The 109,606-nt window shown below is 40.8% G+C and overlaps 1 protein-coding gene and 1 long non-coding RNA gene across 33 annotated transcripts; one reads left to right on the top strand and one right to left on the bottom strand.

Moving 5' to 3' along the window:
• The first annotated feature begins 14,875 nt into the window (after positions 1–14,875).
• Positions 14,876–103,244, top strand: C2CD5 (C2 calcium dependent domain containing 5). 32 transcript variants are annotated; one of them, XM_081879662.1, is made up of 31 exons: positions 14,876–15,266; positions 22,368–22,454; positions 22,891–23,062; positions 24,592–24,687; positions 25,716–25,871; positions 28,712–28,910; positions 31,584–31,793; positions 32,653–32,804; positions 36,005–36,196; positions 38,794–38,879; positions 39,683–39,715; positions 44,192–44,300; positions 49,974–50,039; positions 62,580–62,609; positions 66,347–66,461; positions 67,955–68,050; positions 70,437–70,628; positions 71,388–71,574; positions 74,591–74,755; positions 75,687–75,824; positions 77,454–77,517; positions 82,353–82,414; positions 84,208–84,306; positions 85,179–85,268; positions 87,416–87,503; positions 88,457–88,543; positions 96,389–96,430; positions 98,278–98,379; positions 99,305–99,492; positions 100,135–100,281; positions 101,795–103,244. In XM_081879662.1, exons 1-31 carry the CDS (start codon positions 15,177–15,179, stop codon positions 101,936–101,938), a joined length of 3,684 nt encoding a protein of 1,227 aa, XP_081735788.1. In that variant the 5' UTR covers positions 14,876–15,176; the 3' UTR covers positions 101,939–103,244. The 32 variants fall into 32 exon arrangements, with proteins under 32 accessions (XP_081735788.1, XP_081735782.1, XP_081735760.1 ...); XM_081879656.1 differs by having other exon boundaries at positions 67,955–68,143; positions 98,308–98,379; XM_081879634.1 differs by having other exon boundaries at positions 67,955–68,143.
• Positions 103,245–107,453: 4,209 nt separating this feature from the next.
• On the bottom strand, positions 107,454–108,739 carry LOC309351140. The gene is made up of 2 exons (XR_014160717.1): positions 108,051–108,739; positions 107,454–107,709 (listed from the first exon to the last, which is right to left on the bottom strand). It is a non-coding gene; the product is annotated as an uncharacterized lncRNA (long non-coding RNA).
• Between the last annotated feature and the right edge of the window lie 867 nt (positions 108,740–109,606).

The following is a 109,606-nucleotide window of genomic DNA, read 5'->3' as shown; positions in this document are numbered from 1 at the left end:
ACCGAGAAAGAACTACAGGGCCTCAGGTGAGAGACCAACAACTTTCAGCTCTTCCTTTCCCTAAATACTGTTTCCAGTGGGTCATTACAAAACCCCACAACTAAGACTAAGTTGCCTGAGTTTATCAACTCCCAGACCCTCCTTTTCCTTTTGTGTCCTGTCTTTAACACTGCAAGGCTGTCAACTGTCTTTTTTGTGGCGCATCAGCAAAGTAAAAAAATAAAAATGCTTCAGATAAAATAATAAGACCATCACTTTGCAATCCCCTTGCAGTTTTTGGATAGCTCAGTCGGTAGAGCCACGATACTTTTAATTTCAGGGTTGTGGGTTCGAGCCCCATGTTGAGCAAAAAGATCCCTGCATTCCAGGGGGTTATGCTAGATGACCCTTGTGACCCCTTCCAACTATGGCTTTCTAGGATTCTAGGACTGGGATGAAAAAAGAGAAATGAGCTTATTGAGCAATTGTATCCTTGTCCATACATAACACAGGAATGTGTGCAACCTCAACATCTCCAAAGAACTTTCAGGAGCTGAAATTTGGGGCATGACCCAGACCAGATTGACTTGTACATTCATTTTGTAATGGCTCAAGGCTGGATTGATGGGTGTGTCCAATGTTCGTGAAAATGTGCAGAGTTCATTTTATCTGAATCATTTTGAACCTTGTCCCTATATTGACTTGAAAGCTTTCTCTCCCCCACCCCCTTCAGAGGATATTCAGCATATCTAACCAGGCATTTGCACCAGGCATTTACTTCCAAGTAAAAACACTTGTGTCCCAGACATAAGTCTTCTTCATGTGTCTTCTTCAGCAACTATTAACCCTTCCATATTTACACAATGCTATTCACTCCTTCATCCACTTAGTATTACTGTATTCTCTACTTAATGACTGATCCCAAAAAGAGAAAGAGGGACCTGAGGAAATGATTAATGAAAGCGAGATGGTTATCTAGTGGAAAAAAATGTGCCATTCAAATGCAAAAGATTAACCCTGCAGCACAGGTCAGGCAAACTCTCATCAACTAATAGTTCAGCTATTAATGGTTGCAAAGTAAATTACAGCCCCTGACGCAACTGCGTTTACTGCCAAGCACAGTGCATGGCATCACTGCATGCTTATGTAATTGCTGGCTCCTTTCATTTCATTTATGTTTATGTTATATGATTGTCTGCTTCCGTAGCATATTTCAATCCAGAGTCCTTTCCTTTATTTTCGTATGTGCACCCCTAACCTATGGTTACCAGATGTCCCTGTTTCCCGGGGACAGTCCCCAGATTTACAAATCTGTCGCCGGACAAAATCCATCCCCGGAATGTCCCCGGATTTAACTTAATGTTCCCGGATTTATATTTTAAGTGTTGTAGATTTATTAGTAGGGAATGAATGTTGCGTGGTTGGTTCAACGGCACAAGACACATCATATGGCGACTTCTGGAGAGGCAAAATGGCTCTCCTGGCGAGCAGCTCCTGAAGCCAGCCAGAGCCAACTGCACTACCAGGCTGGCTCCAGGCTGCTGAGACTGCCGCGGGGGAACCAGGGATGCCTGGCGCATCAACTGGGGGACCCACAGATCCCACCTATGACCCAAATTGAGGCAGGAATGAGAGCGCCCGGCCACCTGGTTGACTGCCCAACAGCACTCGCAGGGAGAAGGAGGAGAAGGAAGAGAGAGAAAGAGGAAGGAGAAAAAAGTGGGGAGCCCCGACCCTGCCGCGCTGTTGCCTCTGCCGCTGCTGAGGAAGAGAAGTAGGAGAGCACCGGGTGAGCTGAAGTGGCTGAGTCCAGGCCCAACCCAAGCCTACTCCTTGGCAGATAGCACTGCAAGAGATCAGGCTGGGGCCCAGAGGAAGTCTGCGTGACAGAGGAGACCCAGAAGAGAAGATATTACTTCTTTTTTAAATGATTTTTTAAAAATAACTTTTTCTTTCTCTTTTTTTTAAAAAAAGTGTCTGTGGATTCTTTGGGGGGGGGAAATCTGGTAACCTTACCCTAACCCTTCTGCTGCAGTTCTTAATACTTTATCTTTATGCTGTGTTTTAGCTAGATGACACATTCTTGAGTTAGGCAATAAGGTTTTGTTGTTTTAATGTGTATTGTGTACATGGGTAGCCATGAGTTGTTACAGGAAAACATAAATGTTGCTGCAAGGCTGATCAAAAAAGGGCGTTGGCACATGGAACCCTTTTTGTAGTGTAGCAGCATTAGAGATAATCCAAAAACAAGTAAACCCCTTTAAGATACAGTGTTGTAGTGGTCCAGGGTCATTGGGGGACGGGCGACCCTTACTAATTTCCTCAGCAGGGCCCCTGCCTCCAGCATCTTAAAGCCACCCAATCAGCATGGAAGGGGGAGCCTTTGAACCACTCCAAAGCTAAGTGTTTAGGTGCTTTAAGTTTCAAGCACACGGTGCGCATGTTCCGTAAGGGACAATGGCATGCCCTCTAAGCGGCCCTGTTTTCCAGGAACAGTCCCAGAATTACGAAAGCCCTCCTGGCTTCGGAATTGATCCCAGAATGTCCCTGTTTGCCCCGCTCAGGAAGGAGGATCACCAGCACTTGTCTCCAGCCTCCTCCCTTGGGCAGCTCACAGTGGCTGCTGGAGAACAGGTGAGGACGAGGAGAGGCCACACCAAGGCCCAGCCCCATGTTGATGGGCTGGCTCTGAGGTGCAGGCAGAGGACAGGCCTACCCTGAGCAAGAAAAAGGAGCAGAATGGGGTGCAAGGGGTCTTGATTTTTTAAGAAATGCCTCTGTAATAAACAAAAATCTGCCCTTATTCCTTTATGGGGGACACAAAAGCCCTCATAGAGTCCTTTGTAGGTTCCCCATCAGCAGGAGGAAATAACAGAGGCCAACCAGAGAATATTGAGAAGCAAAGCAGCCAGTAAGCCTGATCTTTATTGAACAACAGGGTGCAACAGGGTGGTCCCCTCACCCGCAGGAAAGGGCAGGCACACCTTGGTTCTGAGTCAAAATGGTTTCAGAGCGGTTTTCCTGTGCTGCTCCAGATATGTGGTCCACATATCTATGGTTCGTACATTTATGAACATCATATATATATATATATATATATATATATATATATATATGACCTTAAAAAAAAAATATTACATCATGTGCATCCACATCTAATCTTGCCCCTTTCTAAAATGTATTTATTGGCGTGTTTTTCTTTTTCTTTTTTTTTTTTGGTAAATCTTACCTGTGTTAGCAGCACCAAAGGGATCTCTCCGGGACGCAAGCCTGGAAAGTGTATATGAAGGTCCTGGGCTGCCCAGATGGCAAGACTCCCCTCTTGGTCTTACTGACATGGTCCAATGGAAAGCAGAGCAATACATTTGGCACCAGCTTGGCTGGAGGAGTTGCTGTGTGCCAATTTCATCGTTTTCAACGTGCTCTTTGGTCCTAGCACTGTTTTGTATTTTTCAACATTATTTTATTGGGGTTTTTAAAAACTCTACACTGTAAACCATCTTGCAGTTCTTTTATAATTCAAAAGGTAAATGTGATAAATATGTAGGTGTGAGATTTAACAAGTTTTCACCATCAGCTTAATACTTAAAAAAATACTTTAAATACTTTAAAAAAATAATAATAATACCTGAAGCTTTTTATGTTTAGTACATTTGCTGCTCCTGGTTTTATTTTTACAGCTTCTCTTCCTGCTTTATAGATGTATATTCTAGAAATAGTTCTTAATGCCACAACTAGTTTGCTGCCCTGAAAATCGTGCCCACTTTTCTTCCAATGTTCTGTTGTATCTAGAAATTGCCAGGGATCAGATGACTGACACAACTCTCCTGCGAAGAAAGGTTACAACAATTGGAGTTTTTCAGTTTAGGAAAAAATTATTGAGGCTGCATGATAGAGATTTGTAAAAATGCATGCATGCTGTGGGGAAAACAGATAGAAGTTTTCTGTTAGAACCTGGAGTCATCTGATGGGGTCGAATGGTGGGAGATTCAGGACAGACAAAAGCAAAACGACTTACAATTTATTTATTTATCCAAGGTTATATACTGCTTGACTGTAATAAAACCTCTAAGCAGTTTACAGAAATGAGACGATGAAATTATTAATAAAAGCTAAAAACAGTTATTTAAAAACATTAAGATTATCAGAATCAACAATAAGCTAAAAACAGATTTAAACACATGCAACACCTACTTGTCTGGATAGTCTTGCCCATGGATAGGCAAACTAAGGCTCGGGGGCCGGATCCGGCCCAACTGCCTTCTGAATCTGGCCCGCGGACGGTCTGGCAATCAGTGTGCTTTTACATGAGTAGAATGTGTCCTTTTATTTAAAATGCATCTCTGGGTTATTTGGGGGGCATAGGAATTCGTTCATTTTTTTCCCCTTCAAAATATAGTCCGGCCCCCCACAAGGTCTGAGAGACAGTGGACCGGTCCCCCGCTGAAAAAGTTTGCTGACCCCTGGTCTTGCCTAAACAAAAATGTTTATGCAAAAGTGTGGGGGTGGTGTCTGTCTGATGTCAAGTGGCAGGAAGTTCCAAAGTGCAGGTGCTGCCACACTAGAAGATCAATTTCCCGCAAGTGCAACACAAGTACCATGCAGCACCTGCAACAGTGCCAGTTCTGCAGAATAAGGGGGTAAAGGCGTAAGGTGATGCCATGATCTAAAATTCAACCTAAGGAAAGCAAGAAGGGGAAGGGGAAGTGAAGGCAGGGGTAAACAGGGAAACGTCGTGTGGTTGTTTCAGTTAAAACACGCTTGGGCTTGACTACAAGGTTAACTGCAGTACTGTATGGCTTTGGAGTGTTGATAGTGAATGGGAAAACTTTAAACAATCAGATGTTTCACACAAACTGTGTTTGAAATAAAAAATAGCAAGCTGCCATAAAAAAGGAAATGTTTGAACACCAGTGATCTTTACGATGGAAATAACAGAAACGTGGCGCTGTGGGTTAAACCACAGAGCCTAGGACTTGCTGATCAGAAGGTTGGCAGTTTGAATCCCCGCAACGGGGTGAGCTCCTATTGCTCGGTCCCAGCTCCTGCCAACCTAGCAGTTCGAAAGCACGTCAAAGTGCAAGTAGATAAATAGGTACTGCTCCGGCGGGAAGGTAAACGGCGTTTCCGTGCGCTGCTCTGGTTTGGCAGAAGCGGCTTAGTCATGCTGGCCACATGAGCCGGAAGCTGTACGCCGGCTCCCTCAGCCAATAAAGCGAGATGAGTGCCGCAACCCCAGAGTCGGTCACGACTGGATCTCATGGTCAGGGGTCCCTTTACCTTTACCTTACTATGAATTTTAAGTTCATATAGGCAGATGTGACATTTGATAACTTGCAGGCACTCTCCTCTGATCTGCACACTTTTTATTTAGAGAACTTTCTCCTTCAGTCATTCATGTGTAAACAGCCGTCCATGTGGCACACTCTTGGCGCTTGCCCAGAGATCATTCATGGCTATTTTTGTTCTGCCTTTTATGAGTAGGCGTTTCCAAGATGCTCAATCATAGCACTCTACAGTACACGGCACACAAAGAAATTGTTGTAATTCAGGCCCGCAAAACGTTAATGGCCTATCTCGTGCTGAACGTGTACAGCAGGGGCTTCCTATATAGGTAGCTCTTGCGATTGCTACCTGCTTGGGACAGTGCAAAGAAGGGCCTGGCAGGATGCAAGACATGCCAAGTGGGAAGTGCTTGGCTCACGTGCGACTGGTCAGTTAAGAGTTCCTTGTACGACTATCAAATCACTCCAGAGATTTTGGCTAACAAGCGTTTTAAGTAAGAATTTATGAAGAGCGCTGGTGGATCAGGCCAGAGCTCATCTGGTCCAGCGTTTGGGATCAAAAGAAACCCACATGCAAGATTCTGAGTTAGACAACTGCCATATTTTGCTGAGAATAGCGGAACATAGTATAGGCCCATATAGCTATCATGTGAGAATTGCCTTTGCAGTTCTATACAGTGGTACCTCAGGTTAAGTACTTAATTTGTTCCGGAGGTCTGTACTTAACCTGAAACTGTTCTTAACCTGAAGCACCACTTTAGCTAATGGGGCCTCCTGCTGCCGCTGCGCCACCAGAGCACGATTTCTGTTCTCATCCTGAAGCAAAGTTCTTAACCTGAAGCACTATTTCTGGGTTAGCGGAGGCTGTAACCTGAAGCGTATGTAACCTGAGGTACCACTGTATTTCTGGGTTAGCGGAGTCTGTAACCTGAAGCATCTGTAACCCAAGGTACCACTGTACTCACTTACACCTGGGAATAAGCCCCATTGAAATGAGTGGGACTTAAGGATTGAGTTGGCATATTGTAGGACTGCACTGTAAGAAATCCATTTGAAAACTGACCTTTCTGCGCACATGCTTGTGTCCTTGAGTGGTCTGTGCACATGTTGTTACGGGGGCAAGGTGTGGTGCTGTTGATGGGCTTTCTTTGCACTGTACTGAGTCACTGAGAAAGACAGCCCTCGTTTTTTCCTCCAGGGGCCTTGGGAACAACTCTGTGAGCTAAGCACATGAACTGGCCCCAAATCATTATATTATCATTGTTAATTTGTTGCTTACAACAACAACAAAATCAAAGTGACTTGCTTTTTTTTAAGCATTCAATAGCAAATTTAAAGATTTAAAAAGCATCAAGTCAATCATTCTCTAATTTAAACTATTATAAAAGAACAAGACCTTATAGAAGTGACACCAAAGAAGGATGTTCTTCTCATTATAGGGGATTGGAATGCTAAAGTAGGGAATCAAGAGATAAAAGGAACAACTGGCAAGTTTGGCCTTGGAGATCAAAACGAAGCAGGGCAAAGGCTAATAGAGTTCTGTCAAGAGAACAAGCTGGTCATCACAAACAATCTTTTCCAACAACACAAGAGACGACTCTACACATGGACATCACCAGATGGGCAGCATCGAAATCAGATTGATTATATTCTCTGCAGCCAAAGATGGAGAAGCTCTATACAGTCAGCAAAAACAAGACCTGGAGCTGACTGTGGCTCAGATCATCAGCTCCTTATAGCAAAATTCAAGCTTAAACTGAAGAAAGTAGGAAAAACCACTGGACCGGTAAGATACAATCTAAACCAAATCCCTTATGAATACACAGTGGAAGTGAGGAACAGGTTTAAGGATTTAGATTTGCTGGACAGAGTGCCTGAAGAACTATGGGTGGAAGCTCGTAACATTATACAGGAAGCAGCAACTAAAACCATCCCAATGAAAAGGAAATGCAAGAAAGCAAAGTGGCTGTCCAACGAGGCCTTACAAATAGCGGGGGAGAGAAGGTAAGCAAAATGCGAAGGAGATAGTGAAAGATATAGGAAATTGAATGCAGATTTCCAAAGAATAGCAAGGAGAGACAAGAAGGCCTTCTTAAACGAGCAATGCAAAGAAATAGAGGAAAACAACAGAATGGGAAGAACCAGAGATCTGTTCAAGAAAATCGAAATTTGAAAGGAACATTTCGTACAAAGATTACCATAATAAAGGACAAAAGTGGTAAGAACCTAACAGAAGCAGAAGACATCAAGAAGAGGTGGCAAGAATACACAGAGGAATTATACTAGAAATATATGGATGACTCGTACACCCCAGATAGTGTGGTTGCTGACCTTGAGCCAGACATACTGGAGAGTGAAGTCAAATGGGCCTTAGAAAGCACTGCTAATAACAAGGCCAGTGGAAGTGATGATATTCCAGCTGAGCTATTTAAAATTTTAAATGATGATGCTGTTAAGGTGCTACACTCAATATGCCAGCAAATTTGGAAAACTCAGCAGTGGCCAGAGGATTGGAGAAGATCAGTCTACATCCCAATTCCAAAGAAGGGCAGTGCCAAAGAATGCCCCAACTACTGCACAATTGCACTCATTTCACACGCTAGCAAGGTTATGCTTAAAATTCTACAAGGCAGGCTTAAGCAGTATGTGGACCGAGAACTCCCAGAAGTGCAAGCTGGATTTCGAAAGGGCAGAGGAACCAGAGACCAAATTGCAAACATGCGCTGGATTATGGAGAAAGCTAGAGAGTTCCAGAAAGACATCTACTTCTGCTTCATTGACTATGCAAAAGCCTTTGACTGTGTCGACCACAGCAAACTATGGCAAGTTCTTAAAGAAATGGGAGTGCCTGATCATCTCATCTGTCTCCTGAGAAATCTCTATGTAGGACAAGAAGCTACAGTTAGAACTGGATATGGAACAACTGATTGGTTCAAAATTGGGAAAGGAGTACAGCAAGGCTGTATATTGTCTCCCTGCTTATTTAACTTATATGCAGAATTCATCATGCGAAAGGCTGGGCTGGATGAATCCCAAACTGGAATTAAGATTGCCGGAAGAAATATCAACAACCTCAGATATGCAGATGATACAACCTTGATGGCGGAAAGTGAGGAGGAATTAAAGAACCTTTTAATGAGGGTGAAAGAGGAGAGTGCAAAATATGGTCTGAAGCTCAACATCAAAAAAACGAAGATCATGGCCACTGGTCCCATCCCCTCCTGGCAAATAGAAGGGGAAGAATTGGAGGCAGTGAGAGATTTTACTTTCTTGGGCTCCTTGATCTCTGCAGATGGTGACAGCAGTCACGAAATTAAAAGACACCTGCTCCTTGGGAGAAAGGCGATGGCAAACCTAGACAGCATCTTAAAAAGCAGAGATATCACCTTGCCAACAAAGGTCCGTATAGTTAAAGCCATGGTTTTCCCAGTAGTAATGTTTGGAAGTAAAAGCTGGACCATAAAGAATGCTGATTGCCGAAGAATTGATGCTTTTGAATTATGGTGCTGGAGGAGACTCTTGAGAGTCCCATGGACTGCAAGAAGATCAAACGCATCCATTCTTAAGGAAATTAGCCCTGAGTGCTCACTGGAAGGACAGATCCTGAAGCTGAGGCTCCAATACTTTGGCCACCTCATGAGAAGGCTCCCTGGAAAAGACCCTGATGTTGGGAAAGATGGAGGGCACATGAAGAAGGGGACAACAGAGGACGAGATGGTTGGACAGTGTTCTTGAAGCGACAAACATGAGTCTGACCAAGCTGCGGGAGGCAGTGGAAGACAGGGGTGCCTGGCGTGCTCTGGTCCATGGGGTCACGAAGAGTCGGACACGACTAAACGACTAAACAACAACAAAAGAACATAAAAATTACTGTCACGTAGAGCCTGTGTAGATTTGAACCTAGGTCTCCACTGTTTCTAGTTCAGCACTCCACCTACTATGCGTGGTTAGAATGAGAACCATTTAAAGGCATATGCATTTTAATTCAATGCCAAAAGGTCAACAGCGTCATACTTAACAACCTCCTGTTTGCTTTGGGGAGCATTGAAGAGAGCATGCAAAGATCCACCTGCGCACACTACATTTCTTTGACCATTTGCTATTGTCAGACAGTATGGTTGGCAGCTATTTTGCTAGCAGCTAGATGGTTGCTTTAGGGAGAAGACAGAGGGCAAAAGTTCCTTTCTTTCTCCTCCTGAGAAGTGTAGGCATAGATTACTGATTGGTAGCAGGTCCAGATTATTCCAGATTGCTGAAGTTCCCAGTGGTAGAAAACCTATGTGACTTGTGCATTAAGACTACTGTATTGTAATACACAGCCTCACTTGAGACTGGTTCAGAAGCAGCAGCAGGCGGAGAATCCTGTGGTCATGTTGTTTCATACTTTCCTCCAAGCTTTTGCTGGAGATCTCCCTCTGCCTGAGAAATTTCAACAGCCAGTTTTTGGATCTGGTGTCAGAACCCCAAGTAGTGTTGGTTCTGGCTCCCCTGAAACATACCTTACCCCTGCTTGTCAGTTTCTGCAGGGCGCGCAACAGTTCACAGCTAAATAAGTTACCACTTTCCAGCTGCCCCCATCCTGAGGAAACGTTTATTCCCTTGCCCAAAAAGCAAGTTCTTTATACAGGCTGAAGCCAAGGTCTTTGGGAAGCAACAGATGACCTTGAGCGCCCTTTGAAGTAGTTGAGTTTAAAGAACCAAAAACAAAAAGCACACAACCCCCAAAGCATTTTGGCTCATTTTGGAATAGGCAGCACAAAGTGTCATCACATGAGATTTAATAGCTGCGTTTGCTCTCTTAAGTTTGAAGAATACAGAGGGGGTTTTGTTCTGTTTGTTAGCTAGCTTGATCTCTTTTAATGCACTAAGAAATACCTGGCACGTCTCTACAAAGAGATCACAGATTATAGTATAGATAAATACCGTATATCCCATCACACTGCTGAAAATATCTTCCCAGGGTTCTGGCCTTTTAAAGTTGGTTGGGGATGGGCAATGACAATTTTTGTACTGCTGCTGCTGTACTTTCTCAGTGTGTTTGAAGCTGTCAACCTGAGGTTTAAATGCCACATACACACACATATTTGGGAATAACGGTAAGTCCCATGGAAATAAGCAGAACTTCAAAGTACACATGCAAAAGATTTGGCTGAACATCTTGGAGTTGATCCTTTGCAGAATTAAGTGTGCCTAAGCCCACGGAAATAATTTGGTTTAGGATTATTGTTGTTGGCATCAGTTTGTCTCAAGAGACAATGGAGTGCCTCTAGGGGTGAAGTTAAACTACTGCATTAGCAGCACCAAAGTGACCTTCGCAGGGCGCAAGCCTGTGCAGTGTATATTGGAGGGCCTGGGCTGCCCAGAAGACAAGACATTTGACAAGGCATTTGGCATCAGCTTGGCTGCAGGAGTTGCCAGAAGGAGGAGTACAAGGTGCCACCCAGCCGCCTTAGGGACTCCACTCTGGATTTGTGTAGGGTTTACTCCTGAGCCTTTTCTTCCTTTCAAGATACCCTGCAAAGCAGGGTCCTTCTCCTAGATGGGCTACCTTCCCAGGTTGAAAGCCACCTACTTCCCTCTACCACATGTGCAGAAACCACCATCTTGACTCTTGAACCCGCTACTGTATTGGTCTTGTCCCCTCAATCTGCCACACTCTATCTTAGAATAATACCGTAATTATGCATTCAATTATTAATTAAATTTCTATACCACTTTTCATCCAAGGATCACAAGTCAGTTGACAATAAAAACACAGAAACACAAAACAAGCAAAAACCGTACTCTGCCACATATTATGTGTGCTATAGAGTTGCAGCCCTAAAGGTGCTTTTTTGTTTTTGATATGCTGTTAATATTCATAGCACCACTATAATGTACTTCAAAGGTAATTCATATACATATACAGTAGATGTTTTCAGACTTTAATACTACAAGCCCTCCCCCCCCCCAACTTAAAACACATGACTAGGGCCTTGGGAATCCAGAGTTAAGTCTCTACTTAGCCATGAATCTCACTGGGTGACTTTGGGTTACTTACTATCTGTCGGCCTAACCTACCTCCAGATGTTGCAAGGATAACATTGGGTGGGTGTCAGAGAACAATATATATTATCTTATCCCACTGAAGATGAAAGAAACTGAATCAAAAGTACTATTCTTACCAGAATGGTAACTGTCTTTCAGCTGTAACCTCTTTTATACCCTTCAAGATGTAAATAAGCCTGATGTTTCACAGCTGATAGGCCAATACAGCAATATTGTGTTAATGTTAAACAAACTTACCTTGTCATCCATCTAAATCTTAATGCTTGTCAGTACAATTAAGTTATAAACTGTTAATAAATGATTCTATAGCAATAAAATCCAGAAGACTGTGTCATTCTATTGCAGAACAAAGAGTATTTCGACACCTTAAAGATGAACAGATTTAGAGCGCAATCTTACACATACTTTCTCAGCCACAGGTTCCAATGAGTTCAATGGGAATTAAGCCTAGATCTGTATAGGACTGTGGCACAAGCTTTTAGGAACAAGGGTCTGCGTGAAGTGTTTTTTCTCAGTTGACAGGAGCCATGGAGGCTGCTGTCCATCAGGACTGGTAGGGCAGAAATCAGGAAGACCAACAGTAGAGAGAGCCAGAGGTAATGACAGGCAGAACCAAACCCACATCAGGTGTAAGAAAGAAGGCAGGGTGAGACTGGCGAGGCAGAGCCCCATTCACGTTTCATGGATCAGCCTCTACTGGATGGGAGGAACATACTGGAGGTGGTTATTGAGTTATCCACTCTCTTTCTTTTGCAGTGTAACGTTCCCCACAGGGTTGTTGTGAAGTTAAGAGATGAAGAGACCATCCATAATGCCTTGAGTTTCTTGGGATGATAGCTGGAACACCAGCGTAATGAATAATAAAATAGTGTTTCTAAACTGGCTTTTCATATATCACAAATGGTCACTAGCACATACCAGATTTCCCCCAGAAAGAGGAAATCTGGATTAAATTGGGGGGGGGGGAAGTAAACTGGTGAACGCTGTTATGTGGAGCACCAATTCTACAATAAATACCTGCCTGGACATACCCTAAATCTCTTAAATCTCAAATGCAGCATCAGGATACTCCCATTGCTGGAACCCTGTGATTACTTGAAGGCACAGCACTTTTCACATATATGGGTGGGGGGGGGGAAGCAAGAGAGTAATTCTTATTTGACTAATTTAAAATTAAGACCATCCAAGTTAGAAGGACTTGGAATGTGACCTATATTGCAATTCCACTTTCAGAAATATGCAAGGCAAAGCCTAATATGCAAGGCAAAGCCACCCCCAATTAAATGTACTTTGGCCCTTTTCTAACCTCTTGGCCCCCCTCCCCTGGTTATAGATCTTTGGTTGGTCAATGTGTCACTGAAGCATCCCGTAAGTGGCCATTTACATTCCACACCAGTGCATCACTCTGGAGCATTCTGGGAAATTAAGATGGCTGCCTGCTATTGGCCACCACTAGGTAAGGCCGGACACACCAGAAGTCAGCTTTCTAAAGCCGCAAGGAAACATGGAGCCTTTGCATCCAGTGTTTAAATTTAACGTGTTAGAAAGTCATTAAGAGGTTTTGTTTTCAGTGTGCAATAAACAGAAAGACTTGGCAATAGATTTAACCATGCAAATATTGACAACAGACTTGGTAATAGATTTAGCCGTGCAAATATTGACAACAGGTAACTGAAAAGCAAGTCCTATTGAACTCATTGGGGTTTATGCCCAGGTACTGCAGCCCAAAAAGCCTGCTACAAAACACACAGTATTACAGAACATCGTCTTTCAATGGAATCTTCAAGCTGTCAACCAAGACGTGAGGAGGCCAAGCAAAAATCGTCGTGGCTTGCAGGCCTAGACTCGTACAGGGAGAGAGAGGTATAATAATAATAATAATAATAATAATAATAATAATAATAAATTTTATTTATACCCCACCCTCCCCAGCCAAGGCCGTGCTCAGGGCAGCTAACAAGCAATAAAAACAAGTTGAATGAATACAACTTAAAAACAAGATTAAAATACAACATTAAAACATTAAAACACAGCTTCATCACAGGAGGAGAAAGGAAAAAAGAAAGAGGGGGAGGGAATCAAATTGACTCCAACCCAAAGGCCAGGCGGAACAACTCTGTCTTACAGGCCCTGCGGAAATAAATCAGATCCTGCAGGGCCCTGGTCTCATGAGACAGAGCATTCCACTAGGTCGGAGCCAGAGTTGAAAAAGCCCTGGCTCTGCTTGAGGCTAATCTGACTTCCTTAGGGTCTGGGACCTCTAAGATGTTGCTATTTATGGACCTTAAGGTCCTCTGTGGGGCATAGCGGGAGAGGCGGTCCCGTAGGTACGAGGGTCCTAGGCTGTGAGGGCCTTTAAAGGTCAAAACCAGCACCTTAAATCTGACCTTGTATTCCACCGGGAGCCAGTGCAGCTGGAAAAGCACTGGGTGGGCAGATGAAATCAATGGACTATGCAGAATTGGACAAAATGACAGGAAGGATTCGAGACCTGCGGGACCAGAGATTTACAGAAGACTGGAAGAAGTATATGAATTATTTGAAGAGCAACTGTAATCAATAAATTACGCTAGAAGGACTACAAGAAGTTTTGTAAGGAGAAATATATGAAGTGTTACAAAGTAGAAAAAGATAAAGATATTGGTTATGACTTTGAAATGTAATAGGGAAGATAAGAAATGCATACTGAGAGACTAGATTAGAAAATTTTCAGACAGGATTGATGGAAGTCAAAAATTTGAATAAGATGTAAAAGTATGTTTAATTACCGTTGAAAATGATATGTTAAAAGAACTAATAAAAATTATATTAAAAAAAAGGAAAAGCACTGGGTGAATATGCTCCCATGGCAGGGATCCCGTAAGGACCCTCGCTGCAGCATTCTGCACCCGCTGGAGTTTCTGGGACAGCTTCAAGGGCAGCCCCACGTAGAGCGAATTACAGTAGTCAAGCCTGGAGGTGACCGTGGCATGGATCACTGTGGCCAGGTCGGGGCGGGAAAGGTATGCTAGGAAACCCAACTCCAGGCTGTGAAGAGGCCTTTTAACGCAGCTGCAGGTGCAGCCGCAGCAGCGACAAAACCCCACTTGCAGGCATGGAAAAGCCCATCGAGCTCCAGCTCGGTGCTCTCCCGCGCGGCCTGGGAAGGTAACCTAGGCAACCGCAAGCCGGGCTCCTATCGGCGACTCGGCGCTCGATACTGCTCTGGCCTTCACCGACGGCTCGCGCTTTATCCGCCCTGTTTTAAATAACGGGTTGACGAGGAGGACGCGCCCCTTTCTCCCCACCCCAAAACAAGGGGTTCAATGGGTGGAGGCCCGAGAATCACTTAAAATAATTTATTTAAAACGACCCCCATCAGCGCTGAGACAGTTAGCCGGTTAATGGCAACAGGCCTGCAAGCTAACGCGCCTGCGCGGAAGTCGCCATCGTCCCTTGTCACCCGTCGTAACCGCATTCCCTTTCGCGCATGCGCAGACACAGGGAAAACAGGCCTGAGGGAAGGAAAATCATCGGGGGGGGGGGAGGGGGGCGGTGAAGGGAACGAGAGGAGCGATGTTGTTCGACGAGTGCGCAGGCGCGGGGAGCCGCCGCAGCCCTAGCCGTGGAGAGCCTCGTGCTTAATGCGCTCGGGGAGGGCCGTTGGGGAGGGTACCTTCTGCTCGCGCGCGGGGGGATGCGCATGCGCACGGGCGACGTTTACACCGTTTCTGCTTCAGTCTCTCTGCGCTCTCCCCTCCCCTCAACCCGGTCACCGCTTTCCTGGGACTGAGCCTCCGCTCTATCGGCCGCCCGCCTCGGGCTTTTACCTCAGCCGCCCTGGGCGGAAGGTGAAGAGGAGGAGGAGACTGAGGCGAAAGGAAGATGCCCGGGAAGCTGAAGGTCAAGATTGTGGCGGGGCGGCACCTGCCCGTCATGGACCGAGCCAGTGACCTGACGGACGCCTTCGTGGAGGTTTGAAGGGGCGGCAAGGCGGGAGGAGGGGCTTCTCGCTCTCGCTCTCGGTCTCTCCTCAGGGCTCGGCCCCGGTCAATACACCCGCGGCTCTTCGCATTTATTGATTTGCCGGGGGCCATTTGTGCTTCCGAGGTCGTCTCGCCGCGCGGCGCCCTCCTCCTGTTTGTGAAGAACTTCGGAACTCCCTGCCACTTGAGGTCCGGCAGGCGCCTTTCCCGCGCATGCTTAGGGAAAAAAAAAAAAAAAGCCTACCCGCTTTTTAAACTACCCAGATGCTTGGGAAGTCGAGATGGTTTTAGCCCGTTTTGTAAGGTGGTTGGTTGTTATTATTATTGTTGTTTTATTTATTTTTTTGTAATGCGCTTTCGTTAAAAATAAATACAATCAAGGGGTGTATAAGTTTTGTGAAATGGTTTTCTGCACACCCCCCCCCATTGTTAAAAACAACAAAGTGGTTTAGGATAAAATTCTCACACACAAAAATCACAACCCTACTTTAAAACATACAAGAGTTAAAATACTAAAACAAATTAGAATCATCTCAACTTCTCTAAACAGTGGTGTTTTTAGCAGGTGCCAAAAATGCAATTTATTTTATTTGCTTATTAAACTTACTAGTCGCTTGTCACCCAAAGTTTTCCAAGCAACTTGCAGAAATATATAGCCAGATGGGTGGGGTACAAGTAACAAATTGTTGTTATTATTATGCACCTATTTAATACCATAAGGGGAGGGGGGAATCATGCAATACTTCAGTATATCATCTTACATAACATTTAAGAAAAAAACAACACACCCACCATAAGTAATAACAGAAAACAATAATTGCCTAAATTTGCATACAGCACACAGTGAAATACACATGTGTGTGTATGCATGTGTGTGTGTCTTTTTCATGTTCTGTTATTGTTTGATTATTTAATAAATCGTTCAGTAGATCAAACCAATCAAACCACTTTGCGAGGCCTGCGTGAAAAGCAAGTGGTATGTATGAACACCTTAAATAAGCAACGAATCACAATGCATTATTACTACTTACTGGTCACCCAGAAAGATCTCCCAAGCAACTTGAAAAGCACATATACATTGGTGAATACACTATATGACAGAAAAGGGAAAATAAAGATATAAAAATTATAAATAAGTTTTTATAAAGGGCCAGGTTGAATAGAAAATGAGCATGAATGTATGGTATATTCTTAATCAGATTATATGTAAGGTTATTACAGCAGTATTCTCTGTTGTTGACATTTGTGTGTGTCCAGACATAATGGAGTACGCCTCCTGTGTTGAAGTCAAACTCCTGTGTTAGCAGCACCAACGTGACAAAGTGACAGCCTGGGCAGTGTATATAAAGGTCCTGGGCTGCCCAAATGACAAGAACCCCCTCTTGTCCTCGCTGATGTGGTCCAAAGGAAAGCAGAGCAATATGTTTGGCACCAGCTTGGCTGTAGGAGTTGGCGGAAGGAGGCGTACAAAGAGCCATTCAGCCATCTTAGGGACTCCACTCTGAATTTATGTAGTGTTTGCTCCTTAACCGTTTTTCTCCCAAAGATGTCCCACAAGGCAGCAAAGGTTTAGGATTAGAATTTTCTATATCCTAGTTGGGCAGGCTACCTTCCCAGGTTGATGAGCCTCACCTGCCCCTCTTACCATTAATCTCCTAATATCCAACCAAAAATCTATTGTCTTGCAATTTCATTGAAACATAGAACGACAGAGATGTAAGGGACTCAGTGGGTCATCTAGTCCAGCCCCCTGCAATGTCCATTTGATGTATGCTTTGCTACTGGGGGAGGAAGAGTCTTTGTCCTCTTCCATGTCCTCTCCTTTTCTAAACTAAAAAGTGTAAAATATTGTTGCTCCAACCTCTTGATCAAATCTGTGTTCAGTTCTTGCCGAGAATTGTACAAACAGTAGTTGTCAAGTACCTTGTAGTTCACAGGACATGGCTGCTGGATTATATACAACTAGGTGAATTGCATGTCATGCAGGCCTGATATAGATGGTAACTTGTTTTCCCGGCTTGTATGCTAGGTGCTTGTGTGTTGGCCAGTGCACTTATGATGGCAGAGAGCTAGAGCCACTCTTGGCATGTGTATTTGCATGTGACCAGAAATGTGTGTTACAGATATTTGACTACACATATAGGCAGAACACGTCTACTTGTAAAGAAACATAATATATGAAGTTGCCCGGTATGCTGCACATAGTAGTCTACATGAAGATTTTATTTCTTATACAGTACTGGTATAGAAGGTCTACATGAAAGTGGTTTGATGTAATATTTGAAGTAATTTTTCAAGGAATTGTTTTCCCCAATGCTTAGTTTAAAAAAGGAGAAATGTTAGCTATTGATAGGTGTTGGTTGTGTTTCTTCAGTAGTGATGGAACAACACTTGGCTCATACTCAGAAATACTATCTTTACTATTTGACTTGTCCCTGAGCTCAGTTCAGGCATTGAAAACTGATTTTGTGGTCCTGGTGACTATGTTTGGTGGGCTTTTTTCTACCTCTTTAATGAACAAGAGCCTGAAATTTTATCTCTCACATGTAAGCAAATTATTATTCATTGTACTAAATTGACAATTGACATATTTAGGGTTGTCAGTTTCTCACATATAACAATTATTGTGCCTTTAATACAGTAATTGCTTTGCAGACTTTATACGTAATGCACTTATTATGCCTGCTTATTGTAGGGAGAATGCTTGCCATCTTTTTCCTCACAGAGCTTCTGTGTTTTTAAGACTTGTATAATGTTCAGAAATGATGATGATGATAATGATAACATCAACAACAATAATTTATTTATGCCCCACCTTTCCCACTGATGGGACCCAAGGCAGCTTACAGAGAATAATATGAACTGATAAAAACATAGAAAAAAATAATAATTAAAAACCTATCAAACATTGATAGATTATATATATGTATACAGTTTTAATTCTATTTAAAGCATATCAAAATTTCTCCCATAAATTATTGGGACAACAAGAAGGGAGACAGTCTTGCTTCTCTAGGGAGGGAGCTCCAAAGTCTGGGAGCAGCCACCAAGAAAGCCCTCACCCATGCCCCTGCCAAGCATGCCTGGGAGGGCAGTGGGACCAAGAGAAGGGCCTCCCCGAAGATCTCAAAGGTTTGTTTGGGGGAATACAGTCTTTCAGATAGCCTGGACCTAAGCTGTGTAGGACTTTTTAAGGGGATAACCAGCACTTTGAATTTTGCCCAGAAACAGTCAGTGAAGCTGTTGTAGCAAAAGAGTTGTATGCTTCCTATAACCAGCCCCGGTCAACAATCTGGCTGCAGCTTTCTGAGCCCCTTTCAAAGGCAGCCCTGCATAGAGCTCATTAGAGTAACCCAAACAGGATGTAACTAAGGCTTGTGTCACTGGCCAAATCAGACATCTCAAGGAACAGGTGCAGCTGGCACACTAACTGGGTGGCGCTGTGGGTTAAACCACAGAGCCTAGGACTTGCCGATCAGAAGGTCGGCGGTTCAAATCCCCGCGACGGGGTGAGCTCCCATTGCTCGGTCCCAGCTCCTGCCCACCTAGCAGCTCGAAAGCACATACAAGTGCAAGTAGATAAATAGGTACTGCTGTGGCGGGAAGGTAAACAGCGTTTCCGTGCGCTGCTCTGGTTTGCCAGAAGCAGCTTAGTCATGCTGGCCCCATGACCCGGAAGCTGTACGCTGGCTCCCTTGGCCAATAAAGCGAGATGAGTGCCGCAACCCCAGAGTCGGTCACGGCTGGACCCAATGATCAGGGGTCCCTTTACCTTACCTTTACCTTTAATCATGGACAATGCAGAGACAAGAGGCAAGTCTTTAGCATATGTGCCGCTGGGGTGCAAAGATCTGCCCAGCGCCCCCAAATTTAGTTGTGAGTGCAGTCATTGAGTTTGACAAGCGCCACCACTGGCACGGTGCATCTTTGGTAAATGAACGCACAAAGTCGGAAGTCCTTTAGTGAAACAGTAGGTATACATTTCCGTAATACCTAGGTATATATGTATTTAGTTTTTCTAGCTTGATCAAAATTATTTATTATTTCATAACAGGTAGGTAGTTAAGAGCGTAGGCGGCTTCAGCGGTGGGTACCTGGCACCCCCCAGAATTCAGTGCCCGGGTGCTCCACACCCCTTGCAACCCTGGGTAAAGACGGCCCTACAGAGACCTGGGCATACAAGTAGTTTCTACATAGGTACTGCTTTTCCCGATCAGGGCATCTCTGTGATGTGGGAATTCATGTGGGTGTAAAGACAAAGAGCCTTTGCAAAAAAGGTGATAACTAGATTTAAGTCATTTCTGTTATTCACTGTTTGTTCATTTACACTGTTTTAAAATCAGTTGCAATGTCAGCTAGAGCACATCTGGTGATAATTCAGGGCACAATTGTGAACCAAATGTGGTTTAAAGCCCATTTAAGAGCTTATTTTATGGTGGTTGTGGTGGCAAAAGAAATATTTCCCACTGATATTGCAACTGCAGAATGCCATCTGGCAGTGCTGCTTAGGAAAGACAGGAGGCTGATACAGTTGGATGACTGTGATTCTTTGGAATCAAATATCACTCACTCTGATACGCTTGAAATATGATCTGTCTTGGATAACAAGCCAATTTCAGGAACTGTATAGGATGTCCCCTTAACAGTTGCATGGGTGATGGATTTCACCTGAGGTTGTGAACAAAGTACTTGGGGAAGTCTGGTCAACATTTTTCTCTACTGACTTTCTTCTGTCCTAGCTGGTGACAGCCAGCTGAGAGGCTTTGCCTGCTGTTGTGTATTTGGTAATGAATACAACTTGACCAGAGGGTTCATTTTGGGCCACCTTGAAGGAGGCAAGGTTGTTCACATTATTTAGCTGTTTATAAACTTCTGTGACAATTGTAGACTGCGGAAAGCCAGCATACAAAAAAGATTATGTATGTATGTAAATAATCACATAGAAAGTTATTAATTCCACTTATTTTTGTACAAAAGTGTGCTTAAAATACTGACCTTTAATCTTCCATGTTAAATACTATTACTACACCGTGGGATGCCTCTGTTCTGTATTCTGCTCTTCAAAATGCAGTGGGTGGAAACATTGGAAGTCAAGCCTTTTTCAATGCCTGAAAGGTCAGATACAAGTCTGATGCAGAAAACCTTGTGGCCATCTGAAAAAACTGTGCTTGTTCTCTGAGTTGAACATGCACCTAAACTTTCCAACATTAAGAAGACTTGTGTCGATTGTGTTCCAATTATACAAATAGGAAAAGGAAATACTGTATAATAACTAACCTTTAGTCTCTTCGAGTGAGATCCAACATTTCACCAGCAGACATAATGGGACTCCTTTCTCTTTCTCCCCAACCCCATGCCTTTCCAAACTAGTTCTGGAGACGCCTCAGCCATCTGGAGCATATTTTGGAGGAGTATGGGGAGAAGAGAATTCACATTTGTGCGAGTGGTTGTCTGCTTTCAAGTGGGATGCCACAATTTGTTATCACTCTTTGAGGTTTTCAAAATAAATACTAATTCTCCCCTGTCCTCAGCTGTTTAAAATTAGCTATGATTCTTCTGTAGATTAAAAAAAAAAACCATGTGCAGAAAGAGCCTTTAAGCTCTGTGCCTTGCTTATCAGGCTCTGAGAAACTCTTGTGAGCTCTGGAGGCCTTCATGAGATCTTGGATGGCCTTGCGAGACCTTGTGCTGGCTCTGGAAGGTAAGATTGCTTGCTCAGGGGTAGTTCCAGGGAGGTTTGATTATACATGATTTTGACTTTACCTGCCACCCCCTGGAACATAACCTCCTTCAAGATGCAATCCTACTGTATATTAATAGACTAAATAATTTCGTTGTAGCAGTTATGAAGCTTCTGACAATGTTGGCTGAGCCATAGGAATGTGATGAATGTTGATGAACATTCTATCTCCTGAGTGAATTAAGCGGTTAGCCATAGAATGTTCAAAAGCATGGGGGAAGTTAAAGGACAGTTGGCCTTTTACAGAACTTAGAGATAGGCAGAGTTCTGTGGGCAAGGTAGGGAGACTGAGAGGCAGAAAAATGAATGAGAAGCCCGTCAGTCTCATGGTTGTTTGAGGGAGGAAGCCCAAGGTAAACACCTAGCTAGGTAATCAAAGCTGTGTGTTTGCTTGGAAAATTTCTAATTTGGCCAATCTTCCAGACAAGCTCCTCTCAAATTTTGGGATATTGAGTCTTTTTGATTAAATATGAGTTACATCCTAAAGATTTCAAAGTTGCATCTATTAGAAAATTACATATGTTAAAGAGCTTTAGTACTCATTTTTAATCTCTCTTCTGTATGTGAATAGAAACTTTCCATCTTACACATTAGTTTACATGTGTATTGATGGGGCTGTAGTTGGGAAATGAATCCTTAAGGGACCTTGCTCTACACCCCCCCCGAACATCTTAATTTTCTTTCTGCCTTGTTTTTCATTTTTCACTATATAATCTACAAGTGTGTAAGTCCTTCACTTTCTCACATGTTCAATAATTATGTGTAGAATCTGCAAGCATGCTCACCCACAAACACTGTACAGTGAGCATATTGTTTTCACTGTCTAGCCCACTTTTCATCTCCCATATAAGCACAGCCATTTTCTTTCACACCAACTCATTTTCTCTCATTCTCACTGTTCTGCTATAAACCACACACTGTTTTCTCTCATGTGCATTCAGTAATCATCTCCAGAGTCTTCTGAGCCTATGCATTGTTGTCTCTTAGGAGGTATAACAGACTAACTGCTGAGGGATAGAAGTGCTAGCTGCTTACTAGCTGCATTGGAATTGAAGATGTAAGCTGGTTACTATCTGGTTTGGAACTTTGAGCCAATCTAGATGTTGGGGTTGTGACTTGGCATACCAGGACAAAAATTTCCACCTCCCCAGGTTTATAATTTAAAAGAACTCACAGTGTTAACTCAGGCCAATCACATTTAAAGGCCCATCTTACAGACATGTAGCAATGGTCTGTCAAATGTTTGAAAACAATTGCATGGCACTAACTTTATTTTAAAAGTGTAAGTTTTGGAAAAAGGTGGAGAACAAGATTTTGCTTCAATTTGTCTTTTTTTGGTATATTTTTCAGGTGAAGTTTGGAAACACCACATTTAAGACAGATGTGTATCCCAAATCTCTCAATCCTCAGTGGAATTCTGAATGGTTTAAATTTGAGGTAAGTTCAACAAAAAAGGTAGACTTAGAAGCAAGTTATTAAGCCCAAAGAATGTCCATTTTCAACTAACAGCAGCTCCTCATTTTGTCTGAATCAGCACAAAATGTACTTAGTTTAATCTGGTTTGTCCAAAGAGAGAAGATCAAACTGGTTTCTGATTTTGGATTGTTTAGATAAACTGTAGCAAAAACTTAATTGCAGTTCCCATTTCAGACAGAAAAACAAACTAGTTGAAAAACAGAAGTGGATGTTTTGTAGTGGTCATCTGAACAGAACCATTTGGAATTTGTAGTTTTTGAGACCCCTACCAGTTTCATGTTAATCTTTATTGTATGCTCCACAGGGAATTTAAACTAGCAATTTTGAATCAATAAAGGTTTTGTTAATACAGATTCTACCTTGTGAAATTTTGAAGCTCCATATTTTTATTTTCTAGGTGGATGATGAAGATCTACAAGATGAGCCTCTGCAGATAACTGTTCTTGATCATGATACTTATAGTGCTAATGATGCCATTGGAAAAGTTTACATTGATATTGATCCTCTCCTCTACAGTGAAGCAGCTACAGTTATCTCTGGCTGGTTTCCAATTTATGATACGATACATGGTGAGATTTTTAACATTGTTTTAAAACATATTTTATTTGGCAAATTGTTTAGGAGCGTTGAGGTAGACTTATTGTGCCATTTAAAATACAAAATAGTTTTAAGCTTTCCTGAGACATCAGTTGAGTTCTTTCAGTTTCACATGTTGTTTCAAATAAAAAAGTTGTGTTTAAAGTTATGCCATTTTTCTTTTGCCATGGACCCTAGCACTGGGATGACAAATCTTCCAATGCTAAATCCCTGAAAATCTGGACAAAAATAGTATTATATAATATGTGAGCAACACCTAAACAGTGCTGTATAATAGCTGTTGTGATGCAGATTTTGGGTGATATTCGTTGTTAGTAGACTCGCAGAAGTAAGTGATCTAGTTAGATGTTGCCCTGTGTAATTTAAGTTTGTGTGTGTGTGTGTGATGCTGTTTTTATAAACAACAGTTACAAAACCAACAATAATAAACAAATAGTACTGATATGTCTACATTAACCTTGTGGAAAGAAATTTAATTTAAATTAATTTTAGAAACAAATCAAAGAATTCTGCACTTAATGTGGTCACTTCAGTTATTCTTAACATTTTAAGATAATTTTAAGAGTACCAGGTGTAATCTTTAAATTACATTATGCCATCGTAGTATTTTCTGAAAAACTTGCCTTAAAAAACTATTTATGGAAGGAATGCCTTTTATTTTAAGTAGACCTATGTTATGGAATGATCTGTACTCTTTTAAAAAGGATACAGCACATGACATAGGGTCATTAAGGGTGTTCCTCAATCAGTTTCCTGATGAACTTACTGGCTTTGACTCATGTTTCAAGGGATTAGAGTTCACAGAGTGGTGAAGCAATGTGCTGAAGCAGTAAGTTTTACTTGACATCAGGCTTACACCATCCTTGCAGCTAGGACATAACTATGGAGGGTTTCTTGCAGCTATTTAGATCTGTTCTTGACATACTCTCCAGTTTGACACTGTTGCAGAACTATGGTTGTTTTTATCTTCCCAAGATGCAGGTTCCCAAGAAGTTTTAATTCACTATAAAAGTTGCTCATACCTTTCATGTTGTATTCCATGTTGTATATCATGGATATATTATAATATGTGATGCCATAGAATAAAGAATATTCCAGTGCTATTTGGGACTAAAATACTGAATATGAATGTTCCGGTTGCTAAGTGAATCTGCCCAGTTATTAAAATTTTCATTAGAGGCCCTTTTATAGGTTACTTCACCTCAGTCAGGAAGAATCTGGTGACATGTGAAAGGACATTCTCTACCAGTACCTCCACTGCCCAGTCCATGTGGTGTGTTTAGTTTTCATTTGAGTACCTATTTGATTTTTAGTATTTTTGTGGCTCTGTTTTTACCATCTTTTAATAGATTATCTATTGTTTTCTGTTCTTTAATTAATTCTGAACCCCCTTGGGAGTTTTTGGGCTGACAATGGTATTCCGATATTTAAAGCAATCATGGAAGACTATTTTTCTATTCTAATACAAATTCTCACTTTCTCGTATATTTTTTACAAACAGGTATACGTGGAGAGATCAATGTGGTGGTGAAAGTAGACCTCTTCAATGATTTAAATCGTTTTAGACAGTCATCATGTGGAGTTAAATTTTTTTGCAGTAAGTCTAAAAACATAGCTGGAAAAAATTGTCTGTGAAAAATGAGATAAGTGATGTACTAAAGAAATAAAGCTTTTAAGATTTATATTCTCTAGATTGAAAATAGTCAGTTAGTGCAGAATACAATTGCCAGAAGAGACTGCCTGTTTGTTTCCATCCCCAATTCAAAGTGAATGGATTTATACATACATACATACATACATACATACATACATACATAAAAAGGTAAAGGGATCCCTGACCATTAGGTCCAGTCGCGGATGACTCTGAGTTTGCGGCGCTCATCTCGCTTTATTGGCCGAGGGAGCCGGCGTACAGCTTCCGGGTCATGTGGCCAGCATGACTAAGCCGCTTCTGGTGAACCAGAGCAGTGCACGGAAACACCGTTTACCTTCCTGCCGGAGCGGTACCTATTTATCTACTTGCACTTTGATGTGCTTTTGAACTGTTAGGTTGGCAGGAGCTGGGACCGAGCAATGGGAGCTCACCCCATTGCGGGGATTCGAACCACCGACCTTCTGATCGGCAAGTCCTAGGCTCTGTGGTTTAACCCACAGCACCACCCGCGTCCCTACATACATACATATATTCAAACCCTTAATAATTTTGGCATCCAGATAGCTGAAGGAGCCACAACTCCCATACCAAGCTACCCACACTTTTGGAATCCTTTTCCGATCCCTTACTCCCAGTGCCTCCTTTGGAGGTGAAATGGGTATCAAGTAGCAAGGGGGCTTCTTTTTGGGGGGGGGGGCTGTGGTGTCCCAGCTATGGAATGCACTTTCCAAGAGGCTTCTTGGTACCAGTGCTTTTTAAAATTTCTTTTTAGTGCCTGATATTTTTAGCATGATTCATCTATAAGCTTTTTATCTTTGTGTTTTATTGGTTGGGGGGGGGGTTGTATTTTTTTTTAAAAAAACATTCACATTGTTTTATTATAATCCGGCCTGGAATGAGTTGTGGGAAAAGGTGGTATATAGTTGTTTTAAATAATTAAATATTTTACACTGTGCTTGTGCTTTTAACAGCTACATCTATTCCAAAGTGCTATAAAGCTGTAATCATTCATGGGTTTGTAGAAGAACTGGTGGTTAATGAAGATCCAGAATATCAGTGGATAGACCGAATCCGTACACCAAGGGCATCAAATGAGGCCAGGCAGAGGCTTATTTCATTAATGTCAGGTAATTACAATATCATTTATTTCATTGAAAAAGGCACACATGAATCTAATAAAGGCTCTGCATTTCTGTTAATTTCTGTTGAGCTGTTTTGCAGATTTTATTACTGTGTTTTAAAGCCAGCTGAACATTTTATAGTTAACATTACCTGAAAGAATAGAAAAGTATCGAGTTTGTAGTTCAGGGTTGCTTCCTGAATAATCCTAGCCACTGGAGACTCAGATGGCCATGGTGGTTAGGACAACATTCCACCAACAGCAACTGTTGTGCAAGCTGCACCAGTTCCTCCGCAGAGGTAACTTGGCCACAAGCTAGTAAATGCATTAGTAATTATGTAGATGTTATTCATATAAATCTTGGTAAATAAAATAAAACAAGTAACTTTTAGACTGGATTATTGCAATGCACTCTATTTGTAGTTGCCCTTGAGGCTGATTTGGTGGTATATACAGTGGCTAGGATGCTTGATGGACTATCCTACCATGCAGATATTACTTTTGTAAGGAATTGTGCTGGTTGTCTGTTTGCTGACAAACTGATTGTAACGTTTTGTTACTCTTCTTACAAAGCCCTGTACAGCTTGGGACCAGACTACTTGAGGGCCTCCTTCTGTTTAAGCCAGCTCAGTCCCTGTATAAACCAGCTCATCATTGTGGGAGGCCCTTCTAGTCATGCACGTCCAGCAGAGTTGCATCACGTGACTGAAAGGAGGGCCTTCTCTGCTATGACACTCACATTGTCGAATGACCTCCACTTAGAGATATGATGCAGGTGTTTCACCAGCCAGTAAAAGCTTACCTGTCACAGTTGTCAATCCTGGCCACTGATCCTTAATACCAGCTTTAAATGAACTGGATATCTGTTACATTCTTTACAAAAAAACCAAATACAGTAAACTAGTTTGTTATTTTTATGATGAAAATGCTTTCTACATTTATTTTAAACAGATAAAAATAATTTCTCTCTTGGGTATTAGGAAGTCTACAAAAAATCATATTAATAGTAACTGGTAAACATTTCACTTGTTAACATATACAGTAACTTAATATAGCAATAATTTACAAACAGATACAGTAATTGCAACTTGGGGGTGGTGATTTCTAGTCTGTGTTGAAACTTTAGCTCACATTATACAGCAGCCACGTATCCCCTGGAAAGTTGGAATTTCAAAGGTCATTTTGAAATGTTGAACTATGTAAGCAATCTTTACAGAATAACAGTGTAGACACTGAATGAGTGAAGATCTGCTCTTAACTGCTTAATGATTCTTTTTCATATACTTGGCCGCTGATTCAGCCTACAGTTGTTTGTTTTGCACTGTTACTAATTATAGTAGTTCTAGCACTTAGCAAAAATATTTTTTTTTTACTTTCTGAAAGTATATTATTTACAGTATTTAAAAGCTGGAAATCTGTTATGTGCTTTCTGATGGAATATTGCCTCCTTTGGAGGGGGTTGTAGTCCATCTGAAGGACTGTGGGGATTTCTGCACCATTTCTCTACTTTTTGCTCTTCAAGCACCTCCACATGCTCTATAAATTGCTTGCTTTGTGACATGTTCAGTTGTAGTTTGGAGGAGGTGTGTGGTCACAAGCATTTAGTTTTGAAGGTTGTTTTTTAATATCCGTAACAACATGGAAAGATGATTTAAATTACATCCTGTTATACAGAAGATGTAATTCTTTTGTATAGCTAAAGTTTCAGTGTCCATTTATTTTCAAATTTTGCATCAATCTATGAATGCTTACATAGTACATGCAAGAGCAACACAGTCGGGCCTGCCACAGAAAATGATCTACAAATATATTTAAAGTCTGCTTGTAGTCTGCAGGAAAACACTTTTGGTCTCGTACTAATGATGGGTTTACAGTCTCAATGCACTTGCCTACTATTAACACTGCTCCCTAGAGATTTCTTGTTGATGAATTTTGCACATTAGAGAGCGTTTCTAAATTCTTTTCTAGGCAATGGATTTCAGCACTGCCTATCTATCTTTATTCTGAACTTAGTTTACTACCGAGTAAATGAGTATAGGAATGAAGCTGGCATAATTTATATTTATATTTAGAGAGATTACACACACACACACACGGTGTCCATTGTTGTTTTGTTTAGCACTAATACATAAGCTGTTGCTCCTAGAAGCTGTCAGCATGCAACAGCAGCCATACCCAGGGTCCAGCTTTGACTAGCTGTCTAAACCAGGAGAGGGTAGCCAGTGGATCTCAAACCCTCAGTGAGTTAGGGACTTCCTCTGCATGTGAAGAAAGGCTCTGGAGGATTGTGCTGTTTTAAAATAAAAGTGTAGCAAATTTGAATAATAGCTCCTATTTTATCAGTATTATAATATATTAGAAAATGGCTTGAAAAATGTTTGGCGTCTATTTTCATGGTTATAAAAAGTTTCAGCAGAGACACTAAGGGCCATATAGTTGTCATGAATTTAACCTGTGTACAGGAAACCTGTTTGCAAATAAGCATATATCTGCATCTGTCTTATTTCTGCTACAGGGATAGGGAGCCTGTGGCCCTTTAGATGTTGAAGGCTCATCAGACCTGAAGAATGAGTCCAACCACATCAGAAGGGCCATAGCTTCCCTGTAGCAGTTCTATAGGCATCTATAAAATATTTTTATGCATCTGTAAAATTGTAACTGGTGAAACAGTCCTTAAGCCCATGTACTTCTGGATGACAGAGCACAATTTTTTTTTTAAAAAAAAATGAATAAATCATGCTATCTAAATGTGAATACATTTTTCTGTTCTCATCTTTTTCTTATTATCAGACTTGCAAATATATTTTAAGTTAATTTCTGGCTAACTGGCATATACCTCTTTTGCAGGAGAGCTGCAAAGGAAGATTGGCTTGAAGGTACTTGAAATGAGAGGGAATGCAGTTGTTGGCTATTTGCAGTGTTTTGATCTGGAGGGAGAATCTGGACTAGTAGTACGAGCCATAGGAACAGCCTGTACCTTGGATAAATTAAGTAACACATCAGCATTCTTACCCACATGTAATTCCCCATCCAAAGATATGAAGGAGTAAGTATGAGTCAGATGTTCATTGGAAAGAGATTTTCATGTTTTGTTTATATACTCATACAGTTTTGCATAATTTCATTTGTCTGCTGTGATTTCATACACACGTTCCTGCCTACCAATCTTGTTGGTAATTTTTTGGAATTTAGAAATCTGAGGGGATTCAAAATGAACTGATGGTCCTATTTGACCAGATGCTGCAGAAATAAAATTTGTGTGACAAATGCCTATGCAGTCATACCATATATAATTCTAGCAGTGTTACACAAGGTGCTGCTGATTGTGTTTGCCTCTTCTACGTTGCAGTTCAGTGTGCGAGTTTTACTGGTAGTGAACCTGCATCAATGGAATGTTTTGTCTTTCAGAATGTTTTGCCATATTACAATTTTTCAACAGGCCTTCTGTTTCCAGTACTTGTAGTCTGAATGTGCATCTGCATAAGAGACAAAAGTATTACAATGTGAATATTAAATGCTATAATACCATAAGATGCTAAGCTCTTTCTATCAGGTTCTTATATCTGCCTTTATTCTAAATAAGAGAGGGAAGCACCAAGTTGTCTTTGCTGCTCTTTGACCTGAAATAGTAGGCAAGCTTTCACTTCACTTATAGTTCATGGAGTTCAGTTTTTAGCATGAGCAAGTGAAACAAAAATAGTAGCATGCCAGCCTGAAAGCACCTTGTTTGGGAAAGCTATGTATATGCCTGGTGAAATAGCATCTAGCTACATTTACAGCATCATAAAGGCTTTTTTATGCCAGCCCTAAGAGAAGGACCAGCATATGTTTTTTCTGTGTGTGTAAATTGGGATTATGTGTGTTCTAGTTGAGATAGCTGGAATCTTGAAAACTATCCATTATTTAGGAGTTTATTATTGAAAATAATTATTTTCATACATTGCAGTATGTGCAAATGTTAGACTCACCCTCCCGTAACTGTATATTTTGTCAATATGCTTTGTACACTGCTGTTGCTGGGATTGCTGAACCTTAGGTTTCACACCTATCTCATAATTCTGCAGTTAAACTTGTCGCATTCTGTTTCCATATCCCTCTAAGGTTGGCTCAGGTTTTATGAGCTGCTGCAGGAAGCACCACACTGACATGGTCTGTGTGAAAGCAATTGATAGCTAAATGCAGGGTATATGACCAAAGTTAGTCTGTGCGATAGCTAGTCAAGTTGCTTTTGCACTGGTAAGATAATGCTTCCAAATCTTCATTCTGAATTAGCTTCATTCATTGTTCAGAGTTGATGCTACTTTGTCATGGTTGATCAGACAATCAAAACAAAACGCTTTGTGAACTCGAATGTCACTGGCTATTTTTATTTATTTCTGTTTTCAGCTAGCCATGAGACTGGTCCACAGATACTGGCTTGGCTTGCTAGCAAACCTTTACTTGATCTTGCAACATACATCCTTCCTCAAATCCTCTGGCATGCACAGAGGGCTTGGGGGGGAAGAGTAGACATTTTTCCCCTTTTAGCCTTAGTATGGAGAGAAATACTGCAACCCAGAGCATATTTTTTCCCTGCTGTTTCTTGCCTTTTCCAATTCTCAGCACAAGTGAGAGTTTAGAGAAGTATGGGCTACTGGGTTTTATTTTCATCAGAAAACATGAGAAACTCATATATTATGAGTAATTTGTATATACCCATCTTTTTGCTAAGAGCCATGTTTTTTTTAAAAGGAAGACAGTTTTTCTTTACAAAGCTTCCCTGTAGTGGAATCATAGGTCCATAAGTAAAACCATGCAATTGCCACATTGCTTTTACACATCTAATAACCTGCTAAGAATGTTCGCCCTACATCTGTTGTCATTCCATCTTGAAAAGAAAATGGAAACATTATTTCTCCATTCCCTGGTTGCACCTTGCATGCTAAGATTTTTATGTTTATTAGAAACAGAATTAAGCCAGTCTAAAGAAATTGCATTGAATCCAGGTATTACAAGATTAGCAGGCACCTACGGGTGTTTCTTTCTTCCCAGTTAACACATTGCTACAGATAAAATGTCACTTTTAACAAGGTAATGCTTAGCTGCTTTCTTAAGATTTCATCTTAACTGTTTAGAGCAGGGGTGTAAAAAAAATGAGTTGGAGGGCCAACTTCTCAGTGAGTAGATCCTTGGGAACCACATCCATTTTTTTAAAAGAAAAAATTTGAATCCCAGCACAATTTGTTAAACATCTGCTGCTGAGTCCCCCCCCTCACACCACAATTTCAAGTATTTCACTGTCTGGTGTATATCCCTGACGGGGAGGGTGGGGGGGCTATGAACGAGAAGCTCCTGTCGGAATCCACTGTCCAATGGCTCCCTAGTTCATCTCCCTTGTGTGAGCATAATTAATTTGCTGAGGCCTTTACTTAGCATGAGATAAATTGGAGTGGCAGGCTAGAGCCATGTCATCGATTGATCTGCTTGCGAGGAAGCATGCCAGTTTGCCATTTTTGGCTTCTTGGCTCACAAGACTGAAGTTCTGTGAAATATGGTAGGTGTCCTGTGGGCCATGTTGGGAACCACAAAAAGATATGATAAGGCCCTCAAGCCTTACGTTTGACACCCCTGCTTTAGAGCCTGCTCTTAAAGCTCCCTGAAATATTTTTTAAATGTAACTTTGCAATCTTTTGTATGTATTTTTTTTCTTTCCTTCCGCCTTGGCTGCAAATTCTCTCAGGTCTCCGCTGGTTCATCCACCAAGCCATGGATGTCGCTCGACTCACAACAGCCCAATTCACACAGCTACTGGCTCACGGCTTACTCAGAACTTCTCTGTGTCTGTTCCCACTCTCATCTACACTGGTACGAGACTGCTCAGACTCAGAAGCTGGGGAGAGACAGGCTACAGGCACAGTGACTGCAAAGGGCAGGCAGGCAGGCAGTGTAGGCAGGTACCACAAAACTTTTCTCACTGGGAGTCTTACTCCTGGAAATAACTACATTAGTCTCCATCTGATACAACAGAGGGGATAGGTGACTGGAATTTAACCATCTGTTGCTGTACTTTTGCTTGGTGTGTGTGTGAGTTTTTTTCCCTTTCCAGTTATAAACTGAAAAACCTAAGGTGTGAAAATATCCCTTGTCATGGGGGAAAAATATACATCTTGATTGGGCTTCAGGCTTAATCATGATGTCCTCAAAGATGTTTCTGTGACTGAAGTCTTAATTTGGACAAACAGGTAAGGTACTATTAAATGTAACCAAGGTTGTCAATACAGTGGTATCAGTCTGGTTTCCTTCTTTGTTTTTAGCTGTGGCACACTGCAGATGCTAAAGGATAAGGAAACTTTCTTGGAAATATATATGTGTGTGTGTATATATAAGTGTCTGTGTCTGTGTGTATATAAACACACAGATATATGGTCTGCAATTGTCTTTGTTTTCCTTTTTGATAATCTGGTTCAAAAAAGCATTTTGCACTGCTGCCCCAAGTGATGGTTTTGATGGGTTTTACTTTCTTTGCCTGTTTTTCTTGGTTTTTGATGCTTCATTCCTCAGCTGTGTATTTTGTTCTTGTTTTTCTTTTGCTATCAAATATTTGCCATCTCCCTGCAATAATGCTGAGTTGGTAAACAAACTTTTTGGTTTTTTGCCGTTGCCTTTGGCCTCATAATCCAGCTTTGCACTTCAGGACAACTAGTGGCCCTTCCCCATCCCTTCCCACACCCTGTTGTTGGGATCATGCTGCTATCAGCCCGGTCCTTTGGCATAGGATCACTGAATATGTTTCCACCTTCTTCTGGCAGGATTCCTTTCAATGAAGATCCCAATCCCAATCCTCATTCATCAGGACCCTCCACCCCTCTGAAAAACCAAATCTATTCCTTTTCACCTTCCAAGTCCTACAGTCGACAGTCCTCTTCTTCTGACACAGATTTGAGTTTGACACCCAAAACTGGTAAGGTGCTGCCACCCACGTTATTTTGATTTATTTATTTGTTTTGTTTAATTTGTGTTGTTTCTATTAGCTTTTTTACTCACTTCCTTTTCTCTGTTTTTTGGCATGTAAGTTAGCACAACAACCCTAAAATAGGAGATCTCTCCTACTCCAATAAAGTTTGAAAACTGTCTATATGTCTAACTCTTATGAATTGCTTTTTGCATTATTTAGTTTATGGACAGCTTTTGCAAGCTGACATATAGTACATCAGAATATAACAGAAAGGTCACAAGGAGTTTCTTTTAATTTCCTCCACATCATATTGCAAATTATGGAGATAAATAGTCACCATAATATGTTGGGGAAGTAGTTTCGCATGTCCTTTTTAACAGTGTCATACTCATAAGACTAACTACCTTCTAATCCAAATATGTTTCTGTATGCGTGCACTTCTTGGCAATTAATCACCTGAGCTTTCTAGAAATTTGGCAGACGGGCTGCCTGCTGAGCTGCTTCCAAGCTATGTACAATTGGCATAGACACCACCTACTTTTAGATAGTAGTAAATTCTTGTTAGCAACTTATGTTTTTGATGTAGAAAACATTTTAAGTTTTATTATTTCATTTAATGTATGGAGTGAATGCATGCCATCTTACAAACACTGAACAAATGCCATCATCCCTTAATGTTGCTGCTTTACTCTGCCTGCTAATTCAGTGGTTCTCAAACCGTGGGACAGGCTTCCCTTAGGAGGCATGAGGCACCAGGAGAAAGGTTGTGAAGTTCCAGTCAGGGATAGGATCTCGAAAATTGTAGTGCCATCCTTGGGCTTCAACCGAGACCTCAGTGGAGTACCCCGTGACAAACAACCTCTCTGATCAATGTGGGACTTGAGGCAAATTGCATCCTCAGTGTCCCATCTTCTCAGGGTGATTTGACAGACAAGAAACCTAGAAACTGCTACTGCTTTTATCTTTGATGAATCACTATGCAAAGCTCCAGTTTTCTTTTCTAAAATACATGTGTGGCGGTATTATCCAGATCCTTATGCATAACAGCAAGTCACTTGCACCTAATTTAGGTGCAAGGATCTCTACGGGTTCATCTGTGGAAAATAACTGATATTATGTGCAGAATGTAGTGGATGTTTGAAAAGGAGCCTGAGTTCAGAAAGTTTGAGAAACACTGCTCTATTTGGCTATGTGCATTAATTTTCATGCAATCTACTTTTGTTCTTTTTATCTTTAAGAACAAACTCTGCTAGAAGATAATGCAATTGTTTTGGTTGTCTTTTTGTTTTTTGAAATAATAATTTTAGAAAATGCTACAGAATCTCAGCTATGAACAGCTGTATTTTAAATCCAGTTTTCCCCTGCCCCATTTTGTTGTTGCACTTGACAATATTGTAGGCTGGGGAAACCCAGCTGGATGGGCGGGGTATAAATAATAAATTATTATTATTGTTGTTGTTGTTGTTGTAGGTGAATTTAGTAATGTTAGGGAGTATGTTTTTCATCTGTTTCCTCTTAAAAGAGTACATCTTTATTTTGTACTTCCTTTGCTAGATAAAATGATACCTACTGTACATTCCTGTTTATGTTGATTTAAGAGGCTATTTTAACATGTGGTGTGGATCTAAACTTGATCATACTTTGAGTAGACCTATGGTATCCATGGGACTTAAAATAACTTAAGTTGGCTTCGCTGGGTCTGTTTTAAATATGGATCCAACCCATTGTCTTTACAGAAATAAATTATTTTTTTATGCTGTTGAATTTAAAGAAATGGAAAGAAATAGTTGACATGGCATTAACCATTCTTAGAAAGTAGGCTAACATTTGTGCATGTGTGTGAGGGAGAGAGAGACAGGCACGCACACATACACACACACACACACACACACACACAGACAACATTTACTGCGCTAGATCTAATATAACTAATGGGAGGAGCAAAGATCTGAACAACTTGTCCAAAATCTTGCACTCACTTACATTCCTTTGACTTTGGTGACATTTAAATGGGCTAATTGGCCAGACCATGGATAGAATCCAAAGGGACTCTCATGCAAATGGGATACATTTCTGCTCATACCAAGTGTGTTTGTGTGTGTGTGTTTGGGGGGGGGGGGAATTCTACATTTTCTTCTGATTCCTTCCTCCATCTGCATCTACCCTGTTTCATATCCCATGCTATTCCTTATGACCCCAGTCCTTTTCATTGGCTGAAGCCAGACACAGTGTCTGGAAAGCTTCATTCCATTAGTAGAATTCCACTTGGAGTTTGTTGGATCTCAAACTCTGAAACTAGTTCCATGATCTCAAGAGAAGTTTAGACACATTCTGCTTGAAGAGCAAGCCTCTGTAATGCATGACAATCAATAAGAGTTTTCAAAAACAGATTTCATACTGAAAGTTACTTCCTCATTCCACTGATAGAACACTTCCCATTCGCTAAGTGGCACCATAGACTACAATCACGTCTAACCAGATAGAGTATACTAATAGAAATGATGGTGTATATTCTTTCTAAATATATTACAAGTGTATATTGCTAAAAAAGGGTCAAGTTTTGCTGTCAGTGTAGGTTAAGTGTTAGTGATTAGCATCTTCAGAATGCTACTTTGATGCAGCTTACTCTTGATTTATGACTCGTGCTGTTTTTTGTTTTTTGCAAACCAGCAGAGTAATCTTCCTAATAAAATGTTGCTAGCTGATTTTCTAACACTGGTCATTACCCTAACATATATGTGGAGGAAATTGAGAAGATAGGAACTAAAAGAGTAGATCAAACATGAAATTTTTACATGAAATAAAAATTAAAGGCTGTGTGGTTCAGGTTAAGAAATTTCAAATTTTTTCTGAAAAAGAAAATGTACATTTTTTAGGCTCGTGGAAAGTAGCTGTTCATCATCTGCAAGCAAATTTATTTTGAATATCAGAGTTTGAAATAAAAGTAAAAGCACATTGAAACTATTCCTGCTATTAAGGAAGAACAGTTTTTTAAAGTATCATTTGAATGTGCTCTTCATTCACATTGTAGTGCTGTATTTGTCATTTCATTTATTGTATGTCAGTAATAGCTCATTCATATTCTGTTAGGTTGTCTGTTCGTTTTTACAAAATTTGGTTTTGCTTGATTCATTTTGCTTTTTTGCTTTTTGATTTCTTTTTAGTCATCTTCTGAAATCTATCATCTCTACTGCTTCCCTCCACAGCACTTTCCCCCCAGGGACCTAGGATTTTCCTGTATCCCAGCTCCCCTACACTATCTTGTGATTCCCCACAGCTTAAACAGCCCTGTCTCCTTCTCTCTGGGTCTATCTCTAACCCTCTTCACTCTAGCCATGCCAACCCAATTCTGAGGAAAAGTGTTTCTTTCACTGAAGAGCTGCTTCTGGCTGCTTCTGGTAGGATCAATCTTAAATCGCCTTGCTGTTTTTTTTTAGTCCCACTATTGGCACTGAGGGTAGTTTTAAAGCTTCTCTTGTTTTCGCTGCACACCCTTTTAAAACTCTGAAAACTGCTGGCTGCATGACAATAACAAAAGTCTACTCACTAAATGGGTTTTTCAACTTAATCAGCTCCCCCCCCCCTTTAAAGTTTGGTCACCATTTAAAGAAACCTCATCCTTTTTATACTACAGACTTTTCTCTTTTTTCTCCAAAAACTTTACCAAGCATTGGTAATTGGCTTGTTTTTCATCATTAGATGGTGATGTAATAATTCATTTCCAGTCATTTTAAAATGTTCCTCTGTTTTACCTGGAACAAGCATTCATTCTTCCTCTTCAGGCCATTTCTATTACTCTGTTGACCATCATGTGGCCATCAGCCATATTTGGTTTCTGTTTTGAATACCATTCCCAATATGCACCTCTGTTTTGCCTGTTATTTCTCTAGATTGCTTTGCTGAATACATACTTGGTTAGTGTATGTCTACAGGCAGTGTTTTAGTTGTCCTTTCTTCTGCAAAAATATGTTTCATTTCCACAAATAGTCTTCATTCCATTCTGTCTTCGTTCTTAGTATTGTATAGTCCCTTGTAAGATCTCAAATTAGATTGACAATACAGAATGGGACTATACAGATGCTAATGTTAGTTTCCTTATCCAAAAGCAGCTAAAAATATTTCCTTTGATATTAGTTTTTGTCCTTACTCTAGAATCTGGCAGTTTTAATAAAAGTGGGGGCGACAAGCAACATGTAGATTACCAATATAAGTTCAGACATTTACAACCACTTTCTGCTTGCATTATTTGGATTTGTGAATTTGCAAGTGGTTAAAAAATTCCAACCATTTCGAAATTAATGTGTGAATGGGTGGGAAATCTTAAACCTTACAATGAGCTTATCTGTTCAAATTGTGGGTTTCTTTTTACTTGCCTTATTTTAAACAGATTAGTTTTTAGTCTAGTATAGGATGGTATTTAGTGTATGCATCAGTATCTGAATTGTCAAATGGAATGGCTGCCCATATTTATTTGAGATAGGGATGCCTTTAAGGGGGACAAGGGGCTGAGAGGGCCCCCCCCCCAATTTTCAAGGAAGTGGACAGGCCCCCTCAATATTCTGCAGCAATGTTCGCACACTGTGTGAGCATGCCATGTGACGTGCGCACATCATGCTCAAGCTGCACAGTGTGTGTGTGACACGTCAGCATTTTGCAGAGCGTGGGCGGGTGACGCCAGTGTGTTGTGTGGTGTGCAGGCACAGTGTGCGCACGTTGTGTGGTACTGGCCCCCTCAATTGCAGGGGCAAGCCGGTGTGCCTGATTTTGAGATACTTAGAGTGCCAGTGATGTTCTGTTTTGTAAGTACTATGTGCTAATGGGCAAGACCCCTTTATTTCAGTGAGGCTTGCCCAGAAGCAGTTTCTGGTGGTTTATATCTTACGAGAGAGAATAAGCATTTCATCACTGGAATTGTTATGATTTTTAGACAAGACTGATCCATATTGGTGTAAGGAAACTAGGCAGCATTGAAACAAGCCCTTAGCAAGTATATTGTAAAAAACATTACTGGCTTTGATAGTAGAAATTGCATTAGAAACACAGGAAGCTGCTTTCTGCGAAGTTAGACCTTTGGTCCACCTGCCTACACAGGCAGCTTCTCTCCAGAGTTTCAAGAAATAGTTTCCTTTCCCCACCTGCCAATGTCAGGGATTAAACCTTTGCATGTTTTCTACCCCTGAGCTGTGGCCTTCCTTATTATTTTAGATGCTCCTGCTGTGTGAACACTGAGGTGTAATGCCCCTAAATGCTTTAATACTTTACCCTGAAAATTTTACTGTAGAAACTAAAAGTGTTGACAGTTGCACGTTTGCCTTTCTAAATGCTCTGGGCTCATGTGAATATCATATAGTGCAAAACTCTAAGGTTTAGACCACTGTTGTGGTGCAAAAATGTTCTATTACTCTGAAACTTTTGAAAAGAGAAGTACATAAATAATCCAATTAATGTCAGGAGAAGAGAGTCACAATCTTTTGCCAACAGTACACTGAAACCTCTAAAACGATAGGTTTTACTTAACCACAATTTATGAGCATGCTGACAGATTTTTTTTATTCTAATTGATGACCTGCTTGTAAAAGTTAGAGCTTGAAGCCTGAAGTTCCCAGTATTATCAGTGAAAGAAAGAACAAACTATGTTTAAATCTTTCGACCTTCTACTGTTTTATTTCTATCTACACTAAATCTCTTTTAATTTTTCTGTAAATGTTGATGGAAAATTTTGCCATCTTTTTGCTGCATCAGATAAATAAAAATACATTATTAGGTCTTCTGTACAATTAGAAATAAAAAGACCGACACATTGTATTTATCAAAATAATGGTTTTTTGTGCAAAGGTACATGGTAAATGATTTTGGCTTTCCGAATCTTGCAAGTTTGAACTTTCATAATTCTTCCATTTGCATGTATATGCCATGTTTTTTAAATGAAAATTCAGTATAATATATTATTTAGCTGTTTGATATGACTGCTTACTTACATGCTGATATCCTTTAGGAATGGGCAGTGGGAGTGCTGGAAAAGAAGGGGGGCCATTAAAAGCTCTGTTAAGACAGCAAACTCAGACGGCTTTGGAGCAAAGGGTAAGAAAAGCATGATAATCCTATTTTTAACTTGCATGTCTGAACCTGTCACTGTGGAAATGTCTCTTTATCAACTGCTAATTTCCTTGTTCATTAAACAACTGTTATCTCCTTATGTTGATCCTGAACTGTATGGGATTTAATCCTTGTTCAGATGGGAGAATTAGATATCCAAAACAAGGACATGCCATGGAGTATTCCACCATAAGTATGTACAGTGTTTCTGTCCTTTCTCCCAATTTGATAAACACTGTTGGATATCCATACTTAGACTCTAGAAAGCTCTAAAACAGAATTTAAAAAGCTAAATCTTCATGTAAATGAATTTGTGTGCCATGTCAAAGCAGCTATAACCTCCTCCAACTGCTCCCTAAGCTTGTATTTTTTAAGTGGCTATGAACTAGAACTATAAGCACATTCTGCCTAATGCAGCCTTTCTCAACCTGTGGGTCCCCAGATGCTGTTGAACTGCAACTCCCATCACCCCTAGCTAGCAGGGCCAGAGCTCAGGGATGATGGGAATTGTAGTCCAACAACATCTAGGGACCCACAGGTTGAGAACCGCTGGCCTAATGGATCTAAGCTCAACTGGATACCTGCACCTAAATTCTTTGTGAATTTCTGATTTCTTCACTAAAGACAAACTTTTACTTGGGTTTAGAGGACTGTACCAAATGTTATATACTTAACACTGTATATGCACACACCATTAAAATGTGGATTAATTCTAAAATGAATAGCAGCATTAAGTTTGTATAAGTTGGATGATTCTCTTTTCATTTCTTGTGTTACCCATTGCTAAGGGAGGATCGCCTCATAGGTTCTGTAGAAGGCGGGTATGTTCCAAATCATTGTGTGACATTTCTTTTAAGCCCTCTCTTTTTGTGTTAATTTTATTTTGAAAACCCCTTTCGAGTTCGGAGTTACATTTTAGGAATTTGGGATTATTTGTTAATAGTATTATTTCCAGATTCCCTTTAGAATCCTTCGGATGCAAATTTATAAATATTTCTCCTCAGATCATTTAACAAATCCAAGTCCTCCTTCTTAACCAATAGTCCGCATGACTGTACATTTCATTTAACTTTTCATTTCATTTAAATAGCAATTCATATTGTTTATTTTGTAATGTTTAATTTGAAAATAAACTAACGCAAAAAGGAAGTTTTTACCCTGTGCCCCTGTCTTAGTAATTTAAATGTTTTGTGGGTTTTTATATGTTGTTCGGGTTGATAAACTTCATTTTTAAACTCCCTTTGCAAGCTTTTAATACTTTGATGAATTCTTTATTAATACGTTTATTGGTCATGAACAATAATTATAAATGAGATACAACTTTGAAAAAAGCTAGGCTTAAAATGTATCTTTAAAAATGCCCTATACCTTCACACCGAAGAGTAGCATATAAACTCTGTGTGACGGTACATTGTGGGTCTAATTGGCATACTTGAAATATGCTTTAATTTTACATCTGCTTCTGTTTTCCCCTCTCCAGTCAAACCATTTGTTAGTCATCTGTAGTGCAACAAACCAAGTATTACAGCTATTCCTTCTATTGATTTTTGTGTGGATTATGCAGAAGTGTTTGTTCCTGTAGCCTGTACCAGTTTTAGGGTTTAGATTGTAAGCCAGTAATGTGGCTAGGAAATAATTTCCAGGGGCTGGTTCTGATGTTACATTCGCTACTTAAGGAATGTAAGAAAATGGCTGAAGATGTATTAATGTTTGTTCTGAATTATTATATGTGCAAAAATATACTCCCAATACTAAGAAAATAATATCATGGCAGTGAACAGCTTAAAATCAACAATAAAATTACATTCATAAAACAAGTACTGTACAAAAAAACACTACAAATCGGCAATCATTTTAATAAATCAACATAGTAGGATTACCTCTCAGAGTAGGCCTAGGTGAACAGATGAGCTGGATTAAAGGGACATCTAGTTCAAAACTCTTCTCTCCTAAAGCAGCTCCCTAGATGTCCCCAGGTGCCTCTCAAATTGGAAATAGTATAAGCAAAGTCTTGGATTGCTCATATATACTGGTCTGCTGTGTTGTGTGATGGCACAGCTGGCTTTTTATTTTTATTTTTTAAAAAACCCATTGACTTATAGTATAAGGAACTGGAGTGGAAATGGGTTGAGAGCTCTTGTGAGATGATTTATTGTTGATGTCTCCTGTGCAAATGCATTTTGCAGTCTTTTTATTATGCCTTTTTAATTGGAATACACGGGACGTAGGGCTCTTGTTGGCTATTGGTCATGAAACCTCTACATTTGGAGACTATATAACTCTGAATATCAGGACTAAATATAATTAGAAGTCATGAGATTGAAATGTAGATGGCATGGGACAGGCCTATGTATCATGAGCTAGAATATGGCAGATGCCAAAATTACGGTTTGGTTTTATATATTGATCTAGTTTGCAAATTACACCAAACCATGGTTTGTGTTGCAAGGAAGAGCTGTAGTGAGTCTTGGGCTCGCGCCCTCCCCCTCTTGTTTCAGGCATGGAGATCAGAAACTTCTGTTTTAGATTATCCACAGTTTAGCATTATATCCAAAGCCTAAACAGTGGATAATCTTAACTGTCCTTAGTGAAAACAAGTCAGCATAAACTATGCTTTGAACTTGTCTTGTTTCCAATCACCATAGTTAAGACTGACCACAGTTTGTCAAGGTTTGGGCAACACAACAAAATGTGGTTAATGTAAAACAGAAGAAAAACTTATGAATGCCTCCTCACTGCCACCCTGGAAGAAGACGATGGTGGTGGGGGAACACACAGGCCAAAGGCTTGCTTCAGATCATCCTCATGGTTTAGCATTACAAGCAAATGATTCATTGTGAGTTTGAACTGGAAAAAAATGAGATGGCTTGAAATAATCATGGTAATGCAGGCTTAGAGGTTGCAAGAGTTGAATATCTTTTTTATTTTCCTTGTTCTTATCTCTTATTTCTATTTCCCATCTCATTTTAGAACTGCCTATGAAATCTTGTGGGTTAGATATCTAGCTCTTTAAAAACACCATACCTCTCAGCAAAAACAAATATTCTGAAATGCTAAGAATCGCATATTTTCTTTTCAGAAGGTTTTTCGAAGTTTGTGCTTGGCTTGTTAATGGCTTCTTGGCTTCTTCCATGCTCCTCTTTGTACTGCTTTTTATAATCTAAGGAAGAATGTTAATGCTATGTAACTGAATCAGTAGATTATCCAGATTGTGAGCTTTATAGTATGAAAGTAGAGGCATCTGTCATTTTTCATGTCATAGTGTAAGATGTGATAATGATTATTTTCTCCTTTCCTTTGCACTTACCAATCATAGGAACATTATGAAATAAACCATTGTTGCATGAACTTCCATTTATTTTTTGCATTGATGCTGTAGAACTGGCAAATGGAAACCCATCTTCTTTCCCCCCATAAACATGCTATATATTATTGTGTGCAGATCTGCATTAGACCAACCCATTTGGGGCATCCCGGTTTAGAGACAAAAAGTTAATCTTTCATAACAGATATAGTAGAACTCTTGTTATCTGAATCTAGATTCAGTTTTATCCCTTAAGTAGAGTAGCCATGTTCAAGAAAAAACTTCGTGAAACATTTTAAAGTTGCATTTCTCTTTATTATTCTTTATGGGTTTTTGCTTGTAAATTCCATTTGTTTATGGGCTGTGTGACTACACAGAACATTTTCAGTTGCCCAGAAATTTCTGCTTGCTGGAGTCAAGACTCCCCTCCCCCCCCTTATCTTTGCATCTCTCTGAACATTAGCCCTGTGGTTTTGGAAAGAGTGGTGCTACTCCTCTACTTGTGCTTCATGTTCAGACCCACTCCTGCCATCCCTTTCCTCTTTCCCATCCATTCATTTCCTCCTTGTAGCCCTTCTCCTCCTGCCCTCTTGTGTCTGGAAAGCAGATGTACATGATTCGAACTTAAGGTTGCAATGGGAAGGGGAACTGCAGCCTGCAATCACTTAGTGTAGCCTAAACCTAATTTATGCCAATGCATGGGTGTTTCATGCTGTGTTAGGGATCAATAATGCCTGTACAATAATTTTAACTTGACCACCATTCCAAGTATTGTGGGTATATTTGCCTCTTGGTCATGGGAGACTAATCAAATAATATTTTCCTAAGGCTTCTTCTCAAACATCCTGTTGCCCTGGGCTCCTGGAATAAATAATAAGAATGCATAATAAGAATATTTTCCGAAATGATGGGCCCAAATTAATTTACTGTGTTTCTGGATGTGCTTAATGAAATAAAACACTCTCGCAGCCGAATCTCAGGAGCTGCAGAAACAGTGACAACAGTCATTATCGTAATAGCACAAGGTACATCATTACACTAGCATTGTAGATCGAAATTTCGTGACAAACATGGGGGTCATGGTGCCACTGTAATATGGCCTGATTGAAGTTAAGGAAAATCCAGGACTTTATTAGGTCCTAGATTCAGTATTTTTCAATACATTCTCCTCTCAGAGTAAAAAGACTGTTTAGCACCTATTAAAGCATTTGTTTGTCTTTTAATCGCCATTGTATAATGACTCTTTGAGGTCCTGTTTCTGCAAAATAATGGCAAAGTCCCTGCATAGTGTATTTATTTTTTATGAGACAAAAAATATGGAAGGTAAAGAAGATACCTAACTGCCAGAACAAAGATAGACTATAGGATTCCCAGCACAATTCATTGAGCATTTACTTAGAAGTAAATTACTGGTTTCCATGTGATTTAAACCCAGTATGGTACCAACAGCAGCTATAGTAGTAGTAGTAGTAGTAGTAGTAGTAGTAGTAGTAATTAATGTCTTGAGCTCCCTGGAAGAAAGGAAGGGTAAGAATGTAGTAATTAAATGTAAGAATTAAACAGGACTTACAAGTAAACACCACTAAGATCAGGCTCTTAAGTCTCCTAATAATATCTCTACAATACTCCCTGATCCCTCTTAATGTACTCACTGGTACATTTTATTGAGTCCAGCACGATGTACCCATTCTGGGCTTTAGGATTCCAGTGTCACAATATATAGTTAACATCCCAGCCCAGGAGCAGCATTATGAGGGGGAAAGTAGTGTCTTAACTGCTTTTGAGATGTCTGCTAACCCCACAGTATGTTGGGTCTGTGGATGGCATACATTTTGCTTGTTTAATGCATAGTGTGTAAATCTTTAAAAAGCATTTTGCCAACTGTTCTGCTTTGCCTGTGTTTCAAGAGATACTTGCATGTTGATTGGTGAACAATAGGCCAAGCCCTTAAGATCAACTATAATTTCTTCCTTTTTTCTTCTTATCGGAACAGGAATTTCCTTTTTTTACTTTGACGGCCTTTCCTTCAGGCTTCCTTCTTCATGTAGGCGGTGTTGTCAGTGCTCGCTCAGTGAAGCTCCTGGATCGCATTCACAATCCTGGTATGTCACAGGAATAAATCTTGATATTTTGTTGTGACCTTGACACTCTGTATATCTATATATATTTATTGGAGGTAAGACCTTGCAAAATGTTTTGAAGTGAAATAAACAAAGCTTTGAAGTGAAATAAACAACAGCCTTCTTGTAAATGTTTTCAATGTCATCGAGCTATTTAATTATAATGCCAGTGATATATAACATCAGAATCAATGACAGAACTGAATTCTCAAATTGTAAATCTTACTAGGACTCTCAAGAGAAAGTGTTCAAGTGCAAACTTGGATGTTTTTCTGTTTCAGCTCTTTTTAAATGTTTGAAAGTTGGCTATTGAGGATTCTTCCAGAACCTAGGAAGGTTCTGTGATGAATCAAGGAAAACTGCATAAATTATCCTGAGATTTCCCTAGAATATTCTCTAAACATGAACAGAGTAAGATTTGAAAGTGAGGAATTGCATTTTTCAGCAAGTTAGAGGCAAGAGGTTAGAAATGGCCTTATTCAAACGGTGAGCTCCCAGCCTCTGGTCCGTTCCTCTTAAAACTAGAAAGCAAGTGTTTTTCCATTTAGCATTACCCATTTCCCAGTCTAATCTTTTTTTCCACTGGGCTTTAGTTAGGATAGGAAAGGGTGTAAGTTAGAGTTTGGTGGTGTCCCATTTACTCTAGACGAGCAGAGAAAGAGGAGCAAAAGAGGTTAGTGTTGGAAGTCCCAGAGGGAGTAATTCCCTAGACCAGGCGTAGTCAACCTTTTTATACCTAACGCCCATTAATGCATCTTTCTTGATGGTAAAATTTCCTTACCGCCCACCAGTGCTCGATGGAAGGAGGATTTAGCTTGCGCCGTGGAACCACCTACCACCCACCTAGAATCCTGAAATGCCCACTAGCGGGTGGTAGGGACCAGGTTGTCAACCCCTGCCCTAGACTCCTCCCTTAAGGAAACATTTCACCCTGCTTTTCCTTGGATAGATTCAAAGTGTGCTACTGGTGCTGGGAACTTAGTTGCCCTTTCCCCAATCAGGAACTTCAGCAGTCGCCTCAGTTAGGCCACACATATCAGTTTCTTTAGACTCACAGCATAGACTACAACCCTGCTTCAGTCTCCTGTTACACAGAGTAAGCTGTGGAGCCCTGTGGACTCGGGAAGGAGGGAAGGAATAAAGCCCTTGAGCTTAAGGTCCTAAAGGAAAAGGAGCAAGTGCCATTAATGCCACAAATCTAATTGTAAACATAAAAAATAAGAGTTATGTGGTGGGCACTAGGACACAACCAGATGAGATTGTATTCTTCCTGTTGCTTGAGGCAGGAAAACTCCGAAGGAAGTTCTCAGCCCTCTGGGAATGTCAGTTTGTTTTCCCACCTCAGTTGCAGCAGATCTATATTCACTTACTGCTCTTCTGGCCTTTGCTCCCAGTTCACCAAGTTGTCATTTTCACTGTTTTTGAGAATTCAGAGTGATTGCACTTAGTTACTGTGTTTCAATGTTTCAGTGTGTTGGGAATTTTATTTTCAGTCAGTTGTCAGTTAAATTACCTCATGTGGTGTGTCTCTTATTAACTGCCCTGTTACCTTTCCTATTTAATTGAGATCCTGTTTATTCAAATTAACTGAGTCTTTTAATTCATTCCTCTCATTTATTAATTCATTATTCCTCTCAATTTATTAATTGTGAAAATTGATTTTACTTGAATAATTATTTTGCTTGATTGAAGAAATTAACTGAACCCTTAAAAAAGCACAACCTCCCATTTATAATCCTTCTTGACTCCCCTATCTTGCTGCTTGGTAAAGGCTGTGAACAGTTCTAGGTAAAGGGACCCCAGACCGTTAGGTCCTGTCACGGACAACTCTGGGGTTGCGGCGCTCATCTCACTTTATTGGCCAAGGGAGCCGGCGTACAGCTTCTGGGTCATGTGGCCAGCATGACTAAGCCGCTTCTGGTGAACCAGAGCAGTGCACAGAAACACCGTTGCGGTACCTATTTATCTACTTGCACTTTGACGTGCTTTCAAACTGCTAGGTTGGCAGGAGCAGGGACCGAGCAACGGGAGCTCACCCAGTTGCAGGCATTCAAACCGCTGACCTTCTGATTGGCAAGCCCTAGTCTCTATGGTTTAGACCACAGTGCCACCTGTGTCCCTGCAGTTCTACTGACTGCTAAATACCTTGTGCTTTAAAGAAAGGTTCCTCTTCCTTTGTGCAGGGACTTTGTTGATAGAGGGCATAGTAGCACCAATAGCCCAATTCCTCTCAAGAAGCAAGGTGTTGGAGCCAAGTCAACAAGACATGCAAATAGATGTCTGCCACTTGAAGGTGAAACAGCACACCATGACCAATCCCGCAGTAGCAGTGGCAGCAGTGGGCAAGGAGATTCTACAGAACCTGATTGGCCAGCAGCGGGCAGAGGAGGTGGCCATCAGCTTCAGAGCTTGTGTACAGGCAAGCCAGATACAATGGTGAATGTCAACAAACACCAGTGAATCACAGAGATGAGAAACTTTCTGCAGATGATAGAGGATCTGGGTCAGCCCCAGATCAACAGGTCTTGTTGAATTCTGATAGCTCTTCAGGGTTTATGGCTATGGATTTTGAAGAACCCCCCTTGCCTGTAGCTCCAGTGTTTATGAGTGCTTCAGTGCAATTCAGTTGCTTTGTCTGTATAAACAAGAAGATATACTACTCCCTCTGCTCAGTGTATTGTACAGCAGCAAGCTGTTATTTTCTCCTAACACCTGTCACATTAAAACTAATACATGCTTAATGGCTGAGATTTCAGCAGAATTAGTCACAGCAAAACAGTATTCTACCACCACCCTTCCTAGACGAGTTGCAGCTTGCATTTTATCTGACATAGATTTCACTTCACCTAACTGTCACTGCAGACCCATTCCATAGGGGCTGTTGCCACTTCAGCGGCATTTTCCACTAACATGCCTTTCAGGAGGTTTGTGGGGCAGCCACTTGAGCTAGTCCAAGCTCAATTACTAGGAATTATAAGATTAAGATAAAGATTTCTGCAGAGGCTGCATTTGGGAGGTGAATACCTACCCATAGATGTTAGGGTTAGCTTTAGAGCATCCTGCTTTATGGTGTCTAGTGCCTACTAGAAAAGGGACTATTGGTTCTATATGAAAGGTTTTTTGAGTGGCCACTAGAACATCCACAATACATCCTAGACTGACTGACAAGCTTATAGTTAAGATTTGGTGTTAGGTGTGGACTGTCCATATAGTAACCTTGTGTCTTTATATGTTATATGTAGTTGTCTTAATTTTTGGCTGTGGTGTTTGTTAGTTGAATGGTTGGTCTTAGTATTAAGCAGTTTTTGCACTTGGCCAGAAGGTGAACTGACATTCTTACGGAAACTTCAAGGGAGGGATAAGAGATTGCTTTCTCTGGAGTGATAACATTTTCCTACCTTAAGCAACAGAAGGACCACAATCCCACTTGGTGGTATCCTAGTGCCCACTCAGAAACACCCTTCAAATCAGTCCCTTTTCTTCTAATTCCTCCTTATTCCTCTGTACTCTTCCTGCTCTAAGGAATTCTGGAGAAGACTGGATAGTTATGGGAAAGGCAAAGAGCCAATTAAGTATTCTTCATGTGGAACTTTTCCTAATATTAACTGTTCCACAGATCCTGTCCATATGATGAGGCCAACTCCAAAACCTTCATCCTCAATAAAGGGGGAACTCTAGTAGTGGGACAGCTCCTGTAAAACAGGGACTCTATTTAAGCTTATTAAAAGGGGGAACCTCTCCAGTTTCAATAGTACTGAATGCAAAAAAAGATAGTTGCTTTCCCTTAGAAGTACTTTGAGAGAATTATCACTTAAGGTAGTGGATGCACGGGCTCCTTTTACTTCCTAGCCTCTGGAAATAACCAAAGTATTTCCTGGTTCTACGCAATCATTTTTTCAAGTTTCATTTCCACCCTTCCTTGCCCAGGTTTTGGTCTGAATGGAAGACTCCATTAGCAGCAAAACCCAGAAACAAGTTGAGATATTGATTGTGTCCCCTTCCTAAGGACATCTCTAATCCTTTAATAGCCCCTAAAGTGGATGCTTCTGTCATTGACTTGTTTTCTATGACAGTTTGCATTGATTTGTAATTGATTTCCTAGCAAGGTAAATGTCAGAAAGGTAAATGTACCCCCAGAAGAAGCTTTATGTCATGACAGCTGCTCGTAAGGCATTGACTGCAGGAATCAGTTTGTTTCTGTGGGCTAATCAGCCAGCATCACTTCTGATAACCTGTTTTTTGATGGTCTTGGTAAGCTGTCCTTGGCATCCGCTTGGGAACAAATGCTATTCTGCATGCTTTCAGATTGTTTTGTGTGAAGCACAGTGGCTAATATGGTTGCTTGGCTTGGTCACCAGAAGGGCCCTCTGTTCATGTCCAAAGAGAGGAGAGTCTCATTCTTGGTAGATCTCCATTTTGATAACTTTCATCTCACCTAATCCATTTCCAACTAGGTATAGACATAGGTATAAATAGATGGTTCTTGTTTCTGTTTTTCTCCTTGATGAAGTCCTGTGTTTTGGTGTTGTAGACTGAGGACTGGGAGCCTTTTCTTTTGGGTAAGGTCATTTTCTATGTCTAACTTTTGGAAGAAGAGGACTTCCCACTTCAAAAAATTTCCTCTGTTCCTGTCCAGATTGGATATTGGTCAGATCAGACACAATCTCCCTTTTGCCTCTAACCAATAAAGATATGCCCATGTCCAAGCTCCTTAACAGATCTTGTGTGTATCTGTGGAGGTAATACCTAGTCAGCATGCAAAAGGGACAACTGCCTGTGGGGAATTCCCCTGTTTCTAGCAGTTCAAGTGGGCCCAGGTTGTGTGCATTGACCTGGCCCTGTTTGGAGAGTAGATGATTCATGCCTAATGTTGCACTTGTAGAGAGAGCCTTCTTATGCAGTTGAGACCCCATCGCTTCCAACATGCAATTAGTTCCAGCCAAGCTTTTTCTGCTGTGAAATTTTAAATGTTTTATACATTAGCCACAAAAGTTGAAATATAGCCATTTAAGTACTTTTCCCTTTTCATGTCTCAATACATTAATGAATCGTACATGAGAAAATCTCTGTGTAGCATGAAAAGAGAAAGGACAATTTCATTGGAACATTTTCCAATCTAATTTCCTGTTTAAAAAATACCATTTAAAAAATAAAAAGAAAAATGCTTCATAAGAAAACAAAGGAAAATCTAGAGGCAGGTGAGAGATGCTTGTGCTGATAAAATGCTAATATTGGCTATTCAAAAATAGTTTCTCACAGAACTGAAGCAACAATGTCCCACCATTTGCTGTCTTTCTTTAAAACGTTATGCTATCATTTCTGCTCAGATAATATTAACTGATAATTCAAGAGAGAAATACATAAACTGCCAGATGAATAAGTAGGGAAACATAGAAAAGGACTTTTGAAGCATGGTATTGGTAATTGCATTAATCTTTTTTTACTTGATAAATATAGCTAGAATAATACAGCATGATCCTTCCATCCTTCCTTTTCTATTTTCACTCTCTTATTAACTTTGCTGTCTGTGTCTTTCCAGTTCCTGTGGAGTGGTATTAATCAGTTGTGTTCTTGTTGGTGGTGTGCTGTTTTTTTTCTTTCTTGCTTTCACTATTCTGCTAAAACTGATCTACTAATTTGCTGTTTTGAACTCAGCCTTTGTCGGAATTATGGGTAACACAAGATCATACAAACTGCTAGACTGGAATAGTTTCAATTCAGGTATTTTATTAGTCATTCAGTACTACATACACTGACAGAAATTATGGCAGCTCAGTGAAGTCTTTTTAGAAAAATGGTAGCTTGTTACCAAGTTAATATTTCAAATTTTAATTATTTTTTATCTTGAAAATTTGCAAAAGAATTTTCAGTTTCAGAACGTTAAACCCTACTATTAAATTAAATCTGATTTAGTTCCTTGAGAGCCTCCCTCAGCCAACCCTTTGCACCCAGATAAATCTAATGAGGTCATGCTCCATGTTCTGTCATTTGTGGAAGGGTCTCTTCTGTGACATCTCCATTAGAATGCCCTTCCCTGAGAGACAATGTTAACCTTTTGAAAGCAACCTAGGATCTTTTTGTCCCAACAGGCATTTAAGGAACTGGGGAGAATGTGGGTAGTTCTTGCTTCTGTTTGGGGGATTTTGAGAGATTTTTCAAAATGTATCTGTAATGGTTGTAAGGGGTTACTTGTGTGTAAATTGCCTTCAGTTTAGTCAGTTTGTTTGCTCAACCATGTTTAGGGTTAGAGCTCGCCCTCCGTGACCTGTTAGTCACTTGCAGAATCCGTCAGTGGGCGTTTCTTGAACCACTTCCAGCATAAAAGCTGTTTGACCCCAAGTCTCCTCCTATGTTCCCTGCGCGGAACGCGTCTGCGCAAGTGAGGGGAAGGCAAGGGCGTGCCAGCGCTCTCTCCACTAGATTCGGGTGAAGGGTCTTGGAGCCCTGTCACCAATTCCTCCATCTCCCTCTCATCTCTATTGGTGTTACGCTGAATTCCTTCCCCCCTGCTGGTCCCCTCTCCGGCATCGCCCTGGAGCCCTGCCTCCGCCTCTCGCTCTGCTTGCTCTGATGTCAGTTCCCTGACAGTATCATATCATTTCCATGAGGATTTCTTTATTTTTAAATGAGCCAAAGTGCTGGGCAGCTGAAGAACAGAGTGGAAATATAGCAACTGCCAAATTACCAAACCAAATTCTTTTGACATAATGGAAAGCCCCTTCAATGCTGCTAAGTAACAACATTATATAAAAATTACCATTTCATAACATTTTCCATTGGAAAGCCTAGAGACTGGCAGCCACCAGAGTCACATCTGTAACCATGGTGTTATATTCTCTTGATTTTCTGTCTTATAGGGAGGGGTGGGCAGAAGGGCATCCATTGGAAATTGTATGCTTTCTTAAAAATCCATAAACACATATTTTTTAAAGAAACACTTTATGAAAATGTATAATGGAAATAAAAGAGAGGGATCAGATAGATCAGATAGATCAGGGCCTAGGAAGTGCTATGTTCAGAAGTCTGAATGGTGAAGAAATACTTCTAGTATACTGGTCTATACCTGAATAATGTAACTGAGTTTGAGGTTGGTAGGTCTTATGAAGACGAATACTGTTGCAAATGCTTTAGTTCCACAGTAATTTTGGAAGCACACACATGCAGCCCTTCCCATTTTGTAAGTGTGTGAATGGATGGATACAGGAATAAAAAGTTTGAATAACCTTTTGAATAACAAAAGTGTAATTAAAACCAGCTTCCAGTGACAAGGTTCAAAATACACACAAACACACCAAAATTGAATCAGCAAATCCATATCATATTGCCAATATGGTAACAGTGTGAATGAACCTATGAAATTTAAAATGTTATAATTATTATTTTTTACTAATAGTAATTTAATTGTGTTAAAATTATTTGATTTCATTCCCGTTTTATAAAATAACTTTACACTTAGTGGGCTGCCTATATTTAACTTCTGAACACTTCTGATCCTTGCTTATAAAAAAAGTCTAAGATGTCATCCTGTGCCCACTAACCTTGAGAGCAAACCCATTAAACACAAAAGTGACTTACTTCTAGGTAGGCATTTATACTATTGCACTATAAGTTAACCATACAATGAATTCTTAATGACTGCCCGGATTTCAGCTCCTATACAGCAAGCAACATGCCTAAGCATCTTTGCATTTGCTATTCGGCAGGGGCAGGCGGGTACTTTAACATCCACCCACACTTATCGTGTTATATGTAGTGTTTGCATAAAATAGCTTCTAATGAGTGCCTGATCTCAGATGAACCCATCATAGGAAATATGAGTCCTTGTTGCTAGAAAGTAAAGGACAAACTACAGAGATTTCAAGGATTAGAAATAGAAACAGGAAATAAATGTGAACTAAAGAGATTAAAGCAGCAACTATTCAGGATTCTGGGGATTCCTAAATCCTGATGTCCAAAAAAAGCACGCATTAGTCATAGGGTCACCTTCACTCATTAGCTGAATTCACTGAAAGCAAGAGCAATAATGTTGGCTCATCTCACAGAAATCGCTTAGAAGGTTGCCTACACATTTTGCTTTCTTACATTCTAGGAAGGTTAGAGACTTACTTTAAAAAAAATGAAAGCTCAGAGTCTGGATCCCCTGGTAGTATGAGCCAATTGCACAATTCTAATCTGGCCATGGCTGATGTCCTGAGCTTCCTGATCAGGGCTTGTTCTCTTCAGTTTATCTAGACTTTCAGGATATGTCAGTTGGCTCTCTGAATAATACTGATTTAGTAGTTGATAAATCTAGAATTCTAATATTTCTTATTGTTTTGATTAAATGAATAAGCAAGTAAAATATGTTTGAAAAGAAACCAATTTATTGTTTTCAGTTTATTCTTAATATTTATCCTATATGAGCTCTGTAAACTGCTTTAATCTCTTAAGAAGCCCCACAGGGGGCCACTGGTATGGAACTGGAGTAGGGTAGCTGAGTTTTGAAAGCAAACTTAGAAAGCTTGCTTAAAAGTGTAATTTAGATGGTAGATAGCCCAAGGTCTAATTGACCTTGGCAGCATTACAGAAATAACTTGGTGTAAACATTAACGGTCCTTGAACAATTTTTTCCAATCTATTAGACACCACAGAGTTTTTCACTGTGATGTTATCTTATTCTTCTGTCTCCGCATTTTATTTATTTTTTTCCAATGACTGTGTTAACTTTTGAGGAACAGTTTTTATCTCCAGATTATATTTCCCTTATATCCAGCTTTTAAATTGTAAGCATACACTGCCATTAAAAATCGTTTGGTCTTTGCATCATGCAACTAAAATTTAACTTTCCCTGTATGACGTTACTGTAGCTCTCATTTTCATTAGTAATCTTCTCCCCTTGGAAATTGATGTTCATTTGGGATGTAGTGTTGTGCGTTGTTCAGCGAGCCCTAAGCCTTGTTGCTGTCATGAAGCATCTGTCAGTAGCCACAAGATCATCAACTTCACTTTAATTGTGAGGTCACTTAATGTTGGCTGTTAAAGCGGTTACCCATGATTCATGGTGGCATATGTGTCTATTAAGTTTATGGTTTATCTAATACAGTGAGTTCATAGTGATTTCACTGAGTATCAGAAAGAGAAGCCCTTCAATCTGGAAGTACTATATAGAATTTTATTTTCTGGAAATGGATCAGGAACGAAAAATGCAAGGGAGGGAGTAAGAGCAGAGGGGCTATTTTTGAATGTTGAATGATATCATCTGATAAATTTATTTTTATCTGATTAAAATATTTTTTTGATGGAAACTCCCTTTAAAAAAAGTTGGCCTTGTTTCTTGGAGGATATATTTCCTTTTCAGGATCCTGAATACAGATTATATTGCCTAGTCTAGGTTTATGGTGTTGTTGGTAAAGCACTCAGATCTGAAGAGCTGTTGTATTATCACTCAGGTACATGGTAGTTGCTGATTTTCTCTTTTCTGGCTGTAACTCTGGCTGTCCCATCAAATGCCTGCAGGAGCAACTTTTTGTAATATGTGATGGACTTTAGTCAAAGGGAGGTATGGAGCAAGCTTTGGGGAGGTGAATGTGTGTCTGCATGGCCCCTTTGATTTCCTGACCTCCTGCTAATTAATATACATCAAGGACAATATGAGAGAGAGTGAATCACAAATCAGCTTTGACAGATTAATGGTTCTGAACCTTTTGTTCCCAAAATGTAGAATGGAAAAAACCATGACTTACCTTTAATTGGTTTTTTGGGACTCTAAACAAGAAATAAATTAACAGCACAAACTTATACAGGTTTACTCAGTTGCCCAGTTTGTGCAAGGACTTTTGTTGATGCAGTGGAACTTCCCCTTCCTCTTTTCACTCTGTGCAGCCCCCAAATCTGTTCTAGCAGTTCCTCCATCCCTCTGGACCAGATTTGGGTGCATGCAGGAGGAGAGGCGAGGGAGCAGAAGCTCCAACCTGTAAATCCATGTGTGAACAGGATGACTTCATTTTGTCAATCAACCCAACCCTAAGGCCCACCGAGTTCATAGAGTTAAGTGGGAATACAGTTTTAGCATGTGCATTTTTATATAATAGGTAAATAATAACTGACTCCTTCTTGTAACTGTCTTAATATTGTCTCATTCCAAAGAGTTTTCAGATGGTTTTATCTAGTTTTTTTCTGACTAGAAAGCATTCACATGTTGTTTTTAAAAAAATGTAATTCCCTCTTTCCCCAAGGCTTATGCATAGTTAGGGTTGCCACCAGAGTTCTGTGCAGGATATATGATTTGAGAATGTTACAGTTTCAGTTGTAATTTGAAACTGCTATGAACTTGTACATTTCATGGGCTATTTTCCAAATATTCTTACAGAAAATATAACTTATATTGATGGCTAGACTTCCAGAATGATAGTGTTACTCTTTCACAGAAAAACAAAACTTTGTGGCATCTTAAAAACCTGCAACTTTTATGGCATAAAAGTGCAACAGGAGCTGGCTTCTAGTCCACAAAAACTTATGGCATGATAGAATCATAGAATCTTAGAATTGGAAGAGACCACAAGGGCCATCGAGTCCAACCCCCTGCCAAGCAGGAAACACCATCAGAGCACTCCTGACATATGGTTGTCAAGCCTCTGCTTAAAGACCTCCAAAGAAGGAGAGACCACCACACTCCTTGGCAGCAAATTCCACTGTCGAACAGCTCTTACTGTCAGGAAGTTCTTCCTAATGTTTAGGTGGAATCTTCTTTCTTGTAGTTTGGAGCCATTGCTCCGTGTCCGCTTCTCTGGAGCAGCAGAAAACAACCTTTCTCCCTCCTCTATGTGACATCCTTTTATATATTTGAACATGGCTATCATATCACCCCTTAACCTCCTCTTCTCCAGGCTAAACATGCCCAGCTCCCTTAGCCGTTCCTCATAAGGCATCGTTTCCAGGCCTTTGACCATTTTGGTTGCCCTCCTCTGGACACGTTCCAGTTTGTCAGTGTCCTTCTTGAACTGTGGTGCCCAGAACTGGACACAGTACTCCAGGTGAGGTCTGACCAGAGCAGAATACAGTGGCCCTATTACTTCCCTTGATCTAGATGCTATACTCCTATTGATGCAGCCCAGAATTGCATTGGCTTTTTTAGCTGCCGCGTCACACTGTTGGCTCATGTCAAGTTTGTGGTCAACCAAGACTCCTAGATCCTTTTCACATGTACTGCTCTCAAGCCAGGTGTCACCCATCTTGTATTTGTGCCTCTCATTTTTTTTGCCCAAGTGCAATACTTTACATTTCTCCCTGTTAAAATTCATTTTGTTTGTTTTGGCCCAGTTCTCTAATCTGTCAAGGTCGTTTTGAAGTGTGATCCTGTCCTCTGGGGTGTTAGCCACCCCTCCCAGTTTGGTGTCATCTGCAAATTTGATCAGGATGCCCTTGAGTCCATCATCCAAGTCGGTGATAAAGATGTTGAATAAGACCGGGCCCAAGACAGAACCCTGTGGCACCCCACTAGTCACTCTTCTCCAGGATGAAGAGGAACCATTGATGAGCACCCTTTGGGTTCGGTCAGTCAGCCAGTTACAAATCCAGTGAGTGGTAGCATAGTCAAGACCGCATTTTACATGATAAATGTGTTGTTTTTAAGGTACCTCAAGATTCCTGGTTGATTGTGCTGGATATACACATCTTAGTAGCCTTTTGTTGGTTCATTTTAATACCATTGAGTTGCATCCAATAAACTTGTTCTGTTAGTGCAAAGACTTCCCCTTGTGCATCAGAACTTTCCCTTGCTCTCCTCTCCCGCTGTGATCCCCCCACCTCCCCCAAAACAGATCTGAGAGGGACCTCTGAGAGCAAGGGAATTTCTGTTGCACAAATGGAAGTCTTTAGTTTCTCTTCAGATTGCAGACATCTTTCACCCTTAAAAAAACCAGGTATATAGGGCCCACATACTTTATCTTTTATGCAATTAAATTTGTGAGTAATTGTTCTGTTAGTCTCTAAAATTATTCTAATGCATAAGAACCTTAAGAAAACTTTTGAAGCAGCCTCCTACAGAAGCTTCATATATACTTTATTGTAGATCTGTCTCTATGACCATAATGGCTGAACTGCAACATTTTTCAATGCTAAATGTCCCTGTGAATCTCTGCATTGTTGGCACAAGAAGAAGTAGATTGTTTTAAGATTGCTTACTGTAGCTTGCTTATTCCAGCTAATACTGGTAGTAGCAAGCCAGTAATATCTGATATAATGTTGAAGAACGTGCTGCTAGCAGGCTGCCTGACTGTTAGTGGGATTAATAACTTCATAATAGAGCAATTCATACTTGATTCTCATCCAGCTGAACACTTGCTTAACCTGGCTTATCATTCATCTCTTAACTTGGAACGTACAGCTGATGAGAATCAGTCAGCAGCCACCTTTTCGTTATGTAGGTCCCTTTGCTCTGTGCAGAATAGTATTTTGAAACAAGCAAAGCTTGAGAAACATTGGCAAGGGTTGTGTAATAGCCCTAGGTTAAAATGACCATGAGAGCTTTTCACTATATTCTTACTGGGCACATTGACCTCTTAGAAGCTTCTAAAGTCAGCCCTGCTGGCCACCAAAGACTAAATAGCAGAGCCATTAATTATATAGGGTTGTCTACCCCTGTGTGGACAGGAAACAGCACATTGAGGGGATGGGGGAACTACAAACTGTTCTAGGTATGATGCTCTAATGTAGGCATGATGGCCCACAGGTTGACTCAAAATAGTTTCTGTGTTTTAGTGTGATTGATTAAACCAGCTTGGCATCGGAGCTTCTCAACTTTATGGCCAAATGGGCTAATATAATGCATGTTCGTTTAATTGTATCACAGTCTCTTTCCTCTAGTAACAGGGTTGTAGCAGATATTTTCTGTGTATCCATGTGAGATACTGCTTTGGACATTTTCAGTGTTTGCCTGGAGATCCAGAGCTTAGATACTTTGCTATTCTTCAAGATACCAATCTTACCACTAGGTTTGAAATAGGCATGGAAAGTGTCGGGGCAAGTGATGCACACTAAAGTAAAATATCCCAATTTCACATAGATTCTAAGGAGGTCTGAACAGGTAATGAACACCAGAACATCACTGGGGCATGTGATGTGCTGCTGCGGTTTCGGAAATGCCTGTCATGGCCAGGCAATTCACCACAGTAGGGGATCTTTTGCAGAATCCTCCAACGCTATAAATAATAAAGGATGCGCGCGCGCACACACACACACACAGTAGGAAATTGCTATAAAGACTTATTTAGCGAGCTATGATAAAATGTAGTTCTAGTGCTATTATTATTGTTAATATACCCGACTACGACTACATTTTGTGGGTGCTATTCAACTAAGTTTTACATAGAATAGATGCATTGAAATGAATGGACTTGACTAAGGTAGACCCATTAATTTTAATAGGTATACTTTGAGTAAAAGGTATTGGAATAGCGTGCTGAGTTCTTATCCATCTATTCATTCTTCAAGGAAGCCTGATGTTTTATTGCTTTTTTATAATTATTATCATTAATTCTGTTGGAAGCCGCCCAGAGTGGCTGGGGAAACCCAGTCAGATGGGCGTGGCATTATTATTATTATTATTAATAATAATAATTTTATTCACCAGAAGGTCCCAGTGTAGGTTTCTGTATACAAAAATGAAAACAGTACCAACCCATAACACAATCTGTGTTTTCAAATGCAAACTGGAAGATAATGCATGTTGGATCATCTAGGCAGTACAGGGAACTAACAACTTACATGTGTTTAAATTGTGTACATTTAGCTTTATGCGCTTGCCCAAAATAAAAAAAAAAAAGTGGAAAGGCGGGCAGGTGCCTGGGAGAAAAAAGGCAGTCCCACCCACTATTGAACCCAATGTGTTTTGATTGTATATGATTCCTCTCTCTTTTTAAAAAAATCTCAGATGGTACTGTAAGAGATGATTATCCTTTTTCATAGAAACTTCCATTCAGAACTGTCAGTGCCACCAGCAGAATTTTTTTTAAAAATCCATTGAGTTTTAAGTATAGGCTAGGATCTTATTTGCTTTTCAGGGTTGATTCCTGAAAATAAATAAACAGGAGTAAGGAAGCATTTTGAGTACAACTGTCTTAGAAATACTTGGGGTTTGTGTTAATGCAATATTTCTCTCTTTACATTTTCAAGTTGGGGTACTCGGGTGGATTTACCCTTTCAATAGTCTTAATCATATCATACAGGCTGCAATTAAAGCATATTAATTAGTCCTGGTAAATTATTTGACTTATTTCTGACAGAACTTAATTTAAGGGCATGGAGCCAATGTGCAATTCTAAAATCATATCAGGAGAAGGCTCATTGGTGTATGCATGAGTACACCAACAGAAGTTGATATTGACTACAGCTAACTTGTTAGAAGCAACAATTTTTCAGCTGGAGTGTCCCATTACTGCTCTACTACTCATTATCCTCCAACACCGTATCTATTTGTAGGAACTAAAATATTGATTGAACCCTGCAAGATTCTTGTAATTCCAGTGAAAGAGTCAAATACAGCAGATCTTCTGCTCAAAAGTTTTTAGGGAATCCTTGCTAAACTTACTTGAATAGATTTTTGCTAGAAAAGCTTGTGATTGAGTGCTCTGTATGCTTGCCTTCTGCTTTCACCTAGACTCCAGGGCCATTACTTTCTGTAACCATTTCAGTGAGCTGCCATAGTTTTCAGTCTGTACTGTCACCTGATCCAAGCATGCGCCAAAATACCCACCGTTTCTGGCTCCTGTCTGCTGAATCTGCTTTGCAAACCCTTAGTTCTTTAAGCTTTTGCTTTAGCCCGGAACAAACAGGCGGCACCCTTCTGGAGTGTGCTGGACCCATGCCATCCTGCTCCCCCCCCCAACTCCTCTATTGTTTATGTAAATCCTTAGCTTTACGTAAATGTGTAAATGCTCTGATGGCATCCCCATGTGAAATTGTGTGGCTCGTGTAAAAAAAAAAAAATACATGTCAGAAAAAATAGAATGCTCCACATTGCACTGCATTCCAGTGTTTTGTATGAACTATTCTTGCCATGTTGTGGTGTATTGATTTTTATTTATTTATTAAAGTCATTTTTATCTTTTTACATGCAAGGTAAGTTTGCATATATTGTGTGTGAATATGCATTGCATTTTGTATATATACAAAGTTCTTTGGTTAATTTTAATAGAGGGGGAATTAAAATCCATTAAAACCTATGATGTTGTGGAAGAGAAATTCATTTCTTTTTTACCTTTTAAATTAAATTATGTATGAGAGAAGAAACTTTGTTTTAAAACTTTGTAGTTTGGCATGTGGTTTTCTGGATGCAGTGGAGCTGGTCCTGCTCCCATACACTACCTGTTAAGTGATCCTCGTAGTTCTTCTCTGCTAAAAGCTAGTTTGCTTTTGGGGGAAAAAACATTGGTTTGGCCATTTGTTATTAGATTCCACGTGGCAGTATACCACATGGTGTTTAACCATGATCTCACAATGTTCTTTGCATTTTTAGGTCTGGTTTTTAGCCATTGAGTGGTTTTAATTCAGTGACCTTTCAGTAACTGATGCTAGTCAAACATTTACAGTGAACAAGTGTTCACTATTGTGAAGACACTACAATCAAATAACACACATGAATGGAGCTCATCAGGATTTATTACTGTAAAGGTAGCAGGAGGAGGAGATAACTTGTTTTTAAACTCTGTGAGCTACAGAATCCCACTTGTTAGCAGAAAGAAACAGGATGAGTCTATGGATCTAGTCTAGGGATCCTTCAACAGTGTTTCTGCCTCTTTCTTTTGAGCATTTCTTTTTTTTACCACTCTGACCTTTTTTAATCATGTTTGCAATTTTCATATATTTGCTTGTGTTTTGATTTTTTTTTTGCTTACCTTGTTATCTTCCCCACCCTCCCTCTCTCTTGTCTCATCTTCTCTGACCTGCTTTTCTGAACTTTCATTCAAACTTAATTATTTAGAAGGTTAAGCAATACTATCAGTAACTACATATGTTATATATATGTTGAGACATGGTTCCAACACAAAAGAGGGATGACACTTAGATTTTTAGAGTAATTATCTTGTTTTCTTACCATGGATCATTGTATAACTTAAGGAAAGCTGTTTTTTCCCCTTTCCCTCTTTTAAATACCTTGTTTTTAGAAAGATATTTTCTCAGTTTCAAGGCAGCAGTCATATTTTTCATTCACTATATAAAAACCCCCAAACCAAACTTAATTATAATCTCTTCCAATATCTTGCAAGCCCAGAATATTTTGTCCTTTTTCCTCAGTACCCCTTTAAGGCATGCTTAAGGAACTATGAAATCTCAGTTTTATTACCAAAAAGCAGCTTCTCATGCTACTTTCTAAGAATGCTTTTGGGATTACCACAAGTTTCAAAAATGGCTAGTCAAGCAGTGCAGGGGGCTGCCATTGGAACAGCACTGAAAAAGCCCCAAGGAACTTGCTTCCCACTCCTCTGGACTGTTGCCTGGGTTCTCCACATACAGAATTTGAAGCTTGCAGTGTAAGGTTAGATGAACATTTTCCCCATCAGACTCCATTCGTGCCTAGAAAGGTATTTGAGTGAGCTATTCACTTTCCATTGTAGGAGTCTGACCTGGTTTAGTTTTTGTCCTAAAAAGACCCCATCCACTTGAATAACTGATCCTCAGGCTCTGATGTCTGGATAGAATCTAAAGTCTGCCCTTGACTGGAGAATAGGAAAGAAATGGAAACAGATGAATGCCAAAGAAGTGGGTGCACCTTGTAAATCTGTTTGCCTGCCTGTGATCCACTATGGCAGAAACTAATAGAATGCTAGGTTTAAGTATATGCTCCAAATTTCATTCTGGGAGATAAAAACAGGAGTTAGAGATATATGATTACTTCTACACTTTTTAGTAGCTGCTGGACTGATCTCACTATGCCGGCAAATGCATTTTTGCTTTACCAACACAATACCACAGAATGGCAGTGATGTAACACCAGTACTGTTAGAGATATTAACTGTAGGCATGTACACCAACGTGGGTGTTTAAGATGCAGATTAAATAGTTTAAAGAGTCATATCTTTAAACAGCGGACAACTATTTCTTCTGAAGCATCTAGCTTTTGGTTCCCACCTAGTCCTGGCTTCTTCTCAGGGTGGTAAGGGTTAAGCAGGTTGTTGTCTGGACCCAGGGATGGCCTTAACATTAGACAGAATGAGGCAGCCATCTTACAAAGTAGATGCTAATGAGCGGCAATGAGGTGCCACAGCTAAGAGTTACAGGATTCCTAAGTTGGCCGACTTCCCTCAGGTGTAATGGAGAATGCTGTTCTGCCTCCAGTGTTAAAGTAATATCCAGCTTCCATTCTGGTCAGCTTCTGTACATGGAGTGTATGGAGTACCATCTTGTCCTTTGCCTCAGGCAGCAAAATGTCTTGGGTCAGCCCTGTCTGAATGTAAACTACAGTTGTACCTTGGATCCCAAATGCCTTGCGAGTCGAACATTTGGCTCTTTAATGCCACAAACCTGGAAGTGAGTGTTCTGGTTTGCAAACGTTCTTTGGAACCCAAACATCTGACGCGGCTTCTGATTGGCTGCAGGAGCTTCCTGCAGCCAATTGGAAGCCGTGCCTTGGTTTCCAAACGTTTTGGAAGTCAAATGGACTTCTGGAACGGATTCCATTCGACTTCCAAGGTATGACTGTATCTTGATTCATTACTAGATATCCTTAAGCTCTTTAGAAGGCATGCCCATTTGAGTATTGACAAGCTTTATTCTCAAACTTTTACACTATGAACAAGGTCTACCTATTTTATCAAAATGATTCATTAGAGTCTTGGATAGTTAGGCCTTTTGAGAAGGCCTACACGTTACATGAGAACTGGCGAACCCCCCAAGTGTTCCTGCACTACAATTCTTATTCTCCATGACCATCAGTGGTGGTTGAAGGGCTGTGGGGAGCTGGAGTTCAGAAACACCTAGGGGACTGCATGTCTTACATGGTTAGCTGCTAGCTTTCCATTTTGTGGGAGGTCTCGATCCAAGCCCCACCACCATCACCCAAGATTTCACTCGAGCTGCCAGTTTTCCAACCCTAATTTATAGCAGTATGCTTTGTATTTTGAGTTTAGTCACTGCATGCTTTTTTAAAAAGGCAGGGCCAGCCACACTTAGAATAAATATGGCTGTATGATGATATGGTTGTCATTATGGAGTCAGTGAAACTCATAAATGCATTCATTTTATTTCTCTTTATGGTGACCTCTTCTGAAATTGTGTTATGGAAAGGGAGTCCCCAAAGCCCTCTCTCCTTTATAAGTAAGCTTTCACAGTACATAGTAAGTCATTTTTGTTTTGTTTTTTTTGTTTATTTGCTTGTGTGTGTGTGCTTGCTGCTGAATGCATTTCTTTCTTCTTAATTAGCAAGTCCTGCTCTTAAACACATTTTTCTTGAGAATTAAGATTGCTTTTGGATTTTTGGTTGTGTTGGGCTCCATAATAACCTCCACAAATATTTCTGCTGGTGCATGTGTAAGCCATTTGAAAAATAAATGAATTAAAGATTCTTGCTCTGAACACCCTGCTTGTGAGTAAGTTCTGTTTGCAGTCATTGGAACCCACTTCCAAGTAAATCTGTTTTAAGACCAGGGTGCAAAAACAAGGTTTGCCTTCAGTGCATCCTCACAAACGTGTCATTTATGGTTACAGTGTTAACAAAATTGTTCTTTAAAATGAATGTTATACCTTGAGTTTTTGATTCATTTAATAAATGCCATTTTATTTACTAGCGTAAGACAACATCTTTCCCTTTTTGGTTGCAGCAGCAATACGCTCTGTGTCTTATTTGATTATTTTTTGGTTGTCATATCATTATGAAAACACAGACTGGTAGCGAAAGAATGGCTTAACTGTAAACTATTCCATATTCCACATTGCTTTTGAAATAGTTTAAACCTCTTTCAATAGAAAAAAAAGTTGTATAAATTTGATATCATGTTACAGATAGGTAGCCGTGTTGGTCTGCCATGGTCAAAACAAAATAAAAAAATTCCTTCCAGTAGCACCTTAAAGACCAACTGAGTTAGTTCTAGGTATGAGCTTTCGTGTGCATGCACACTTCTTCAGATACACTGCAGTGTATCTGAAGAAGTGTGCATGCACACGAAAGCTCATACCTAGAACTAACTCAGTTGGTCTTTAAGGTGCTACTGGAAGGAATTTTTTTATTTTGTTTTGATATCATGGTTAGATATGCTCCAGGAAAGTTATTAAAAGAAAATACCTGGTGGAAATTATCAAGCCTGAGACCATTTGCAAGTAAAACAAAACAAAATAAAATTCATGCCTTTTTGAGACCTCTTTCCCAATAAAACACTATAATTGCCCATAAATCATTGGGGTTAGCAACACTTCACTATGTAAAGTATGAAAACTGATTCCACCGTTTAAACTTAAAAAGTGCCATTAACACACATATACTTATGCAACTGTTATAATTACATTATAACAGTGCAGTGATAATGAGTGGTGAACTCCTGGTAACAACAAATAATTGTTTTATGTTGTTTTTCATGTATACTGCTTAGGTTTTTAAAATAATAATAATAATAATAATAATAATAATAATAATAATAATAATAGGTTTATAATTTCTTCTAAATTAATAACAGGGCAATCCTAACCATGTCTGCTCAGAAGTAAGTTCTATTGAATTCAATAGGTCTTACTCCCAGGTAAGTGAGGTTAGTATTGCAGACTTTGTAACCATAGTGCATGATAACTGAGCAGCCTGAGCAGAAAGCACCACTTTAGACAAATGATTTACCAGTTCTGAGACTGCCATCTAGATGCTCCAAGCAAGCTAGCTACATATCTAGACTTAGAGCAGAGGTTGATGAACTTTAGAATTAGATCAGCCACAAGGGGATTTTTCACACTACAGTGGGTTGTTCAGTTTCCAGACATAAGCAGTGAGTGTCCACCATATATTTAAGCACCATCAGCCACAGTTTAATCATGCATGTGGAACTGTATATGAAAACAGTCTGGTCACAGGCATCTATGCCTCCTTTAATTTAATACAATACAGAATGGTCTCAAGCTTAAAATTCCGATCTGAGAGTACTACATAGTTAGCCTATGACTGAAAAGTGTCAAATCTTCTTGAAATCCAAAATATGTTGCTGTTGACACTTCAGGATTTGTGGGCAAGGAACTTGGGGAGAATTTCTGGTTTGTTTGTTTTTTCAGTGAGCCACCCAGAGTCAGGTTTTTCGCACCAATCCCCTGGCTGCTTATTGTTATATTTCATCCATAATCCTGTAAATCCTGTGTTGCTTGTTTCTTGACTACTGTCTGTCTACTGCTCTCCAGTCCCCGCTTATATATACATATCTGTATCATAAGCATGATGTTTTGGAATTGCAACACAGCCAGAGTTTTATGCCATACTTTGTGAATTTGGATGGCATATACTGCCTCATTGGACATCTTTCTTTGCATGGCACTAATTTTTCACCAGTTATTACATTATCATATGTAATAATGAAATATTGTGTGTGAGTGTTATTAAACGTATCCCATAGGCCACACACAAGGGTAAGCTTGTCTCTCACACCTGTAGTTCAGCGCTGAAACTTGTCCTCAGTTTGAGAACGTCATTCTTTCTTTTGAAGGAGGCCAGTGACATTGTGCCCTAGAAATCCTCAGAAACACATTTTGCAGAGATGGTTCTATGTATCTAGAGATAAATGGGCATCTAAAGGCCCTGAACTGTCTTGCCACCTACAGAAGTGAGGGTACTGGTTGCTTGCAGTTGGGGTCTCAGTGACCCCCAAAACCAGGTTATTTAGTTTTGCGCAAAAATAGCTATGATACAAAAATGGTTTTGCTTTTTCACAAGAAAAGTTCTAATTGAGGGGTGGGGTTAAACAATTCAGGGTTATAAAGTGGCTTAGTAAACCTGTGGGGGTACTATTGACCCTTGATCCCATCTGTGATGTTGGTAGAAGTTGAGTTACTGATTAGTCTGTTACGAAAATAGACAGAACATTTCATCCTCTATGCTCCTTTCTGGTGGACAGAAGAATTTCTGGGCTAAGCATCTGCAGCTATGGCCAACAACTAAAATTATAAGCAGCCTTGTGCAGGATCATTTTGACCCCTGGCGCTGTGTGCATGTACCCTCTCCCCTTGGCTATTCCAGATGGGGTAGAACTGACCTCAAAAGCTGCAAGGGTCAAAACACTGATTTCCCCTCTCCCACTGTTAAGAAAGGAAGGCCTAAACATGGCAATTTACACATTGTCATAGTTAAGGACCAGAAGTGAGGTCCTTATTTTGCCCTAATGGGCAAGAGGGTGGCTATTGGCTATGACCAGAGGCTGAGGGAGAAGGACTACCTGGAATATGGAGTTGTAGAAGACTGACACAAAAGTTTTATGATTTTTGCTCTCAGGGTGTATTCGAAAAACAAAACACCATCGATGGAGAATTATATATAGCAATGGGGGCTTCTATACACGAACAACAAGCGTTAAGCTCCACATTTCTTGGTATCCTGACTAGGGAGTTTTTGAAAGCCCAGAGAGGGAGGAAACCACAATGAGTGTGATCTCTTTAACATTGAGATTTGGTGACTACAGATGTCCTTACAGTGGGATTTGAGGTAGATCCTGGTTGCAGAGGCTACTGCTCTATTTTAGTCAAGAAATAAATACGCACATATAAGGTTAGATAGGAGAGGAGTATAGCTCATAGCCACAATGTTCCCCTGTGCAGGCAATGTTGGACAAAGTAAATCCATAAAATCTTGTGTTTTTCTAAGAATTAAAGAAGTCAAGTGAATCAACAAGGTTTCAGTTCATGAAATCAGCACTACAAAGGAATAAGCAAGGTTACCTAATCAGTGTAGCGATAGGCTGATAGGAAGCAAAAACAAAGTTGTCAGGCGCTTATGACAGCTTGAAAGCTAAATTATTCTTGATCTTTAGCCACAAAGTTTTACATGCTTGTGTTAGTGCAGAACAGTGACTGATTTTTGCTTTATCTTTCAGATGACCCAGAGACACGAGATGCATGGTGGGCCGAAATACGACAAGAAATAAAATCCCATGCAAAGGCACTGGGGTGTCATGCTGTAGTGGGCTACAGTGAATCAACTAGCATTTGGTAAATCACTTATATTTTTGTAATGCTTTCGAAATGAGTCCTGAATCATACAAGCAGCATGTGTGGAAGGAGAAGAAATTACTGCAGGAAGCAGTGTGTAGGCAAAGCTGAGATAGGCAGTGAGAATGCTTCAGACAATGGTGCAGAAAACAGGCAGAGAGGCAGGGACACCCTTTCTGGCGCATGCCAAAGATGCATCACTGTGATGTGTTTCAGATGCCTATTAAAAACCTACTTGTTCAGGCATTTCCTGGCTCTTGTTTTTTAGACTGCACTGCTTGGTAGTTTGTTTCAGTATTCTGGTTCTGGATTCTTTTCAGTGATAATGTCTTTTTGTGTTGTTATTTTTAATCTAAACCTTGCAGTTTTATGTTTTTTACTTTGAAAAATCACTTAGATTTTTGAAACAAATATTAATTAGCCTAAAAATTAATGGAATAATTGAATAAATAAACATAGCAACAGCACTGTAGGAAGTTTCCATTACTCTAGTATTGGCTGCTGTTTCTTGTAGATGGAGCAGAACAATTAATTAGATCCTTGTATTTACAGGAGAACATAGTGCACCCTAGGGACGCAGGTGGCGCTGTGGTCTAAACCACTGAGCCTCTTGGGCTTGCCGATCAGAAGGTTGGCAGTTCGAATCCCTGCGACGGGGTGAGCTCCCGTTGCTTGGTCCCAGCTCCTTTCAACCTAGCAGTTTGTAAGCACGCTAAAAAAGTTCAAGTAGATAAATAGGTACTGCTCTGGTGGGAAGGTAAACTGCGTTTCCGTGTGCTGCTCTGGTTTCGGTGTTCCGTTGTGCCAGAAGCGGCTTAGTCATGCTAGCCCCATGACCTGAAAAACTGTCTGCAGACAAACGCCGGTTCCCTCGGTCTGTAAAGCGAGAAGAGTGCCGCAACCCAGAGTCATCTGCAACTGGACTTAACTGCCAGGGGTTCTTTACCTTTTTTTATATAGTGCACCCTTGCTTAGGCTTCACAACCTATGGGAGGATTTTATGTGTTCTCTTGTCCCGAGATCATTCTTTGATCAGTGCTGCTTGGAAAGAAATGTCTTCTTTTTGAAGTATGATAATTGGGTGGCCAACTATCTCTAAACTTCACAGCAGTAAAAGTTCACTCATTCAGCGTGTTTGGGAAAATATGCCAGCAACAGTTCTAGTGTATATTGGTAGAATAGAAGTGGGGAACCTTTTTGACCCAGTGGCTCAGATCTTTATCTCCCCTACGGGCCAACTTCGATTGGGTGGGTGGGATAGACACCTGCCAATCATCTGTTGATGAGAAGAGAGTGCAGTCCTGCTGGCTACAGAGGGCTGCCTCACCTTTCCTGAATGCTGTAACTATATTCTTCACCTTGGGCTATGCAGCTCCAAAAGGGTTTGCTCTGAATTGGTTTCATAATTGTTGTTTTGACTTTTACTAAATAGGATGCCTAAAAATGCATATAATCAAAAATGTGGCTTTATCATCTTCTTTTCTTTTCTGTAGTGAAGAGGTCTGTATTTTGTCTGCATCTGGCACGGCAGCTGTACTGAACCCTAGGTTTCTCCAGGATGGCACCACGGAAGTCTGTTTGGAACAAAGGTTGTCATGGCAGCCTGGCTACTTTTCCATAGGGTCAGAGAAGGGAGAGGTTGATTTTTTTCCTCAAAACCAGGATAGTTCTTCTCTATTAGGGTAGGTTACCAGTGTTACAGTACAGGATGCGGAGCCAACCACTTTACTGATTTTTCACTAACAACAACAGAAGTTGTGGAGCTCTGCACCAAATCTCTAGCCTTATTGTTTTCAAATTTCTAACAGCCTCAGCAAGGTAACACATTTGACTACTAACCACATAATGCAAATCTTTTCTTCCTCTTTGCCACTCCTTCCTATTCTGCTTCTCCTAGCACACTGCATACAAGTGACCCCCTGTGTCGTTTCACTGCATAAGCTTGACGATAAATGTATCATGTGGCAATTTGCCTCTCTTGAAATATTGACAAAATTTTTTGAATGGGCATGGGTAAATTTAACTCTTTAAAAATGTCAACTAAAGTTCATGAAACGTTAGAGGTATTAAGCCTGAGAAAATCGGCTAGAGTTGATGGTATTGAGGCACAACTCATTCTTCAACTTGGCACCATCTAGTGGTTTAGGACACAGGTGCTTTCCACACTATCCACTAGGAAGCAGGCTGTATTGATAAAAAGTTTTGGCTTGAGGTTAGACTAGAAGGCAGCTCCCACTTTCTCCCAGAAGCCAGTATTTCCCCTGCCTCCCTGCAGGCCTATAAAATACTGTAATGTATACCTGTCGTTACATCATTGCATCTTGGTACATTCCCCCTCCCCCTTGTTTCCTCATCTTGCCTTGCAAATATTAGTGGATTAAACTTTTACTTAAATAAAGTACATCTTAACCCAGTTCATCATTAGGGATCAATAGCATTATGTCTGCACCCAACCATTTTCCCTCTGTGCCCTCATAAAATAGTGTATATTGTTATCCCTCCCCCAGTATATAAAAGGGTATCAAATAAATACAAAGATGGTAAGCACCACGTTTTGAATATAATATGTGTATATGCTGTTCTTTTCAGTGGGCTCTATTGCAAGAGATGTTCTTGTTGAATTTTATTTTAAAGCTGTTGTTTATACATTCCATCCCTTCCATTAGACAAGATGAGTTTGTTTCAGTGCTTCTGAAGGGAAGGTGTTTTACGTCTAACTTTTGCTGCTTGGGTTGTACCCAGTTGTTTTTATGATGAAGCATTGATATGCAAATTGTGTTATCAGAATTCCAGTTTTTTTTATGCCGAAAGCATCAAATTGGTCCACTTGCTCAGCTGAAAAATCCTATCAGTGCAAGGTACAGCGAAGATGTGTGGTAGTTTAAAAGTAAAGAAGAGGGACAAGGTGTTATATGTGCAGATAACAATATAAACTACCATGTCCTGTGATTTCATTTGCTTATCCCCAAAACATATATCCCACCTTTCTATGAAAATTCAGTGCAGAATATTTTGAGATTTGCAAACAGTAGCTCTCCATGTTCAGATTACGCTGCAGCTGTCAGAAACACGAGACAATACATACGTTTAGGTGCTCCCTATTTCCCCAAGAGGTAAGAAGTAATGGGGTAGTATTATGGGTATTCTTTGGATCAGGAAAAGGATGGGTGTTCTTGCCATAATGAGTTTTATTTACAAAGATACGGGCAGAGTATAGAACAAGCAAAATAGACTCCAAGAGGAGGCAGCACAACTGTTAATCCTGCATCAGACTCCCAAAGGGAACAATTGTACCCCAAGGTGCTTTGCCTTTTGCTGACTCACTGCTCTCATGCATTCTATCTCTGCTCAAATTCAAACTGCCAGAACCTGTTGTAGAGGTGCCCAAATTATCTGAGTGTTATGTTCCAAAAACAAGAGCCCTCGGGGTACAGTCAGGTTTTTTTGTTAAGACAAAGGCAAAGCCATAGCCATATATTTGCTCATTCTAATCAAAACAGTCCATCTTATTACAGTACTGTGTTGCAATTGTCCCTCTGATTTATGCAACTTGTTTTTTTCGTTGTACTGAGCTTTTTTATTCTTGTTAAGACTGTAACTCTATAGAAGCTTGACTTTTGACATTGATAAAATCAAGTATTCTACCATTAGTTCCCATGTATTCCAGCCTTGCCTTGCATATACAAGCATACCTTAAAAAGCAAGGAGGGAGGAGAACAAACTTTCATACAGCGTCCCTGCCTGATCTCTTGAAGGCAATTTTGACTCACTACAGGTGTGTGACTGTTTACCAGCTTAATCAGTTGCAAGAACCATAAAAAGAGAACAAAAGTTGACCACCACAATGTATGGCTTCTGTTAGTGCCTGCATGGGTCAGTTTTTTTAAAAAAAACACACAGTAAAATACAATATTTATATTTCACAAGATGGTGTCTGAATGGTAATATTAGATGTCTCACAATCTCATTTTTTAGGTTAGAGGAAACATCACCTCTGGGTTGTGGCTTTTGCCACATACCATACGATGAGCTCAACATGCCATTCCCTGCTCACCTCACTTACTGCTGCAACTGCAGGAAGCAAAAAGTCCCTGATGTTCTTTTCACAACAATAGATTTGCCTGTGGATGCACTGGTGGTTGGGAAAGGATGTCTCATTCAAGCCAGGTATCTTTCTGCCAGATTTGCTTTGCTCTCTGTTTTGACCTCTCTTTTTGTTTTAAAGAGCAGGGTACAGTTATCAATGTTAGTAGCGCTGTTCCCTTTAACAGCATCTGAAAGTTTCCTTTTACCAAGAGCAGGTCTACTCTGGAAAAGGGAAGGCAAAAAATGAATTTTAGTCTGGACGCTTTTTGTCAAGACAAGCAACTTGTTATTTCTGACACATCATTTTTTTTCTTACAGCTTAAGCACATTTTCTAGGAAGGAGGTACCATTTAATTTGGCGATACTCCCTTCTGGGTGGAACTTGCATTTTCCCCTTTTTTAATTTGCATATTTAGTAGATAATGCTGCACATAATTCTGTTGCTGGTAAGCTTTAAAACTCATCTGTCAGACTGTGGTTTTTTTTTAATCTAGTCCTTTGTTTTTGTTCAGACCTTCTAGTTTACCTATTAGACCTTTGCTAGCTTCAACCCATTTTACCTCTAGCTTGGCATATCACTGATTGTGGCGGGGAGCCTCGGGAATCATGCTTTTATAGAACAGGGCATTTTATGGTGTTAAACTTCTTAGCCATTGCTAAGAGACTTTTCATGTAAGACCAGGCCTACCACTCTGGATAGTATTCAACTAGGTTTTCCTCATGGTAGATGCATTGAAATTAATGGACCTAGCTTAGTCATATACATTAATTTCAGTGGGACAACTCCAACTAAAACATAATTAAACATGACCCTTTGTGTTTTACTGTCCATCCCAATAGGTTGTGTCGGCTGAAAAAGAAAGCACAAGCCGAAGCAAATGCAACTTCCATCAGTAATCTGCTGCCATTTATGGAATATGAAGTACACACTCAGCTGATGAATAAGCTAAAACTGAAAGGAATGAATGCTCTTTTTGGACTGAGGATTCAGATCACAGTAGGAGAAACAATGCTAATGGGTTTGGCAGTAAGTTTTTCTGTATTTATTTTGGGGTTCTTTTTTTTATATATAAGTATTTATTAAAGTTTTTAAATATAAATGCACAAATAATAAACGATCTTACTTCTATCACAACAATTTCATCACTTCTTTGGACTCCCTCACGTCTCCCGCTCCCATTTACATCGTTAAAGATTTTTTCCAAACAAATTATCAACTTGTTTACAATCTCATGTCCACTCATTCAAATATAATCTATCACTTCTTCCAAAAAAATTTATATTTTCTTTAGTCTCACTTATCATCAAATTTAAATCTAATTTAGTGGTGGCCAATTTTTTATAATCTAGCATCCTTCTTAACATTCAACCAAATTACAATGTTTTTGTAGATACATCTTGAATTTCTCCCAGTCTTCCTCCATCTTCTCTTCTCCCAGATCACGGATTCTGCCAGTCATCTCGGCCAGTTGCATATAGTCCATCAGCTGCATCTGCCACTCTTCCAGTGTGGGTAGATCTTGAGTTTTCCAGTTTTTTGCGATGAGAATCCTTGCTGCCGTTGTTGCATACATAAAAAATGTTCGGTCCTTCTTTAACACCTTCTGGCCGACAATACCCAGAAGGATTTTGGGGTTCTTTTATTCCCTTTTCTGGAGAGCAGTTAAAATAAAACCCACATAATGAAAACAACACCTCTATTTAAATTAGAATATCCCCATAGCTGCTTACTCCTGGTCACTGGATGCCAGTGCAAAGAGGATTTTTTTTACATTTCTTCTAGAAATTATAGAGGATCAGACTTTGACTGAGATAGTCAGGCAAAGTCTTCTTGGTAGCCATTATGTTCTCTAGAAAGTGGCAATCTTCCACAACCAAGTAGGTAGGCTCTATAATCAAGCTGGCACTATTTGGCAGTTAGGCCTTCCAAAATTATGGAGCACATGCATTCAGGCATAGTATTCTACACAAGGACATGCACTGTCCTATTTACACACATGTTATAAAAAAAGTAAAAATACATGTTATAAATAAAGTAACAAAGTAACAAAGTATGGGCTATTTACATTTTGTGCAACCATACCTTTTTCTTTTCATTGCAATTAAATGAGAATAGCATTTGCTGTGCCTTAATTGAAACTTGGTCTAGCTACTGGTAAAGCATACAGAATTGATTCAGAAGGTGGTGTATTTGGCCTACAGGCAGCCAGCTGGCCTTCCATGCTTTAAGAGAAGTGGGCTCCACAGTTGGTGAACAGCCACCTGGAATGCCTCAATACTTTTCCATGATGGTAACTGCACAGTTAAATGGACGGTACAATCTAGTCTTAGTTGTGATGCTTTTTTGATTATGCGCCGTTTAGTCTTTCTTCTAAACTGCCATGGAATATGATTGAAGGGCAGTATAAAAAGTACCTAGTATAAATAAACGATGACACCAAAAAGAGAAGGTAGTATTTAAGAGATGTATTTAGTTGATTAAATGTATTTTTGGGGATGAGGGAAGATTATAGGTTTGGGAATGGCAGACTTCAATGGACTTAAAGGTTTTCAAGGCTATAGAGAACCTGGAAAATAGCCATTGGCAGGTGGCAGAATCAGCAGGTGACACAACTGTGGCCCCCTCCAACCAGAAATGAAGGTCACTACTTAAAGAGTCAGTCTGCATTTCCCATAGACTCCAGTCTCATGCTCAAAACTCTGTCCCCCCGAAAAAACACCTTCCTTCCCTTTGCAGCATCTTTCCTATATTTCAGCTCCTCCATCCATGTCAGTATATGTTTAATGGCATCAGCTGCACTCCAGAGAATTGTGTTCCTGCTGCTAAGTTCTAAGGAGAGCCAGTGTGGTGTAGTAGTTAAGAGCGGTGGACTTGTAATCTGGTGAACTGGGTTCGATTCCCCTCTCCTCCACATGCAGCTGCTGGGTTAGCTGCCTTGGGCTAATCACACTTCTCTGAAGTCTCTCAGCCCCACTTACCTCACAGAGTGTTTGTTGTGGGGGAGGAAGGGAAAGGAGAATGTTAGCCGCTTTGAGACTCCTTCGGGTAGTGATAAAGCGGGATATCAAATCCAAACACTTCTTCTTCTAATGTGTGATACGGAAAGCAGTATGCCTCTGAATACCAGTTGATGAGAATCACATGTAGGGAGAGAGCTGTTGTCCTCACAACCTGCTTGCAGGCCTCCCATAGACATCTGATTGGCCATTGTGATAACAGGACTGGACTAGATGGGCTTTTTTGCCTGATCCAGCAGGGTTTTTCAAGTTCTTAAATAATTGTTGATAGAAATAGTCTTGCAGCCAGGAATGGAGCATTCTTGAGTTCTCTTCACCCATTCTAAAGAGCCTTTGTGGGCTTGGGAGCTGTGCTCCTAAGCCCCACTGTTGCTGCACATGCGTCCACGCCCCTGCATCATCCTACCCAGGCTGAGGCATTGCACTTTGTTTTGAATGCCTGAAGAAAGTGAATGTTAGGATGAGAACTATGATCCAGCCGTTTATCTTCTCCATAGTTTTCTAATGAAAACAGAGACTTTGAGATTCAGCGTTTAGGGATGTTCCTTGAAGGCTGCTGACAGAATAAATCTCATTGTGGTTCAGGATGGGATGCATCCTGGTTAAGTTCTTAAGATGCTTTGTCTGCAACTTCTGTGTTATCTGTTGTATTTTGTATATAAAACACAAAGATGATATAAGAGCTAGGGCACTCTAGACTCTTGCAAGATCCAGCTTATAGCGGTCTTTGTAAAATTGTAAGTATGAACAATGAAGGCAATATCTGTTACAGTGTATGAATTTTTGTGTTGCTAATCTTTTTAAAAAGCTGAATGGATTACATGTTCTGTCAAATGGGTTTAGTGTGGAAAGCTTCCAGAAGTTATTCCAATAGTATAACATTACTAGAAAATTTGTGATTGTGAGATTCAAGTTTAAATAGTGGGCATTTAACAAATAGTGTGAAATGCATGCTTATAAAGCATTTATTTAAAAAAGCATGACTATATATTGCACTTCATTTTTTTTCTTCTTATTCTTTAAAGTCTGCCACGGGTGTATACCTGACTGCTTTACCATCTCCTGGTGGGATTCAAATTGCTGGGAAGACGCCGAATGACGCCACTTACGAACAACATGTATCGCACATGCAGAAGAAGATAAATGATACAATAGCCAAAAATAAGGAGCTTTATGAGATTAACCCTCCAGTAAGCAAGGTTATGGAACCGTTCAAACAATTCTGAGTCATACACAGTTCATACCTAATCTATATCCTGTTAGCTAATGCAGAATGGATCGTGCACATGAGCAAAGAAACTTACTTAGAAGGTAGCCGTGTGCACAAGTGGGGGAGTCTGTAATTTGGGGGGGAGGGAGGTTTCTTTTTATTATTATACTGCATATATACAAAGAGGTTTGCAAGAACAACTGAACCTTTCCTCCCCAGCCCTTTCACCCCCTGATGTATCTCAAACCTAAATTGGTGGCTTCTGTAAAGGAGGAAGGCCAAAAGACCAAAGAACCCAGATACACAACGTAGGTCTAGGCTTGGCTTCCTCATTTCCTGCCTTGGCTTACCCTCAGGAACCCGCAGTCTGCTCACTTCTGTACATAACTTTTTAAACTGCAGAGCCCCAGTGTCCCTGCATTTCATAGAGAAAGCATAAGTTGTAGGTGGATTCTTTAGTCTAAGAAGATGCTGGTGCTGCGTCCATTAGGTTCTCAGTTGGGTACTTCGGACAGGAACCGTTAAACAGGCAAACACTTTATTGCTTCCTCAGCTCGTGAACCTGCAGCATTTCTGCTTTAGGGGATGCTGCCTCTGTGCTTTTTTTTAGACTGCAGAAATCATGCACCCCTTCATCCACTGCCAAGCAAGGAAGGGAGGAAGCACCAGCAATCGAAAGGTGCACTTTGAAGAAGTTCTGCGTTGCATGAATTAGGACCTGATCCGTGCTATTCAACACTTCTTCAGATTGTACCTTTCAAGGTGTTGAATTTGGCCCTGATGATAAGGGGCAGTGCCTGTACTTTTTGCCCTTGTTTTAGAGGAAGGGTATAGTGGCATGGCATTTAAAATAAGCGAGATTTAATAAAATAAGGGATGCATACATGTTTTCATACCATTGTTCTGCTTAGGAGGCACCTGAAGAAATTATAGGTTCGCCCATTCCAGAACCAAGGCGTACTAGGGTGCTAAGATCACAGTCTGAAAGTTCTGATGAAATTACAGAATTGGACCTGTCACATGGAAAAAAAGATGCTTTCGTCTTGGAGGTATGTTCTGTAAAGTTTAGACTTCTACATGCCTTCTGAAGAACTTAAAGGGTATAAAAATATCAAAGTTGCTAATTAAAGAATACTTTCTTGTTAAACACTAACACATCTATTGTGGTGCAAGCTACTGTGAACTAGATTCTACTTCATGAAGTATAATCCTTGGGGAGGGTTGGGGGTGTCCACTGTCATAAAGTATACGATTGTTTGCCTTACACGCCTGATTTTCTATAATAAAAAGTTGCAGGAATTCAAAAATTTTCATGGTAACATAACAGCCCTAGGAGAGGCAACTCTAAAATTCTTAGTGACAAACTTATAGTTTAACTATCCAAATTATCAGATATGCTCTATCAGCCAAAAAAGACTAGAAAGGGGTTAGTGGCCTACAACAAATATTTTTTAGCTCCTGTTTGATCAATGAAGACCTAAGTGTATAAGTTGTTTGTTATTCTCAGCATTCATTGAGCTCTTCTGTTTTTTCATTTCTAGATAAGATTGCTTTGATAATTATTAACCAAAGTATTGCTTTATTTGTGACATTGAAGGAATATAGCTGTTCAGAATTTTGTATTTTGGTTGGTTGGTGAAATTGTTGCATCTGCTTTCTGACCAAGGTCAGAGATTTAGCTAAGGAACTTAGTAGCTAAGGGAAAAATTGAACAAAATATTTAAGGGACCTAACAGGTTTAGGGAAATGAAAACTGAAAGAGCAGTCATCTACTGTCTGGTGGTCCAAAAAGTTGGGAGGGGATGCCTTTTCCTCTCTTATTTGTATTTTGCTTTAATGGATAGCTAGTCATAACTATTTTTTAAAAAAACAAATGTTTTTCTAGAACATCTTTAAAAACTCTGAATTTGTTACCTCACACAAAAATCTTAAGTAAAAACTAAGTTTGTTTTGGGTTTGTGTCTTTGCCTTCTTATTCACCCCTTACCTAACCGCCTTACCACTCTGTCCAATGTGGAGATTTGGCTGCACCAGTTAAGAAATGTTGGAGAGAGATAGGGGAGGTGTTTAGTGGAGGGAGCCAGGGGAAAATGGTATCCATATGGTGCCAGTGGTAAAATTGAAGAAGGGGCTGGTTTAGCAGGTTTGTTTGCTTGCATCCCTTCCCTTTCACAGCCCAAACTACAGCTAGTGCCACTACAGATCAGGAAATAAAATTTTTATAAAGTTGGCACAGCTATTCTTTATGAAATAAATACATCTTTTTTAAAAAATATGGACAGTTTTATAATCATGAGCATTTAAAAATAGTCCCAAATCAATTGAATTGTCTTGAAGAGCGAAAAACCAGTTGAAATGATTTTGGCTGTGTTCATAAACACACTTTCTCTTGAGCATGTTACATTTAAATTCCAGCTCAATTTGTCCAGGGGCAAACTTAGTCGTGATGGTGATTTTAAGCCTAACTGAAGTTACCAAACATATTTTTAGGAGCAAAAAAGCCTTGGCTATACCTATATTCATGTATATGTATATGTATACGTATACGTATACGAATATGTATATGTATGTATCTGTATGTATATGTATGTATGTATGTCATACAGTATATGCTGTATTAATCTTGATAAATTCAATTTCAGAGTGCACAACATAATTTATATACTTTCTTTTTTCAGATTGATGATACAGATGCAATGGAAGATGTTCACTCTTTATTAACAGATGTCCCTCCACCTTCAGGTATGGTAAACATTGGTTTCTAATTTTGTTGACTTTAGACAATTCTCTCCGACAATAAACTGACGATTCTCTTCATTTGATGAAGAACCATGTAATCAGGTATATTGGACATGTTCCATCCAAAGGTGGGGAACCTTTACTTTTGGATTGAACTGTTACTTGCATAAAGTGAACTGAAACAGTGTGAGACATTTAATGCTATATATCTGAATCACTTTTGTTAGCCTGGACTTTAGATCGATAATACAATGCCCTCTGAAGAGGATATTATCTCAGTAAGATTTACAGTGAATTTATAATGTAGGTCAGAATTATTACCCCCCATATTAGAGAAGTTTCTGAGGTTGAGAGATGATGGCTGCTTTAATATATAAAATACAGTGGTGCCCCGCAAGACGAATGCCTCGCAAGACGGAAAACTCGCTAGACGAAAGAGTTTTCCGTTTTGGAGGTGCTTTGCAAAACGAATTTCCTATGGGCTTGCTTCGCAAGACGAAAATGTCTTGCGAGTTCCTGCGGTTTCCCCCCCTTCCCCCCCTTTTTCTAAGCCGCTTATCCGCTTATCCACTAAGCCGATAAGCCGCTAAAAGCCGCTAAACCGCTAATAGCGCTAATCCGCTAAGCCGTCAATGGGCTTGCTTCGCAAGACGAAAAGACCGCTAGACGAAGAGACTTGCTGAACAGATTCTTTTCGTCTTGCGAGGCACCACTGTACTGTCAACCCACAGACAGAAAACCAGATTCCATTCCGGTGCTTCTCTATCCTGCTTTGGCATCGCCTAACGCAGAATGCTAGTTTGATGCTCTGAATTAATACTTCAATATTGGTTTTAAGCCTGTTTTCCTCATCTAACTCCACAGGATTGATAACCTTGGATACTTGTTAAATATTTGTCTAAAACAGGGTGGATTCATTTACAGTACCTCTCTAATGCTATCTCTTCTGGCACTGGCTGAGATAAAGGCTGAAAGACCAAACTTGCACAATCCTCAAAGAAGTGCTTGAGTCCTGCCTGGCTCTATGCGTGTGTTTTCGACTAAGTTGTTGAAGGATTGGTCGGTACTGCAATACAATCTACCAATAAGCTGTGTGCATTTCAGTAGCCGTTGTGTGGGTGTTTGTTCCTTCAATATCGGGTGGGTTATAATGGCTGTGCCCTGATGAGGTTCCCATGTCCACAGAGTCAGATTAGAACAAGTTGAGGGTTGACTCTTTTCTGACATGCTTTGCAGCGTGACCCTGAAGGTTTGTTCTCCAAATGCTACTAATGTGACCAATCTTTTCAGTGTAGGTCTTTATGTAATTGGTCCCTGGATTAGCTCACTTTACCCGCCTTCCAACTTTTTAGGATTTATAAAATAAAAAAGAGATGACTTTCCTTTTTTTGTGCTGGCACCACAAATTAGAAACCTTCATATTACCTGCTGAAGGGTGATTAAACATGCTCAGATTAAGGGGATCCTAGCATTGATTCAAGGTTCTGCTGGTTAAGAATCCATCCTATTATTGTTGAGCAGTTGGTTAATAAATCTGTTGTGTTCATAGAAATTGTATATATTCTTGTTCACGGGTGGCTAATCCTTTTCAGGCCGAGGGCCACGCTGACCCCTGGTGAACTCTGGGGCTGCATGTAAAAGTGGCTGTGGTAATAGCTGCAGTTCTCAAGGCTTGCTTTCCAAAAAGCATTCCCAGCAGCTGTTTTACACTATTTTAAATCATTCATTATAGCTCATAAAATTGCATTTGTTTAAAAGGACAAATTCTGAGGCAGTCTTTCAGGGGCTAACAAAAACCTTTTGACATTACAGTCCTACCTCGGGTTAAAGTAGCTTCAGGTTGAGTGTTTTCAGGTTGCATTCCACGGCGACCCGAAAGTAACGGAACGCGTTACTTCCGGGTTTTGCTGCTTGCGCATGACATCACGTGCATGCGCAGAAGCAGGTGCGGAGACGCAGGTTGCGTTCTGCTCAGGATGCGAACGGGGCTCCGGAATGGATCCCGTTTGCATCAAGAGGTACCACTGTATAGTGTCACAGAAAGGGATCCATAGGAGCTGTCAGTAAAAAATGAAGTACAGGGGAATGGACATGTTTTGCAGGTAATAAAAAACCTTTTTGCATGGAGGACCAATTTTTTTTATTTAAAAATGCTATATTTTGAAGGTGGTCTTGGTTACAAGAAGTCAGTGTGTGTGGATATGGCCTACAGTAAATCATAGAGTAGTCTTGCATACCATTACAAACCGTGTTGACTAGCCTGAGATTGGGACAGCCATACTTGCACCCAGAACTGGACTGTGCTTTCTCCAGTGGAGGGTCCTTTAGTTCTGTTGCTGGAACTGGGAGTGCCTGAGTTTGACCCTGAGGTTTAGAATGCAGAAGCCTTGCTGACAAAACTAGAAGCCCAGGCTCCTGTTATTTAATATTACTGTGATCTTGCTTTCCTCCTCTTGGCCTGGTCAGTGGAATAGTATTTTCTACTTGGCCTGTCTAAGGGATCCATGCTGCTTGCCAATCCTAGGAGCCAATATAGATTACCCCATTCTCATCTCTGCCCAGTGGTTGTGTATAGACAGTATGAGATAGCTCACCAAGCTAGGGTCTCAGTACTACTGTAGTTGGCGGGGAGCAACAATGGGAGGCTGTTGTTTTGCTTTTGTGGGCTTCCCAGAGGCATTTGATTGACTGATGTTGGTAACAGGATACTTCCTACAGTTGATGGATATTTGATGCGATCCATTTGGGCTTTTCTGACGTTCTTCCACAGTCATGGTCATCCCCCCACCCCACTCTCTTATCTCTTGAAACTGCTTAACCTCCAGAATTTGAAAACACACTTGTACTTTGCACTGTTTGAGGCCCTGCAAGTCCAATAACAGATGCCGCTAACTTGTACTTGAATAAACTGCTGTCCGTGAACTGTCTTTTAGGTCAGTGGACAGAAAAGGTTTCAAAGTCAAACAACTAAAAAGGGTACAGTGGGTGGGGCGCTCAGCGTGCTAAAATGCTGTGTTCTTCCATTAACTTATCAGTTTCATGATTTTCTGCAGTGCATCACAACTGTATAATAGCAGGATTCTGTCCTTCCCACCACTTCACAGCCCTTGAGAATAGCAGAGACAAATGCAAAATATGTGGAAAACCTTTTGGATATTGCCTTTATATTATCTTTTAGTTACTTAGTTTTATATTGGCTGTTTATAAACCGCTTTGAGGACTGTCATGTCAAAATATTCAATACAAATTCTATAAGTAATAAATTATGCACAATCACACTTCATGGGCTAGTGAGTCTACCAACAACATCCGTAATAATTGTTATATTTTAGTGCCCATTTGTTTTTATTTCTCAACTTCCAAGTTGTCCACAATCTACTAGCCACTTGACACTTTTGATACATCATTTTGTAGTCCTCCCTCCAATATCGTCTTTCTTCCTTTAAACCCTTTCAGTATTTTTTGGTAGTCAGTTTCTCATATATAGGCTAGAATAGATCTACTTCTCTTGCTGCATTCCATAATGGACTTAAGAGCATTTGTGGCTCTAGGAGTGCCCCCTGGTGGAATTTTTCAGCCACTGTAGAGTGCTAGTGGGATTTATTTCTCATGAACACTTTACAAAGTGTATTTTGTTGATTTTCTCTACAATTATGAGAACTAGAAGGTTGAAAAATATCAAAAATTTATCTCTTCTTATTCAGTCTATCTTCAGTCACCTAGACTGAACAACTGATTGGATTTTGCAGTTATTATTTTTTTTTAATCTGACTGCAAGTACTTTCAAAGGAACCACCTTATATTGCGTTTGACCATTGGTCCATCTAGCTCAGTATGGTTGACACTGACTGGCAGCAGGAGTTCTCCATAGCCCTACCTGGAGATGCTGGGGATTGATCATGGAAGCTTCTGCTTGAAAAGCAAATCCTGTGCCACTGAATCATGGCCTTTCTCCAGTCGGGGATCTCTGGCTCATATTATATTTTTACTGTTTTCCTGCATGGTTGCTTAAAATATGTAATCCTGGCCACTTTCACAAGTGGGATGTCAGGGACTGGCTGGGCAATTAGGAATGGTGGGAGGCTGCAGCCGGAGAACCCGCTAGTGAAGCCTCAGAAGAGGAAGGCTCCAAACCCAGGGAATGTTGGTGGCACATGGAAGACAGTCAGAGGATGAAGGGGGTGCAGGCAGAATGGTTGAATGCTGAACAAGCAACAGGCTTGAGTGAGAGAGAGGGAGGAAGAAGAGGCAGAAAATGGCAGGAGTAGGGGAGGTGGGGGCTGAGGCTGCAACAGATTCACAGGAGCCTGCTGGTCCTACTGTATGCAGCTCTCCCCCCCCCCCCTTGTCTCCAAGCACTTGGAGAATTTTGCATGCAGCAGAATGACAAGCCTGGAGGTTGCAGCGGGCCCCCTTGCCAGCAGAGTTTAAGACTGCAGGGAAAACAGCTGGATGGGGAGGAGACTTAGGGGGAAGTGATCAGATCATCAGTTCTGGCAAATTCTTCAGTGGGGCCAGTCTCGCGTAGGATTTTCTTGTTTGTATTCTGTTTCCTTGAATAAAGAATCAATTTTACAGTTCAGCTCTGAGTCTCCGTACTGACCTGCAGTTGAACCAGCCCTGACATTGCATTTTAAAAACTTTCTGTACTCTTACTTTTTCTAAGGATTAGCACACATATTTGTGCAGAATATTTCTGGATTGTGTTTTTCTGATATATTACGCTAGTTGAAAATCTAGCTGTGAAACTACACAAAACTTGAAAGCTGATCATGTTACACAGCACCATAATAATGTTCTCTGCTATTAAAAATAATACCTTTTATGTGATTTGGCAGGATTTTATAGCTGCAACACAGAAATTATGCCTGGTATAAATAACTGGACTTCTGATATACAGGTAAAGAAAAAAGCATACAAAAACAAAAAATAAATGCCTTTTCTTTCATAGTGAAATGTATAATCTCAGACCTAAATAATGATTTGTGTCTAACACAGTGTTTAGCATTCGTAAGAATAATTATCCATGTAAAAAAATTATAGGAGCAAGATCCCCCATACCATCAGTTCTTTATAAAAAATTAGGTGTCAGGGACATTAGGGCCCAGTGGTGGCACGATGGATTGTATCTAAAGGTGCCCTTCCACTCAGAGAAGGACCATTTTTACACCTTCCACTAGAGTCCCCTTCCTCATCCTGCTGCCCTCCAGATGTTTTGGACTACAACTCTTACCAGCCATCACCAACAACTGGAAGGCAACAGGTTGGGATGGGATATATTATAGTATTTTAATATTTTTTGGGGAAGCAGCCCAGAGTGGCTGGGGAAGCCCAGCCAGATGGGCGGGGTGTAAATAAATTATTATTGTTGTTGTTGTTGTTGTTATTATTATTAAGAGATTGTTTGGCTTCTGCAAACTGTGCTCAAGATGAAGCATGAGAACTGCTGTGAAACCCACCTTAACAAATGAATGAGTGGACCTGAACATCTCTCTTCAACAAAGGTTTACAGGGCACTTTACAAAGATGCAAATAATAATAATAATACAACATAAGATCAAAACATAAATTGCAGTGGGGAAAAGGCCACACAAAGCAGGCGCAAAAAATACTGTTTTTAAAATTGGAGGAGGAAAAGTATTTGGTGCCCCAAATAAAATAGTTTGCATGCCCTGCAAGCCTTCCAGGCACCACATCTAAATGTGCCTTCTTCTCCTTGGTTGCTAGCCACTTCACCTCAGGTGGAGGCATTCAAACGAGAGCGCTGATAAGATTATTTTAATACACAGCCAAGTTGCTATGGGAGTAATTACTGTTCCATTTCCCTGGGTCCCAAACAGTATAGGGCATTATAGCTAAGTGCTAGCAATTTGAATTGCACTTTGAAATGCACCAGGAACCAATATTCAATATTACTGAGGTTTTGTTCCCGATGACCAGTCTCAGTTAGCGTCCTACCAACTGTGTTCTGTGCAGTTTTCAGTTTCTGAGCTGTGTGCAAGTGCAACATGTCCCCACCCTCATCTACCAGGTTACGGTAGTCTAATTGGAGCATTACCAGAGCATGGGTGACTGGCTATTTGGGAGAGGTCCCAGTTACTACTGGGAACAGCCTAAGCTGGTGAAACACATTATGTGCCACTGATGTAACTTGGGTCTGTTGTGACAGACCTAGGAGTGTCCTCAAGCTGTGAACCTGGTGTGGGTATGAGTGTAAACCCATCGAGAACAGTTTTAACACCATCAAGCAAATGAAGTGCTCATCAAGACTGAGTTTTGTTGTAGCACCATGTGAAGTTTTTGTGGAAAAATGCTAGTGGGTTTCTCCACTACCCCCCTGCACCTTCAGCTCACAGATATTTGAAACCAAACCTAAAAGTTAAACTCTAAACTATGTTCCTAATCTTTCCCTTCTCTGGTACAAACCCATGCCCCTCCTTTATATAAATACATAGCACATATAGAATTTACCTGCACATACCAACACAGGTTCATGGCTCTTAGTTGTACTGTAAAATGGAACAGACAAGTTCTATCTGTGTTAAGTCATCCTGGATTTAAAACAACAACAACAGCAACAACAACAACAACAACAACAAACTTCATCACCTCTCTCAACCTTAATTACTTATATGGTCTGTAATAAAATTATATTTAAACAGTAACTCGTTTAATTTGATGTTTCTGCTTTAGATGTTCACATCAGTGAGAGTCTCCAGACTTAATAATGTTACCCTAACAAACCAAACACTCAACAAGACCTTTAATGATCTCTGTGAGAATCTGCTCAAGGTAAATGAATGGCTGCTGGAACTATGTATGTGTTTGAACTATTAAGTTTTTTTGCCAATGGTACGTAGAATTACTTTTCTGTCACTTCTCAGTGCCTACTTTTCTGCTTGTGGCAAACTGTGGAGTGGATTGCATAAGCTAATACTGAATGGGACAATGCTGGCGAGCGGGTGGGCACAGCATTGTAGCAAACGGTTGTACTAGATGGCTACCTGGTCCATTCCAACTTTAGGTCTCAGGAAATCATATACAAATGTTAAATGGCACATAAGATAATGCAAGTCTACATCTATTTTCTTGTTAAGACACCAGAGTAAGTATCAGTGTATGTGATTCATTACCTATCTACTTTAAAACATCAAGGGTGCTTTTCACCAAAACTACATTCCTGAAAACCACTGACAACATACAAATCCAGTAGCAGCACAACACCTGTCCCAGAGATGGAAGATTTCTTGCATGGGCATTTCTGGAGTTTGACCAAAAGCCACACATTCAGCATGGAGTGACAAATGTTGGCAACTATACAGTAATTAGCAAAGTCATCAGATGATTCTTAAATGCCATTTTAATGCCACTGTAAGAAACTGAGTCTCTCCCCCCAACATACATATTTGCAATATATATCTCCAAATGTATGAATCTTTCCAACATATCTTTTGCAAACCACTACAGGCAAGGGTCCAAGTATGCCAGAAACAGCATACTCAAAATGATTCATGCACACTTTAAAGGTAGATGGCAGCATCTGCTCACACTGATGTAGCTGAAGCAGGGAATTAGAGTTGGGCTACAAAGAAATGAAACCCAGACTTCCACCAATTCAGAGCATACTAGATACATAATATATACTAATTTCTTGTGTTCAACAGAGCCTGTATTTTAAACTTCGATCTATGATTCCTTGCTGTCTGTGCCATGTAAATTTTACAGTTGCTCTTCCAGAGGATGAATTAATTCAGGTAAGCCAGTCCATTCACCTTTTTGTATTTGAAGCTCTTCACATTAATCTGTGACAGGAGCAGACTTTGAAAAAGTAAAGCTGGTCAAGTCAGACACAGGTTATGCTGAAAGCTCCTTCCCAGCCATTGAGTTTTACAATTTTGAGTTTAAAAGCTTGGACTGCTTAGCAAACAAAGTTTATGAAGATACTTTGGAGAATGACAGTTGTAATGCTCCTTTTGCTCAGTTGCTGTAGGACACACATTCTCAAGAATGTGGCTGTTTTCGGCAAGGCCCTGGACATAGTATATAACTTTGATAATTTAAATGTGTCTCCACAGAAATATTCATGTGGTTCCATGTAATTGCAGTGCTCGTTGCCATTTCCTTTTAAATTATGTGTGGCCATGCTGTGAGCCTATTTTAGCAATTGCTGTATTTAAATGAGAGGTTTGACTGCATTCTAACCTTTTCAGTTATTTGCATGCCCCAGAGTATGGTGAAATCATGTTTAATTAAATTTTTTTCTTTCAAAGTTGTTGTGAGGAATGCTGACAGAAACAAAACCTTACTATGATTACACTGTTGCATGAAAACTTAAAAGGTTTTTCAGATGGTTGTAATGCTTGTAATTGTTGTTTTTTTTAAAAAAAAAAAATGTGCTGTTTTGTGGTTTGCTGCCCTGGGCCAGCTTGCGAGGAAGGCAGAGTAGAAGTTTTATAAAATCTCAAATCAGCCATATAAAGTACCATTGCCTTGGATAGTTGCCTACCATTTTTCCTTTACACAGTCCCAGACATCTTTATTTCTAATTACAAGTTATCAAAATAGGCTCATTCAATGGAGTAGTTTGTATTGAAAGATCATTGAGTTGGATTCAGACTATTACAGTCATACCTGCCATCAGGTTCTGTTGATTTTGGGGGTGGGAGACAATGGGCTAGTCCAGTGATCAGACCCAATGCTGTCCCATGGTGCTAGTTTTGGATCTAGCAGATTCCAGGCTGCCACAGCCCCTCCCCCATTTGGGGGCTTTCTACAGGCTGCTGGCAATCCAGCCTGTGGCACTTCTGGCCACTTGCATGTTTCGCAGGCAGAACAGAGAGTTTCCTGCCAGTGGGGTGACACTGGCATCACTCCATCGGTGGAAGCTAGCAGGGCTTGATAGAGGAAACCTCTGTCCAGTGCACACAAGCCCTAAAAAGAAGGTGAGATCAATTGCAACCTTAGGTTGGATCCAATCCATAGTGATTAGGTTATGATGTTCTGTAAAAGTTTTTGCTTTCAAACCTGTCTTGCACCCACTGCACCCGAAATGAGAGTCCGGGATTGGCAAGGCACAGGGCAAATCCTCACCTCATTGGACAGCCTGCCTGCTGCCCGGTATTTCTCTCTCCAGCCCCACCAGCTGTGGAATGCGCATAGGAGTCCCCTGGCATCAGGGGTTCACCCTGATGTGGGCCGTTTTCAGGAAGGCCTCATCCAAGAACCTGGATGGGTGACGGGCAACCCTGCCCCTAAGCTGGGGCCAAGGCCTAATTGGTGCCCCCAATATTCCTTAGCCCCCTCCCCCCGCATGACTGATGTTCCTTCTGAGTGCCCTTCACTCACCAACAGATGTTCTGGCAATAAAATGCCAGAAAACATCCTGACTGATGAGGAAGGCAAAAAAATCCCCCCCAAACAGCTAAACATGTGGAGGGTAACTAGTGACAGCTGGTGCCCATAGCAAGAGTATGCGACAGAGGGAAGGTGAGCAGGGAAGTCACCTCCAACACTAATGTGTCTCTGTGTGGCATGTCCAGTATTTAAATACTTGGTGTGGTCCACAGATGCAAAGTTCTGGTTCATGGCAAGTCTCTGTCCCCCAGGCGGTCAATTGAGCTTGGACTGGCACCCAGTGAGGGCCAGTGGAGGTGCGCTTCCCAACACCTCTTCAAGCCCAGTTGGCTCCTTCACCCTTGAGCATGCCGTTTGCTGAGATCAGCAAGTGAAGATTTCCATTAACCACCAGTTAAGAAAAATGCCATGGTTAAGTTAAAAAGCAAAGTGTGAAGGTTTGCACAATGTGTGTCTGTATATCTCCCCAAAGTGTAGACGGGGTTAATTTAAAACTTTGAAATAAAGTCTAAGGAATAAAAACCTGACATTATATTTACAATTGCAGGTCACTGTTACAGCAGTTGCAATAACATTTGACAAACACCAAGCTTTGCAAGCAGCTAAAACTCCTGCAGAAAAAACATTACAAAGAGGTAAACACATTGAGGAACTTAAAACTGTCAGCTCTTGCCTGTTATGTGTGCTATAATTGTTCATTGTCACAGCCATCTCAGGATGTCCATTCATTTAATTGGGCCTAAGTGGGTGTCATTAGGTGCAGCACTGCAGCCTAGACACCCTTTCCTAATGTTGCTGCAACATATTTCATCTTTAAAATCATTACGGTCAAGCAGCTTTTATCATTCTCAGGTTTGCTTTTAACCACTTCTTGCAGGCTGTGGCATATTTCACAAGCAAGTGAAACAATCATACATTTATGCTGCTCACACACACACTGGGATGGTGATGCTGCATGCAGATGCTGGGGGTGGATTGAAACTCTAATGTATTTAATCCCATGCCTTGATTAAGATCGATTAATTTAATTGTAGTGTGTGCAGTGGCTTACAGGGTGTGAGTCTGAGAGTAAACTGCATTAAAGTGCCCTGCGTTCATGCCTCTGGGGAATAGAATTAACATCAACTGAAGCAATACCTGTGGCTAACCTTAAGGCGTGATATCTCAATTTAACCGGTGATTTTTCCAGAGGGGCACAGGTCTTCAGGGCATATTTAGAAAGAAGCTGCTAGTGCTACTTAATCAGTTAAGTGAACTGTAGTTATTAGTGAACATCTCTTTGCTTTCCACTACAGTGGATTGCTAACGAAGTTGTCCTGTTAGCACAATGACTTCTGACTGTGCAGCAGGTCATCTTTTTTTCTCCCCAGAGTAAATCCAGAATAGATTGGGGGAGCAGAAGAGAGGAAGAGGAAGTCCCATTGTGCAGGCAGAAGTCCTTGCACTAAAGGGACAATTTCATTGGATACAACCAAGTCTGTGGGGTTTTTTGTTTTATTTGTGTAGGTAGGTATATGTGGATTTTGTAAAGGAGAAATAAATTAAGGTTTTTGTGCCTTTCTTCTTCTGTTTTTGTTTTTGTTGCCAGCTTCTACAGACAATGAAGAACAGCTACAGTTTACCATGGAGCTTTCTTCTGATCCTCATGCTCCCCAGCAATTCTCGCCAGCAAAAGGTTGGTTAAAGAAAAAGGCCATATGCTTATCTTCCTGTGTTCCATCCACTTGCTCCTTTTTTGTTTGTCAACCTTAGAAGTAGCCCTGTTACGCAATGCAAGTTTTTTGTTTGCCAAAAAGACTTCATCCTCCGGATATGTGAGGAGAGCAAAACAAAATGTTCTTAATATGTTCGCTGTGCAGTCTCTTTTTAAAAACAGGGTGGCTGCTGCTGAAGAGGGAGCAAATGAACAGGAACAACTTGCGCTTCTTTTACTGCTCTTCTGATGCTGCTTTGAGCTGCTGCCAAACAGCCATTCTAGTCTAGAGACAGCTGCATTTCGGAAAAGTATGAGGTGGTTTATCTAACTACAAAATGTGCTCTGAAGCAATGGGTTATGCTGAGTCTGAAGCAAGTCTTTGGAATTTTAAGAATTGTAAATATTATAGATTATTTCTCTTGGAGAGGCAGATATAACTAACAATGCGCCGTGCCAGGTATTTTCCAAAGGAAAGGAAATGTTCCACCACCCTCATCCTAAATCAGGCTTCCTCAAACTCAGCCCTCCAGATGTTTTTGGCCTACGACTCCCCTGATCCCTAGGTAGCAGGACCATGGTCAGGGATGATGGGAATTGTAGTCTCAAAAACATCTAGAGGGCCATGTTTGAGGAAGCCTGTCCTAAATCTTTATCCTAATACAGAGGTTGTAGACTTCACAGTGGGGAGCCACAAAATGATTAATCCAAACTAGGGAGATGAGGCAAAGTATGTGATTTGACATAAGTGCAGAGTAATGATCACTGGAATAAACATTCCAAATTTTGCATTAAACTGATGAGGTCTAAACAGGTAACTACCTAGAAAAAGAGATATTAGCATTGCATTGGAAAGCTAATTTGAAATGCCATGTCTTGTGAAAGTGTTTTGCTACTCAAGTCAACACAGCAATCTGTAAAGAGGTCAAACGTATAACGCTATACATGTCTGTTGTGAAGCAAGTCCCAGTAATTTCAGTGGGCTTACTTCAAGGTAAGTGGGCATAGAATTGCAGCCCAAATCAACAAAGAGTCTTGTGATACATTAAAAGATGAACAGTTTTATCATGGTGTAGGTGTTTGTGGCAAGAGCCTACTGTCAGGGAACTGACATCGGAGCGAGAGGTGGAGGCAAGGCTCTCGAGCGATGCAGGAGAGGGGACCAGCAGAGGGGAAGGAAATCAGCGCAACACCAGTAGAGAAGGGAGGGAGATGGAGGATCCGGAGAGGGGTCTCCAAGACTCTTCGCCTGAAACTAGTGGGGAGAGCACGGGCACACCTCTGCCAACTCCTTCCCTGCGCAGAAGATTTCCGCGCAGGGAGAGTAGGAGGAGACTTGGCGTCAAACAGCTTCTTTGCTGGAAGAGGCTCAAGAAACGCCCACTGACGGATTCTGCGAGCGACTGAACGGCCACGGAGTAAAGGGCTGTCAGCCGAGACAAGGTTAACCAGGCAATCTAGCCAGCAGCGACGGTAACTTATGCACAAGCAACCCCTTATAACCATTACACCTACTTTGTTGGATATATGAGGTTCCATCCTGTTGAAAGGTGTATGTTCAACAAATGAACTTCAAAGAGAGGCTCCAGCAGGAAAGTGCTGAATGAGAACTTAATCAGTTAATTTTATGTGAAGAAAATGTATTTTTGCTTATTAATTATTGTGGATAATAACATTTAGTCTGTTACAGATTTTAAATACTGTATTTGTTATGAATTTTAGTTGTATGGATTTTATTGTTGTAGCTTGCTTTGATAACTTTTTTTGGTATAAGGCAACAAAATAATTTTCTCCATCTGGACCTGACTAGATCTGTTCTACCACAGTTAATTAATGCAGAATATATAGGATATGTGACCACCAATTTCTGCTCTTGTGAATGGTCACTATGCTTTATGAAACAAGACTCATTTTGTTTTTACTACAACTTCAGGAGTGTAATTAGGGAGTGTCCCAGAGACCCGAATCCCACAACGTGCCCGGAGTCTTCCAAAGTGCAATGCCCAGGAGACCACAGCTAACCACCATCCTAATTTTCCCAGAGGCTCTTGTTTTAATTTTAATATGTATATAAGCAGCCCATAGCTCAGAATAAGCCCTGACAGGTAAAAACTATGTTTTCCCCACCTTGGAATGTGAGCCTATATTTGCATGTACATACATTTCAAATTTGTGCCATAAGTCTGTGCCCCAAGTCTTTTAAGTACCTAACAATGCTCCTGTGCAACTGATTAACATGGCTATCCTCTGGAAACTCTTATCCCTAAAGTCAATTTTAATAGATTATGCTAGGTCATGAGGTAATTAACACAGTTAATGTCTCGAGGAAGCTTCTGGAGCAACGCACTATTGACCACACAGATACTTCAACAAATCTATCCTGTTGCTGAGTTTTTGTTTACCAAACCACCCTCCTCTTCTTTCTACAAATCAGAATCTTCCGGGATTCCATGTCTTTCATTGTGTAAACTTAGCCTTCTTGCAGGGTTTCACTGTTGTTAACTTATTTGGCTTATTCTTTTCCAAAGATTAGTAGGAGACCCTATTTGTAAAATAACTGCTGGCCAGTAGAGGGTAGTCTACTCCCTTGTCAGCAAGCGGTGTGCTTAACATTAACCATGGATGGTCTGTGAAACGCAGCAAGCATTTATGTGAGATCATCAAGGTTCGTATCAACGCCTCCCATTCTCTAAAGGGAATTCTTTCTTTTGGAAAGATCTGTAGTTGATTTATGATTCATAATTTACTTGAGCTCCTGTGAGAACTTTATTATTAAGTTCATTTGCACTTCAGGCAAAATAATAGATCAACGAACCAAACATTTATTACGTTCTCACTAAACCCCCACAGAGGGCAGTGTTAATGTAATGGTGCTAAAGGGGTATATTCAGCTTACAAATAAAATTTCTGCCTGATCAGGTTCTGTTTTTTTAAATTTCTATAACGAAAACACAGCTTGGACAATTGCCTGCCTGCCTTCCATAAGGTCTTGGAATATTGTTTTGCGTTACCATAATACTTAGGTCCTGTTTTATTCCTGCGTTTTGACTAACAGCCTGCTGCCCTCCCTGCTTTCTCCCAGCAGCTTTGAGACAAACTTGCATCATTACAAAAGGATCAGGGAGCGTCCGCATACAAATAAGCATGTTGTCACCTAGTTAAAGCATTATGTTCTGCATGTAGTAAAGTATGCAGGGAGGAAGGCTAGTGTGCATAAGCCCTGTTACACATTTCTGCTATATTCTTGGGAAAAAGTAGCATGTGAACAGGCCCTGTATCTCTAAAACAGAGAGACCTTAACCTGAGTAATGCTGTTGAAGTTGTACTATGTACATTGTGGCTTCGTGAAGGCTTCAGCCTGAATTTGTTACCACTTTTCGGAAAGCAGGAAGCATTGCACTCCAATTAATCTGGCAAGTGAGATTGATTCACAACTGTAGGCATGTAGTGTTTATATGTACACATACACACAGGCAACACATATGCACCTTCATAAAAGTGCAGACATTCCTTTATTCGTATTGTTGCACAAAAAAAAACCCCACCCCAGGAAGCAAAAACTGGGACAACAGAAAATTCTTTTTTCACCTTGATTTTTCACGCATATATACACATGACTTTTCTCTAGAGTTGCATGCACATAGCAAGTATTGTTGTGGTGTGTTGACACTAGCTAAGTAGGCATGTATGTCTAGGAAATCTATAGTCCAATAATACCTGATGTGTGTTTAGTATGGCCCCTTCCCATCACATTTTTGTCCTAGGGTATATTCTAGCTTCCTTCAAAGCCCTGCACCTAGCACTGTTTCATACACAATTTTAAATGTATCCTTAAAAATGCAAAGTGTTTATATGACAAATTTCGGTTTAAAAGCACACCCATCATATGTGCACAATCATCAAGCAGCAAGGACTGATTATAGCTCCCTTCGTGTCAGTCTTTGCTTTGCTGCTGTCATGTGGATAAAATGAGCCCTAGTTGACATAACCCATGTTGATGGTGCTGGGCTAGTGTATAGCTGCACTAATAAAGAGTTGCCAAGGGCACACATGCAAAATAGGAGAAATTTATTCTCCTGGCTTAAGATTCTCCAGCCTGGGCTGAAACATAACCTTTTTATGGTTGACAGAAGTGCAGATTAAGTTAGTGAAATAGTGTAGTTAAACCATGTTCTTCCATAAAGAACTGACATGATTTACATTGATTTGTAGAAATTACTTCAACCGTGGTGAGGAAACCAGTGGCCCACAAGTCAGATTCAATCCACCAGCCTGCCAACTTGTCTATGACTGTCTAAAAGTGACAGTCAGAGCACTGCCTCTGGCAACAGCTGCTTTCAACATAGGCAAAGGAGAAGGTGGGCAGCTCTTTGAAAGCATCAGAGGAGATTGGGAAACCATTTGTCTGCTGCTTTTGATATCCTGCCTACCTCCCTCTTCAGCAACTGCTCACAGCAGTGGTTTCTAATGTCTTTTGTCTCCTTTACGGTTGGGAAAAGCGAGGGATGAGGGAGGCTGGCTTTATTGGGATCCACTGTCTCAAGGCAGCTGATGCTCCATAAATGAACATAGGGTGAGGTTGCCACAAGGTGCCTAGCTGCACCCACTGGTGGTTTGAGCCCTCCAGGTGGATGGCCAAGATGGGATGTGGCCCTTAGGCAAAAATTGGTTCACTGACACTTGATTTAAACTGTAGTAACAGGTTGCGTTGCATTGATCCTATAGTAATCAAACCAGATTTTCTTTAGCAGAGCAGCATTTGAACACCTGGAAAAGCTTGTTAGATAGCCAGCACCCAATGACAATAATATACATAAAATATAAAGAGATATTTTAAAATGCTGCTTATATAATGACTAGGGAGCATTTTTTTTATTCGGAGTGAATATAAAAGTTACTCAGTAGAGAACTGTATACAATCATATGAAATGAACTGGATGAAATATTCATGTAGCTTAATGTCTGTAACCTATATGAAGCCCTCGTTCCGGGGGTTGTTGCCTCTGGTTGCTTTAAGGTGCTCTTTGCAAAATCAGCACCTTGGAGAGCAGAATAAGGCTGGTAGTCTGGGGCTGGAGACATCCTTTCATTTGGGTGTGCGTGTGTGTGTTGAAAATAGTTTATTACAGCCATGGTTGCCTGTGCTATGTGTATGCTTTCCTCACAGTCAGCCATGGCAAACCAGAGCAGTTCATAAACCTGCAAAACTTGCTTGATCAGAGACAACCATGGCACTAAAGAACTAACAAACAGCAACACACAAAAACAAAACTTGCCATCTGTCTTCAGTCTGATTTTGCTTAGTGGAAGCCTTTATACAGTGTTTAGAAATCTGATGAGAGAAATTTGTGGCTTTTTCATGCTAGAACAGATATCAGCATATGATATGTCAGTGAGTAAGTTCCAGAAGTTTTGTGAGGTCCAGACTTGCGGCTGATTGTTCTTTTATTACAAACATATAGTTCTTTGGCAATTTTCCAGTTTCTTCTGTGCATGCTTACCTGAGGACCATTAACAAAATTTCAGTTCTTTCTTGAGCCTGGTGTACCTTGGTCATTCCTGTTTCATGCTTCTAGGGCACTGTAGTCCATACTATTATGGGTTAGTTTGTGTGGGATGAATATGTGGCAGATCATGGGTTAAGCCAGGGAGTTCAGATGTAGTCACCTTTTGGATTCCCATCAATCTTGTTGCCCTGTGAACTGATAGACCAACTTACAGATGTCAGCACTCTGGTGAAAAGTTCTGAAAATAAGAGCTCATCTGAAAATAATTATGATGAGGTCTCTTAAATATTATGAAGGTAAACACAAGCTTCCTGGATTAGAATTTATTTAATTTGAACAAGACATAACTAATTTTGAGTCTGTTGGACTCAGAAGAAGAAAGAATGTGGTATAGAAATGATAACAATACAAAAGATAATTGGATACATGCCAGTCAGGGCACATGCCTCCATTGCTAGAAACAGTTGAGATAGGCTTTTTTAAAAAAATGTTCTATTGTTAGCCTGCAGTTCTTACAGAAGAGCTTGAGTAATAAATTACTTGGCTAAGTATCGGCTTTTAAGGTTTTAAAATTCAATTCAAATGTCACTACTGTTTATTATCGTTCCTTCGATGTTTACAATTTAAACTCCGTTGCTGATCTGTGAATTCTGTGAATTGGCTATATTTTTACTGCTATTTGTAGTTCAATACTACTTATAATGTCATATTTTTATAAACTGTTTTCTGGTCATTGACCGTATTAAAGATATTTGGAATTACTTGGCTAAAAATGAGTACACCCCATGCTAGTCTTCTAAAAACAAGACTCAATCAAAGGGCGGGGGGGGGGCTGACTGAGGACAAAATAGAAATGAACAATAAAGATCCTGTTTGAAAGAGAAGAGGAAATGCATAGGGAAGAAACAGTTCAGCAGATTTGAACCATGTGATGAAACTGCAGGGTGTGAAACAATGATGGTGGTGATGAGGGCTTAGAATTGGGCACCCTGCTTGGAGTGGCACTTTTAGTGGAAAGTGGAGAGTTAAAGCATAGTCAGGATTCAGTAATAGAAAGATTCATACGGGAAGAAGAGAAGCATAGAAGCTATGAAGGGGGTAGCATTAGGTAGCAGTGCAGGACATAAAAAGTCCCTTACCCCACAAAGAAAGGCAGATACAGTATAGATATAGAGAAATAGATTGTTTCTTAGGAATCCCAGATTCTGCTCACAAAAGTCCAGGGATTATCAGCAGCCTTGCATTTGTGATTATATATTAGAGCTTCAGTTCTGTAATTATACCATGCACGTATGGTAGAGTTCACATAGGTAACTTGGCTCCCAACATTTGGGATACTTAGAAAGAGAAGAGTTCCTCATGCTCAGCTTCCACTTTTTAGTTCTGAGAGGTAAAAAGCATTCCTTGTGATCTTTCGCTGACAAAAATTTTGTGAGAGAAACTGCCCCACAAATTTTAATATTTATCATGTACAATTTTTAAAAGGTTACACACCTTATAAATTTAATCAATGTCACAAACTTGTACTAGCTGTTAAAATTTCCCCCCCAATTAGTGGGGTCAGTTTTACATACTGTACTTGCAACAAAGATTTTCCCTTTTCTTTCTTTCTTTCTTTCTTTCTTTCTTTCTTTCTTTCTTTCTTTCTTCTGTTGGGCTCAGTCTTGGTTTCTGCAGGGGAGCAAAATGGCTAAGTCAAAAATTTAGACTTCGTTCTTTCCAAGATTTTTAGAACTTAGTCTCTGCTTTTATAACCTACATGCATAAGTGCATCATTCTATCGTTTCTTCTGTTTCTATTCTGTGATTATCAGTCCTTGCTCCCTCTGCTTTTCCAGTTTAGCTGCCTATTCCATCAATGTTAATCCTCCATGTTAGGTTAAGCATTAACCCTTATTCTTGCATAGCCATTCTATACATTTAGGTTCTATGGAGCGTAGGCAGTAAATGTAGTAACTTCGCAGACTACATGCTTCTTTTTTTAGTAGTTGCAGTTCAGATTTGCAATCCCTTGCTATTTTTAAACAGAGAGCCTTCTCAGTATGCAAGGCCATAGAACTAGAAAAGAATCTTTTTAAGGTGATATCCAAAGACGCTTTGCCAAGAAAAATCAGTCCCTCTTGAATGTAGTACAAAGTTTACTGTATTCTGTTGTGAATAGGTTGTGCAAAGTTAATGTTGTGTGAAATAAAACCAGAAAACACAACACAGGGATTTCTCTAGCAGATTACTCACTTAAAAATTGACTTGAAATAAAAATCTGTATTAATATAGTTAATGTTTCTTATGTCATATCAGTGGAATTCATTTTGTCTTATTAGAGGACCTGGAGAATGCAAGTTCCCACACAGCTGTCCAAAGAGGTGAGTTTCCTTGATTTAGCTATAAGCCAGAACAGGGGATGCATTCCTGGCTCTGTTGGGGGTACACTTGGGATGTGGCTTCAAGCATTCAGGAAGTATGTACCAGTTGCCTTGGAAAGCATGCTCTGATGTGGCTTATTGATATCTGAATATGCTCATAAAGTATTTTTATATACATTAGGGTAGCTAGAATTAGAAGTGACGGGTGGTCTTATTTGTCACTTTGTCTTCCAGAACAATTTTCATAATAACTGGTTGTTCAGTTCTTCATCTTCCTTTAATGTTATATTGAATTCCTCAGTTGTTGGTTTTTTACGGAGGACTGGAAGGGGATGGAACTAAAGATCAGTTAATACATAAAAAATGCGTGCTGCTGTGGAATTCTTGATACCAGTCTTGGTGCCTGCCTAGGAATACTCAGTAATGGGGGGGGGGGGGCTTCAATTTTCACTGCGAGGGTAACGATCTTGAAAAGGAATAGGTGTTTCAACAGCACAAACAGGGGCTTACGTGCAGTATATTTTATCTTTATTTCCTGCTTATCAGGAGAAGTTCTGTGGTTTTTAAATTGAAGCTGAAAACAATTGCTGAACTTTTAGTGAGCTGGTCCAGGAAGCTCATAAGCTTGGGTTTAAGAGTTTGAGTGGCCATGCAAGGCACCCCAGGTGTTGGATTCAAAACATCAAAGTTGTTGCCAAAAGGGTGCAAATACTTTTCATTTATTTGTTTAAAAGATTTGTCTGGTATGGATACTGTCGAGGGTGAGGTGTGATATCCTAAGGACATTATATGGGAGTTCCCTCATTCATGCAGCCCTGTGCCAGTTATTTTGTTTATTATAGTGAAAATATCCTTTATATTTAAAAATACGTGCTCAGAGCTGAATGACTCTGTCCCATTTGACTACTGTTTGCACCTGAATTCACAACATCAAGTTACCTGGGTATTTCACACCACTTATCTCTGTCCGGTACAGATCATTTCATGATGTATTCATTAACTAAACATATCACAACACTGAGCACTTCACACTGGTTCAGACAGTCAGCAGACTCCATTCAAACTGCAGCCAGCAAGCTCTCACCCAGCAGGGATCACATTGAAGAGAGAGCTGTACGAAACAGCATGTGGGGACCATGTACACTGGTGCCATGATTTGTACAGTCACAGTGATCCTCCAGATCAATTCGTTCTTGCAAATTGCAGCAACCGTGTGAATCTGTTCATGTGATCTCTGCTTCCTTGCGGTCCCTGCTGGTGGCCCTGCAGACTCCCACAGGCAGTTTGTGTGGGACCTGTCTAGCCTCTGCTCTGGACCACTGCCTGAAATTGGTGTATCTGGGGAGTGGAAGGTACTTATGCAGTATCTTCCTTCTGATCATCATACAGCAGAAGGCTCAATTTGTGCTGCCTTGTAGAAGCCTCCACAGTGATCCCAAGCACTGTAACTTTCAGAAATGTTGGACATGATTCACAGAATCATCAGAGTTGCCAAAAGGGCATCTCTTGAAGCACCGCCAAGCACTTTGAAAGCACTGTTACAGAAAACTGCAAGGCAGTCTTATGGCAGCAGGTACTCTTTTGAATTCACTGCTGTAGAAATGGATAAAACAAGACATGTATGCATTTATCATAGGGATGATGTTTCTAGATGTTCATACTACGTAGGTGAATCATGTCCTACCTGTAATGTCCAAGCAGAGGCAAGCACTATGTTTTCTTGGAAAACCACTTATTCTTGGATGCAGATAATTGATTCATCAGAAGGAGCACTGCAATGGGCAAAGGGGCATCACCCATATTTTTTTCCTTTGTTTTTCCTTTTGTTTTTCTGTCTGTGTTTCCAGCAACATCAGTTGATTACAGTTCCTTTGCAGACAGATGCAACAGCTGGATAGAATTCATTAAACTGAAAGCTCAGACCATAAGGCGTGGATCAATTAAGACAAGTAGGCGGTCATTTCTACCACATTCTGATCATTGGAAGCGTAGTTCTGATCTTTCAGTGGCAAACGGTGGAGCTTCCTACCCAGTAGTGGCATTGCAAAATCAGTGTCCGAGTGTGAAAGCTGCAGACACACAGCGTCTGTTTTTGAAAACATTAATGCCAGGTTGATTTTGGAGCACATTGTTCTGTGCTCCAAAAGTAAACTGCCAGTAAATATATAGGTGATAAATAGGCTTGTGAATTGTACAACTAAAAGGTATACATACCGTGTGGCAGAAAGTGTATGTATACATCAGTGAAATTCTTCAGACTATGCAAGGATCACCTGCACGATATTTGTGGCAGCAATCACTGAATTACAAAGTGTTGAGTTTTTAATTTTTGTTGAAGTAGTTCAATGGCTGCAGGTATGACTTTTGCTTTAGTTACCCAAGATGAAGATTTACCTGGAAGCTGACAGCAATGAAGAATTTCTCCAAAATTTGAAAAATGCTGGACTGGAGAAACGTGTCAACTTTCACACTCTTTCCTGTAGACTTTTTGTCGTTCCCTCTAGCAGAAATTTTTACCAAATCGTGATACCTTTCCCAACCACTCCCTCCCTCCCTCCGCACTACCTGTGTCTTCACTTTATAACTGATCATTTGTATGTGCAGCTGCTGGCCTCAGTGTTTTCTTTTGCAGGAATGCTACTCTTCTTCCAAAATTAAATCCCATTCAAGCTTTTTGTCTCTCGTTTGCATGTGCTGCATGGTTATTTCTTTTCTATGGCTGAGCATCACGGGCAGCTGAATGTTGTCACCAAGCTATGTGGAAACCATGAAGAAGGCTTAATCTGTTGGAGCTACCGATGCAACTGTCCATATATTGAGTAGTTATTCTCTGTCTGTCTTCCTTCTTTCCTTCCTCCCTTCTGCCACTTGTAGCCATTTCATTCGACAAACCAAGTCCATTGACAGAAGGACAGTCCCGTCGTTCTGGCTCATCCGGCATGAGTTCCACTGTGCCAGTTGTTAAGATGACACCTCTTTCTTTCATCGCTGGGGCAAAAATAACCAAATACCTTGGAATAATCAACATGTTTTTTATACGAGAAACCACTTCTTTGCGTGAGGTAAGCTGCACTGGAGTTCGCCTTTCTCTCATGGCTAACATGGCTGATCTTGGGTTTTAGTTATGCTGGGTACAAGAGATTCAGAAATTCAGAATTAACAGAAAAATAAAGGGCGTAAATCTTGCTTGAGCAGATTCCAGATTATCATATCTCCATATACCTTCACTATAAGCAAAATCCAATGCACAGTTGAATTTGGTGCTCTTTTTAGCAGATTAACCCAGCCCTTGATTGTGTGTTTGCAGAAAAGATCCACAGTATAGCTCTGCTAGATAATTTGAAAAATATGCAGGTATGCTATTATAAGGCAACAATAACAGCAAATGTTTTGGGAGCCTAAGCAAATTGTCACACAGTCCCATCTGTTCCTTGTATGGTTTTGAATGCTATTTGTGGTTTTTCATTGCTTTTTTGCTGATAAATCAGACTGTTTACTTGGAGGTTTGAAGTAGTAGTTCTCAAAGTATGTGTTAACTCTGAATGATGCTTTAGAAGACTAAGAAAAACGACACAACTCTTTTGGAACAGCTGTTGATTAGTTTTCACTTGTTTAGAATAAATTTGAAACTAAAGAACAGTAAATTCTGGGGATGGTTTTACTAGTGCCTTTCCACTAAAATGCGTGTTGGTGTGTTTTTATAGGAGGGCGGTGTAAGCGGTTTTCTTCATGCATTCATTGCTGAGGTCTTTGCAATGGTAAGGGCTCACGTGGCAGCTCTCGGGGGAAATGCCGTTGTCTCTTACATCATGAAGCAGTGCGTGTTCATGGAGAATCCAAACAAAAATCAGGTAAATGGTGCTTGAAGAGAACACTGTATGTCTGCACATAAACGGTCAAGGACTAGAGAAGCCTGACAGCATTTGCAATGTACTGGCATCCAGGCAAGGTTCTCCTAAAGTCTGTTACAATATGAGATCATCGCAGCTGCAGACAGACAGCTTGTTTACATCACATGATGGGGTTGACTGTGGGAAACAATGTTACAGTCAGTTCACAGGGCAATTCACCGGAATTTGCTCAGTGTGTAATATGTGTCTTGCATATGTACAGGAAGTCTCTTTCACTTGTTTGCTGAAGTTTGAAGTGATCGGACATGTTTTCTGTAATGCTGCAAAGTCAGAAATAAAAGTATGTAAATAGACGTTTCTGGCTATCTCCTTTCCCTGCTAGGGAAGCAGGAGGGAGTGGGTGTGCACTTCCCATGCTGGGAAGTGTCGCCTATCGAGACCTAGCCTGGATCCTGCGGGGATTGTAGCCAGGGAGGTCACCGGAGACCAAGCCAGGAGCCTGGGAGAGTTGCCAGCTTCTCCCGAGAAAGGCTTGTTTTCCAACACAGTCAAGAATTCCTGCTAAGTAAACAACCTACCTGTTAATCACACCATGTCAAGTGATTGACGAGTGGGTTATCCCACTCACCTGTCAAAAGTTGGCACTCGGGAGTGGGGGCAGATGACAGTCTGGCTCACAAGTCCAAAAGGGTCCCCCACCCCTTCTTTAAAGGGTTTGTGACAGCCCCTGGGCCTTAAAATGGAGCAATTAGACTTTTCATTTGTTTGTAGCTACTGGAATTCTTGGCTAATAAATGTGGCTGCATGATTTGGCTCCTTTTGTGTGTGAAGTCGCAATAGAAGCACGGAATGGAGGGCTGCATTTTCCAAGAAACACCACAGTTTTGGTAAAATATATATATAACATTCCCACTTTTTACGGACAGGAGTCTTAAATCCCGATAAAAAAGGAGCAACTGCATTTATTGCACTGGGCTCCAAAGGCCTTTTGAACAATGTGTGCCATTCCAAAAAGGACGTTAGCAAATTGTCAATTTGTAGCTTTCTGCTGTGTCAGCTTTCAAAGAAATTGAAAGGGAAACACATGAAAAGTGAGGCTGAAAAGGCTGAGCAGCCTTAGCTTGGAGAAAAAAAATGTTTATTTGTTGGGGCTGTTAGGGAGGGCCCTATATTCACAAAATGAGCTGGTGTAGGTGGAGAGGAAATAATTACTTACTCAGGCCATTTCACACAGAAACCATTTGTGTGATCAGAAGCTTCTGAATCTCTAGTACTACTAGTTTTGGCCTCTGCTGTAACCATCTGCAGAAAGCTCCTTCTCTGCTAGCGTTGCTGCAGCTGCTCATCTGTAAACTTTTTGTCAGCACTTGGCTGCTTCTGGCAGCAGAGAGGTACAAAGACCTTGTCCGGTAGCAGGAATTTCTTTGTGCATTTTAAAGTCCTGTGTAAACAATAAGATTCTGTTTAAAATCTAGAAGATATATAACTGGATGCCCGCTTTCTGTCTTTGCAGGCACAGTGCCTAATAAATGTCAGCGGAGATGCAGTAATCTTTATACGTGAATCGGAATTGGAAGGAGCAGCAAACCAGCTCTCCACAAATGGCTCTCAACCTACCAATTCAAAAGATGCCGTAAGTTACAACATGAAGAAGTGAAATGGATTTAATTATACCTCAAGGTTATCTTCAAAGTGTCAGATGCCATGGCTTTCATTTGTTTCTTTTCAATCAGCAACACTCCTTATATTAAGGACTGCTCCATTTTGAGGCAATCATAAATATTGTCCATCAGATTTCATAAGAGCCCCTGTGCACACAAAAGAACATCTGTCTAAAGGAAGAACTGAAAATAGCAGATGTTCATCAGAACAGAAGTCATCAGGATATCGCCCTGTATATTATAGGGCCAGAACAAAAAAAATCTTACTTGGAAGCTATCAGAAACAAATGTTACTCATTCTCAGAGGGAGGAAGAGAGGATTTATATTACAACTGGAATATAGCTGAGAAGTTCAAATCTCTCCATGTGTTTTAAGAAAGGAAAAGCTGGTTCCAACAGCACAGCCAAATACGCAACATGCAAAGTAAACATAGCTTTTGGAACTAGTGACAATCATCGCCCACATGAACTGGACAGACTGGATGTAGCTGCATGTTAAAATATGTTTTTTCATGTTTGTGAACTATTGAATATTTTTCTATTGTACATTTTTTAATTTTAAATTGCTAAATAGAATTATGATAAAATAACTGGTTCAGATAACTATTGACATTTTATGTTATTGGAACAATAGCGGTAGATGAAAATCTGCTATCTGAAGTCTGTGAAATCCTAGCTGCGTCTGAAGAGGAAATCAGGGCTTTGGATTTCACAGGTTGCAAATACAAGGAAACTTGGAGAAAGAGCAGTATTCTAGAAAGGCCACCACTCACAGATGGTGTTAAATATGGTACCTAGGAAGATAAGGATTGCTGCAGTAAACAGAGGATTAGACACACCGAAATGGATTTGATAGAATATAACAGTCCGTAGATCTGAGAAACTGCTATTAACAGATGCGATCCTAGACACTTGCATGCGTGGATAGGGGAGATAAATGCATGCTGAAGCATGAAATATGTTTTGAAAGTTTCTGTGGCAGCAATCACTTGGCTGAACAGGCATGCCACTTTTATTAAAACTGGCTTGCCTCTTCAACTGATGAGTAGCTGTAGGAAAAACTTTGAAAACCTGTGGATGCACTTCTTCCCTCACTCATGGCCATATAGGAGCCCAGCTGAAGTGTTTTTGATGGCCTCCAGTGTGGAACTTGAAGAAAAGGTGTAAACTTGAATGTAAATAGATGACATTTTGCTAGATCTGGGTACAGAAATTATCTTATTATTTGTCCAATTCAGAGATTCCATTGTAAATGAGAATGATGAAAATCACATTCCTATTTGCATAATAAAGCTTCTTTCTTTAAAAAAAAAAGAAAAGATAATCCTGATTTGCTATTTGGGAGAGGTGGTGAGGAGGTAAGCATGCAACGATTTTTGGGTGGGTTATATCAGTTGTATATTTTGCATTAGTCATGCTCCGAGAATACCCACTGAAATTAATGAATTTAGGCCCCTTAATTACAATGGGTCTATAACCACATCTCTCAGTATCTATTGGCTTTGTTGTAGAAATAGCTAGAAGCAATTGTGGAACACAATCCTTGGAAGCTGCTTTGCAAAGATATGTTGAGGACATACTGACTGCTAGATTCTCACAGGTTGTAGAAGGTAACTAACAGGTGCACTAACAGAAAAAGTTCTGTTAGTGACGTCCAGGAAGTAGGGTCTCAGCTGGCATACTAGATGGAGTTGGTGACTTCTTGAAAGCTGACACAGAGGCAGTTTTCTTGATTCTTTTATCTTAATTCATTTCTAACTCCTAAAAATTGATGTTGTGTACTGTTGTCATACCACTTGCCTATTTTATTTTTTCAATTGCTGAAGTTCTGCCAGGAAATAGAGGAAATAGCCTGACAGATGAAAGCTATTTTTCATTCTAGTCCTATGGGGAGTGGGCCCCAGCCCACAAAATGGCTGGGGCATGTTCCACAGGGGGGGATGCACTGGGACAACCGATCTCAGTGATCACGGGTAGGAGGAGGAGTTACGCTAAGACCAGACCATGTCATTACAGAGGGGGCAGGTTTAGTCGTTGTCTGAGGACTATTCCTGCCTCCGGGTCTGGTCCTGACCGGATGGATACTAGAATCAGCAAGGGATACCCACATGACCTGAAGGTGCTGCTGTGCAATGCCAGGTCAATGATTCATAAGACCACTGCCATCCATGACTTGATCATGGATGGAGGACTTGACCTGGATGAAGCAGATGGGCCTGTCCTTGCCGCTGCTTGTCCACCAGGTTTCTCTTACGCACAGCAACCCAGGTCATGTGGGCGGGGAAGGGGGGGTTGCAGTGATTTTTAGGAAGTCATTAGTTTGCACCAGGCGTCCTATTGGGAAGACCCAGTTTTCTGAGTGCATGTTCTGGAAGTTGGGCAACAGGGGCAGTACAGGATTCCTTTTGGTGTACCGACCTCCCCGCTGCACCAAGGATTCCCTGCCTGAGCTGCTTCAGGTTGTGCCGGATGTTCTCCTGGAGACACCTAGCTTGGTTGTCCTAGGGGATTTTAACATCCATGCCGACACGACCTTACAAGGGGCCGCTCGGGACTTCGTGGAAAGCATGGCCTCCATGGGGTTGTCCCTGAATAAGTCTGGCCCAACCCATAGCCACGGACATGCCTTGGACCTGGTGTTTACCTCTATGGATGTTGGTGATCTGACACTAAGTAAAAGCGAAACGAAAGAAGTGCCATGGTCAGATTACTTCCTGGTGCTACTGGACTTCTCTGCAACCCATCCCCTCTGAAGGGAGGTGGGACCAATTCGGATGGTCCGCCCCCGCCACTTAATGGATCCAAATGGTTTCCAGAGAGTGGTAGGGGATGCTTTATCCCATGTTGATGGCCTTTCAGCTGATTCCCTGGTGGCCCGCTGGAATGTGGAGTTAACCAGGGCTATTGACTTTTTGGCTTCGAAGCGCCCTCTCCAATTGCATGGAGCCCGGACAGCCCCATGGTTTTCCACGGATCTGAGGGCAATGAAACAATCGTTGAGATGGCTAGAGCGCCGGTGGTGGAGAACTCATTCCGAATCTGACCAGACACAGGTTAGAGCCTACCAAGTGGCAATAGCGACGGCGAAGAAGAATTACTTCACCGCCTCTATTGCATCTGCAGAAAACAGCAGCAGGAGACTTTTTCAGGTGGTTCACAATTTAGCGGAACCACCTGCAACATCGGGGCCCACTACGGGCCACATGTTCTCCTGCAATGATTTTGCAAAGTTTTTTGCAGATAAAATCGCTCAGATTCAGGAAGAAGTAGACTCCACTGTGGGAGCAGGGCCGGGGTGGGAGAGTGCTAGAGTTTTGTCTAGTCAAGTTGAGTGGGATCAATTCCAATCTGTTACCTCCGAGGATGTGGACAGGCTGCTTGGACGAGTGAAACCAACCACCTGTCTCCTGGATCCTTGCCCATCCTGGCTTATAAAAGCTAGCCGGGAAGGACTGGGCGATGGGCTTTGTGGGGTGGTGAATGCTTCCCTCCGTGAGGGAGCCTTCCCAGACCCGCTGAAAGAGGCGGTTATTAAACCACTTCTTAAAAAACTATCTTTAGATGCGGCCACGATGGCCAACTATCGCCCAGTCTCAAATCTTCCATTCTTGGGCAAGGTGATTGAGCGAGCGGTTGCTGAACAACTCCAGGCACGCCTGGAAGAAGTGGACCATTTGGATCCCTTCCAGTCAGTATTCAGGCCTCATCATGGGACTGAAACTGCCTTGGTCGCACTGGTTGATGATCTCCGGCGGGCTAGGGACAAAGGTGAGAGCTGTTTCCTAGTTCTGCTGGATCTCTTAGCGGCGTTTGATGCCATTGACCATAACATCCTTCTGGACCGTCTTGAGGGGCTGGGAGCTGGGGGCACTGTCATACAGTGGTTCCGCTCCTTCCTCCTGGGCCGTGTTCAGAAAGTGGTGGTGGGGGATGAGTGTTCAGACCCCTGGGCTCTCACTTGTGGGGTGCCTCAGGGTTCTGTCCTCTCCCCCATGCTTTTCAACATTTACATGCAGCCGCTGGAAGAGATCATCAGGAGGTTTGGGCTGGGTGTTCATCAGTATGCAGATGATACCCAGCTCTACCTCTCTTTTAAATCAGAACCAGTGAAGGCGGTGAAGGTCCTGTGTGAGTGTCTGGAGGTGGTTGGAGGATGGATGGCGGCTAACAGATTGAGGTTGAATCCTGACAAGACAGAAGTACTGTTTTGGGGGGACAGGAGGCGGGCAGGTGTGGAGGATTCCCTGGTCCTGAATGGGGTAACTGTGCCCCTGAAGGACCAGGTGCGCAGCCTGAGAGTCATTTTGGACTCACTTCTGTCCATGGAGGCACAAGTCAAATCTGTGTTCAGGGCAGCTGTTTACCAGCTCCATCTGGTACGTAGGCTGAGACCCTATCTGCCTGTTGACTGTCTCGCCAGAGTGGTGCATGCTCTGGTTATCTCCCGCTTGGACTACTGCAATGCGCTCTACATGGGGCTACCTTTGAAGGTGACTCGGAAACTACAACTAATCCAGAATGCGGCAGCTAGACTGGTGACTGGGGGCGGCCGCCGAGACCATATAACACCGGTCTTGAAAGACCTACATTGGCTCCCAGTACGTTTCCCAGCACAATTCAAAGTGTTGGTGCTGACCTTTAAAGCCCTAAACGGCCTCGGTCCAGTATACCTGAAGGAGCGTCTCCACCCCCGTCGTTCTGCCCGGACGCTGAGGTCCAGCGCCGAGGGCCTTCTGGCGGTTCCCTCATTGCGAGAAGCAAAGCTACAGGGAACCATGCAGAGGGCCTTCTCGGTAGTGGCGCCCGCCCTGTGGAACGCCCTTCCAGCAGATGTCAAAGCGATAAACAACTACCTGACATTCAGAAGACATCTTAAGGCAGCCCTGTTCAGGAAAGTTTTTAACGTGTAATATTTTACTGTATTTTTGGTTTCTATGGAAGTCGCCCAGAGTGGCTGGGGAGGCCCAGCCAGATGGGCGGGGTATAAATAATAAATTATTATTATTATTATTATTATTATTGTTATTGTTATTGTTATTATTATGGGAACCCCCGGTTCCATTTAGTTAACACATTGTTTTCTTTGCTTTAACATTCACCATACTTGGCAGTAACTTTTTACCAGCCTGTGTTAGATAACATACAAAAACAGGAATGGCGACCTCCATCTCCACTGGTTGCTGTGGGGAAATGAATGCTCAACCAAAGGCAGAGCACAGGCCATTCATCTTAACCTCTTGGCTAATGGCAGAATATTTGAGACTTAATTATTGTGGTCTGCATCCAATACCGGCTTTGCACTGGCAGAAAACACTTTTTCACCTAGTTGTCACCAGTCCCTTCTACCCACTTCAGCTCCCCTTGTCTACTCTGAAAAGGTTAGTAAAAATAAGAAAAAGGTAAAGGACTCCTGACAGTTAAGTCCAGTCACGAACGACTCTGGGGTTGTGGCGCTCATCTTGCTTTACAGGCTGGGGGAGCCTGCGTTTGCAGTTTTTCTGGGTCATGTCGCCAGCATGACTAAGCCGCTTCTGGCGAAACCAGAGCAGCACCCGGAAACGCTGTTTACCTTCCCACCGGAGTTGTACATATTTATCTACTTGCACTTTGACATGCTTTCAAACTGCTAGGTTAGCAGGAGCTGGGACCGAGCAACGGGAGCTCACCCCATTGCAGGGATTCGAACCACCAACCTTCTGATCTGCAAGCCCTTGGCTCAGTGGTGTAGACCACAGCGCCACCCGCATCCCGGAAAGGTTAGAGGAACCTCCAAAGAAGAGAGTGTAAAATTACAGTATGTTAAGATAAATTATTGGGATAAAAACAAAGATGGAAAGGATTTGCTGAAATATCTAATTGAACTAGAATACAAAAAAGGGAGGTGTGAGGAGGTCAAGGAAATAAGCAAATGGAAAATAAGTTATGGGAAGGTTTGATTTGTTTTTTCCCCCTTTTCTTTCTTTCTTTTTTTTCTTAATTGCTTGTATTTTTCTGGGGGTTTTTATCTGCTTGTCTGTATTCATGGTCTTGTTTTTTCTTGCTTAATCTAGTGTTTTCTTTTGTAATTTTTAAAACTGGAATAAATATTATTTTTTTTAAAAAAGGAACCTCCAAAACATGTTCAGATATGTCACAGAGGGTGATAGGGAAGGGATGGTCACCAGGATATAGGGCAGGGATATGGAAACCCAAAGCCCTTCAGGCCTCTCTATCTGGCCCTTGGGCCATTCTCCGGGCCTGCTTAGCCATGCCTCTCACTTTGTATCCTCCTTGACTGTTTTTTCCTGACTGGAACCTGTCCTTGAACTCGGATGATGTCTTCCGCTTGCCTGGACAGAGGGTAGAGAGGGGTGTTTGGCTGCGAAGAAACTTAGCCTTATAGGTAAAATTCATGTTTACGGCTCTGAGCACTTTTGACTCTTGCCCTGTCCACCACTGGCATGTGGCCCCTGAAAGGTCCAAAAGGGAATGTGGCCCTTGATGTGATAAAGGTGTCCCATCCCCCAATGTAGGGGGAAAGTGCTTTCCACTAGTGCAAAGCAACTATTGGATAACCCTGTAACTTCTGAAGACAGTGGTTTTCCTTGCTATTACAACAAGCCTGAGTCTTAGCTAAATACATGCTCTCTCTTCAAGCCTTTAACAGCAGTGTGAGGGAGAGGACTGTGATAGGCAGATTGACAATAGGAGTGTTGCATGCAGTTGTGAACTTTTAAGAGAACACACCTTTTAAAGGAGATTCTGAAGCTTGTCAAAGATTTCTTATGCCTAAAGGCACAACTGCTGCTAGAGAGTTGTTGCTGCTGCTGCTGTTGTTTTAATACTGCCCTTCACCTAAGGTCCCAGGAAAGAAACCTGGTTACAACAACGAAAGCACAATGTTAAAAGCAGTTTAATAAAACAACTTACAATCACAAAAAGAAGGCGGGACCCTAGAGACATAGGCAGTATTTTAGATATTTTCTGCCTAAGTCATTCAGGGCTTCAAACTGTAACATGAGCACCTTGAATTGGGCCAAGAAGTGAATTCTCAAGCCTCTGTGTTTTGGAACAATTGCAGCAGGAAGAGTAGCAGCCATTTATAAGTATTTATAATGCTGCACATGACACTTTACAAAGAACAGGTCTCTAGCCCAAAGGGCTTACAAAATCTATATATAAAAAAATAAGATGGAAACAATAGAAGATGTAGGGGAGAAAGGCAGGAGTAAGGCTGAGTCTTCACAATCATTTAATCTTTTAGTTACGGTTGTATTGGTTTTTCAGAATAGTTGTTTTTTGAAATGGTAATGAAAATCCCTTCTTGAATGCACAACTTGATTTAAAACCTCGTTGAACATGCTACTCATTCCCTTAGGATCCCAGTGGGACACACTTGCATCTGCTAAAGCAAGCAAAGAAATAAATCGTTCTCATATTTACTGGAAGCAGCTTTTAAACATGCAAGACTTTGTGGAAGACGGCTTTCCAAACCTGATAGACTTCACGTGTAGGCTGCCCAAAGTGGTCAGATATCAGGTCAAAGAGGGGAATGGGCAGATTTGGCTCAGACTATATGGTACAACCCAAGTTCACCCAATTTCTCGCTATCTGAGATCCAGCAATCATGCACCTTGCAGTCCTGCCTATAATGCACATCAGGTTCCCTTCATGACACTTGAACA

The sequence above is a fragment of the Podarcis erhardii genome (genome assembly GCF_964252035.2).
Source record: "Podarcis erhardii genome assembly, chromosome: 10".
NCBI lineage: Eukaryota > Metazoa > Chordata > Lepidosauria > Squamata > Lacertidae > Podarcis > Podarcis erhardii.
Note: the sequence above shows the minus strand (reverse complement) of the source record. Positions and strands in the feature narration are given on the sequence as shown.

Coding starts and splice junctions, on each gene's coding strand:
- C2CD5 (XM_081879634.1), top strand. CDS start 15,177: ATGCCCGGGAAGCTGAAGGTCAAGATTGTGGCGGGGCGGCACCTGCCC. Junction 66,462..67,954: donor AGTGAATCAACTAGCATTTG/GTAAATCACTTA, acceptor TCTTTTCTGTAG/TGAAGAGGTCTGTATTTTGT. Junction 84,307..85,178: donor TCTGTGAGAATCTGCTCAAG/GTAAATGAATGG, acceptor TGTGTTCAACAG/AGCCTGTATTTTAAACTTCG.